The sequence below is a fragment of the Oncorhynchus tshawytscha genome, linkage group LG16, assembly GCF_018296145.1.
Source record: "Oncorhynchus tshawytscha isolate Ot180627B linkage group LG16, Otsh_v2.0, whole genome shotgun sequence".
Lineage (NCBI taxonomy): Eukaryota > Metazoa > Chordata > Actinopteri > Salmoniformes > Salmonidae > Oncorhynchus > Oncorhynchus tshawytscha.
Genome location: NC_056444.1, coordinates 73,006,568 through 73,150,746, shown reverse-complemented (window position 1 = coordinate 73,150,746; position 144,179 = coordinate 73,006,568). Strand labels below are relative to the sequence as shown.

General features: G+C 42.1%; 3 protein-coding genes across 10 annotated transcripts; all 3 read right to left on the bottom strand.

Moving 5' to 3' along the window:
- Positions 1–27,361: 27,361 nt before the first annotated feature.
- On the bottom strand, positions 27,362–82,612 carry LOC112216305 (nuclear factor of activated T-cells, cytoplasmic 2). 5 transcript variants are annotated; one of them, XM_024376198.2, is made up of 10 exons: positions 82,325–82,612; positions 76,495–77,428; positions 76,126–76,294; positions 64,749–64,951; positions 64,252–64,424; positions 60,106–60,246; positions 49,112–49,167; positions 48,774–48,906; positions 46,212–46,934; positions 27,362–30,366 (listed from the first exon to the last, which is right to left on the bottom strand). In XM_024376198.2, exons 1-10 carry the CDS (start codon positions 82,380–82,382, stop codon positions 30,311–30,313), a joined length of 2,646 nt encoding a protein of 881 aa, XP_024231966.1. In that variant the 5' UTR covers positions 82,383–82,612; the 3' UTR covers positions 27,362–30,310. The 5 variants fall into 5 exon arrangements, with proteins under 5 accessions (XP_024231966.1, XP_024231967.1, XP_024231964.1 ...); XM_024376199.2 differs by having other exon boundaries at positions 76,495–77,425; XM_024376196.2 differs by lacking the exon at positions 82,325–82,612 and adding an exon at positions 78,094–79,198 and having other exon boundaries at positions 76,495–77,425.
- Positions 82,613–90,593: 7,981 nt separating this feature from the next.
- On the bottom strand, positions 90,594–134,188 carry LOC112216303 (probable phospholipid-transporting ATPase IIA). Of its 4 annotated transcripts, none has more exons than XM_024376192.2 (28): positions 133,626–134,187; positions 127,164–127,308; positions 122,440–122,553; positions 122,196–122,304; positions 120,276–120,334; positions 118,547–118,598; positions 117,246–117,340; positions 116,994–117,074; positions 116,754–116,829; positions 116,273–116,349; positions 115,800–115,960; positions 115,415–115,557; positions 114,591–114,703; positions 113,525–113,734; positions 110,464–110,625; positions 109,718–109,810; positions 109,441–109,524; positions 108,172–108,342; positions 107,807–107,905; positions 106,426–106,515; positions 102,443–102,587; positions 101,970–102,034; positions 101,259–101,414; positions 97,970–98,034; positions 97,488–97,596; positions 97,173–97,230; positions 95,862–96,065; positions 90,594–92,846 (listed from the first exon to the last, which is right to left on the bottom strand). In XM_024376192.2, exons 1-28 carry the CDS (start codon positions 133,691–133,693, stop codon positions 92,710–92,712), a joined length of 3,141 nt encoding a protein of 1,046 aa, XP_024231960.1. In that variant the 5' UTR covers positions 133,694–134,187; the 3' UTR covers positions 90,594–92,709. The 4 variants fall into 4 exon arrangements, 2 of the variants coding, with proteins under 2 accessions (XP_024231960.1, XP_024231961.1); XR_006079108.1 differs by lacking the exon at positions 90,594–92,846 and adding an exon at positions 99,343–99,385 and having other exon boundaries at positions 95,982–96,065; positions 133,626–134,188; XR_006079109.1 differs by lacking the exons at positions 90,594–92,846; positions 97,970–98,034 and having other exon boundaries at positions 95,982–96,065.
- A 427-nt stretch (positions 134,189–134,615) lies between these two features.
- LOC112216302 (sal-like protein 4) lies at positions 134,616–142,813 on the bottom strand. Its single transcript, XM_024376191.2, has 4 exons — positions 142,616–142,813; positions 137,605–140,145; positions 137,156–137,466; positions 134,616–136,959 (listed from the first exon to the last, which is right to left on the bottom strand). The coding sequence occupies exons 1-4, from the start codon at positions 142,680–142,682 to the stop codon at positions 136,540–136,542; spliced, it is 3,339 nt and encodes a 1,112-aa protein (XP_024231959.1). The 5' UTR covers positions 142,683–142,813; the 3' UTR covers positions 134,616–136,539.
- Positions 142,814–144,179: the final 1,366 nt, after the last annotated feature.

Below are 144,179 nucleotides of genomic sequence, written 5' to 3'. Positions count from 1 at the left end.
GTGGCTAGGAAAAACTCCCTAGAAAGACCTAAACCTAGGAAGAAACCTAGAGAGGAACCAGGCTATGAGGGGTGGCCAGTCCTTTTCTGGCTGTGCCGGGTGGAGATTATAACAGAACATGGCCAAGATGTTCAAATGTTCATAAATGACCAGCATGGTCAAATAATAATAATCACAGGCAGAACAGTTGAAACTGGAGCAGCAGCACGGCCAGGTGGACTGGGGACAGCAAGGAGTCATCATGCCAGGTAGTCCTGAGGCATGGTCCTAGTGCTCAGGTCCTCCGAGAGTGAGAAAGAAAGAGAGAAAGAGAGAATTAGAGAGAGCATACGTAAATTCACACAGGACACCGGATAAGACAGGAGAAGTACTCCAGATATAACATACTGACCCTAGCCCCCCGACACATAAACTACTGCAGCATAAATACTGGAGGCTGAGACAGGAGGGGTCAGGAGATACTGTGGCCCCATCCGATGATACCCCCGGACAGGGCCAAACAGGGAGGATATAACCCCACCCACTTTGCCAAAGCACAGCCCCCACACCACTAGAGGGATATCTTCAACCACCAACTTACCATCCTGAGACACGGCCGAGTATAGCCCACAAAGTTCTTGATGACCCATAAATGGTTGATTTAGGTGCAATCTTACTGGCAGCAATATCCTTGCCTGTGAAGCCCTTTTTGTGCAAAGCAATGATGACGGCACTATTTCCTTGCAGGTAACCATGATTGACAGGAAGAACAATGATTGAGCACCACCCTCCTTTTGAAGCTTCCAGTCTGTTTTTCGAACTCAATCAGCATGACAGAGTGATCTCCAGCCTTGTCCTCGTCATCACTCACCCCTGTGTTAATGAGAGAATCACTGACATGATGTCAGCTGGTCCTTTTGTGGCAGGGCTGAATGTTTTGGGGGGATTCAGTTCATTTGCATGGTGAAGAGGGACTTTGCAATTAATTGCAATTCATCTGATCACTCTTCATAACATTCTGATGTATATGTAAATTGCCATCATACAAACTGAGGCAGCAGACTTAGTGAAAATGAATATTTGTGTAATTCTCAAAACGTTTGGCCGTGACTGTACACCTGTCCTTCCCCACAGCAACAAAAGGACACTGATGCTCAAAACCCAAAGCCTGTGACTAGCCAGCCAGCATTGAGAAGCATTTAAGATCCTTTTAACCTGGTGATTGTTGTTGTGCAGTTCATGACCATTGGCCTTTCCAGACAGTTCCAAGCCTCATCGCCTTATCCCAGTCTTTTCTTTCTCCATCTCGGGTGGAATTGAGGATGTCTCTCTCCAACAAAGCAGAATGATGGTGATATATTGTCCTGGAGGGAAAGTCAGTGACTGGAGGAAAGGAGAAAACAAACTCCAGGCTCCTTTTTATGAACCAATTATTACCATTCAAAGGAGTAGCCCCAGGTTCATGGCTAAAGTGAATGCACTTGACATGCTTTGATGTCTCAGGGTTCGGTTAGTGAGAGCAGCATGTGTATGTTGGATTTGGTCTGTTTGATCATTGAATTCCTATATATCCATTGTCAATGTTTACAATCAAAATGCAATTAAAAGTAGCAGATGTCTACATAGACTACATGATCATTTAATGATCAACGTGAATAATTCATTATTTTTTTTCAATCTAATATTATTGACTGGCAGAAAGCATGTAGCAATTTATTCATGGTAATGTTGTAATAGTATATGCATAACAGCTCAGAACAATGAAGTGATGTGACCTTTGCAGGAACTCGACCAGACTAATACACAACCTGTTATACTAACGAGAAAGACAGATCTATTACAACAGCAGTGGAGTCACTCTTCTAGCTCTCCATTTCAAAAGGCAGACAGATTTGCAATTCAAATGTAATTTCAACTGCCGGTGCCAGCGCCAATGTTAATAATGGACGGCATAGTGTTTCAGTTGGAGTGTGTTTTTTAATTGGGCATCCAGCTTTCAGAATAATTGAAACAAGTGGTGTAACCACAACCATGTTCAGTGGTACTGCTTCTTACCATGATCATATTGCTGATTGGAAAAGCAATTTGCAATGATAAGATTGATTGAATGAATGAATGAATCAATATGTATGAATCTATTTTAGACTATGACAAGGGTAAAAGAGCCATATTACACTGAGTGTTCAAAACATTAAGGACACCTGCTCTTTCCATGACATAGAGTGGGTAGGTGGGAGCTATGATCCCTTATTGATGTCACTTGTTAAATCCACTTCAATCAGTGTAGATGAAGGGGAGGAGAGAGGTTAAATAAGGATTTTTAAGCCTTGAGACAATTGACATGGATTGTGTATGTGTGCCATTCAGAGGGTGAATGGGCAAGACAAAAGATGTAAGTGCATTTGAACAGGGTATGTTAGTAGGTGTCAGGCGTACAGGAACTGCAATGCTGCTGGGTTTTTCACGCTCAACAGTTTCCTGTGTGTATCAAGAATGGTCCACCATCCGAAGGACATCCAGCAAACTTGACACAACTGTGGGAAGCACTGGCGTCAACACGGGCCAGCATCCCTGTGGAACTCTTTCGACACCTTGTAGAGTCCATGTCCTGACGAATTGAGGCTGTTCTTAGGGCAAAAGGGGGTGGAACTCAATATTAGGGAGGTGTTCCTAATGTTTTGTCCACTCAGTGTACTGTATAATGATGTCTAGATATGACTGGTGGGTAATACTGCTACACACTGAGAGGTTTTTATCTGTACCTGAGAGCAAATGTCACATGTAAAGATGTATTGCACCCATTTAGTCTGGATGTGATCATGGGTGCGTTCGTAAATTCACTCTGGAGTGCCAGAGAGCGCTCAGAGTGCGCTCTGGGCATTCATAAATTCAGAGCGCTGTCAGATTGTCCTTTCGTATATTCAGAGTGTTTCACTCTCGGTGTGTTCAGAGCGCACACTAGAAGCTCTGGACAAGGAGTAGGAATGATCCGAGCATCTGCAAGAGTTCAATCCAATTTCAAAATGGCAGTGTCCGTAACGTCAAGATGTGATGGATGTGGCTATATTGATACACTTGAAGTTATAATTCAACATATTGCAAAATGTAATGGCAAAACAAACCAAGGAGATCATTTAGTTATGTAGAGTATGTATGTGTTCATGAAGATTGATGGTGTACATAATTTATTACGTTCACTTACTAGGTAAGCTAATGTTAGCTAGCTAGCTAACTTATATAACGTTAGCTAGCTAACATTAGCTAACATTAGTTAGCCCAGTTTCTCCATCCTTTAATTGATCTAGGGGTTGTTATCTTCAACCTAGTAATACAATAGCAATATAATTGCACTTTACTATGACAGTAGCCTTATATTGTTGTATTAAATGTTTATTTTGTAGAGTCAGGATCACTGCAGGAGCCAACCAGTGAGGGAGCAAGGGAGTCAGGGATTCAGGGAGCCAGTGAGGAAACCTCATCAGTCTGTCAGTGAGCCATTGAGTCAGGGGTAGCAGGGTTCAACTGGGACCAGGCAGCGGTCCATCTCCTCATTGCACTTTATGAAAAATATAGATCGAATTTCCATTCTTTAAAAATGATAAATAAGCTTCGTGGGAGCTCATAGCACTAGAAACGCAGAAAGAATGCCAACAGGTCATAGGCCCCCAATGTGACAACAAGTGGAAGGGCATGTTAAAAGTGTACAAGGAGCAGTGGCAACCCATTATTCAGGGCAGGTGGGGCCGAGCCCGACCTGTTTTGAACCCCACCAGTTTTTTTCTGTTGCCTGTTTTGCATGTTATTTTGGAATTAATACGTGTCACATATCAGTTTGCAAACAATGCAATGACAACAAAAGATCACTGAGTTAATAAAGATGCATACAAACATGGTCTCTTTTTTGCTTTCTTGAGTAAGGCAGCTCCAAAATGCAGGTGTTTCAGCTAGCTCAGTGCTTTCCGTGGTGGTAGGGCAGGCCAAATCAAATCAAATCAAAGTGTATTTGTCACGTGCGCTGAAAACAACAGGTGAAGACCTTACAATGAAATGATTACTTATATGCTCTAACCACTAGTGCAACAAAAGGTGTTAGGTGAAAAATAGGTAAGTAAATAAATAAAACAACAGTAAAACGGCAGGCTATATACAGTAGCGAGGCTATAAAAGTAGCGAGGCTACATACGGACACCGGTTAGTCAGGCTGATTGAGGTAGTATGTACACCTAGATATGGTTAAAGTGACTATGCATATATGATGAACAGAGAGTAGCAGTAGCGTAAATGAGGGGTTGGCGGGTGGTGGGTGGCGGGACACAATGCAGATAGCCTGGGTTAGCCAATGTGCGGGAGCACTGCTTGGTCGGCCTTGAGGTAGTATGTACATGAATGTATAGTTAAAGTGACTATGCATATATGATAAACAGAGAGTAGCAGCAGTGTAAAAAGAGTGGTTGGGGGGTTGGGGGGGGCACACAATGCAAATAGTCCGGGTAGCCATTTGATTACCTGTTCAGGAGTCTTATGGCTTGGGGGTAAAAACTGTTGATAAGCCTTTTTGTCCTAGACTTGGCACTCTGGTACCGCTTGCCATCAAATCAAATCAAATGTATTTATATAGCCCTTCTTACATCAGCTGATATCTCTAGTGCTGTACAGAAACCCAGCCTAAAACCCCAAACAGCAAGCAATGCAGGTGTAGAAGCACGGTGGCTAGGAAAAACTCCCTAGAAAGGCCAAAACCTAGGAAGAAACCTAGAGAGGAACAAAGCTATGAGGGGTGGCCAGTCCTCTTCTGGCTGTGCTGGGTGGAGATTATAACAGAACATGGTAAAGATGTTCAAATGTTCATAAATGACCAACATGGTCAAATAATAATAATCACAGTAGTTGTTGAGGGTGCAGCAAGTCAGCACCTCATGAGTAAATGTCAGTTGGCTTTTCATAGCCGATCATTAAGAGTATCTCTACCGCTCCTGTTGTCTCTAGAGAGTTGAAAACAGCAGGTCTGGGACAGGTAGCACGTCCGGTGAACAGGTCAAGGTTCCATAGCCACAGGCAGAACAGTTGAAACTGGAGCAGCAGCACAGCCAGGTGGACTGGGGACAGCAAGGAGTCATCATGCCAGGTAGTCCTGAGGCATGGTCCTAGGGCTCAGGTCCTCCGAGCATACTTAAATTCACACAGGACACCGGATAAGACAGGAAAAGTACTCCAGATATAACAGACTGAACCTAGCAGCATAAATACTGGAGGCTGAGACAGGAGGGGTCAGGGGACACTGTGGCCCCATCCGATGATACCCCCGGACAGGGCAAACAGGAAGGATATAACCCCACCCACTTTGCCAAAGCACAGCCCCCACACCACTAGAGGGATATCGTCAACCACCAACTTACCATCCTGAGACACGGCCGAGTATAGCCCACAAAGCTCTACGCCACGGCACAATCCAAGGGGGGGGGCAACCCAGACAGGAAGATCACGTCAGTGACTCAACCCACTCAAGTGTCGCACCCCTCCTAGGGACAGGATGAAAGAGCACCAGTAAGCCAGTGACTCAGCCCCTGTAATAGGGTTAGAGGCAGAGAATCCCAGTGGAGAGAGGGGAACCGGCCAGGCAGAGACAGCAAGGGCGGTTCGTTGCTCCAGAGCCTTTCCGTTCACCTTCACACTCCTGCCCAAGGCTACACTCAATCATATGACCCACTGAAGAGATGAGTCTTCAGTAAAGACTTAAAGGTTGAGACCGAGTCTGCGTCTCTCACATGGGTAGGCAGACCATTCCATAAAAATGGAGCTCTATAGGAGAAAGCCCTGCTGCCAGGCGTTTGCTAAGAAATTCTAGGGACAATTAGGAGACCTGCGTCTTGTTACCATAGCGTACGTGTAGGTATGTACGGCAGGACCAAATCGTAAAGATAGGTAGGAGCAAGCCCATGTAATGCTTTGTAGGTTAGCAGTAAAACTTTAAAATCAGCCCTTGCCTTAACAGGAAGCCAGTGTCGGAAGGCTAGCACTGGAGTAATATGATCAAATTTTTGGGTTCTAGTCAGGATTCTAGCAGCCATATTTATCACAAACTGAAGTTTATTTAGTGTTTTATCCGGGTAGCCGGAAAGTAGAGCATTGTAGTAGTCTAACCTAGAAGTAACAAAAGCATGGATTCATTTTTCTGCATCAATTTTGGACAGAAAGTTTCTGATTTTTGCAATGTTAAGTAGATGGAAAAAAGCTGTCCTTGAAACAGTCTTGATATGTTCGTCAAAAGAGAGATCAGGGTCCAGAGTAAATCCGAGGTCCTTCACAGTTTTATTTGAGACGACTGTTCAACCATCAAAATTAATTGTCAGATTAAACAGAAGATCTCTTTGTTTCTTGGGACCTAGAACAAGCATCTCTATTTTGTCCGAATTTAAAAGTAGAAAGTTTGCAGCCCTCCACTTCCTTATGTCTGAAACACAGGCTTCTAGCGTTGGCAATTTTGGGGCTTCACCATGTTTCATTGAAATGTACAGCTGTGTGTCATCCACATAGCAGTGAAAGTTAACATTATGTTTTCGAATGACATCCCCAAGAGGTCAAATATATAGTGAAAACAATAGTGGTCCTAAAATGGAACCTTGAGGAACACTGAAATTTACAGTTGATTTGTCAGGGGACAAAACATTCACAGAGACAAACTGATATCTTTCCGACAGATAAGATCTAAACCAGGCCAGAACTTGTCCGTGTAGACCAATTCTCCAAAAGAATGTGGTGATCGATGATATCAAAAGCAGCACTAAGGTCTAGGAGCACGAGGACAGATGCAGAGCCTCGGTCTGACGCCATTAAAAGGTGGTAGAGAGAACAGTCTATGACTGGGGTGGCTGGGCTCTTGGACAATTTTTAGGGCTTTCCTCTGACACCGCCTGGTGTAGAGGTCCTGGATGGCAGGCAGCTTAGCCACAGTGATGTACTGGGCCGTTGTGGGTGAACAGGGAGTACAGGAGGGGACTGAGCATGCACCCCTGAGGAACTCCAGTCTTGAGGATCAGGGTGGCAGATGTGTTGCTACCTACCCTCACCACCTGGGGGCGGCCCGTCAGGAAGTCCAGGATCCAGTTGCAGAGGGGGGTGTTTAGTCCCAGGATCCTTAGCTTAGTGATGAGCTTTGAGGGTACTATGGTGTCATGGCTACGGACGTGAGTGCTACGGGTCAGTAGTCAATCAATAGCATTCTCACATAAGTGTTCCTTTTGTCCATGTGGGAAAGGGCAGTGTGGAGTGCAATAGAGATTGCATCATCTGTGGATCTGTTTGGGCGGTATGCAAATTGGAGTGGGTCTAGGGTTTCTGGGATAATGGTGTTGATGTGAGTCATTACCAACCTTTCAAAGCACTTCATGGCTACGGACGTGAGTGCTACGGGTCAGTAGTCATTTATGCATGTTGCCTTGGAGTTCTTGGGCACAGGGACTATGGTGGTCTGCTTGAAATAAGTTGGTATTACAGACTCAATCAGGGACATGGTCAGCACATGCCCGAAGCACACGTCCTGATAATCCATCTGGCCCCGCAGCCTTGTGTATGTTGACCTGTTTAAAGGTCTTACTCACGTCGGCTACGGAGAGCGTGATCACACAGTCGTCCGGAACAGCTGATGTTCTCATGCATGCCTCAGTGTTGCTTGCCTCGAAGCGAGTGGAAAATACTGAGCATAGGGGTTGATAATGTTCTCTAGTTGCGCTGTGTTTGGCTCAGTATACTAAAGATCACTGACGTCATGATTCAACCTTGTTTTTTCAGAGTTCCCAGTTGTCTTGAAAGCAGCATAACTACAGAGAATTCCAGACTTTGATGACAAGGTTTGACATTTTTTTTTCTTCTAAAAACTGTATTGTGTACCGCTGAATACATTATTTAATATGCCAGAGAGATATGTATACGGTAGCTAAGAAAGTAATACTAATTGTATTTTGTTTGGTAAGCTGTTAGTAGCCCATGTGCCTCACCCTAATAATGTTTTCCCATTACAGGTCAGTGTACAGAGTGGGATCAGGTCAGTGTACAGAGTGGGAACAGGTCAGTGTACAGAGTGGGATCAGGTCAGTGTACAGAGTGGGAACAGATCAGTGTACAGAGTGGGATCAAGTCAGGTTACAGAGTGGGATCAAGTCAGTTTACAGAGTGGGATCAAGTCAGGTTACAGAGAGGGATCAGGTCAGTACACAGAGGGGGATCAGGTCAGTACACAGAGGGGGATCAGGTCAGCGCGGTTCATATCAAGGTGCTTCAGGCACCTCAACCGCCCATTCAGGTGGGCGAAGGACCTCTCTATTGTGCACCTTGTGGTGTGGAGTGAGGTGTTGAATCTTTTTTGAACTCCTGATAGGTGGCCATTTTCTTTGAAGGGAACCAGGAGCCATGGTTGTGGAGGGCATGCTGGATCCCCCAGGATGTGGATATCTTTGGGCACCATAGACTGCGGATCAGCGGTAAACATCTGATGCAGGTCTGAGTTCCGATACACCCTTGCATCATGCACTGAGCCGGGATAGGCACTAAATACACGGGTGAAAAGCATTTTGTCAGCATAGGCGGCCTGGAGGTGCATAGAATGGAGTGACTTTCGGTTGACATACAGTATGTCTCAGGGTATGTCTCTCGGTCTGACGGGTATATCTCGGGGGGCCTTGTTGGGAATGTATGTTGCCTTTGTGAAGCCACTGATGACCTCTTGTGCTCTGGCCCCTGTTGGCCAGACAATGACTCGTGCAGACAGATGTGATACTGCTTCGATCACCCTCTGGAAGCAGGCGTTGACCGTAGATTTAGAGACATCGAACCTGTCGCCGAATATAATTATAATTTTTCTAATGATATTATATACATTATGATATAAAATTATAACACTACTCTGAATTTAAGTTCACTCTTTGCCAACTAGGCCTATCAGTCATGATTCAAGATCAAACCCAAATGATGCTGCAGTAACATACAGTTCGTCATTACCACCACAAGGTGTCAGCTAACATGTGCCTTTTGATACAGTGCTTTATGACAGTTGAAAGGTCATGTCAATATCATGTAAACAAAACCGATTGATCATTTAGCAGGGTGGATTTCTAGTGAGTTTTATTGTAGATCGCTTGCTGTTTTATTGTATATCATTTGAAATGTTGGCAGTGTCATACTAGCAAGCTAGTTGTCTGGCTAGACTAGCCTGCTATGTTCCTAGCTAAGTCAGTTCCGTTATACTACTCAAGCTATTGCCATTCCAGCTGACAATTAGCAGATTGCACCTACCAACGTTAGCTACACACTGACATGTCAAATGCATGTTGCAAGGCCAATGTGTTCATCTTACTGTCCTCATCACTGTCGCTGTCAACCAGTCTCAAAAATGGATGAAACAGTGTTCACTACCCAAAAGAGAGCAGTCATGCCTTCTCTGTTTTCGGCCATTTTTATTTGTGAAACGTTTTATAGTTCGGAAATGTGTCTTTATCAAGCGCTCTTGGACGCTTGAACAAGAGCGCTTGCATTTCAGAGCAGATCAATGCACCCCATATTAGAATTATTTATTTTTTAAATCGTAAATTATTGTAAGAGTATTGTAAGAGTATTGTAAGAGATATGCCTGTGGAGATTTGTTCCTACATGATTGACTGTAAGAGAGATGCTTTTGGAGATTTCATCCTAAATGATTGACTGTATGAGTGATGCCTAATTAAAGAACACTCATTTTTCTGACAAAAGAGATATACATACAGTACATTTTGTTTTAAGTTTGAAGCAGTTTCTATGGATACAGCATTGTTGCTATGTGACAGATTTGATATGTGGCATGAAGTGCGAAGTGTATGTGTTTTCCATGTATGTACATGTGAATGATTGGATATTTGACCATTTTCTGTGGTTAATGGAATAACAGAAGTCACGGCCATCACTCGTATCCTATCAGCAATAGCCACAGTCCCTCACTGTGCAAGTAACATTTTAGACTCAACATGGCATGGAAGATGAAACCAAACAAGAGGCCTTTGGTGACTGGCTTCTTTCAACTTGTCAGATTGAATGTTTTTCTTTTTAATAAACTCAGGATCAGAGATAATATGGACTCTCAAGGCAGAGCCAATTTGGCATTAGTCAAGATATTTGAAAATGAGTAAAGCCCATGGAGTCAAAACAACAATGAACAAACCTAAGACTGCACGCATTAGCATACCTTTGCATGGTTTACACCTTCATCTGCTTTTTCACCTCAGGTGTTGTTCATCTGCTTTTTCACCTCAGGTGTTGCGCTCTACTTACGATTCAAATCTCTTGAGGGGGGTTAACCTTGATTATTTGATCAGGTGTATAATAAAGGTTCCCTCTCAATTTGGCCTAATCAGTGTTCTTTGCTACATCACTGATAGAGATTTCTACAGGAACAAGGTTCAAGGGCATGTTGAGGTTTGGTCACAATGGGTAATTATAGCAGAGTAGGGCAGTAGATAACTGCTTGGTGGGTTGAGTTAGGTTAGCTAGGTGTCATTCAAATAATGTTTGAGCAGGTACCGAATCTGTCTAACCCTAACCCTAGTTTCATGCCCACATCCTAGCTCAATCCTAGCCTCAACTCCAACCCTAGCCCTACTGTAGCTTCATGTCCACATCCAGGTTCAAGCCTAACCCTAGACTCAAACCTAACCCGGGATCGTATCCTGTTCCCACCCCTAACTCTAACCCTAACCCTACTCGTGACCCTATTCCTAACCCTAACCCCACTCCTAATTTTAACATCACCCCCATCCCTAACCCTAACCCCATCCCCAACCTCATCCCTAACCCTCAACCCCATCCTCACCCCTAACCCTAACCCCATACCCATACCCACCCCTTACCCTAACCTTACCCCCCCCCTAGAGCAACAGACTTGGACATTGAACCCCTTCTGAACCACAACCTTCTCTCCTCCTCTTATTGCCCTTCCAATCAGCAGACAATCCTTATCCCCTTAGTTACTACATTCTCACATAGGATCAGATCGTTACATCAGGCATTCAAACACAATTTTCCCATCACCTAACAGGCATACACACCCTTCCAGCCGTATAGAATAATCTCAGCATTCAGAAGGAATAAGAGTCTTAAAGACATCCTTGTCCAAGCCAAATGCAGTACTAAGCACCCACAACCACCCAAACCCTACACGACCCACTTCAGACCAAGAAAATTCATTTCAAACCCACATAGCAAGACCTCCACTCCAGTTTTAGACTGAATCTCACTCAATACTCCAAATGTCATGTATATAATCACCTGTAAATTTAGCAAAAAACACTACATTGGAGAAACCCAGTATACAATAGAAATACAACATCAAACAGGCCCATCTACACACAGGCCCATCTACACACAGAAGTAGTCACTCATTTCCAGGATCACCCCATCACTTACCTCAATATACAGTATCAGGCTTACAGTCATGTTCTGGGTGGACCAGTGGGTGGTGAAAAGCGGTAGAATGTAGGTGGATAAGAGACCTACAAACAATTACACCCAGCTGTCTGAATGAACGTTTTTAACCAGTCAGATAACCCCAACCTTAGCATCACGTCCACATCCTGGCTCAACCCCAAACCTAAACGTAACCCCAACCTTACCTTCAACCCTAACCATAACCATAGCATCATGTCCACATCCTGGCTCAACCCCAACCCTAACCCCAACACTACCATCACTCCTAACCACAACCCTAGCGTCACGTCCAAATCCTGACTCAACCCCAACTCTAACCGTAACCCCAACCTACCATCAACCCTAACGTCACGTACACATCCTGGTTCAACCCCAACTCTAACCCTAACCCCAACCCTACCATCAACCCTAACCTCAACCCTACCATCAACCCTAACCTCAACCCTACCATCAACCCTAACCCCAACCTTACCTCTAACCCTAACCCCAACCCCAACCCTAGAGTCACGTCCACATCCTGGCTCAACCTTAACCCTAACCCTACCATCAACCCTAACATCAAACTACCTTTAACCCTAACCACAACCCTACCATCAACACTAACCCCAACCCTATCATCAAGCCTAACCACAACCTTAGCATCACGTTCACATCCTGGCTCAACCTCAACCCCAACTCTAACCTCAACTCTACCATCAACCCTAACACCAACCCTAGCATCACATCCACATCCTGACTCAATCCCAACCCTAAACCCAACCCTACCATCAATCCTAACCCTAACCCCAACCCTACCATCAACCCTAACCAAAACCCTAGCGTCAAGTCCGCATCCTGACTCAACCCCAACCCTACCATCAACCCTAACCTTAACCCCAACCCTACCATCAACCCTAACCTTAACCCCAACCCTACCATCAACCCTACCATCAACCATCAACCCTAACCCCAAACCTAGGATCACGTCCACATCCTGACTCAACCCCAACCCTAACCCCAACCCTACCATCAACTCTAATCTCAACCCTAGCGTCACGTCCACATCCTGGCTCAACCCCAACCCTAACCCTTACCCCAACCCTACCATCAATCATATCCCCAACCCTAGCATCACGTCCACATCCTGACTCAACCCCAACCCTAACCCCAACCCTACCATCAACTCTAATCCCAACCCTAGCGTCACGTACACATCCTGGCTCAACCCCAACCCTAACCCTAACCCCAACCCTACCATCAGTCATATCCCAACCCTAGTGTCACATCCACATCCTGACTCAACCCCAACCCTAACCGTAACCACAACCCTAACCATAACCCCAACCCCAACCCTACCATCAACCCTAACCCCAACCCTAGCATCACATCCACATCCTGGCTCACACCCAACCCCAACCCCAACCCCAATCCTAACTGCAACCCTTTCATCAACCCTAACCCTAACATCAACCCTAACCCCAACCCTGGCGTCACGTCCACATCCTGGCTCAACCCCAACCCTTGTATTCCTTTACAGCTGTGGACTATATTATAAACTTAACAATGTGTAAGATAGAGTATATAAACTTCATAAACTTTGCTTCAGGTTGTTTAATTAAATGAAACAGGAAAGGAATAATACTCATGACACCACCAGGAGCATGACACCACCAGGAGCATGACACCACCAACAGTAGTAAAACCAAGGGAAATGGAAATGTTGTTTACGTAGAAGTAAATGGGCTTCTCACTAATTGGACCGTCCTGTCTTCCCCTATCAACAGAACACAGCCAAGAATTTTGTCAACACATATTTTATTTGGTTCAGAATCAGTCAACTGAGAAATGACAAATTGTCAAAACATCCACTATCAACCACTAATGAATCTTCCTTTTTGATGTTTAGCTAACAGCATCTGGATATGCATATTAATTGTATATTTGAGTATACACAGAGTTCAATATACTACATTGCATGATGATTTCACAGAACAAAGGAGAAAACTAAGTATGTGTGCATAGACAATGGCCATCATTACCTGTTAGCTGGGAAGCACGTGGCTGGAATAGAAGATCCAAATCAATTCAAATCGACTTGTATTTGTCACATGCGCCGAATACAACATTTCACAGTAAGGTGTAGACCTTACCATAAAAGGCTTACTTACAAGCGCTTAACCAGCAATGTAGAAAATATTTACTAAATAAACTAAAGTAAAAAATGTAAAGTAACACAATAAAATGACATAACAGTTACAAGGCTATTCACAGGGGGTTCTGGGTACCAAGTCAATGTGCGGGGCTACAGAGTAGTCAAGGTAGTTTGTACATGTAAGGTGCAGAGAAAACAGTCTATGACTTGGGTGACTGGAGTCTTTGACAATTATTTGGGCCATCCTCTGACACCGCCTGGTATATAGGTTCTGAATGGCAGGAAACTTGGCCCCAGTGATGTATTGGGCCATACGCACTACCCTCTGTAGCGCCTTTCGGTCAGATGCCGAGCAGTTGCCATACAAGGCGGCCATACACAGGCCTGAGTGCATCTGAAATCCAAGAGCCTTTTAGGGTGCGGCAAAGTTAATATAATTTAACTTACTGGGCACTTTCGGTTGTTATACTGTTAATGCGGATGCCACTTTTCTTATTATGCCACAATTACTGTATTTTACTTGGAGGAAGACAAAACCTCTTGTCGAACAGACACATTCATTCATCACACATCTGTTTCCCTGTAAACAGAAGAAACAAACCTCATGTAGCCACAGATATCAATCATTCAGCCAACAGTGGAATACCATGCTGTCTATCTGTCTATCTGTGTAGTAAAAGCCAGCAGTGTTATCTCTTCATTTCTTCCTCATTTCCTCTTATCCTCTCTGTTAGAAACCCTAACCAGAGGATCTCTGCTCTGGCTAAAAGTCATTAGTCACAACAACAAATCAGTTGTTTTCAGTTGATCCGATTACAAATTCCAAAAGGAGTGAGGAGCTAGCGAGTTGATATGCAACAGTGTGTTCTACAGCAGTGCAACATGTACACAACAAACAGTTGAATACGAGTAGTATTAGACTGAAACTCAGGCAGTAAAGCATGAGTAGTGATCTTAGATGAGGGACCTACTGTATGGTACTGGAAGAATCATGTTATTACTGTATATAGGGCTATATATGGCAGTACCGAGCAGAAAGGTCATCCTGACCTACACTCACAAAAGGCCTAGAGAGACCCATTATCTCTGGGCAGACCCGGGCTGAGAAACATTGTGCAGGAAGATCCATCTCTAGTGCATAATGGATCTAGCATAATGGTGATATAATTCACCTTTGTCACGAACAAACTGTTCTTGTAACGGCCGTTGGTGGAAGAAGGTGAGGACCAAGGTGCAGCGTGCTACGCGTTCATCTTTATTTATGAATTGAAGACTGAATGGAAAAAAAAAAAACAGAGAATGAACAAAACAGTTCTGTCTGGTACAGAATACAAAACAGAAAACAGCTACCCACAAACACAGGTGGGAACAGGCTACCTAAGTATGGTTCTCAATCAGAGACAAGGATTGACAGCTGCCTCTGATTGGGAACCATACTAGGCCAAACACAAAGAAATACAACACACAGAACAAAACATAGAATGAAAAACATAGAATGCCCACCCCAACTCACGCCCTGACCAAACCAAAATAGAGACATAAAAAAGGAACTAAGGTCAGGACGTGACAGTTCTGTCCATTCTCATTGACAATGGCTCTCCTTTTGGTCATTTCCGCCATTACAAAATGTCACGGGTTTCTCTTTTATTTGATGTTATTCAATTGTTACCATGCAATTGAAACAAGATAGCTCAGATGTGCTAGTGCCTTTTAGAATTTTGAACCATTTCAGAATAGGAAAGACTTCACTGAAATATGGTATTGTACATAAACTACAGGATCATATGGTACAGAGAGCCTCTTGAAAACTGTATAGCTTCTGAGATCTGAGAAGACGGGAGTAACAATATTGACATCCAATTGGTGTTTAAGTTTTTCCCACATGGAAAAAGTCAGAATGTTGTCAAACACTATGCTCCCACCCATATTATCAGTCACATGGCTGTAGAGGTAGACTGAAGGAGCTCGATGGAAGCATTATGCTAAACATGGATGCAAGTCTTACAGCAGGAGCAGGGGACTACAGTATAGAAATTAACTATCTCCAAGTTACATGGGAGTCAGGAATATTTACAGTGGAAGTATCATGGAAGTTCTACTTTATACTGTAGCTCGATTGAAATTTAAGGCCATGTTCCCGCATACACGGAGACGGTCAACGCTGCATATGTCGACTCAATCGGATATTACCTTTACATTTTAACACAGAATCTTCTTGCCTGGCTACCCAAACTGATTGTGCCGGACAAATGCCACACCCACAAGCGTTTCTTCTCCGCAATGAGTCTGTATTTGAGTACCTTCCTGAAATTTTTTGGAACGCAAATACATTCGAACCGTTCTAATGGGTCCTAGGAACTGTTGGCTATGCCGATTTAAGTGATATGACATGCTATTCTATAAAATAACTTCTCTGTAATTAATATTACCTGATTAAGCTAATCAGGTAGATAATTAACAAGAAAGTAATTTAGTTGTCACAGCTGCTCCCACTACGCCCTCTGGTGTTCATTTGGTGTCATCCTAACCTGCAGTTTTCCCCCTGTATACTCTCTCTCTCTCTCTCTCTCTCTCTCTCTTTCTCTCTCTCTCTCTCTCTCTCTCTCTCTCCCTACCAGCTGCAAATTGTCCCATAATCAAGACCTCTACATATACTCATTCCTGCCAGATCGTAAACTGTGCTCAGTCAGTCGCTATCCTAGCCTTTTGTCCGTTCTCAAGATCCTATTGCCCTGCTGTGCTTGTTTCCCTGCCTTACACTGTTTTTTCCTCTCATTGTAGTTACCGCTCTGTCTCTGGCCTCTGTCTCCTGTACCACATCTCACCACCCAACCACCTTGCTCTGGACTGCACTCACCACCACCACCTTGGATTCCCCTCAGGACCTGTTTACCCTGTTCACTCAGTCAACTTCAACCTCACTCTACAACTTCGGGGTTTTCTGCAACTCATCTGAGCTACCCCGGTTCTGCACTCCATATCTCTCTGTGTACAATAAACATTTTGGTTCATTCATCCCTGCTTCCGCATCTGAGTCCGCTCTTGGGTTCCCTGTGTTCTCTATGCGTAACATTAGTCTCATCTGAAAGTTGTAAATTCTTGGTTATCTTCATGAACCCTGGCTAACAAGTTGAATCAGCAACACAACCTTTGGTTTAATTATTTATTTACTAAATACCTAACTAATCACACAGAATTACATATACACAGAATGGATCATACATTGATTACAAATTATGTCATAAAACGTCCCTGGTGGACGGAGCCAACATGACGGCTGGTTACACAAAGGAAAGGGGATTGGGTTTGAGTGAAAGAGCGGGAAGACTGAGTAACAAAGGGAGAAGCTATGCTATCGTAAATACAGTATCTTATGCATTCTAAATTACCACCCATTTGAAAAAGGAGAATGCAATGAATATTTAGTCTGAGCTGCGCTTCGGTAGATTCGTCGTAGATCGTAGGCCGAGTTGTCCAGCATGGATCTCTGGTCCTCTGAAGACTGTCTAGTGGTGGAGTGTGGTAGAATGGATACTCTTTCTGTCCTCTCCTAGCCAATGTATAGCGGGGGGAGTGGGTAACACTTCTTTAGTGAATAAGAGTTCAAAGTTCATACCAAGTTGCCATACTATATGCTCATGCTATATTCTGGCTGGTATAGTCAAAATTCATCCTTCCGGCATGTAGGTCGTCACCTTCACATTGAAATTCGATGCTAATTTCGTTCTCCAAGGTTGCCTTAGTTCTGCAGGTGGTCTTTGTCCTTTCAACGTGGGGACCTCAAGTTCACACGCCCTTGGAACAGGAAGTTACATTTTCATCAAGGGAGGGGAGAGAAGGGCTTGTTTCATAGTTTATAACCGATGTCTGTTCACATGGGCTGGGCCACTGAGTTGAGCATAGTTCACTCATGAAAATCCAATTCTCTCATTTGGAAGCTAAGATTACAATTCATTTTTTCACAAATAGTTTCATATTTAAATTGCACAACAATTCTATGTTCCAAGATACAGTTTATGTCGTCCTATCATCAGTAATAATGTCTCAGACGCCAACTGATCTGGCATCATATTCATTTAGTACCAAAGCATATTTTCAGCTGGTTGGATTACCGAAATATGGGTCCGTTCCCATCTTTTGATGTCACCAGATGCTCTTTGTTAACAAAGGGATTGTCAATAGTCACATCAGTAGAGAAGAGAGAGGAAAAAGGGGAAAGGTATTTACGGGGTTCATAAATCTCCCCCACTCAGGCCAACGTCATGACAGAACCGATGGGTTGGGCTAGAGCCAGGACAGACGTGGGTAAAGCAGCATTTTAAAAATGTTCTTTGTCATTGACTTTGATACTCTGATTGGATAGAGACGATCCAAATGCCGATGACTTTGTTTTTTAGAACACCCCTCATTTTGACATCACCACAAAAGACTTCAACAATGGCAGTCTTAGACTGAAGTATGCAGTGGGTATAGAGCAGCGGAAAAGTTCAGTTTGAGTTGTCAGGCAACAATATTTCCACGGTAATAATGAACCATTCTAACAGCAGACCTACAGTACAGTAATAAAACAGTCCAGTATTAAAGCACATAAATAGGACCAATAAATAGGACAAATGAAATAGCTCAAAGGATAATAAGTGTGTGACATTGTGTTCACTCTTCTGTATGCTTATATACACAACTGTGGCCATGGACCGATAAGGCAAATGCAATAGTTTAATTACAGGGGAGAAATTGTGTGTCATTGTGTATCTGGTTATTCTTCCCATAATGTTTGTTTGTGTATGTGGAGATTGCACATACACTGAGTATAGCAAGCATTAAGAACACCTTCCTAAAATTGAGTTGCACCCTCCCCCACTTTTGCCCTTGGAAGAGTCTCAAAAAACACAGACACTGGACAGAGGAACTCTGCCTAGAAGGCCAGCATCCCGGAGTCGCCTCTTCACTGTTGAGACTGGTGTTTTGCGGTTACTATTTAAGGAAGCTGCCCGTTGAGGACATGTGAGGCGCCTGTTTCTCAAACTAAACACTCTAATGTACTTGTCCTCTTGCACAGTTGTGCACTGGGGCCTCCCACTCCTCTTTCTGTTCTGGTTAGAGACAGTTTGCGCTGTTCTGTGAAGGAAGTAGTACACAGCATTGTACGAGATCTTCAGTTTCTTGGCAATTTCTTGCATGGAATAGCCTTCATTTCTCAGTACAAGAATAGACTGACGAGTTTCAGAAGAAAGGGCTTAGTTTCTGGACATTTTGAGCCTGTAATCGAACCCACAAATGCTGATGCTCCAGATACTCTAATGAATGCCAGTTTTATTGCTTCTTTAATCAGAACAACAGTTTTCATAATTACAAAATGATTTTCTAATGATCAATTAGCCTTTTCAAATGATAGAATTTGACTAGCTAAGACAATGTGCCATTGGAACACAGGAGTGATGGTTGCTGATGATGGGCCTCTGTACGCCTATGTAGATATTACATTACAAATCTGCCATTTCTATCTACAACAGTCATTTACAACCTTAACAATGTCTACACTGTAGTTCTGATCAATTTGATGTTATTTTAATGGACAAAAATGTGCTTTTCTTTCAAAAACAAGGATATTTCTATGTGACTCCAAACTTTTGAACGGTAGTGTATATACACTGCTCAAAAAAATAAAGGGAACACTAAAATAACACATCCTAGATCTGAATGAATGAAATATTCTTATTAAATACTTTTTTATTTACATAGTTGAATGTGCTGACAACAAAATCACACAAAAATGATCAATGGAAATCAAATTTATCAACCCATGGAGGTTTGGATTTGGAGTCACACTCAAAATTAAAGTGGAAAACCACACTACAGGCTGATCCAACTTTGATGTAATGTCCTTAAAAGAAGTCAAAATGAGGCTCAGTAGTGTGTGTGGCCTCCACACGTGCCTGTATGACCTCCCTACAACGCCTGGGCAGACCAGATCAGAGGCAGTAGGGATGACCAGGGATGTTCCCCTTGATAAGTGTGTGAATTGGACCATTTTCCTGTCCTGCTAAGTATTCAAAATGTAGGAATATAAGGGAAGTGAAAGTATTTTGTCAAATATATATAGTAGTAAAGTAAAGTATAAATACCCCCCCAAAACTACTTAAGTAGTACTTCAAAGTATTTTTACTGAATTACTTTACACCGCTGGTATTCATAAGGGATCATTTTCGTGAATTAAATCATTAAATCATTTGTAAAGGCTAACTAACTTTTCCACAGTTTAGTGTTGTATGTGTACACATCTTACATGCACATGTATGGCTGCCCTTCGGGAAACTGACTAACGTCTCTGAGGGAGAACAGGATGCAGGTTTGTGAGGAGTGCATTTGCCACTGGACAACAATCACAACATTACACCAACAGGCCATCACTGTTGGTCAAGGGCCCTGCCATTTTTCTAGACAGAAATTCTGGCCTCTGAGTTGGTCTGAGTAGTAACTTACCTGACCCGTCGTACCTGACCAAGCTCGGATACAAACTGAAAATGTACTATTGATTGCCATTGACTATCAAGTAATGTAAAAACAAAAGTTTATATCTTAATTACTTACATTTCTATTACATTTCCTGTATCATACCAGGCACACTAATCAGATACATATTTTCTTAAACATTTGATTTGCACTGAAAGTGTCATTGATACCCATATGAAAAAGGTGTAGAAGAATTGAACAATATTCTTATATGTTCTACCTAATATCTACGCCATCAAATACACTTAGAAGATTATTTTAGTGTCTGACTTATATAGGTGGGTAACATTGTATTATATAAAAAACATACATAAGACATGTAAATGAAGCTTTGCATGCCACTGTCTGACATCATTGACGCAGGCAATGTGACACTTATTGAAAAATAAGGAAAGTCTGCCAGTGAGGAGGAGGAGGAGAGGAGGGAGGAGGAGGAGGAGGAGGAGGACAAGAGGGAGGGAGGGAGGAGGACAGGAAGAGGATTATGAGGAGAGGAGGGAGGAGGAGGAGGAGGAGGAGGAGGAGGACAAGAGGGAGGGAGGGAGGAGGACAGGAAGAGGATTATGAGGAGAGGAGGGGAGAAGAGGAAGAACAGGAGAGAAGGAGGGAGGTGTGAGGAGGGAGAGGAGGTTGAGGAATGACATAGCAGCAGTGGATCTATTTAGTGGAGATCTCTCAACAATCATTCTCACGATATGGCTGACCCTGTAAAACAACACGCCACTGCGCCTATCCGGTGACATTAGTAAAACATTGTATTATATCATTTTTATTATAAACTTGGTGGTTTGAGCTCTGAATGCTGATTGGCTGACAGACGTGGTGTATCAGACCGTATACCATGGGTATGACAAAACATTTAGTTTTACGGCTCTAATTACGTTTATAATTACGTTTATGATAGTAATAAGGCACCTCATGGGGTTGTGATATATGGTTTGGGAGACCAGGGGGTTTGGTCAAGACGTTTACACAGACCAGACACGGACAGAATAGGAATAGCTCTGTTTCAAAGGTGTTTATTTAAATAATAAATCTAAAAGAAAAGGATAGATGTCCCCCATGAGACCCTCTCCGGGATACCGTCTTCTGGGCTCCGGGTCTTGCTGTATCCGGTCGGGGTCAAAACTGCACTCACTCCTGTTACCTCTGTAACCATCCCCAACTATACGGGAGTCCTTTCTTTCCCCACCACCTACCCTACTCTCCCTTGGTGCTGCCCACTGGCAGCTTTATGGGCCTTGCACAGCTGGTGAGCAATCAGCCCTTGATTACTCACAAACTCCCAATCAGCCCCAATTAGTCCTGGCCGGAGAACCCATTGAGACCTGGCACATCCAGCAGATGGAGCCATCGCCTCGTGATGTATACACCGTCTGTCACAAGGCCTCGACGAGTCTCCCCCTGGTGTACGCCACAATGGCCAATATACCATGGTTAAGGGCTGTGTCCAGGCATAGGCTGGGCTTGGTTAAAAACATGGATGGGAGACAAAGGCATAGCTTTAGATTAATCAACTGTTCAGCAGGAGGAGCTGCCCAGCCTTAACCATGGAAACTCATACCTGAATATGAAAATGCAGACTGAGTATACAAAACATTAAGAACACCAGTTCTTTCCATGACATAGGCAGGCCAGGTGAATCTAGGTGAAAGCTATGATCCCTTACTGATGTTAAATCATAGGTAATCTGGACAAGAGGAATACCTATGTGAGAATGCTGTTCATCGACTACAGCTCGGCATTCAACACCATAGTACCCTCCAAGCTCGTCATCAAGCTCGAGACCCTGGGTCTCGACCCCGCCCTGTGCAACTGGGTACTGGACTTCCTGACGGGCCGCCCCCAGGTGGTGAGGGTAGGCAACAACATCTCCTCCCCGCTGATCCTCAACACTGGGGCCCCACAAGGGTGCGTTCTGAGCCCTCTCCTGTACTCCCTGTTCACCCACGACTGCGTGGCCATGCACGCCTCCAACTCAATCATCAAGTTTGCGGACGACACAACAGTGGTAGGCTTGATTACCAACAACGACGAGACGGCCTACAGGGAGGAGGTGAGGGCCCTCGGAGTGTGGTGTCAGGAAAATAACCTCACACTCAACGTCAACAAAACTAAGGAGATGATTGTGGACTTCAGGAAACAGCAGAGGGAACACCCCCCATCCACATCGATGGAACAGTAGTGGAGAGGGTAGCAAGTTTTAAGTTCCTCGGCATACACATCACAGACAAACTGAATTGGTCCACTCACACAGACAGCATTGTGAGGAAGGCGCAGCAGCGCCTCTTCAACCTCAGGAGGCTGAAGAAATTCGGCTTGTCACCAAAAGCACTCACAAACTTCTACAGATGCACAATCGAGAGCATCCTGGCGGGCTGTATCACCGCCTGGTATGGCAACTGCACCGCCCTCAACCGTAAGGCTCTCCAGAGGGTAGTGAGGTCTGCACAACGCATCACCGGGGGCAAACTACCTGCCCTCCAGGACACCTACACCACCCGATGCTACAGGAAGGCCATAAAGATCATCAAGGACATCAACCACCCGAGCCACTGCCTGTTCACCCCGCTGTCATCCAGAAGGCGAGGTCAGTACAGGTGCATCAAAGCTGGGACCGAGAGACTGAAAAACAGCTTCTATCTCAAGGCCATCAGACTGTTAAACAGCCACCACTAACATTGAGTGGCTACTGCCAACACACTGTCAATGACACTGACTCTACTCCAGCCACTTTAATCATGGGAATTGATGGGAAATGATGTAAATATATCACTAGCCACTTTAAACAATGCTACCTTATATAATGTTACTTACCCTACATTGTTCATCTCATATGCATACGTTGATACTGTACTCTATATCATCGACTGCATCCTTATGTAATACATGTATCACTAGCCACTTTAACTATGCCACTTGGTTTACATACTTATCTCATATGTATATACTGTACTCGATATCATCTACTGTATCTTGCCTATGCTGCTCTGTACCATCACTCATTCATATATCCTTATGTACATATTCCTTATCCCCTTACACTGTGTATAAGACAGTAGTTTTTTTGGAATTGTTAGTTAGATTACTTGCTCGTTATTACTGCATTGTCGGAACTAGAAGCACAAGCATTTCGCTACACTCGCATTAACATCTGCTAACCATGTGTATGTGACAAATAAAATTTGATTTGATTTGATTTGATTTGATTTTTGAATCCACTTCTATCATTGTAGATTAAGGGGAGGAGACAGGATAAAGGATTTGTAAGCCTTGCGACAATTGAGACATGGATTGTGTATTGTGTCATTCAGAGGGTGAATGGGCAAGACAAAAGATTTAAGTGCTTTGAACATGGTGCCAAGCGCACATGTTTGTGTCAAGAACTGCAACGCTGCTGGGGTTTTCATGCTTAACAGTTTCCTGTGTGTAACAAGAATGGTCCACCACCCAAAGGACATCCAGCCAACTTAACACAACTGTGAGAAGCATTGGAGCCAACATGGGCCAGCATCCCTGTGCAGCGCTTTTGTAATGCACATGCCACAACAAATTGAGGGGGGTGGGGGGGATGCATCTCAATATTAGGAAAGTATTCTTAATGTTTGGTACACTCGGTGTATACAGTGTCTTCGGAAAGTATTCAGACCCCTTGACTTTTTCCACATTTTGTTACGTTACAAACTTATTCTAAAATTGATTAAATAGTTTTTTCCCCTCATCAATCTACACACAATACCCTATAATGACAAAACAAAAACTGACATTTAAATAAGTATTCAGACCCGTTACGCAGTACTTTGTTGAAGCATGCAGCAATTACAGGATTAAGTCTTCTTGGGTATGACGCTACAAGCTTGGCAAACCTGTATTTGGGGAGTTTCTCTAATTCTTCTCTGCAGATCCTCTCAAGCTCTGTCAGGTTGGATGGCGAGCGTTGCTGCACAGCTATTTTCAGGTCTCTCCAGAAATGTTTGATCAGGTTCAAGTCCGGGCTCTGGCTGGGCCACTCAGGGACATTCAGAGACTTATCCCGAAGCCACTCCGGCTGTGTACTCAGGGTCGTTGCCCTGTTGGAAGGTGAACCTTCACCCCAGTCTGAGGTCCTGAGCGCTCTGGAGCAGGTTTTCATCAAGTATCTCTCTGTACTTTGCACTGTTCATCTTTGCCTCGATCCTGACTAGTCTCCCAGTCCCTGCTGCTGAAAAACATCCCCACAGCCTGAGGCTGCCAGCACCATGCTTCACCGTAGGGACGATGCCAAGTTTCCTCCAGACGTGTCGCTTGGTTTTCAGGTCAAAGAGTTCAATCTTTGTTTCATCAGACCAGAGAATCTTGTTTCTTATGGTCTGACAGTCTTTAGGTGCCTTTTGGCAAACTCCAAATGGACTGTCATGTGCCTTTTACTGAGGAGTAGCTTCAGTCTGACCACTCTACCATAAAAGCCTGATTGGTGGAGTGCTGCAGAGATGGTTGTCCTTCTGGAAGGTTCTCCCATTTCCACAGAGGAACTCAAGAGCTCTCAGAGTGACCATTGAGTTCTTGGTCACTTCCCTGACCAAGGCCCTTTTCCCCAATTGCTCCGTTTGGCCGGGCGGCTAGCTCTAGGAAGAGTCTTGGTGGTTCCAAACTTCTTCCATTTAAGTATGATGGAGGCCACTGTGTTCTTGGGGACCTTCAATGCTGCAGACCTTCAATGCTGTACCCTTCCACAGATCTGTGCCTCGACACAATCCTGTCTCAGAGCTCTACGGACAATTCCTTTGACCTCATGGCTTGGTTTTTGCTCTGACATGCACTGTCAACTGTGGGACCTTATATAGACAAGTGTGTGCCTTTACAAATCATGTCCAATCAATTGAATTTGCCGCGTTGTAGAAACATCTCAAGAATAATAAATGGAAACAATGTGCACCTGAGCTCAATTTCGAGTCTCATAGCAAAGGGTCTGAATATTTATGGTAATAAGCTATTTCTGTTTTTTATCTTTAATACACTTGCAACAATTTTTAAAACCTATTTTTGCTTCGTCATTATGCGGTATTGTGTGTAGATTGCTGATAATTTTTTATGTTTTTAATGAATTTTACAATAAGGCTGTAACGTAACAGAATGTGGAAAAAGTCAAGGGGTCTGAATACTTTCCGAAGGCACTGCATACAAATATTGTATTTTTCTTATAGTATACAAATACACCCCTGACATTTAACGAAAACATACAAAATCTTACCAGATCCTTATTAGATTTTTGTCCAAATCTTCTTCTGCCATACAAGATTCGTATTTGATTTTCATGATTCTTTTCCATGTGGGTAATGGTGATGTAATGGTGATGTATTTACAATTTTGCGTAAGACTAACTCAATAATATTATTGTCTATGGAGTCAAGTAATGACATCAGGGTGTAATGAATGAAATTCCAATCACTTTAAGGCTCTCATGATTTGTTTCTTCTGGATCAATCTCACGTAGTCAATCAGTACTATAGCGGTCTGATGTCATTATTGACCCATTTGGAAAGAAAGGGCACATGAGTCACAGGCCACGGCATGTCTCTTAAGAGTGTGGGTGAAAAACGCTCATCCAGCTATCGAGCCCATCTAGTCCACATGCTGTTTTCTCACACGTGTTATGATGTCATAGGCAGAGACTTCCTGAATACAGGGTGCATTTACAGAGTCCTCCTCCAGCGAGTCCTGCCACCAAAATGAGGCTCCAAACCTGCTGTCTCCTGGCAACGGGGCTTACAGGGCTATAGTGAACCCCTTTGTTGTTATTTGTTTGAGGGAAGGGTGGAGTTGTAAGTGTGTGTGTGTGTGTGTGTTTGTGTACGTTTTTAACTATAGTTGTGGGAATAGTAAACAAACCAAAATTTAACCAGGTCAAATGCTATTTCTAGGGGGTTTAGGGTTAAGGTTAGAATGAATGTTAGGGTTAGAATTACATGGAACCCAAACCGGCTGCACTCGTGCGCCATCGTACGCAAATGTATTTTGTCGATCACGACACGCAGGTTAAAATATCAAAACAAACTCTGAACCAATTATATTAATTTGGGGACAGGTAGAAAAGCATTACACATTTATGGCAATTTAGTTAGCTAGCTTGCACTTGCTAGCTAATTTGTCCTATTTAGCTAGCTTACTCTTGCTAGCTAATTTGTCCTGGGATATAAACATTCAGTTGTTATTTTACCTGAAATGCACAAGGTCCTCTACTCCGCCAATTAATCCACACAAAAAACAGTCAACCGAATCGTTTCTAGTCATCTCTCCTCCTTCCAGGCTTTTTCTTCTCTTGACTTTATATTGCGATTGGCAAATTTCATAAATTAGGTGCATTACCGCCACTGACCTCATTCGTCTTTCAGGCACCTACATGGGTATAACCAATGAGGAGATGGCACATGGGTACCTGCTTCTATAAACCAATGAGGAGATGGGAGAGGCAGGACTTGCAGCGCGATCTGCATCAGAAATAGAACTGACTTCTGTTTTAGCCCTTGGCAACGCAGACGCTCGTTGGCGCGCGCGAGCAGTGTGGGTGCAATAATTGAAGAACATAGATTTCAAAATTGATTTTGTAACGCTCGTGCACACGACACGAGCGGTGTAGTCAGCCTGTTAGCCCTTGGCAACTCAGACGCTCGTTGGCGTGTGCGAGCAGTGTGGGTGCAATAATTGAATAATAAAGATTTCTACATTTGTTTTTGCAACCCTCGCGCACGCAATGCGAGCAATGTAGTCAGCCTGTTAGGCTTAAGGTTAGGTTTTTGGGTTAAGGTTAAGGGTTAGGGAAAATAGGATTTTAAATGGGACTGAATTGTGTGTCCCCACAAGGTTAGTTAAACAAGAATGTGTGTGCGTGTGTGTGTGAGGTGTCACTGAGTTTGTCTGTAATAGGTGAAGCTGTGGTAAAAAAATGTACACGAAGAAAGGATAACAGAAATGGTAACCTCATTGATGAGTTAGGCAGGAGGAGAGGGGGGAGGAGTGAGAGAGGGTTGGGGTACTGTAGCCTAGGTTAAGATATTTCTTTAACCTACTGTAGTATGAGTCACGGACTCTTAGGGTCTGCTGATTTCGATTTTCCCATCACAGTCTAAAGAGAGGCATCAGTGACTATTACCTACTGTAGCTAGCCAACAACCAATAGAGGAAGCAACATAATAACAATCATGAAACTGATTTAAACTGATGTTCTGGATAAGGATGACTGAGGCACTGAAATGTACCTACGGTATGTCAAAAGAATTGCAGAAAGATTGTACACAAAAATGACAATAAATGTAGAATTCTTTGTTTATGATTCATTGCTAGTTTAAAAATACAAGTTTTGCCTGGAAAAATAGAGATGAAAATGCCACAGTGTTAAGGAAACATACATCTGATATAGAACAGAAAACATACAATACGGATCGTCAAGCAGCATAAAGACTATGGGGAGTATGACTGCGTTCATTCAAGATGCACAGCTTTGCTTATAAACCTTGTAAGACATCTGAAACTAAAATATAATCTATTTCTCTAATTTCAACATCACTTTTAATATAAATGTTTTGACAGCTATATATGGCTTATTACTAAAACACTGGGTTAACAAACATAATGAGAAAGCCAGAAAACAACTGATGCAGTTCATAAAACATACTTTTCTACTATACCCTATAACTACCAATAAAAAAGAGGACTACCAGAACCATTTATACAGTTGTAAGCAATTATCTATTTACAGTTAAGGGAGGGGAAAGCTATAAAGTTTACATTCAGGATATTTCAAACATACTGTTTGCTGTACATTGAGAGAATGGCTCAATTAAAAAAGTCAGATATATTAGCTATTAACTATCTATATCTTTTCATAGCACATAAAAACTAATATAAAATATATCATATGAAATTAGTCAAAATGACATAGGCAGATTCAGTCTGGATCATTAACTTTTAAATCTTTGTACAATCATAGCAATGGCACATGACTTGGCAATGGTCAGGCATAAACTTTTTAAACTATTTGTAAAGTGTTTTTTTTGGGGGGGGGGTGGATCTGCTTAAGACATTGAACATATTTTATTTGATATGTAACAAAACACCTACTTTCTGCACCAATCTCAGCTATCCCTTCTTATAATAATAAAAGCACTTTGAGCACTTGCTAGGCTATATACATGCAGTAAATCGTATAGATTATTATGCAACACCAATCATTTTGCTCCAAAAAGCCTTTTCATGTTTGAATGTACATCAAATACGCGTATAATGACAGTGACACTGAACAAGGAAAGCATAGCTCATCTTAGAAATGTAAGGCACAGTATGTACAGTGCAGGTAAGAATACCTGGGATGTTATTGTATAGGCAGACACTTATTAGCACTGCATATATAGCATGTTGTTCATTGTCATTACGGAAAAACTCAAAATTATACTAATTACACAAAATAATAATAGTTAGGCTGTAATATATGTTATACACATATTATTAACATTTTGCTCTGTTGCAACCAAACATGCAACAGATTTGGATAAATGTTACAATCATATAGGCTACTAATAAATTGGGCACTCATTAGCAAGCATAGAAAGACTATCCCTTTAAGACCTGAATGTAGTCAGATGCATTGTAGACATGCAACACTCAAAACATTGCCTGCTTAGACATCTTCAGAACCTGCTAATTTTGTAATTGCATTTCCCCCTGATCTTTACTTGTGTAAGGATTTAGCATTTCATTCTTTGAATATAAGCCTTTTGAGACTAATTCAATATCCAATAATTCATTGAGAAAGATGAAATACTTTTCTCTAAGCAGTATCATCACTGGCCCAGATGAGGCATCTGGCCAATCCACTGCTTATACTGTAATAAACATTTTAGTTACATTAAGTTCATCACATGACCCAAACACAATGAGGAAAACATATAAACTATGGAATAAAGACAACACACCATGAAAGAATATACATACACAAATATTCCCCTACTAAACAGTGCATATAACGTTCAAATTATTTCCTGGGAGGGAACTTCATGTGTTGTGCCGAATTGGTACATAAACAACATAGAACACAAAAACATGTAGACAAGAAAATAAAAAATATGGAGAGGTGAAATTACAAGACAATATTTATTTGGTTATTAGCATGGCAGTGTTCGTCTCCTTTAGAGTAGCGAGATGAGATGATCAAAGTAAGCTCAAATTGTATAAAATAATACACATATCACAGTGAAATGTTGACATGTTGGCATATTTTATGAATGGTGTCATTGGTAGAATTGTCAACTAGATGGGTAAGAGAGTTCAAATGATTTTAAAGGTTTGCATATAGGCAGCGGTGCAAAGTACTTAAGTAAACATACTTTAAAGTACTACTTCAGTAGTTTTTGGTGGGTATCTGTACTTTACTTTGATATTTTTGACAACTGACTTTTACTTCACTACATTTCTAAAGAAAATAAAAGTACTCGTTACATTTTGGATGCTTAACAGAACAGGAAAATGGTCCAATTCACATACTTATAAAGAGACTCACTAAAAACACATGCTTCTTTTGTAAATTATGTCTGGATATCCGTAAATAAAATAAAAAACAAGAAAATTGTTACATCTCTATTGCTTAACATAAGGATTTTAAAATGATTATTTACACTTTTATTTTTGGTACTGAAGTATATTTTAGCAATTACATTTACTTTTGATACTGTATTTAAAACTAAATCATTTTTACTTTTACTCAAGTAGTATTTTACTGGGTGACTTTCACTTTTACTTAAGTCATTTTCTATTAACGTACAGTATCTTTACTTTTACTCAAGTATGACAATTGGGGACTTTTTCCACCACTGCATATTGGTTAAACCACCAGTAATGTTACAGCGACTGCCGTGATTGTGACTTGTTTAGGAATTTTCACCCTCTCTTATTTATTGTACAGAAAAACATCCATTTGAATCCGATAAACCTAACTAGTAATAAAACAAGGCACAATCTAGTTTCTTTTGGGCCTGAAAACTAAGAAAATTGTCTTTGGCAGAACATTCTTTGGCGTTGAGTAAAAGGCAGAGAATATTTTAGCTGAGAAACAGTTATTTGAAGGAAACGGGCAGAGCAGCCAAACTGCTAGTGGCTGGGGTTGATATACTGTAGGGTTGATATGGAGATGGGCACACAGGGATGAAGAAGAGGTTCTCATGGTGACGAAGAGTGAGCTGCAGCTGTCCACTTCCTGTTTTCTGTCGTCTATGTCTGACCTCTGGCCTGCACGCCGGTCAGATCCTTCCTTATGATCTCGTTTACTGCAGGGAGGAGAAGAGAAACAAATACAGGCTGTTAGTTAGTCAGAGCATCCAAGGTGTTTGATGTAATACTGTGTTTGATGTGTACTGTCATCTCTTCTTCCCAGGCAGCATTTCACAGCTCCAGGAGGGCAATTTTCATTCCTGGTCTTTTCAAATCTTCCTTTCTCTTTCAACAAACACTAACAAAAAGGTACAGTATATTACACAGACAAAAAGGGCATAACATCTTGACAAAAACATACTGATCCTACAGTAAAACATCACCAAGGGAAACATAACACTAAGTACTACTGATTACTCTGTGTGCAAGTTGGCTGCGGTAGCGAAACCAGAAGATGTCACTACAGCTGCATTGACACAGAGTGTCCACTAGGAGGACCATAGTGTTCCATTCTACCTCTCTTTTTTTAATTCCCCATCACTTCCTGTTGTTCTGCTGACAGCCAGGTGACACAGCACAGCAGTATAAATGGAAACTTCAGCGTTCTAAAAATAGACTCAGTCAAGTTGTATGGAGTGCTTACACAGTGTACACACCACGCCATGTTTAAGGTGGGGGAAACACATTTTACACACATTGCGACGAGATTAAACCTGTCCAAAGTTCAAATGTCAAGGAGTTCTTGTCTGGGAGGTCCGTGATAAGGCTAAATATAGACATCTGTATTAAATTCAAATGGCCATCATGATGTCATTCAAATATTTTACTATTTGAAAAGTCTACATACGTTGAATGTAGGATTTCCTTTTTAGCTTGCCATGATCTGTGTTTTTATTTTTTAAATATTTTTAGTTCACCTTTATTTAACCAGGTAGGCTAGTTGAGAACAAGTTCTCATTTACAACTGCGACCTGGCCAAGATAAAGCATAGCAGTGTGAACAGACAACAACACAGAGTTACACATGGAGTAAACAATAAACAAGTCAATAACACAGTAGAAAAAAATAGTCTATATACATTGTGTGCAAAAGGCATGAGGAGGTAGGCGAATAATTACAATTTTGCAGATTAACACTGGAGTGATAAATGATCAGATGGTCATGTGCAGGTAGAGATACTGGTGTGCAAAAGAGCAGAAAAGTAAATAAATAAAAACATGAGGTAGGTAAATTGGGTGGGCTATTTACCGGTGGACTATGTACAGCTGCAGCGATCGGTTAGCTGCTCAGATAGCAGATGTTTAATGTTGGTGAGGGAGATAAAAGTCTCCAACTTCAGCGATTTTTGCAATTCGTTCCAGTCACAGGCAGCAGAGAACTGGAAGGAAAGGCGGCCAAACGAGGTGTTGGCTTTAGGGATGATCAGTGAGATACACCTGCTGGAGCGCGTGCTACGGGTGGGTGTTTCCATCGTGACCAGTGAACTGAGATAAGGCGGAGCTTTACCTAGCATGGACTTGTAGATGACCTGGAGCCAGTGGGTCTGGCGACGAATATGTAGCGAGCGAGGGCCAGCCGACTAGAGCATACAGGTCGCAGTGGTGAGTGGTATAAGGTGCTTTAGTAACAAAACGGATGGCACTGTGATAAACTGTATCCAGTTTGCTGAGTAGAGTATTGGAAACTATTTTGTAGATGACATCGCCGAAGTCGAGGATCGGTAGGATAGTCAGTTTTACTAGAGTAAGTTTTGGCAGCATGAGTGAAGGAGGCTTTGTTGCGGAATAGAAAGCGGACTCTAGATTTGATTTTAGATTGGAGATGTTTGATATGAGTCTGGAAGGAGAGTTGACTGTCTAGCCAGACACCTAGGTACTTATAGATGTCCACATATTCTAGGTCGGAACCATCCAGGGTGGTGATGCTAGTCGGGCGTGCGGGTGCAGGCAGCGAATGGTTGAAAAGCATGCATTTGGTTTTAATGTATAGGGACTATAACAACATATTTATAGGCCTATTGTGAATGACAATAAATATGCCTATACTGTGGCTATAATGGCAAGGTGTCAAATGGAATAATGTGTCTCATTCATAACTAGAGCTAGATATTCACATGAAATTAAGAGTGATTATATGACCTCACAAAAGCAATTAGAGTGCTACTGTAGCCGTAACTTACACCGCAGCAGTTTTTGGTTCACATTGACAATGGGGGAAACCTGCAGTAAAGTTAAAGGACTGTCCAGTAGGTTGAACATGTACTGTAGTGGAGTCTGTCCAGATAGGACACATCTTCCGTACTGCAGTCGGTCTGTCTTTATCAGTAACTAACAGCTCCAACAGGCCTGGAAGCACACTGTGTATACTGGCACTACGGACATTAGAGCCTGACGCCATGGCTTCTTGTTTTGACTTTTAGGGAACACATACATTTTAAGACATGCCCAAAATGGAGGGGGAAAAGTGTGAGTGTGACAGTGACATCATTTGAGTTTAATGCATTTTATTCATTGATGTAGTATATAAAAGCTGACCATATTCATGTTTACCTGCTGTATACTATATTAGCATGTTTTAAACATTCACAGGGAGGTTGTGTCTCACTTAATACAATAGTTTAATAGAGCAAACTCTGCTAATATGAAGCATCCTAAAAAATGATCAATCTTTTTCACTTCAAAGGGATGAATGAGATAATATAGAGTGAGTAAGATAGTAAGCAGCACCATATTATGTATTGTGCTTTGTTTTAGAGTCGGGTTTAGGGGAACTCAATATCCAAAAGGCTTTTAGGAGGCCTATTTAAAAGTTGTGATTGTTTTAAATTAAAATGGTTCAAAATATATTTTAAATAGCTTCTTAGCAAAGAGAAATTTCTCAAGCAAGAATTTGCCAAGGACAGTACGAGAGTGGTGTGACATGGGAGGGCAAAACTGAAAACTTGCTATTTTATTTTACCTTTATTTAACTAGGCAAGTCAGTTAAGAACAAATTCTTATTTTCAATGACAGTCTAGGAACAGTGGGTTAACTACTTTGTTCAGGGGCAGACCGATAGATTTTTACCTTGTTAGCTCGGGGATTCGATCTTGCAACCTTTCGGTTACTAGTTCAACACTAACCACTAGGCTACCTGCCGCCCAGCTATTATTGGCAGAGAGGTTTGTAACTCTTTCGTATCGGTCTATTAACTAATTTATTTCACCAGGCAGCCCAAAACTCCATCCCACCAAAACAAGCCAAAATTTCAGGCGGTCTTTTCAAACAACTCTCATGCTAAAAGGGCATTATCATAATTTTCACAAATTTACAGTATTATTCCAACCTCATAGTGTGGACATATATAGAAAACACAGGAACATCAAGTTTTTGACTGCACGGGGCCTTTAAAGCAGTGATCTATATAGTGGAACAAGGGAAATGGTGTCGCCTTTAAACAGCAAGTTAAGCGGACAGACACACTGATCCCTGGCTGAGCATTAGTGTGTACCAAAGTAACCCCCTCAAAGATAAACATAACAACCCTCACCCCAAACAACTCCAGTTCAACAGATACCCCGATGCTGAGAGATACTCCATGAAACTGATATCCAGTTTCACCCTGTTTTTTTATGTACAGTTGGAATGAGATAAAACATTCCAAGTTATTGCAAGTCACTGAGTTATTTATCAGATGTGGGAGTTAGAAATTATTTTGCCTGACAAACAACCCATAAGCTGAGCTAAACCATTGGCAGCTCAGCAAGCTGCAGACCTTCTTATATCATTAAGAGTAGCAGCAAGTCTATCCTCCTCCTCCTTTTGACTCCCTCTGTCTCTGATCATCTGCAGATGTGAAAGAGAAATAAACCTTGGCCTTTTATAACAGCTCAACACTAAGCACACTTTATAGAGCAGAGCAGAGCAGAGCTGCATCTGAAACAGGGAGGGAGGCAAACCAACTAGTGGCCAAACTGGCCTGGGTGCTCCAGCTCTCTCTGCTGTCATCACAACCACAACCTAAACGTCCATGTTTATTTTAGTTTCTAGTGGAATTCCCTTTGACACCTAATGCCTTAAATAAACTTTCATCTCCCCAATGGGGCCACAGGATTTGCCTGAGTATAAAAAAGGGGTTTAGAGAGGCGAGTGGTGCACCAAAGAAGTTACACAGTAGAGAGCTTTAACAGAGCCTCATGAAGGGTTGGCATGGCCATTTGAGGCTGGCCCAGGGAACACTCAGACTTAACCATACAATAGGTGAGTGTCTGGCTTTAGCGTCCTGTGCCAATGAACGTGTTTGTTTACCAACCAGAGGTGGGAGAGAGAGAGAGACACACTCATACGCACACAGTACAGTACTGTAGCTGACTCAGTCACTTCACATTGCCTACTGTGAGGTGGGGAAGCGCGTGTGTGTGTGTGTGTGTGTGTGTCTGAGAGGGTTGCCTGGGGGACTTTGTTGGCAACATGAGAAGAATCAACCCACAGAACAAGTGGCATGGGTAGACAGACAGACAGACAGACAGACACAGACACCAGACCTGACCACCAGAACTTATACCTTCAACTGCCAGAGAGCAAAAAAGGTGTATGATGTTACACAAGTTTCCATTACACTTGAGTATCAATCATAGCCATTCAAAAGTTAAATTCTCAGAATACAGTATGCTATATAACACAGTTTAGTTTCTTAACTCTGGTTCCCTGTATTAGTGTGGGTATGTTGCTATTGTTGTCTTTCCTCTGCTCACTGGTAAGTGGGACATCAGTGACCTGAAACTAATGTGTGTTCACCAAGCTGTTTTCCTGTGTGCTTTATCTCTGAACAGTAGCTCTCTCGCTCCTTTTGCACGCTGGAATCATTTCACCTGCTCCACTGCCTCTGAGGTTAATTCCAGTCAGATTCACTACAACTACAACATGGAAAGCTGCAGGTACTAGAGTGTGTCCCAACTCCCATCCTTCACAAGGAAATCACTTTCTAGGTTGTGGACAACATCCTTACAGTATAAAGAACGTTGTAGGCCTATGTACACACACACAAAGCCCCTAGCTTCTGATAAAGGCCTTTTGAGTACAGTATGAACTGTGAAGTTCATTCCATGTTTTGATTTTACTCATAGTGAAATACATGACTTTCTTCTGTTGTCCTTGACCTCTGACACCACAGAGAGCAGCGCTACTCTGATGACACAGTTCTAGAATCTAAGCTAACCATGAGTCATGGTGCTCCAGAGTTGAACACTTTCAAAATGAGCAAGGTGTGAAAGACACTCAAGAGTGACTCATTTAAAAATTGTATTTCTCAGAAAATGTCTTTGTGATGTTCAAATAAATGAATGTTTTGGGCATAAAACACAACTTGACATCTTAGTAGAGAAAGACCAATGGGGCTTTCTGCATTGCCCTGTCTTCCTGTGCTGTGTTTGAACTTTGAAGGTAAGGTTTGAAGGTGAGGCGAGGGTGGCACATGTTCTATTCCATTTCCACAGCTACTGTACATAACTACCACTTGTATTGGGTGGGTGGATTCATACCCTATACAACATAACTGACAGATGTTTCTGAGTAAAAAGATTCTTCTGATGCTCTGTCTCAAAGTGCACCTATAGTTGTGCCTTTTTGAAATATTATATAAAAGGTGTCCTCCCACTCTGCCTAGAGCGGGTGAAAATGTGCTACAGTGAGAAAATGTCACTACCTTATGTTGTAAAATACATTGTACCAAGACACATATGATTCTTCATGTTCTGAATCATTCAGTGGGGTCTTTCTCTAACAGATCTCTAACATATATTTATTTATTTTGCTCCTTTGCACCCCATTATTTTTATTTCTACTTTGCACATTCTTCCACTGCAAATCCACAATTCCAGTGTTTTACTTGCTATATTTGATTTACTTTGCCACCATGGCCTTTTTTTTTGCCTTTACCTCCCTTATCTCACCTCATTTGCTCACAACGTATATAGACTTGTTTCTACTGTATTATTGACTGTATGTTTGTTTTACTCCATGTGTAACTCTGTCGTGGTATGTGTCAAACTGCTTTGCTTTATCTTGGCCAGGTTGCAATTGTAAATGAGAACTTGTTCTCAACTTGCCTACCTGGTTAAATAAAGGTGAAATAAAATAAATAAATAAATAAATAAAACATCATTAACATTATATCCAAAAAGTCAGATTTCACAACCTAATACATCTGATAATAACCACCGAGCTCTGTTGACATAACCGTGCAGGTTTCTCCTAACAATGTTTGAGGATTTTACATTTTGTGGTCGTCATCTTCAAAGTTGTTTCCAAAAAGCTACATTAGCATGACACAAGCTGAATTAAATGTAAAAGGTTTTCAAAATATGCGCTCAGTGCTCCGTTGACATTTCACAGGGATACGCTTGTTTTTGAGAGAAATCTTATAAAAAGAACAGGAATTTCAAATTAATCCAAAAACCGTACACTAAAATATGAAAATACAACATGTCTGAAATTAACTGTTCAGCAATCTTATGGCTTGGGCGTAGAAGCTGGTCAGAAGTCTTTTGCCGTCTGGTAGCAGAGAAAACAGTCTATGACTGGGGTGGCTGGAGTCTTTGGCAATTTTTAGGGCCTTTCTCTGACACCGCCTAGTATAGATGTCCTGGATGGCAGGAAGCTTGGCCCAAGTGATGTACTGGGTCATACGCATTACACTCTGTAGCGCCTTGCGGTCGGAGGCGGAGCAATTGCCATACCAGGTGGTGATGCAACCAGGTGGTGATGCAACTTTTTGAGGATCTGAGGACGCATGCCAAATCTTTTCAGTCTCCTGTGAAGGGAATAGGCATTGTCGTGCCCTCTTCACAACTGTTGTTGGTGATGTGGAAGCCAAGAAACTTGAAGCTCTCAACCTGCTCCACCACAGTCCCATCGATGAGAATGGGGGTGTGCTCAGCCTTCCTTTTCCTGTAGTCCAGGATTATCTCCTTTGTCTTGATCACGTTGAGGGACAGGTTGTTGTCCTGGCACCACACTTCCAGGTCTCTAACCTCCTCCCTATAGGCTGTCTCATTGTTGTCAGTGATCAGGCCTACCACTGTTGTGTCATTGGCAAACTTAATGGGTGAACAGAGAGTACAGGAGGGGACTAAGCACACACCCCTGAAGGGACCACGTGGCAGATGTGCTGTTGCCTACCCTACCACCTGGGAGCGGTCCATCAGGAAGTCCAGGATCCAGTTGCAGAGGGAGGTGTTTAGTCCCAGGGTCCTTAGCTTAGTGATGAGCTTTGAGGGCACTATGGTGTTGAACGCTGAGCTGTAGTCAATGAACAGCATTCTCACGTAGGTGTTCCATTTGTCCAGGTGGGAAAAGGCAGTGTTGAGTGCAATAGAGATTGCGTCATCTGTGCATCTGTTGTGGCGGTATGCAGATTGGATTGGGTCTAAGGTTTCTGGAATGATGGTGTTGATGTGGGAGCCATGACCAGCCTTTCAAGGCACTTTGTTTGCTACAAACGTGAGTGCTACGGGTCGGTATTCAGTTAGGCAGGTTACCTTGGTGTTCTTGGGCACAGGGACTTTGATGGTCTGCTTGAAACATATTAGGTATTACAGCCTCGGCCAGGGACAGGTTGAAAATGTCAGTGAAGACACTTGCCAGTTGGTCAGTGCATGCTCGGAGTACACATCCTGGTAATCCGTCTGGCCATGTGGCCTTCTGAATGTTGACCTTTTTGTAAAGGGCTTACTCACATTGGCTACGGCGAACGTGATAACACAGTTGTCCGGAACAGCTGGTGCTCTCATGCATGCTTCAGTTTTGCTTGCCTCGAAGTGTGCATAGAAGTCAATTAGCTCATCTGGTAGGCTTGTGTCACTGGATATGATTCAATCTTAGTCCTGTATTTACGCTTTGCCTGTTTGATGGTTCAACTGAGGGCATAGAGGTCTTTTTTATAAGTGTCAGAGTTTGAGTCCCGCTCCTTGAAAGCGGCAGCTCTACCTTTTAACTCATTGCGGATGTTACCTGTAATCCGTAGCATTTACGTACGGTCACTGTGGGGACAACGTCATCAATGCACTTATTGATGATGCCAGTGACTGATGTGGTATACTCCTCAATGCCATCGGATGAGTCCCGGACATATTCCAGTCTATGCTAGCAAAACAGTCCCGTAGCTTAGCATCTGCGTAATCTGACCATTTCCGTATTGAGCGAGTCACTGGTACTTCATGCTTTAGTTTTTGCTTGTGAGCAGGAATCAGGAGGATAGAATTATGGTCAGATTTGCCAAATGGAGGGTGAGGGAGAGCTTTGTATGCATCTCTGTGTGTGGAGTAAAGGTAGTCTAGATTTTCCCCCTCTCTTGTTGCACATGTAACATGCTGGTAGAACGGATTTAAGTTTCCTTGCATTAAAGTCCCCAGCCACTAGGAGCGCCACCTCTGGATGAGCATTTTCTTGTTTGTTTATGGCTTTATACAGCTCGTTGAGTACGGAATTAGTGCCAGCATCGGTTTGTGGTGTTCAATAGACAGCTACGAAAAATATAGATGAAAACTCTCTTGGTAAATAGTGTGGTCTACAGCTTATCATGAGATACTCAACCTCAGGCGAGCAAAACCTTGATACTTAATATTCGATTTTTCGCAACAGCTGTTATTGACAAATAGACACACACCACCACCCCTTGTCTTACCGGAGGCAGCTGTTCTGTCTTGCCGATGCATGGAAAAAATCAGCCAACTGTATATTGTCCATGTCGTCGTTCAGCCACGACTTGGTGAAACATAAGATACTGCAGTTTTTAATGTCCCATTGGTAGGATAGTCTTGATTGGAGCTCATCCAGTTTATTCTCCAATGATTGGACAATGGCCAATAAGAAGGATGGTAGAGGTGGGTTACCCACTCAACAAAGAATTCTCACAGGGCACCCAGACATGTGTCCCCTGTATCTGTGTCTTCTCTTCACACGGATGACAGGGATTCGGGCCTGGTCGGGTATCTGGAGTAAGTCCAGTTTGAGGTGAGTAATCGATGTTCTGATATCCAGAAGCTTTTTCGGTCATAAGAGACGGCGGCAGAAACATTTTGTACAAAATAAGTTACAAATAACGCAGAAAAAACACAAAAAAGCACAATTGGTTAGGAGCCATTATTAGGTCGTCTTTATTGCTTTAAGCTTTACATAATGTGTTCTGAATTTATTACTTACAATGCTTTGGGATTAAAGAGGGCACTTAAATGTAGTACTTCCCCAATTAATATTTTTTACAAGATTTCCAGGAAGATGGTGAATTGTTCAAGTAGCTAACAGAATAGAGGGAAGGCTTTACATGGAGGGATCTTGCTAGGGAGCTCTGAGATCAACACCTTGATGTTAGGGAGGAGGATCAAACACAGTCCAACCAGTATGACTCTCCCAGTTACTCTGTGTTAATTCAGAAACAGTAAATGCTGTTGCTGTTTACGGAGGGAAACACTATGAGGCCATCCAAAACTCAATTCCACTCGTCCACTCCTGTACCCTTTATTTCAATTTCATTTTTTCCATCCGAACTCGGTCCCTTCCCTCTTCCTGCTGCTGCTTTTCTCCCGACTGCCACACTTATAGCTATCTTACGGAGAGCAGGCTGGATTTTCTGGAAGAGAGCAGCTGCAAATAGGAATTTATTGTGCCAGATTGGCAGAATCCCGGGCAGGAGATGGAAAAAAGCAAATCCTCCAGTGGGTTCCCCCACAGAATTGAGGGGTGTGGGGCCAAGGAGAAACCCTGGCCAAGTACAACAAACAAAGAGGCTTTCCCCGGATCTCCGAGGCAGCCCGTTCCACTGTTTGACAATGGTTGCCATGGAACTTGTTTTTCAGATCATAACAGTGTCAACATCTCCAGGCGATTGGTCAGGAGAACTGGCTGCTGTCTTTTTCCCTTTTAATTTCAGAGAATGAAATAAAAAAAAGAGAAGTGTAATTTGACAGTTGTGGCTGCTTTGTGTGATATGTTGTCTCTACCTTGCCCTTTGTGCTGTTGTCTGAGCACAATAATGTTTGTACCATGTTGTGTTGCTACCATGCTGTGTTGTCATGTGTTGCTGCCTTGCTATGTTGTTGTCTTAGGTCTCTCTTTATGTAGTGTTGTCTCTCTTGTCGTGATGTGTGTTTAGTCCTATATTAATAGTGGATTTATTTCTTTATTTTTAATCTCAGGCCCCCATCCCCACAGGAGGCCTTTTGGTAGGCTGTCATTGTAAATACGAATTTGTTCTTAACTGACTTGCCTAGTTAAATAAATAAAATAAATGTAATGATATGTGGCGATGCCAGAGAAACCCATCTCTCTCTCTGACAGGGTTGTGGTGAACTGAACCACAGGGTTGTCAGGTCCTTCAGACCACAGATCACCAGGGTTACAACCCTTCAACATGGTCTGGGAGCTGCCCTGAGACTGACGAGGACTAGCTACCTCTCCATCCCAACCAGAGAGGACTAGCTACCTACCTCTCCATCCCAACCAGAGGTTTAAAAGGTCAACATCATCATCAGGTCTGGTGATCACACTGTAATAACATGTTGTTTGGATTGGAAGGGGCACAACAAAAATGGATGGGTATAAATAAGACCATGACTTCTGGATGTGGTCTGTTATTCTGATCTCACAGGGTAATAATATTAATAAATGAGGCTGACACAGGTTAAATATAAATATATGACTCATAAACCATGTTATTTCCACCTTGAGGAACATACGTACCTACATTTCCTGGCCATTTCCTATTGGGGGGGACGTGGTTAAAACATTTTTTTTTTAAAACACCTTTATAATAAAACATTTGCAGGTTAATAATAAGATACATTTCCTAATGTGATGAGCAGCCAAGATTCGGGACAAGATTAGGTAACGTTAGTCACTGCAGCCTAAGTTAATTTAACTCTGTTTACAATACAAAATAGACTTGTGGACAAAGCAGCGCACATTTCTTTGTAAGTTACTGCATAACAATGTGTGTTTGAGAAAGAGAGAAAACGAGAGGGGTGTTGTAATTTAATTAGTAAACACAAGATTGTGCCTATTAAAACTGAGCACAAATAGACAGCAAAGCGATCCATCGCAAAGAAAAGATCTCAATCCAGCACCAGTAGGTAGAAAGCGCATTTGCCACTCGCTGGGCCGCACCCAATACTGTGTTGCTTGCTAGATAGTGGGCTAGTATGCATACATGTTTGACATGGGCAGGAGCAGACCTGCGAGTCAAGGGCGAGAGAATGCCATGTTCCTTATTTAATATTGTTTTAATTCCCTTTTCGACACTTTTTGAACTGTAAACTAATAAAAAATAGAAGTGGAAGACTATTTGAGAGCATTTCTCCAGATCATTTGATATTTACCACATTAGTCAAAACAGTAACATTTTACATATGGCTTGAAATTAATAAGTTAATTATCTCAGAGAAAAATGTCCTCATGTCTCCTTCCTATATCCCCCCAACAGAATCCCCATACTTTAACGATGACAGCTTCTCCATCCTAGAGGGGGAGATTTCCAGGCCCAGGGACATGTACTAGTCTGTGGCGACCTACATGCCAGAACAGGACAAGAACCTGACACTCAGCACACAGGGGGACAAACACCTACCTGGAGGTGACAGCATTCCCTCCCTAATATGCCCCCCTAGGCACAAATATGATAAAACAACCAACAAAAATGGGTCACAAGTCCTGCAGCTCAGTCACACGCTGGGTCTGTACATAGTCTACAGCTCATCCCTAGGCAGTAGTACTGTAGATTACTTTATCACTAACCTCAACCCAGAGTCTCTCAGAGCGTTCACAGTCAGCCACTGACACCCCTATCAGTCTACTTGAACAGAACAATATTCAACTATGAGGCATCAAAGCCAAAGTAACTGAACAATACTAAGACATGCTACAGATGGAAGGAAAATAGTGTAAAAACTTTCCAAAAAAAACTATTAGGCAACAAATTCAATCCCTTTTAGACAACTTCATGGACAAAACATTTCACTGTAATAGTGAAGGTGTAAACTTGGCAGTAGGAAACCTAAACAGTATATTTAACCTTTCAGCTTCCCTATCAAATCAAAAAAAAAAATCAAGCAGACAACCTAAGAACATTTTAAACAATGACAAATGGTTTGATGAAAAATTCAAAAACCTAAGAAGAAATTGAGAAACCAAAAATATAAAGAGACCTTCACTATTGTGAATCACTAAAATACACTACGGCAAAAGAAAGAACAGCATTTCAGAAATCAGCTCAATGTAATTTAATAATCCATAGAATCTAACCACTTCTGGGAAAATTGGAACACACTAAACAAACATGAAGAGTTATTAAAAACAGAGATGTATGGATAAACCACTTCTCCATTCTTTTTGGCTCCATAAAAAAAACAGCAAAAAAATATAAATGATCAATTACAGGTCTTAAAATCAGCTATCAAGGACTTCCAGAACCTACTGGATTTTCCAATTATATTGAATGAACTACAGGACAAAAAGGCCTGTGGTGTTGATGTTATCCTACATTAAATGATAAAATATACAGATCACAAATTCCAATTGACTACACTAACCATCATCCTTAGCTCTGGCATCTCCCCCAATATTTGGAACCAAGGACTGATCCCTCCAATCCACAAAAGTAGAGACAAATTTAACCCCAATAACTTCGGTGGGATATGTGTCAACAGCAACCTTAGGAAAATCCTCTGCATTATCATTGACAACAAACTTGTATATTTCCTCAGTGAAATCAATGTACTGAGCAAATGTCAAATAGGCTTTTTGCCAAATTACTATAAGACAGACCACATATTCACCCTGTACACCCTAATTGGCAAACAAACCAAACAAAGGCAAAATCTTCTCATGCTTTGTTGATTTCAAAAAAGCTTTTGACTCAATTTGGCATGAGGGTCTGCAATACAAATTGATAGAAAGTGGTTTTGGGGGAAAAACATACGACATTCTAAAATCCAACAAGTGTGCAGTTAAAATGGGCAATAAACACACCTTTCTTACCACTGGGCCGTGGGTGAGACAGGGATGTAGCTTGAGCCCAACCCTCTTCAGCATATGTATCAACGAATTGGCGACGGCACTAGAACAGCCTGCAGCACCCGGCCTCACCCTACTAGAATCTGAAGTCAAATGTCTACTCTTTGCTGATGATCTAGTGTTTCTCTCCAGTATCTTCTGCACAGATTCTGTCACACCAGGGCCCTGACAGTAAATCTCAGTAAGACAAAAATAATGGTGTTTCCGAAAAAGGTCCAGTTGCCAGGACCACAAATACAAATTCCATCTAGACGCCGTTGCCCTGGAGCATACAAACAACTGTACCTACCTTGGCCTAAACATCAGCACCACAAGTAACTTCCACAAAGCTATGAACGATCTGAGAGACAAGGCAAGGGCCTTCTACGCCATCAAAAGGAACATAAAATTCTAAATCCCAATTAGGATCAGTTAATTGAATCAGTTATAGAACCCATTGCCCTTCATGGTCTGGGGGTCTGGGGTTTACTCATATATTCTATAACGACCTAAAAGGAAGCAATTCCCAAATGTTCCATAATAAAGCCATCACCTTCAGAGAGATTAACCTAGAGAAGAGTCCCCTAAGCAAGCTGGTCCTGTGGCTCTGTTCACAAACACAAACAGACCCCACAAAGCCCCAGGACAGAAACACAATTAGACACAACAAAATCATAAGAAAACAAAAAGATAATTGCTTGACACATTGAAAATAATTTACCAAAAAACAGAGCAAACTGGAATGCTATTTGGCACTAAGTAGAGAGTACACAGTGGCAGACTACCTGACCACTGTGACTGACCTAAAATTAAGGAAAGCTTTGAAATGTAAAGACTCAGTGAGCATAGCCTTGCTATTGATAGCAGCCGCCGTAGGCAGACTTGCTCTCAAGAGAAGACAGGCTATGTGCACACTGCCCACAAAATGAGGTGGAAACTGAGCTGCAGTTCCTAACCTCCTGCCAGATGTATGACCATACTATAGAAACACATTTCCCTCAGATTACAGACCCACAAAGAATTTGAAAACAAATCCAATTTTGATAAACTCCCATATCTATTGGATGAAATACCCCAGTGTGCCATCACAGTAGCAAGATGTGTGACCTGTTGCCACAAGAAAAGGGCAACCAGTGAAGAACAAACACCATTGTCAATACAACCCATATTTATACTTATTTATTTTTCCTTTTGTACTTTATCTATTTGCGCATCGTCACACTGTACATAGTCACAATATAACATTTGAAATGTCTCTGTTTCTCTGAAACTTTGTGATCGTAATGTTTACTGTTCATTTTTGATTGTTTATTATCTATTTCACTTGCTTTGGCAATATAAACATATGTTTTCTATGCCAATAAAGCCCTTAATTGAATTCAACTTAATTGAGAGAGAGAAGGTAGTGTGGCGTGTCTAATTGTAAAAAATTGAATTGAATTAAAATGCCTCAATTACGTAATTACTCCTGTCAATACAATCATTCAAAATAGACTAGTACACCAGCAAGCATGATTTTGCCCCAGATGATCATTCGCTTCAAAAATGTTTTAAATCCCAAGCATATAGCCTACAATTGGAAGGCCCACAATTTGGTCAGAACTCATGGCAAATACCAAACAAATGATTGTTGAGTTGCGACTGTCAGTGAAAAGCTGCTAATATAGGCCCATGCTTATCGCAATATTTAAAATAGAATCATGGGAAAACATTGTCTGGAAAGCAATACTAATCTGTCTTCTAGTTATCAGAATTCTCAATTTGAGTATTTTAGGATCTTATTAACACCAGTGGAGAACATAGTCTTCATCCCCAATGAGTGCGCATATTCACTCTTTATCATTGGGCTAATGAGTGCCATTTGAAACTTTGTATTTGGACAATAATTTCCTCCTCCAGGTTAAACGTCATACTGTACAATTAGTCTCCCTTTTTAGTAGACCTAGATTAGATGGTTGCATACAAGGCATAGCTGCAAGAATTTGTTTTGAGCAGGGGGTGCTGACCAATCACCTTTATAATAAAGTAATGCATGCATCTATGCAGAATAACAAAATCCAATTCCTAATGTGATGACTAGCCTAAGCATAGGATAAGATTTGGTAACAGTATTGCTGCAGCCTCATGGCTGTTTGCAAAGAAGCATGTTGTGAACAGCACACACATTTCTTTGTAGGCTACTGCAAGCGAGGTATTTGATATTATTCCTATTCCCGTTCGCCAAGTTTAGATATGTATAGAAAACGAATAGAAAATAGTCAGTCATATATATTTTAATATCCCGTGTTCTCTCTTCTAAACCTAATTTAATCAGAATAAAACATAGTTTGGAAAGCAAATTGCTATTGCTGTAAAGAGAAGGCAATAAAAAGACTCTAATCTTTCTCTTACAGTAGTTATCATAATCTGCAACTTGAGGGAATAGTCTTATTGGCACCAGCGTAGCACATTGGCCATATCCCCTGTGAGTGCCTTGTGCACGTATTAACATTTAATAATTAGGTCAGTTCCACTTGAAACTTTGTTTTGGATGATCAATTCCTCCCCCAGGTTAAATGGACTTCATATTGTACAGTTAGTGTTAGCAATATAGGCCTATTAGTACTCTGTCATTTTTGTCATATTAAAAAAATATTCTGCTAATGTCTCTAGACAGAAGGTGTAGTAGAATTGCATGGAATATGTTTCTAAACACAAAAAGAAAGATCCATATCTGATATAACCTTTAGCCTAGGCCTACTCTATGCCACTGCACGCTCAGCCATGCATTGAACACTGCAGTCTTTTTTGCGAACAGTGATTATTATTTTCCTAAATTCTGACTTTCCAATGCTGTTGTGATTCAGACAATAACATTTAAAAAACATGGATGTTACACCACCATGCATCATTCAAGAGCATTAATTCTATTGATGTATAAAACCCTGGCACTAACTTACACTCACCGTCATCAAGGTACATCTGATCCAGGTTCTCCTCCTTGACCGTGACTTGTCCTCCAGGGAGGCTGGCTCTCTGCTCCTCTCCAGGGGCGCATCTCTGGGCTTCCATCGCTCCAGGGGAAGACCTGCCCTTGGGCACCACCTTGGGCACATAGGGCTGTTGCTGGATCACCGTGGTGGGGTAATGCTGGGGGGATTGGGCCGGGACAGGGGAGTGAGCTTGGGCTCCAGCCTGCTGAGGGAAGCCATCACAGTAGATGATATGCTGCTGGTTGTCAGGCTGGAGAGGTGGAGGGTCACCTCCCCTGAGCAGGTGTTGGTTGGTGGGGGAGAACTGAATTATGGAGGGGTGTTGGCCCTGGCCCCCTCCGTGTTGCTGCTGGACTGGGGAGCCTGTGTGGACCAGGACAGAGCGGTGTGGGTCGGGCATCATCCCCATCCCTCCAGTCTGCTGGTAGTGCCCTTCGGGGCTGCCGCTCAGACTCTTGCCCCCGCGGGTGTACACAATGGCTGGGCTCTGTTGCTGGAAGCGGGGATCTGGGCCGGGTGTGGGGAGGCCGGATCGGACCTGCTGGCATGAGGCCATGCTGGAGACCAGGCTGTTGTCTGGGTGAATGATCCCCACAGGACTTTGGTGGTAGTAGGACTGCGGGGAAACACCCAGGATCTGGGGCATGGTGAAAGGATAGTCATCCACAGGCTCTGTTTTAATGGAGGGAACTGTGGGAGAGATGGAAGACAACAGAGATATGACTGGGGGTTAAGTCATATTGCTTAAAGTAACTACAGCCTATTACACCAAGCATATCAATGTGACACACTAATGACAAGGAAAAACATATAACTTGATATCATTCCTACATCATTGTATTGTTCTTTCAGAGCACTTAAAGGGGCTCAGAGCCTCCTTAGTGCTGATGCTTATGGTACCTACAGTGCCTTGCGAAAGTATTCGCCCCCTTGAACTTTGCGACCTTTTGCCACATTTCAGGCTTCAAACATAGATATAAAACTGTATTTTTTTTGTGAAGAATCAACAACAAGTGGGACACAATCATGAAGTGGAACGACATTTATTGGATATTTCAAACTTTTTTTAACAAATCAAAAACTGAAAAATTGGGCGTGCAAAATTATTCAGCCCCCTTAAGTTAATACTTTGTAGCGCCACCTTTTGCTGCGATTACAGCTGTAAGTCGCTTGGGGTATGTCTCTATAAGTTTTGCACATCGAGAGACTGACATTTTTTCCCATTCCTCCTTGCAAAACAGCTCGAGCTCAGTGAGGTTGGATGGAGAGCATTTGTGAACAGCAGTTTTCAGTTCTTTCCACAGATTCTCGATTGGATTCAGGTCTGGACTTTGACTTGGCCATTCTAACACCTGTTTATTTTTGAACCATTCCATTGTAGATTTTGCTTTATGTTTTGGATCATTGTCTTGTTGGAAGACAAATCTCCGTCCCAGTCTCAGGTCTTTTGCAGACTCCATCAGGTTTTCTTCCAGAATGGTCCTGTATTTGGCTCCATCCATCTTCCCATCAATTTTAACCATCTTCCCTGTCCCTGCTGAAGAAAAGCAGGCCCAAACCATGATGCTGCCACCACCATGTTTGACAATGGGGATGGTGTGTTCAGGGTGATGAGCTGTGTTGCTTTTACGCCAAACATAACATTTTGCATTGTTGCCAAAAAGTTCAATTTTGGTTTCATCTGACCAGAGCACCTTCTTCCACATGTTTGGTGTGTCTCCCAGGTGGCTTGTGGCAAACTTTAAACAACGCTTTTTATGGATATCTTTAAGAAATGGCTTCCTTCTTGCCACTCTTCCATAAAGGCCAGATTTGTGCAATATACGACTGATTGTTGTCCTATGGACAGAGTCTCCCACCTCAGCTGTAGATCTCTGCAGTTCATCCAGAGTGATCATGGGCCTCTTGGCTACATCTCTGATCAGTCTTCTCCTTGTATGAGCTGAAAGTTTAGAGGGGCGGCCAGGTCTTGGTAGATTTGCAGTGGTCTGATACTCCTTCCATTTCAATATTATCGCTTGCACAGTGCTCCTTGGGATGTTTAAAGCTTGGGAAATCTTTTTGTATCCAAATCCGGCTTTAAACTTCTTCACAACAGTATCTCGGACCTGCCTGGTGTGTTCCTTGTTCTTCATGATGCTCTCTGCGCTTTTAACGGACCTCTGAGACTATCACAGTGCAGGTGCATTTATACGGAGACTTGATTACACACAGGTGGATTGTATTTATCATCATTAGTCATTTAGGTCAACATTGGATCATTCAGAGATCCTCACTGAACTTCTGGAGAGAGTTTGCTGCACTGAAAGTAAAGGGGCTGAATAATTTTGCACGCCCAATTTTTCAGTTTTTGATTTGTTAAAAAAGTTTGAAATATCCAATAAATGTCGTTCCACTTCATGATTGTGTCCCACTTGTTGTTGATTCTTCACAAAAAAATACAGTTTTATATCTTTATGTTTGAAGCCTGAAATGTGGCAAAAGGTCGCAAAGTTCAAGGGGGCCGAATACTTTCGCAAGGCACTGTACCTGCCAGTGGGGTGAATGTGAAGTGCTGTGGCTGGCTGCGCTTCCTCTTCCCGTTGATGACATAGAAGTTCACTTTGGCAGGATGGCAGATAGATGGGTCACGATAGGAAGGGATCTCAACGAACAGCAGACTCTACAAAATGACATCATTTTCAGTTCATAATAATCTGTCACATTATTATTTAAGATTATAATCAGAGGTGATAAAGTAGGACATTATTTTAAATCAAATTAGTTTTTTTCTAAGACAAACAATCCAGACAGTATAATCAGTCACTGGTTTGACCACTGTTTCAGACATGGAGAAGTGGGCCATCTATGAAAGGACTGGTACTCACAGGCTGACATTTATCTTTGTCTACTGTTGTCTCCATCTCCCAAATCTGCTGTCCATCTGCAGAGACAGATAAGGGAAGGGTTGTTTCAGGTCAAATCAATAATTCAGGGTATATTTCAAACACCCTATTGGACACAGAAAATACAGGAACACAGAACAAGGAGAGGTAAAAAAAATAAATAAACAATGGTAAAATAATGTGTGCTTACTAAGTTGCTGACCAATGAAAAATGTACTCTAAACAATAACAAATGAACTATCCCAGCTGTATCTCTATCGTCTCTTCAACAGATTGAGAGCATGGGAGGGGATTCTCCACCTGTCTCAGAAAACAACGCCTAGTTTAACCCATCACATCACTGTCTTCCTGCCACTAACCCATAGGCCAAATGATTAACATGGTATTAGAGAAGGCTCTTTGTGTCACATAGATTATATCTCTTTCCTAACCACTTACCCTTCCACCATTCTGCTCACCTACAGCCAAAGACAGCTATATACACAATGCCTTCGGAAAGTATCCAGACCCCTTGACTTTTTCCACATTTTGTTAGGTTACAGCCTTATTCTGAAATGGATTAAATTGTTTTTTCATCAATCTACATACAACACCCCCCTATGGAAAAGCTAAAATATGTTTGCGAATGTATTTCAAATAAGAAAACAAATATCACATTTACATAAGTATTCAGACCCTTTACCCAGTACTTTGTTGAAGTACTTTGCCAATGATTACAGAGTCGAGTCTTCTTGGGTATGACACTATAAGCTTGACACACATGTATTCGGGGAGTTTCTTCACTTATTCTCTGTACATTTTCTTAAGCTCTGTCAGGGTGGATGGGGAGCGTTGCTGCACAGCAATTTTCAGGTCTCTCCAGAGATGTTCGATCGGGCTACTCAAGGATATTCAGAGACTTATCCCGAAGCCACTCCTACTTTGTATTGAATGTGTGCTTAGGGTTGTTGTCCTGTTGGAAGGTGAACTTTTGCCCCAGTCTGAGGTCCTGAGCATTCTGGAGCAGGTTTTTTAAAGGATCTCTCTGTACTTAAAGACTCTGTTTATCTTTGCCTCAATCCTGACTAGTCTCCTGGTCCCTACTATTGAAAAACATCCCCACAGCAAGATGCCGTCACCACCATGCTTCACTGTAGGGATGGTGCCAGGTTTCCTCCAGGCGTGACACTTGGCATTTAAGCCAAAGAGTTCAATCTTGGTTTCATCAGACCAGAGAATCTTGTTTCTCATGGTCTGAGAGTCTTTAGGTGCCTTTTGGCAAACTCAGAGCGGGCTGTCATGTGCCTTTTCCCGAGGAGTGGTTTCTGTCTGGCCACTCTATCATAAAGGCCTGATTGTTGGAGTGCTGCAGAGATGGTTATCCTTCTGGAAAGTTCTCTCATCTCCACAGAGACACAGGAGACCTGTCAGAGTGACCATTGTGTTCTTGGTCACCTCCCTGACCAAGGTCCTTCTCCCCAGATTGCTCCGTTTGCCCGGGGTGGCCAGGTCTAGGAAGAGTCTTGGTGGTTCCAAACTTATTCCATTTAAGAATGACGGAGGCCACTGTTTTCTTGGGGACCTTCAAATCTGCAAACCTTTTTGGGTACCCTTCCCCAGATCTGTACCTTGACACAATCCTGTTTCGAAGCTCTACGGACAATTCCTTTGACCTCATTGCTTGGTTTTTGCACTGACATACACTGTCAACTGTGGGACCTTATATAGAAGGGTGTGTGCCTTTCCAAATCATGTCCAGTCAATTGAATTTACCACAGGTGGACTCCAATCAAGTTGAAAAACATCTCAAGGATGATCAATAAAAGCAGGATGCACCTGACCTCAATTTCGTGTCTCATAGCAAAGGGTCTGAATACTTATGTAGGTATGGTATCTGTTTTTAATTTTTAATAGATTTGCCAAAATGTCTAAAACCTGTTTTCAGCTGGTCATTATGGGGTATTGTGTGTAGATTGCAACGGATTTTTTATTTTTTAAATCAATTTTAGAACAAGGCTGTAATGTAACTTTCTGAAGGCACTGTATTTACCATGAAGTGAAGCCATTCCCTGACCTTACATTTACCATAATATATTGTATGAAATCATACATACAATCACATATTTACTGTGTGTCAAGCAATATTGGTAATTTTTTTAAAGTAAAGAAAAGTATATTCTATAAACAAAGTGTGATGGAGAACATTGGCCCAAGGTTTGATACACACTAGTGATCAAAAACAGTCCAAACCTGTCTTTAATATCTGACCCTTGGCAAGGCAGTGACTAGGGTCTGGTTTCAATGATGGACTATTTTTGCATAGATTAACTATGTCACTGCCTACGTTGATAGAAGGGGGGGGGGATCCGAACAAATCACAAGGCAAGGCAGACATGCCAGAACGTCACGATTCAAAACCAAAGTTTGCAGGCAAAACATGTGGCTTTAGCTGATGGCTTCAGCTGATGCAAACTAGCCACTTGTGAAATGCACTCATTAAAAATAACTTCCGTGATCTCCATCTTGCTAGCTACTATTTTGTATTTTATTCAAGGGGATAACGTAGTGACATAAGTAGTGACATACGCAGTGACGCAGTTCCTCTATGCCAAAGGAGTTCATCACTGTGTTTCCTAGGGTCAGGTTTTCAAGACTAAAACCTGTCTGGGTATGAAGAGATTTTAGAGGAGATACTAACACACTTGTTTTACACCATGTTTTATGTATACCAATACTATGAAATTGTTGTTTTTGACAACTGTCACACTGTAAGGCATTGCTTGAAACTCAAGGTTATGACTCATTCGTCGTATTGATGAGACCAAGGAGCAGCGTGATAAGAATACATTCTTCTTTTAATTAAACGAAGAACACTTAACAAACTAACAAAACGACCGTAACACTACAACAACAAGTACTGACGGGCAACTACACATAGACAATAACCCACAAAACCAAAATGGAAAATTGCAACCTAAATAGGATCCCCAATCAGAGACGATAAACAGAGGTCTCTGATTGGGAACCAATTCAGGCCACCATAGACCTACATTTACCTAGACAATACCAAAACCCATAGATATACAAAAAACCCTAGACAAGTTAAAACACATACCACCCTCATCACACCCTTACATAACCAAAATAATAAAGAAAACAGCCCCTACCTGGGCTCGAACCAGGAACACGTCGACAACAGCCATCCTCGAAGCATCGTTACCCATGCAGAGCAAGGGGAACAACTACTCTAAGTCTCAGAGCGAGTGACGATTGAAACGCTATTAGTGTGCACCCCGCTAACTAGCTAGCCATTTCACATCGGTTACACTAGCCTAATCTCGGGAGTTGATGGGCTTGAAGTCATAAACAGCGCAATGCTTGAAGCAGAACAAAGAGCTGCTGGCAAAACGCACTAAAGTGCTGTTTGAATGAATGCTTACGAGCCTGCTGGTACCTAACAATCGCTCAGTCAGACTGCTCTATCAAATCATAGACTTAATTATAACATAATAACACACAGAAATACAAGCCTTAGGTCATTAATATGGTCGAATCCGGAAACTATCATTTAGAAAACAAGACGTTTATTGTTTCAGTGAAATACGGAACCGTTCCGTATTTTATCTGACGGGTGGCATCCATAAGTCTAAATATTCCTGTTACATTGCACAACCTTCAATGTTATGTCATAATTACGTAAAATTCTGGCAAATTAGGCGGCCCAAACTGTTGCATATACACTGACTCTGCGTGCAATGAACGCAAGAGAAGTGACACAATTTCACCTGGTTAATATTGCCTGCTACCCTGGATTTATTTTAGCTAAATATGCAGATTTAAAAATATATATTTCTCTGTATTGATTTTAAGAAAGACATTGATGTTTATGGTTAGGTACGCATTGGAGCAAGGTCAGTCCTTTTTCACAAATACGCACCACACCGATTATATGCAACGCAGGACACGCTAGATAAACTAGTAATATCATCAACCATGTGTAGTTAACTAGTGATTATGATTGATTGATTGATTGTTTTTTCTAAGATAAGTTTAATGCTAGCTAGCAATTTACCATGGCTTGCTGCATTCGCGTAACAGGCAGGCTCCTCGTGGAGTGCAATGAGAGGCAGGTGGTTAGAGCGTTGGACTAGTTAACTGTAAGGTTGCAAGATTGAATCCCCGATCTGACAAGGTAAAAATCTGTCATTCTGCCCCTGAACAAGGCAGTAACCCACCGTTCCTAGGCCGTCATTGAAAATAAGAATGTGTTCTTAACTGACTTGTCTAGATAAATGTTGTATGTGTCGAACTGCTATGCTTTATCTTGGCCAGGTCGCAGTTGCAAATGAGAACTTGTTCTCAACTAGCTTACCTGGTTAAATAAAGGTTAAATAAAAAAAAATAAAGATTAAATAAAAGGTGTAATTGTGTTATATTTAAAAAAATATATTTAAAAAAACAAAATCGGCCAAATCGGTGTCCAAAAATGCTTTGTAGAGCCACCTTTCCAGCAATTACAGCTGCAAGTCTCTTGGAGTATGTCTCTATACGCTTGGCACATCTAGCCACTGGGATTGTTGCCCATTCTTCAAGGCAAAACTTCGCCAGCTCCTTCAAGTTGGATGGGTTCCATACCAAAGATTCTCAATTGGATTAAGGTCTGGGCTTTGACTAGGCCATTCCAAGATATTTAAATGTTTCCCCTTAAAACACTCGAGTGTTGCTTTAGCAGTATGGTTAGGGTCATTGTCCTGCTGGAAGGTGAACCTCCGTCCCAGTCTCAAATCTCTGGAATCAGGTTTCCCTCAATAATTTTTTAGCGGCATCCATAATTCCTTCAATTCTGACCAGTTTCCCAGACCCTGCCGATGAAAAACATCCCCACAGCATGATGCTGCCACCCCTATCCTTCACTGTGGGGATGGTGTTCTCAGGTGATGAGAGGAGTTGGGTTTGCGCCAGACATAGCGTTTTCCTTGATGGCCAAAAAACTCAATTTTGGTCTCATGTGACCAGAGTACCTTCTTCCAAATGTTTGGGGAGTCTCCTACATGCCTTTTGGCAAACACCAAACGTGTTTCCTTATTTTTCTCTTTAAGCAATGGCTCTTTCTGGCCACTCTTCCGTAATGCCCAGTTTTGTGGAGTGTATGGCTTAAAGTGGAACGATGGACAGATACTCCAATCTCCGCTGTGGAGATTTGCAGCTCCTTCAGGGTTATCTTTGGTCTCTTTGTTGCCTCTCTGATTAATGTCCTCTTTGCCTGGTCAGTGAGTTTTGGTGGGCGGCCCATTCTTGGCAGGTTTGTTGTGGTGCCATATTCTTTCCATTTTTTAAATAATGGATTTAATGGTGCTCCGTGGGATGTTCAAGATTTCTGATATTTTTTTATAACCCAACCCTGATCTGTACTTCTCCACAACTTTGTCCCTGACCTGTTTGGAGAGCTCCTTGGTCTTCATGGTGCGGCTTGCTTGGTGGTGCCCCTTGCTAAGTGGTGTTGCAGACTCTGGGGCCTTTCAGAACAGGTGTACAGTTGAAGTCAGAAGTTTACATACACTTAGGTTGGAGTCATTAAAACTCATTTTTCAACCACTTCACACATTTCTTGTTAACAAACTATAGTTTTGGCAAGTTGGTTAGGACATCTACTTTGTGCATGACAAGTATTTTTTTCAACAATTGTTTACAGACAGATTATTTCACTTATCATTCAATGTATCACAATTCCAGTGGGTCGGAAGTTTACATAAACTAAGTTTACTGTGCCTTTAAACAGCTTGGAAAATTCCAGAAAATTATGCCATGACTTTAGAAGCTTCTGATAGGCTAAATGACATCATTTGAGTCAATTGGAGGTGTATATGTGGATGTATTTCCAAAACTGCCATAAAAAGCCAGACTATGGTTTGCAACTGCACATGGAGACAAAGATCTTACTTTTTGGAGAAATGCCTAGAACTGTTTGGCCATTGACATCATGACAAAATTGAAGCACGGGGAGGCAAATGTTGTGGGGGTGCTTTGCTGCAGAAGGGACTGGTGCACTTCACAAAATAGATGGCATCATGAGTGAGGAAAATTATGTGGATGTATTGAAGCAACATCTCAAGACTTCAGTCAGGAAGTTAAAGCTTAGTCGCAAATGGGTTTTCCAAATGGACAATGACCCCAAGCATACTTCCAAAGTTGTGGCAAAATAGCTTATGGACAACAAAGTCAAGGTATTGGAGTGGACATCAAAGTCCTTCAATCCTATAGAAAATATGTGGACAAAATTGAAAAAGCGTGTGCGAGCAAGGAGGCCTACATCCTGATTCAGTTACACCAGCTCTGTCAGGAGGAATGAGCCAAAATTCACCCAACTTATTGTGGGAAACTTTTGGAAGGCTACCCGAAACATTTGACCCAAGTTAAACAATGTAAAGGCAATGCTACCAAAAACAAATCGAGTGTATGTAAACTTCTGACACACTGGGAATGTGATGAAATAAATAAATAAAAGCTGAAATAAATCATTCTCTCTACTGTTATACTGACATTTCACATTCTTAAAATAAAGTGGTGATCCTAACTGACCTAAGACAGGGAATTTTTACTAGGATTAAATGTAAGGAATTGTGAAAAACTAAGGTGTATGTAAATGTACAACTTCAACTGTATATACACATGTATCCTGAGATCATGTGACAGATCATGTGTCACTTAAATTGCACACAGGTGGACTTTATTTAACTAATTATGTGAATTCTGAAGGTAATTGGTTGTGTCATATCTTATTTAGGGGCTTCATAGCAAAGGGGCTGAATACATATGCACGCACCACTTTTCCATTTTTTTGAATTTTTTGACACAATTTATTTTTTTCATTTCACTTCACCAATTTGGACTATTTTGTGTATGTCCATTGCATGAAATTCAAATAAAAATCAATTTAAATTACATGCAACAAAATAGGAAAAACGCCAAGGGGAATGAATACTTTTGCAAGGCACTCTATGGGAGATTTTGTTTTAAAGATCTAATGCATTTTTATCCGTTCGACAGGGGTGGAATTTTCTTTTGTTTTCCTTTCTTTATCGTGACAAATGTGTGTTTTTTAAATAAATTATGATTGCTGAATACTGTAATTTTGAAGGTACACGGGTGATGTTACCAACTATAAAGCTCCACTCCACATTTAATTCTAAATACCTACTGCTTGAAAAAAACATTTATTCAACAATAAAAGACAATGTTTCTTTGCAGCACAAAGATTGTCTAGACTTGAAGAATGCCTGAATTGCTTCACATTGGAATTTGAAGTTACACCATCAAATTGTTTCAGATCCTCGGCCTACGTGAGTGCAAGTTACACTATGGCACAGACCGTGGTAATAAGTAGGCACAAGATAATTATTAGAATATGGCAAATATGAGTAAATTCTTGCATTCTATTCATGCTGGCTTTTGTGGGCTATCTGAGACATGAAACATAGGTGCCCTAGTAGAACACAACTTATGTTTCAAGATGAATTCCTCTCCAAAACACACAAATAACCAACAAAAAGAACCATTGTTATCAACATTTTTACATTTAAAATAGATTGACCACCTTTTCAAAATTAACAGCCTACCTATTTTCTCAAATGGAAAGAAATCCAGTATTCAGCGGCCTGATATCATTTTAAAACTGTGTTGGAAACCCCATGTCAGACCACAAATGAAAGGCACATACACTGAAATTAGTCAGCAGTACAGAGGTGGATTCCATGAATATTGCCAAGATTTCTTTATTTTATTTTTTCTCTTGTTTTATGGTTAACTCGCCCCGTTTCAGTACACAGTAACGACAGGTGATGACTGCTGCTGTCTTGGTGTTTATATATTTTTTGTGTTTTGTTCCAAAACTACTCTACTGGATACCTCTAGTATTTTTGTGTATCTCTGGGAATTGTGTGTGTGTGTGTGTGTGTGTGTGTGTGTGTGTGTGTGTGTGTGTGTGTATCCTAGAGCCAGAGAAGGCCCAGCCAGAGCCAATTGTGTCCCATTCAAAGGGATTTCATTGGCTCACTGTTCCAGAACTCTGTGTCATGTGGAGAACCTCTACAGCACAATGGCAATCCCTCTTCTAAGTAGATATTCTTTTTTTCTTTATTTTTCTTTCCGTCTCCAATACTATACATTACTGCAGTGTGTTGTAAACCAGCAGCAAGAAAGCCCAGTGAAAAAAGTGTAGAGAAGAAATCCAAGTTTTAGCTAAAGCAGTCCACAGAGAGCCCACATCTCATAGCTCCCCACACTCAGCACACAGAGAGCCCACATCTCATAGCTCCCCACACTCGGCCCACAGAGAGCCCACATTTCATAGCTACCCACTCTCGGCCCATCGAGAGTTGCTGGTTCAAATACCCGAGCCAACAAGGTGAAAAGTCTGTCAATGTTCCCTTGAGCAAGCCACTTAACCCTAATTTGCTCCAGGGGCGGCATATTTACAGTTGAAGTCGGAAGTTTACCTACACCTTAGCCAAATACATTTAAACTCAGTTTTTCACAATTCCTGACATTCAATTCTAGTAAAAATTCCCATCTTTATGTCAGTTAGGATCACCACTTTATTTTAAGAATGTAAAATGTAAGAATAATAGTAGAGAGAATGTTTATTTCAGCTTTTATTTCTTTCATCACATTCCCAGTGTGTCAAAAGTTTACATATTACACTCAATTACTTTTTGGTAGCGTTGCCTGTTTAACTTGGGTCAAATGTCTCGGGTAGCCTTCCACAAACTTCCCACAATAAGTTGGATGAATTCTGGCCCATTCCTCCTGACAGAGCTGGTGTAACTGAGTCAAGTTTGTAAGCCTCCTTCCTCGCACACGCTTTTTCAGTTCTACCCACACATTTTCTATAGGATTGAGGTCAGTGCTTTGTGATGGCCACTCCAACACCTTAACTTTGTTGTCCATAAGCCATTTTGCCACAACTTTGGAAGTATGCTTGGGGTGATTGTCCATTTGGAAGACCCATTTGTGACCAAGCTTTAACTTCCTGACGGATGTCTTGAGATGTTGTTTCAATATATCCACATAATTTTCCTCACTCATGATGCCATCTATTTTGTGAAGTGCACCAGTCCCTCCTGCAGCAAAGCACCCCCACAACAAGATGCTGCCACCCCCGTGCTTCACGGTTGGGAAGGTGTTCTTCGGCTTGAAAGCCCCACCCTTTTTCCTCCAAACATAACGATGGTCATTATGGCCAAACAGTTCTATTTTTGTTTCATCAGACCAGAAGACATTTCTCCAAAAAGTACGATCTTTGTTGCAACCTGTAGTCTGGCTTTTTTATGGTGGTTTCAGAGAAGTGGCTTCTTCCTTGCTGAGTGGCCTTTCAGATTATGTCGATATAGGACTCGTTTTAATGTGGATATAGATAGTTTTGTACCGGTTTCCTCCGGCATCTTCACAAGGTCCTTTGCTGTTGTTCTGGGATTGATTTGCACTTTTCGCACCAAACTACCTTCATCTCTAGGAGACAGAACGCGTCTCCTTCCTGAGTGGAATGACGGCTGCGTGGTCCCATAGTGTTTATACTTGCGTACTATTGTTTGTACAGATGAACGTGGTACCTTCAGGTGTTTGGAAATTGCTCCCAAGGATGAACCAGACTTGTGGAGGTTTACAATGTTTTTCTGAGGTCTTGGCTGATTTCTTTTGATTTTCCCATGATGTCAAGCAAAAGAGGCACTGAGTGTGAAGGTAGGCTTTGAAATACATCCACAGACACACCTCCAATTCACTCAAATTACATTATTTAGCCGATCAGAAGCTCCTAAAGCATTGACATCATTTTCTGGAATTTTCCAAGCTGTTTAAAGGCACAGTCAACTTAGTGTATGTAAACTTCTGACTCACTGGAATTGTGATACAATGAATTACAAGTGAAATAATCTGTCTGTAAACAATTGTTGGGAAAATGACTTGTGTCATGCACAAAGTAGATGTCCCTAACCGACTTGCCAAAAATATAGTTTGTTAACAATAAATTTGTGGAGTGGTTGAAAAACTAGTTTTAATGACTCCAACCTAAGTGTACGTAAAACCTTCGACTTCAACTGTATATGGCTGACCCTGTAAACGAACACAGGTCACTGCACCTATCTGGTGTATGTGACAATAAAACATTTTTTTTTTTTACTATGACAAAAAAAGTACATCTCTTATGTACAGTGTACAATCCTGTAAACTGTCAATGAAGCACATGAACAATCTGCACTCGATACTAATACTGTCAGCTTGTTGAATAATTGGGTGAAGTCTAAAATAAACCTACAACAAAACCTTGCTGTGATAAGCTTCTTATCTGAAAAAGGACACCACTGTTTAGTATCAGGAGGAATCTGAATGCAAATATCTGAGCGGTGAGTGAGGAGGAAAGGTCAGGATTCAAATGACAGAGAAAGCACGCTGGCCTTTGTCACTATTACTCAGTCACATTGATTCATACAGCAATATCTGACCATCTGTGTTGTAATGGTGATTCTGCCATTCCAAAATGAGAGCAGGGATGGGGTCAATTCCATTTCAATTCCAGTCAATTCAGGAAGTACACTGAAATTCCAATTCCAATTCTATTCAATCCTTTTCAATTAGGAAAATGTTAAATTGGAATTGGGTTTACATTCTGAATTGAATGGAATTAAAATGGAATTGACCCCAACCCTGCAAGAGAGTAATGTAATAATAAAGGACTGTGGTGTTAAAAGCATGGGTAATAACTGTAAGTCTGATTATCATGGCTGGTTTATGAGGGTAAATACTTTTGCAACCCTTCTGGCACATAATGCAAAAGGTTTTTTGCAACAGAATCTGGCAGCTGTTAGACGAATACTGCCAAACATTTTCCTGGATCAAAATAACCATAACATTTTAAATAGATGAGGCGGCACATCATACAGCACATGGACCATGCCATTATCATTTCCTCCCTCCCTCAGAGGTGTTGGCTGAATACTCACCATGGGTTTTTTCCATAAAGATGACTTTGGAGTCAGAGCTGAAGTTCTGTCCCGTCAAGATCATCTGCTGACCTCCCAGGACAGAGCAGCTATCCATGTCTTGTTTCTCCACCATTGGTAGCTCATGGGCCGACCGCTGGGCTGTGTGACGGAAGAGAGAACATGACGTTACACAATCTGTGGTACTGACAGGTCATGTTGGGGTAGTGGGTAGAGAACTGGCCGCTGGGCTGCAGAACAGCAGACTGAGCATGGTATTATGACTTGACATTACACACTCTGTGGTAGGTCAGTTTGATCTCAGGTTGATATTTGCTTTGAACTCACAAGGTAATTGTTGACAGATTTCAATGAATGAGGCTTGTCACGACTCATTTCAAAACCATATTTCCTCATTGTGTATTTCAAATATTTGTCTAAATATAAGATTTGTGTAAACATTAATATAGGCCAATGACTTGGTACAGTGCAGTACATTTAGTGCAGTGGGAGGATATGAATGAAGGTTGTAATGTAAATTGCGGCTACACGCTAGAGGCCTGGACACACAGAGCACATCATGGAAGTGGGACACAGTCCAGTGGAAACAAATGACAGAGTGCAGAGTGTAACCTACAGTACAGAAAGGGGCAGAGGGGAGGAGGAAGAAGAAATATGGAGGATGGACCTCTCCAACACTATCATCATTACGCAATGGAGCGTATGTTGGCATATGTTCAACAAACCCTGTGACCTGTATGTGAAGTAGACACTGAACGGCTACTGTAGTGTGTTCTCTCCTGGAACGGTAGATTTCCTGGACTGATAGCTTAATCAGGAAGCTACGGCCAGAGACAGCCATAGAAATAGAATAGAGGCAGCCATAGAAATATAATTACTAGAATGGGAAAAGCTCCTCAGACCATGGCAATTCAACTGGAACACTCATGGGTACATTCAATATGGTCACCTGTGCATAAAGCCATCAACTTGAATGGGAATAATAATAGTCATTATTTTTGTAATATTTATTTAACTACGAAAGTCAGCTAAGAACAAATTCTTATTTACAATGACGGCCTATCCTGGCCAAATCCGGACGACACTGGGCCAATTGTGCACCGCCCTATGGGACTCCCAATCACAGCCAGATGTGATACAGCCTTGATTCGAACCAGGGATTCTAATGACGCCTCTTGCACTGAGATGCAGTGCCTTAGACTGCTGTGTCACTCTCGGGTCCCATAGGGAGGCATCCAGGGTTGGGGAACCATTACATTACAGCATTAAATGACTCAGCGCTTCTCTTGCTATCTATAGTGACTGACCTTATTCCTTTGGATCAACTGTCGGCAGTCTGAAGTTGATTCATGCCAGATAGCATGCTTGAGTTACAAAGGGACCAAATTAATCACTTGTAATGAATGAGAAGGGCAGTTGCTCTCGTTTTAACTGTTTCATGTTTACTTCTAGAGTAGTTTGTGTGGCAATTAAATTTTAAAACATTTAGTACACATGAACGGTGTAGTTACTTCCTCAAGCTTATCGTCATCGTCCTGCCTTAATTACTGAAATTCAATCTCCACTGAAGCTTGTGAAGTGACCTTTGGACAGTCTAATATACTGTGAGTACACTGAGGTTGATACCTGGAGGCTAGTCTCTTCATCCACATCACTGACGGACAGTTTCGCTTACTTATCGGCCATTTTGACAGATGTGCTGGGGGTGTTATAGTATGATTGTGCAAATACAACTTTGCACCGGATTTTTGGGGGGGTTCGGTGATGCTAGCACTACATAATCGTAAACATACACATACACACACAGTGTTAAGGGTTGAGAGAACCAAATCAAATTTGTTACATGCGCCAAATACAACAGGGAAGGGAAAGGTGATACCTAAGTCAGTTGAACAAATGAATGCATTCAACCAAAATGTGTTTTCTGCATTTAACCCAACCCCTCTGAATCAGACCGCTGCTGGGGGCTGCCTTAATCAACATCATAAGGCACCCAGGGAGCAGTTTTGGGGGGTTAACTGCCTTGACTGCTCAGGGATTCGAACCAGCAACCTTTCGGTTAATGGCCCAAAGCTCTTAACCACCCAACACTCTTAACCGCTATACTACCTGCCACCCAACAGGTTTAGACATTCATGTGAAATGCCTACTTACAAGCCCTTTCCCAACAATGCAGAGTTCAAAAGTAAGAAAATGGGTAAAAAAATGTTTTTGTAGTAACACAACAAAATAACAGTAATGAGGCTATATATCAGTACCAGTCAATGTGCAGGGGTATGAGGTAATTGAGATAATGTTTTCTCATTTTTAAAAATGTAACCAGGTAGGCCAGTTGAGAACAAGTTCTCATATATGTACATGTAGGTAGTGTTAAAGTGACAAGGCATTCAGGATAGATAATAAAGAGAGTAGCAGCAGCGTATGTGACGAGTGTGAACGTGTTGTGTATGTGGGATTGTGTGAGTGTGTGGCATCAATATACCTGTGTGTGTGTGTTTTGTGTGCATGAGCATATGTAGTGTGTGTGTGTGCATCTGTGTGTGTGTTGGAGTGTTAGTGTAGTATGTGCAAGTGTGTGGGTAGAGTCCCTTGAGTGTGCATAGAGCTGGTGAAGGAGAGTCAGTGCAACTAAAAAGGCTGTCAAGCCTAATCATAAAAGAGGCTTTGTATGTCCGTGTGCCTGGACCATCAGTACTACTCCCAGCCCATTTAAATATAGTCCCGCTTACTATGTGTGTTACCTCTGGTTAACATCAGTCCAAATAAAACAGGCAAGAAGAAACATAGCTGGAAATATACTGCACTGTGTAAAATCAACATACAAGCACATGTTAAACCTAAACCACCCTTTAGGACACACCTATAGTAGGCTATAGAACGCATAGACAGAATTATACATAAAATAAAATCATAGGTTTATGACATATAGAATGACATGGCCCTTCTCTGGACACTGTGTTAACTAACCTCCAAACGAGCTTCAATGCCATACAACACTCCTTCCGTGTCCTCCAACTGCTCTTAAATGCTAGTAAAACCAAATGCATGCTTTTCAACCGTTCGCTGCCCGCACCCGCCCGCCCGACTAGCATCACTACTCTGGATGGTTCTGACCTAGAATATGTGGACAACTACAAATACCTAGGTGTCTGGCTAGACTGTAAACTCTCCTTATTAAACATCTCCAATCCAAAATCAAATCTAGAATCGGCTTTCTATTTCGCAACAAAGCCTCCTTCACTCAAGCCGCCAAACTTACCCTACTAAAACTGACTATCCTACCGATCCTCAACTTCGGGGATGTCATCTACAAAATAGCTTCCAATATTCTACTCAGCAAACTGGATGCAGTCTATCACAGTGCCATCCGTTTTTGTTACCAAAATCCCTTATACCACCCACCACTGCGACCTGTATGCTCTAGTCAGCTGGCCCTCTACATATTCGTCGCCAGACCTACTGGCTCCAGGTCATCTATAAGTCTATTCTAGGTAAAGCTCCGCCTTATCTCAGCTCACTGGTCACGAAAACAACACCCACCCGTAGCACGCGCTCCAACAGGTATATCTCACTGGTCATCCCCAAAGCCAACACCTCCTTTGGCCGCCTTTCCTTCCAGTTCTCTGCTGCCAGTGACTGGAACGAATTGCAAAAATTGCTGAAGCTGGAGACTTATATTTCCCTCACTAACTTTAAACATCAGCTATCTGAGCAGCTAACCGATCACTGCAGCTGTACATAGTCCATCTGTAAATAGCCCACCCAATCTACCTACCTCATCCAATATTGTTTTTATTTACTTTCTGCTGTTTTGCACATCAGTATTTCTACTTGCACATCATCATCTGCTCATCTATCACTCCAGTGTTAATTTGCTCAAATGTAATTACTTCGCTACTATGGCCTATTTATTGCCTTATCTCCTCACGCCATTTGCACACACTGTATATAGACTTTCTTTTTTTTGTATTGTGTTAATGACTGTACCCTTGTTTATTCCATGTGTAACTCTGTGTTGTTGTTTGTGTAGCACTGCTTTATCTTGACCATGTCGCAGTTGTAAATAAGAACTTGTTCTCAACTAGCTTACCTGGTTAAATAAAGGTGAAATAAAAAGATAAAACGTGTTGGATTTATAGTACTTACAGCACTCGATTGGATGGGAGGAAACTTGCAGTGAGATGTGTTGCCCATTGGGTTGGGGTATATGGACACGGAAGACCAGGCGCACACGAGTGTTCTTCCGTCCGATGTCCGTCTCGCCCTTCCTTAGCTCAATGTCAGCATTCCTGAGCTTCAGGATCCCAGCACAGTCGATTCTGTGAGAAACACACCAATATGAGATCTACTGTAAATCCTGTACCGGTACACAAATGTTGCATTATGATTACAACCGATATGTGTTCAATTAGTATGTTATTTTTCATTCATATCCTTGATTGAGCAAGCCTGGCACAATGGAACCAATAGAATCATGTTATCAGTGCAAATCTATCATGCCCATCTTGTGGCACTGGAGACAGGCTGAGTAAAAATGCCCAAAAGGTTAGAAGAAAACAAATACTATTTGAACCCAGTTCTGCAAAAGACACTGCTCTGTATGGGTGGTGTTCGGCATGTGTCACTACTCTAGCTACTCTCACATCGCTTTCATGTTGTTCTTGGGCTCCAGAGGGATCTCCAGAACTTTGGTGGAGTTGATAATCTTCTCGTAGCTGGTGGTGGTGACCGTCTTGCCTGTGATGCGGTGGACCTGGTAGAAGGCGTGAGGCTTCAGGATCCTGTCGTCTGCAGTCCCGATGAAGATCTGAAGGCCTAGGGGCTCCTTACCCCTGTAGCCATGCAACTGGAAGAAACACCAGAGGAAACTCCAATAAAACATTAATAAAACAAAGTCAAGATGTTCACACTTTTTATAATGTGTCATTTTAAAATGTAAAGAACATTTCTACTCTACCTGTTCTTTTTCACTCCTTATATACACTGCACAAAAACTGGTAGGTACCCAGTGTTTTATTATATAGTTGAATTTATATAATGGTGGTTTTTTCTCATTATTTTGCCAATAACTAGATGTATTTTTTTGCCAGTTTGCTGATAACAGTTTAGGCTGAACATAAAGCTTACACCCTGGTAGACACACACACTGCTGGAAACATTAGTATTTTCCAATCCTCAACATTACTATTCAGTCGAGTCTCAATTTACTGTTGAGAGTTAGAATAGTAGAATACACAAGGTGCAATTTCAAAACTTTGTTGAAGCAGTTTTCGTCTTGTTACATGCCACTCACTGACAGTCCCTCAATTAGCCCATGTCAGTTGAAATAATGTTGATTGGTAAATTAGTCTAATTAGTCTAGCCAGCTTTCTACACTTGTTGTAATCATGGCCGAATTACCGATGGCCCCCACTGATTTTGTTAGTCACTCTCGCTCAGATATCATATTATGTGAGCAAGACAAAGGAGATGATCGTGGACTACAGGAAAAGGCGGGCCGAACAGGCCCCCATTAACATCGACGGGGTTGTAGTGGAGTGGGTCGAGAGTTTCAAGTTCCTTGGTGTCCACATCACCAACGAACTATCATGGTCCAAACACACCAAGACAGTCATGAAGAGGGCACAATAAAACCTTTTCCCCCTCAGGAGACTGAAAATATTTGGCATGGGTCCTCAGATCCTCAAAAGGTTCTACAGCTGCACCATCGAGAGCATCCTGACTGGTTGCATCACCGCCCGGTATGGCAACTGCTCGGCATCTGAACGTAAGGTGCTACAGAGGGTAGTGTGTACGGCCCAGTACATCACTGGGGCCAAGCTTCCTGCCATCCAGAACCTATATAATAGGCAGTGTCAGAGGAAAGCCCATAAAATTGTCAGAGATTCCAGAGATTCCAGTCACCCATAGACTGTTTTCTCTGCTACCGCACCGCAAGTAAGTCTAGGACCAAGTCTAGGACCAAAAGGCTCCTCAACAGCTTCTTCCCCCAAGCCATAAGACTGCTGAACAATTAATCAAATGGCCACTGGACTATTTACATTGACCCCCCCCATTTGTTTTGTACACTGCTTCTACTCGCTGTTTATTATCTATGCATAGTCACTTCACCCCCACCTAAAAAATGTATCATAAGGAATATGGTTTTGAAGTGTTTGTCCTATATCTAGAAGACATAAGAAAGCTCAGTAAATATTTGTGCATTTTTTTGGAAACATATTTAACCCCTTATTTTTGTTGCCACAAAAATGAGAAATGAGAAGACTGATTTTCTTTTTGTCATGGTCTGACAAACACCGCTGTAGCTCTGCCACCTTCCACCTCAAATGCGGAAGGCCGACATAGGCGGATGTTATCTCTAGCTTAAACTGTCGGATTGTAATGGGGATTTTTTTAATGATCTTACTTAGATTTACGCATGGGTGCGTTTAATAAACTCTTAAGGATTAATGTGTAGCGGCTAATTGTATAGCTAATAGTAAATGAGCTTGAACTTTAAAAAAAATATTTTTTTAAATTGGACGGCCCTGTCGGAGGATGGTTTCTGTTTGTCCTAAAGTAAATGGAATTCAAAAGAGCTACGTAGGAATAACTATGATTCACTGGAATACTTGTTCGATTATGAGAAAATTAGGCTGCCAAAGCCTTAGCTTTACCCCGTGAGCCAATGTTCCACGGACACATTCAAGACAAAAGAAAGAAGGCAAGGTCTACGTTAATTCCAGTACTTCTCAAGTTTCTATACAGTGGAGAGGTCTGGTGAATTGGAGGTGGCCACATAGAAAATACATGTTTATAAAATGATGTAAAACTCCTAATCATAAATGTTTATCAAAGTTATTACATAAAATTGCAAATAAGCTGTAGGCCGAGTTGTCGACAATATTGAGCTAAATAATGTCTGCTTGCAACCTCAGACGTCTACACTTTACGTACTTCTCTTTTAACTCACACTACTAAACCCCCTATGTCTCTGTCACACACACACGCACAAACACAGTGTCAAGCTCATTACTTTTTAGACAGATACTTTTAGTTGCAAGTTCACGCTTTGTGGTTTTTGCATGCTTCCTTCCAAGGTAGTTGCTGGTCTCTCCACTAATCTGCATCTGTGTGTATGTATGTGTGTCTGTGTATACACTGAGTGTACAAAACATTCCTAATATTATGTTGCACCCTCTTTTGCCCTCAGAACAACCTCAATTCATCGGGGCATGGACTCTACAAGGTGTCGGAAACTACTGAGTATGAAAAAACTAGCAGTGTTGCAGCTCTTGACGCACTAAAACTGGTGCACCTACTACCATACCTCGTTCAAAGGCACTTAAATCTTTTGTCTTGCCCATTCACCCTCTGAATGGCACACAAAGAATTATATATTATTGGATGTAATGTATTTGTATTTTGTATTGTTTTAGTGAGTATGTGTATTGTGGCCTTGTAATTGTCCTTAGCTGCCTACAGTGAAAATTAGCTTTTGGCTAACCCCGGCACATTTACATGAATTTTGCCTTATTGTAATATTGATCTTAATTCATGTGCACTGTCCCCTATAAATAAGTAAATACACAATCCATGTCTCAAGGCTTAAACATACTTATTTAACCTGTCTCCTCCCTTTCATCTACACCAGGTATTCCCAAACTGGGGTACGCCAAATAAAAATGTGATTCACATGAAAAATATATATATTTTTTAATTTTAATTTAATCACATTTTCAAACAGTACATTTGTATTTTCCAACGGGGCTATACTGTCACGCCCTGACCTTAGAGAGACATGTTATTTCTCTATTTAGTTAGGTCAGGGTGTGATTTGGGTGGGCATTCTATGTTGTCTATTTCTTTGTTTTGGCCGCATATGGTTCCCAATCAGAGGCAGCTGTCTATCGTTGTCTCTGATTGGGAATCATACTTAGGCAGCCCTTTTCCCACCTGTGTTTGTGGGTAGTTATTTTCTGTTTAGTCTCTGTTACCTGACAGAACTGTTGGATTAGTTTTGTTACTTTGTTCGAGTGTTTTTTGATAATAAAAGAAATCATGAACACTTTTCACGATGCGCTTTGGTCCACTCCTTCCGACGACAGGCGTTACATATACATTTGGGCGAGTTTCTTTTCTCGCCTGAGGAGCCACGTTTCACTGCCAAAAATAAAAGTTAACCATCTAGTGTTCAGCGAAATAACAACACAATGTCAACTACAGGTAGCCTAGTCAAATAATTAACATCCAATCACATTAGCCATTACTCTCCACGGGAAACCTTCACTCTTGCGCAGACATTTAGAAACTAAACATGACAATTTGAAAGATAAGCCATGGGAGTTTTTTGAACGAGAATAAAGACAACTTTCGAGAAGTAAGACGTGTATAAAAGCCACAGATACCATTAAGAACAAGGGGCTAGAAGCATCTTATATGGTGAGCTACTGAGTGGCAAGGAAAGGCAAGCCCCATACTATTGTGGAGGACTTCATTCAGATGCTGGGACAATGCTGGGGGAAAAGGCCCAAAAAAACTATACAGACAATGTCTCCAAACTCTGCTTCACGACGCATCAGTGACATGGCAGGAGATGTTTTGAAACAATTACTACTTCACATACAAGCCAGTGAATTATATGCGTTACAGCTGGATGACTCAACAGATGTGGCGGGCCTGACAAGGCTCCTGGTATGTTTATGGGGGGTCAATTAAGGAAGACATCCTCTTCTGCAAACCACTGGAAACCAGGACAACATGAGAGGATATTTTTAAAGTACGGGACAGCTTTGTGACATCAAATGGACTTTGGTGGTGAAGATGTGTTGGTATGGTTAACTTTGTTAAAGCAAGGACCCTGAATTCTCGTGTATTTTCTGCATTATGCAATGATATGGGCAGCGACCATGTAACACTTAACACATACAGAAGTGCGCTGGTTATAAAGGGGCAAAGTATTGACATGTTTTTTGTGTGTTTTTTTCTCCCCTTTTTCTCCCCAATTTCGTGGTATCCAATTGTTAGTTACTATCTTGTCTCATCGCTACAACTCCCGTACGGGCTCGGGAGAGACGAAGGTCGAGAGCCATGCGTCCTCCGAAACACAACCAGCGCGCATCCAACCCGGAAGCCAGCCGCACCAAAGTGTCGGAGGAAACACCGTGTACCTAGCAACCTGGGCAGCGTGCACTGCGCCCGGCCCGCCACAGGAGTCGCTAGTGCACGATGAGACAAGGATATCCCTACCGGCCAAACCCTCCCTAAACCGGACGACGCTAGGCCAATTGTACGTCGCCCCATGGACCTCCCGGTCGCGGCCGGCTGTGACAGAGCCAGAGCTCGAACCCAGAGTCTCTGGTGGCACAGCTAGTACTGTAATGCAGTGCCTTAGACCACTGCGCCACCCGGGAGGACCTGACATGTTTTTTTCTTTCAATTGAGAGACAAGCCTAAAGTTCTTTACTGACCATAATTTTCCCTTGTCTGACCGCTTGCATGATGATGAGTTTTTCTCGCCTGAATGATCTGAATCTAGGATTACAGGTACTCTCCGCAATTATATTCAATGTGCAGAACAAAATTGAGGCTATGATTAAGAAGTTGGAGCTCTTTTCTGTCTGTATTAACAAGGACAACACACAGGTCTTTCCATCATTCTATGATTTGTGTGCAAATGAACTCAAGCTTACGGACAATGTCTGAGTGAGCAATTATGCAGGTAGTTTCCCGAAACGGATGACACAAACAACTGGATTCGTTATCCCTTTCATGCCCTGCCTCCAGTCCACTTACCGATATCTGAACAAGAGAGCCTCATCCAAATTGCAACAAGCGGTTCTGTAAAAATGTTATTTAAACAGAGGCCACTGCCATATTTCCGGATAGGGCTGCGCTCAGAGTTTCTTGCCTTGGCAAATCACGCTGTTAAGACACTGATGCCCTTTGCAGCAACGTACAGTGCCTTGCGAAAGTATTCGGCCCCCTTGAACTTTGCGACCTTTTGCCACATTTCAGGCATCAAACATAAAGATATAAAACTGTATTTTTTTGTGAAGAATCAACAACAAGTGGGACACAATCATGAAGTGGAACGATATTTATTGGATATTTCAAACTTTTTTAACAAATCAAAAACTGAAAAATTGGGCGTGCAAAATTATTCAGCCCCCTTAAGTTAATACTTTGTAGCGCCACCTTTTGCTGCGATTACAGCTGTAAGTCGCTTGGGGTATGTCTCTATCAGTTTTGCACATCGAGAGACTGAAAACTTTTCCCATTCCTCCTTGCAAAACAGCTCGAGCTCAGTGAGGTTGGATGGAGAGCATTTGTGAACAGCAGTTTTCAGTTCTTTCCACAGATTCTCGATTGGATTCAGGTCTGGACTTTGACTTGGCCATTCTAACACCTGGATATGTTTATTTTTTAACCATTCCATTGTAGATTTTGCTTTATGCTTTGGATCATTGTCTTGTTGGAAGACAAATTTCCGTCCTAGTCTCAGGTCTTTTGCAGACTCCATCAGGTTTTCTTCCAGAATGGTCCTGTATTTGGCTCCATCCATCTTCCCATCAATTTTAACCATCTTCCCTGTCCCTGCTGAGGAAAAGCAGGCCCAAACCATGATGCTGCCACCATGTTTGACAGTGGGGATGGTGTGTTCAGGGTGATGAGCTGTGTTGCTTTTACGCCAAACATAACATTTTGCATTGTTGCCAAAAAGTTCAATTTTGGTTTCATCTGACCAGAGCACCTTCTTCCACATGTTTGGTGTGTCTCCCAGGTGGCTTGTGGCAAACTTTAAACGACACTTTTTATGGATATCTTTAAGAAATGGCTTTCTTCTTGCCACTCTTCCATAAAGGCCAGATTTGTGCAATATACGACTGATTGTTGTCCTATGGACAGAGTCTCCCACCTCAGCTGTAGATCTCTGCAGTTCATCCAGAGTGATCATGGGCCTCTTGGCTGCATCTCTGATCAGTCTTCTCCTTGTATGAGCTGAAAGTTTAGAGGGACGGCCAGGTCTTGGTAGATTTGCAGTGGTCTGATACTCCTTCAATTTCAATATTATCGCTTGCACAGTGCTCCTTGGGATGTTTAAAGCTTGGGAAATCTTTTTGTATCCAAATCCGGCTTTAAACTTCTTCACAACAGTATCTCGGACCTGCCTGGTGTGTTCCTTGTTCTTCATGATGCTCTCAGCGCTTTTAACGGACCTCTGAGACTATCACAGTGCAGGTGCATTTAGACGGAGACTTGATTACACACAGGTGGATTGTATTTATCCTCATTAGTCATTTAGGTCAACATTGGATCATTCAGAGATCCTCACTGAACTTCTGGAGAGAGTTTGCTGCACTGAAAGTAAAGGGGCTGAATAATTTTGCACGCCGAATTTTTCAGTTTTTGATTTGTTAAAAAAGTTTGAAATATCCAATAAATGTCGTTCCACTTCATGATTGTGTCCCACTTGTTGATTCTTCACAAAAAAATACAGTTTTATATCTTTATGTTTGAAGCCTGAAATGTGGCAAAAGGTCGCAAAGTTCAAGGGGGCCGAATACTTTCGCAAGGCACTGTACCTATGCGAGAGTGGATTCTCGGTCCTCAATAGCCTGAAAACTAAATACAGGCACAGACTGTGTATGGAAAATTATTTAAGACAGACTCTCTCCAATACAACCAACATTGCAGAGTAATGTGCATCAATTCAAGCCCACCCTCATTAACCTGTGGAGAGTTATTCACAATTTTTGATGAACAAATCAGGTTCTACATGTAAGATGGCTAAATAAAGAGAACAATTATTGATTATTATATTATTAGTGTCCTGGTCCTATAAGAGCTCTGTGTCACTTCCCACGAGCCGGGTTGTGACAAAAACTCACACTCATTATTATGTTTAATAAATGTATCGTATAGTATGTGTGGCAGGCTTACAATGATGGCAAAAAGCAACATTGGAGAGTGAGCTGACCCTGGTTCTAGAGGTGGTACGCAGCTGGAGGTTGAATGTTTGAATGGGTACGGGACTATAAAAAGTTTGCGAACCACTGATCTACACTGATTGAAGTGGATTTAACAAGTGACATCATTAAGGGATCATAGCTTTCACATGGATTGGTGGCCCCTTCACACACTGGTCTCATGACAGTGTTTCAGGAGACAGGAGTGATGAGCTTTTAGTCAGGCATACTCATGTGAAAAAATGAAAAGCAAAAATGTAACGTTTTGTTACCTTTTGACACAATTTATACATACTGTATAGAGTTAGCAGCACTTCTTTACATGTTCAATGTAAGCTGAACTTAAAGTACAACTGGCAAGAAACAACTTCCCTGAGAGAAAACAGCCTATGTGGTATTGATATTGTTCAGAAATGGTTATTCTAGTATTAAAATTGACTACAAAGTGTAAATAGGATAATTTTGGTCATAAAGTCAGTCTCGTTCAAAACGGAGGTTTGTAAATTAGTTTGTCATGACTTGAGAGTTTGGTATTGATTTTAACAATGCTCACTTGCCCACTAACATGGGATACACATCTGCAGCGATTTCACTCTATCCAATCCAACTGCAGAATACACAGACAGTGTGACAGACTGCCCAGCAGTGCAGCAGATCAGACTTTGTTAACAGATTTATTCTTAAATGGATTCAATCTTTTTTTTCCCTCATCAATCTACAAACAATACCCCATAATGACAAATCGAAGACAGGTTTTTAGAAATGTTTGTACATTTTTGAAAATACATTTACATAAGTGTTCAGACCCTTTGCTATGAGACTCAAAATTGAGCTCAGTTGCATCCTGTTTCCATTGATCATCCTTGATGTTTCTATAACTTGATTGGAGTCCACCTGTGGTAAATTCAATTGATTGGACATGATTGGGAAAGGCACACACCTGTCTATATAAAGGTGCTACAGATGACAATGCATGTCAGAGCAAAAAGCAAGCCATGAGGTTGATGGAATTGTCCGTAGAGCTCCAAGACAGGATTGTGTTGAGGCACAGATCTGGGGCAGGGTACAAACAAAATCCAAGAACATAGTGACCTCCATAATTCTTAAATGAAAGAAGTTTGGAACCACCAAGACTCTTCCTATAACTGGCTGCCCGGCCAAACAGAGCAATTGGGGGAGAAGGGTCTTGGTCAGGGAGGTGACCAAGAACCCGATGGTCACTCTGACAGAGCTCCAGAGTTCCTCTGTGGAGATGGGAGAACCTTCCAGAAGGAAAACCATCTCTGCAGCACTCCACCAATCAGGCCTTTATGGTAGTGGTCAGATGGAAGCCACTCCTCAGTAAAAGGAACAGCCTGCTTGGAGTTTGACAAAAGGAACCTAAAGGACTGACATACCTTGAGAAACAAGATTCTCTGGTCTAATGAAACCAGGGTTGAACTCTTTGGCCTGAATGCCAAGTGTCACTTCTGGAGGAAACCTGGCACCATCCCTACGGTGAAGCATGGTGGTGGCAGCATCATGCTGTGGGGATGTTTTTCAGTGCCAGGGACTGGGAGACTAGTCAGGATCGATGGAAAGATTATCGGAGAAAAGTACAGAGATCCTAGATGAAAACCTGCTCCAGAGCGCTCGCGACTTCAGACTGGGGTGACGGTTCACCTTCCAACAGGACAACGACCCTAAGCACACAGCCAAGACAGCGCAGTATTGGCTTCAGGACAAGTCTCTGAATGTCCTTGAGTGACCCAGCCAGAGCCCGGACTTGAACCCGATCGATCGAACATGCCTGGAGAGACCTAAAAATAGCTGTGCAGCAACGCTCTCCATCCAACCCGGCATAGCTTGAGAGGATCTGCAGAGAAGAATAGGAGCTCCCCAAATACAGGTGTGCCAAGCATGTAGCACCATACCCAAGAAGACTCAAGGCTGTAATGCTGCCAAAGGTGCTTCAACAAAGTAGTGAGTAAAAGGTCTGAATACTTATGTAAATATATTTATTTTAATACATTTGCAAACATTTCAAAAAACAGTTTTTGCTTTGTCATTATGGGGTATTGTGTGCAGAGTGATTTTGGAATAAGGGGGTAATGTAACAGAATGTGGAAAAAGTCAAGAGGTCTGAATAATTTTCCAAATGCACTGTACCTAAGTCAACATATCTCACATTTAACTTGATAAATACTGCATCAGACACCTGTGCTAGATGTAAAATTGTGCGACTAAACCTTCTCTACAAAAAAGTCTCAATTAATGACAGATTTATTGAGTTCTCTTAGATTCATTCGGACTATTTTGAGGAAGTGATACTGGCTTCGTTCCTATGGTGTCACATGGGGGACAAACATCAGTAACTGCCACCGAACTAAACCTCAAGACAAAAATCTTGTTTTCTTAGTGAGCAACAGAGAAATAGATGTGGAATCAGTGCGTTCAGATGCTCTTTAATAGAAGACATTTCCACATGTTGACGGTCGTCTGTATATTTTAAGCAGGGCCTATAATTTTCAGTTCATATTTTAACGTTTCCACGGCAACGTAATGAAAGCTTCCTTGTGGTTGTTGACTGTCAGAACCTGGCCGAGTGGAAATGAAGCATTTATCACTTTCTATTTTCTGTCTCTCACGGTCAGTGAGTTGTGCCTGGTGTCATCCAATCATGTGGCTGGCTAGGCACGTCCAAACTCCCTCCCAGTCCCAGACTGAACTCTTCACTTTACTTTTCCCAGTCCCCCTCATTCTGACTCACTCACTGCAACCATGGCAACCGGCTTCTCAAATGGCCTGTTTAGTATTTGCAGCAGTAGACTATTTTACTCACTGTGTCAGACTCAGCTACCTTTGTTCAACACCATGTATTCATGTCACTTTATGACCAAAATGTTCATATTTACACTTTGTAGTAAATTTGATACTAGAATAAATGTTTCTGAATAATATCGATACCACAAAGGCCATTTTCTCTCAGATAAGTTATTGCCTTCAGTTGCGCTTTAAGTTCAGCTTACATTTCTGTTTTTCATATGAGTATGCCTGACTAAAAGTTCACCACTCCTGTCACCTGAGACAACTGTCATGAGACCAGTGTGTAAAGGGGTTAGGGTTAGGGGTGTAGATGAAAGTGAGGGGCCAGGGTAATGAAGGATTTGTAAGCCTTGAGACAATTGAGACATGGATTGTGTATGGGTGCCATTCAGAGGGTGAATGGGCAAGACAAAAGATTTAAGTGCCTTTGAATGGGGTTTGGTAGTAGGTGCCAGGCACACCAGTTTGAGTGTTTAAAGAACTGTAATGCTGCTGGGTTTTTCACGCTCAACAGTTTCCTGTGTTTATCAAGAATGGTCCACCACCCAAAGGACATCCAGCCAACTTGACACAACGGTGGGAAGCAGTGGAGTCAACATGGGTCAGCATCTCTGTGGACCTCTTGACACCTTATAGAGCCCATGCTAAGACACATTGAGGCTGTTCTGAGGGCAAAAGGGTCATTCCTAATGTTTGGTATACTCAATGTATATTGTTCATAGAAAATTCAATAAATAATAGTCTAGGAAGGTTTTACTGTAGTAAGTATGGGAGTTAGTGTGAGGATACATTAGCTGCCATGTATAAGACAGCAGTGCAAGATATAACTCATTTCAGTGAGTGTGGCAGGCTGGTAGGAAGAAAAGAGAGGAGTGAGAGATAGAGGGAGAGAGAAAAGATGAGGTAAAGGATGACAGAGCGTACACGGTAACACACAGTAGTCATTTTCATAAGCCAGGCCCTGGGGCAGTAGTACCACATGCTGTAATGGTGACTAGGAAATACCATTACACGCAACAGGCCTTCCTATTCAGAGTGTCCTACATTAAAATGGGCTACCTAGAACCATAAAGGGTTCTTCGCCTGTCCCTCTTTGGTTTTAGGATATGTTTTAACTTTTTGCTGCAAGGTACTGTAGATTCCTTTCAAGGGTTCTTGATGGTTCTTCATTTGTTGAAAACGTTCTACATGGAACCAAAAAAGGTTCCCAAACGCACCTCCTTTAAGACGCACCTCCTCTAAGAGTGATACAGAGCCAGCGGCGTACCTGGACGACAGGATGACCTCCAGTGGGGGCTTTGACCGCTCCCCTGCTCCCCTCTGTCTCATAGTGGGCTCGGTGATGAGGCTTGGGCTGCACGTCAACATGGAGCTCGTACTGGTCTGTATGGCTGGGGACAGGCCATTCCAGAGGGGGCAGAGAAGAAAATGGGATGCTACAGGAAATAAGATATGGAAAAAAGGGTTAATTGTCTGTGATTAGGCTTCCTAAAGCGTGGCTCCTAATGTAGTCATATAACTGATACAATGTAATAGACACTAAATCTTATTCATAATATGGGTGTGTCCCTGGTTAGGCAGAAAGTATTCCACTGCACCCTTTATCTATACAGTACAGGCTTCCTACACCATTCACCTGCAAAGGTTGGGGACCAGCTGCTTGGTCCAGATGGGAGGGATCACAAAGAAGGACTCCGCCCCAGTTTTACTCTTAACGTCTTGCTCACAGGACACCAGGTAGTTGACCTCCCTGTGGTTCTCTGGGTAGAGGGCGTACGCCTGGTTGGCCGTCTTCACTACCTTGGTGGGGACCAGACCAGGCTGGACAGTGCCGTAGCCGTTCATGGCCTCAGCCATACTGTTTGGGGTCCCATAATGGGCACTTGCGTTCTGTTGGGAGTGCTCCCCGTGGCCCCCGTGTGGGGAGGGACTGCGGGAACGGATCCCAGTGACCAGGCTGGGATTGCTGTACATGTCGTAGGTGCGCTTGCCCTGTGGCGAGGTGGAGCGGGATCCTGGCCTAATGGATGGGGAGGGCGAACGGGGGCCGAGGCAACCCTCCTCAGTACGGGGGGAAGTGCCTGGGGATGTGCGGGGGGAGCCGGTGTGGATGTTCTGGAAGCGGGGGCAGAGGTCTCCGGCCCCGGTCTGGCCACTACTTGGGGACACGCAAGGGGAGGCCCAGGGGGAATAGCTCTCCGAGTGCCAGCTGGTGGAGGAGTTGCTGCTGGCTGGGCTCAGGCACTGGGGCTCTCGGTATACCAGGCTGTCGTGGCCAGGGACGGTCAGAGTGGGCCGGGGACTGATGTTCAGAGGGTGGTTCTGTAGGGAGTCTCGTCCATGGCTGTAGAGCTCACGTGACGGAGTGATCTCGATCCTGGGGCTCAGGGCGATACCCCCAGGCCTGGTGTGGTCCAGGTAGTTTTTAGCCTCCAGGTGTTCATAACCAGAAAGGCTCTCTGGGTTGTGCTCGCTGCACTTGATGTCGTAGGGGGAAGTCTCCTCCAGGGGGTATGCCAGATGAGATGCAGCACTGAGGACTCTCAGTGAGGAGAGATTTGGCTCATCTGCTGAAAGGTAGATAGGGAACAAGGAAGAGAAATGATCAGAAGAAAATATATTATTTATAAAACGGACTGTCCATTGTCTGTAAAATTACTGAAGATATTACGTTTTCTCCGTAATCACACATCTTACAAAACTTTGGATCCATGTTTGCAATACACATGAGAGCCACATTAAACAGAAATTATATGTTCTTTGAATTCAACAAACAACCATTTCAAATAATAATGTTGTCAATCATTTTTATTCAAGCCTTTTGATCAGTTTGATTAACAATCATTGAAAACAAAAGGTTTAGGTGTGGAAACTATTCACATCATCAAATGGGGCCCCTTGTGACTGTTAGAATATTTGTAAACATTAAAGCATGCACATAAAACAAATGACAGATTATGTTTTCCAGTTAGAAAGTGTGTTGAAACAAGCTAGCCATGATTATACAATGTATAATCAAATGCAGGATCAAATGTATAATTTTTGTGAGAAAAAAAATCAATTTCCTTTTAGTAATGCTTACTAGAACTATAAGTGGAAGGAAAATAGCATTGTCAAAATCACATCGCTGTTTATTTGTTTGACGCCACTGCATTTAACGTGTTACGTTGAAAAGTAATATAAGCATCTAAAATGTGAAAAGCGCGCGGGAGACTTGACAAGCCATTGGACAAACCTTGATCTTCCCCGGGAAAGTTGTTGCAAGGTGGTTCATATTCAAACAGGTAATCAAACTCCAACTCATCTTGGCAGTTTACTTGACTCAGTTCCTCTTCCAGCCCTAACTCACTAGGGTCTTTTCTGTCGTAAAACGAGCTCATCTGTCTTATTGAATCAATCTACTTAGAATAAAAATTAAAGGAAGCAGATATTTTGTATAATCAATGATGTTACTCTGGCAGTTTTCTTCATCCACGAAGGCCTTGCGATGTCAGAGGCCTTGACGGAGGTGGATAGGCTATGATAGAATCTTCACTTTGCTCAATTGAAGCGATAATACGCCACTGATGCCTCAGTAAAAAAAAACTGCGAAAAGAACGAGCAGCGAGTGCAACGTAATAGCAGCTAAACTTCCTCTTTCAAACTAAACCTCATATAGAGAGATAAGGCGTGTCTATTTTCATATAGAAGCCCTAAATAAATACGGTGCAAGGTGTCAAAGGCGGAGTGATCACGCCTCCCTATGATCATTGACAGAACAGCTGCAGGTGCACAACTTCATAGCGATGAGTTGCATTCAGTGGTACAGTTGATGTGCTGCTGCCCCCGGGTGTCTGGCACCAAGCAATTACGCATGGCATATAGGGATTTCTTTCTGTAACTTTTAATACAAACTAAAGATATGCCAAACTAGAGTCGTCTTATATAGCCTACAGTATGAAAGGATGCTAGACTGGCTTACTGGATGAGCATTAGAGCATTTTCATCCATTTTCACCCATCATCCCAGATGCTGTATCAATGAGTCAATAAATATTTTAAATTATTAATAATTACAACAACAACAAAATAATTTCACTGGTATGGTCTATGTTCTAATGAATGTATTACTTACTAATAATAAACGTTTATACCAGACCCTTTATAAACTACATTTGACAAAGGCATTTCTAAAGCTGCCATTGGTTCATTACATGTAAATCCAATGGAAAAGGCTTCAGGATTCTACTGTTTAGGTGGAAATGTTTGTGACACTCTAAAAAGAAAATATTCCTGGAGTATATTTTTGGGGTTCTTCAAATTGAAACTGTGGGGGAAGCACTATAACTTCTTTAAAGAACCCCTTTTAATGGTTCCTCAGAGAACCTTTTGAATACGCTTTTGGGGTTAATTTTTTAACTACCCCCCCTCCCCTATTATTATTATTATTAATAATACGCATAACAATAACACAATCTTTTAGTTGTCAGGGTTTATTAGGATTTTAGTGGCATAGCAGAATAAATAAAAAAAACTCCCAGCAGAGCCCTAAGTCCAATGGGTATATCCTCTGGAGTGTTGATGTTAATGTGTTGATGTTCTCCGTATCCATAGCCAGAATGATTTTGCAGTGCATGGTGATCGAACAGGTTTCCTGTTATATTCATCAAAGGTGTAGGCAGTGGGTGAAATCTGTGAATCCAAAAAATAGTAATTATAAATATGTTTAACAAAACCTGCACATGACAGTATTCATACTTTGGTTTTTGTGGTAAATGTGAATGATTGATTTATTTTTATAATGGTTTCATACACATACCTTGTACATAATGTAGGTGAGGATGGTACATGGGATCTGCATAACATACCAATACTAATTGACATACCTTTGTGTGCCTCCTTGTCTGTATGCCTTCAGACACAAAAGTGAGCAGTTCAGTCATCTGCACCCAATACAGCCAGCCTTCAACATGTTCTTATAGCCTACATATTCTTACCTCTTTGATAATTGATATCCATTGAATTGTGTCCATTTTCTGTTTTAGAAAGATTTGCACAAATATAAAAAGATAGATGGTATCATCATAAAACACTATCAATTTAGATCATATAGGGGACAAACCTTACCTTAAATTGAGGAGATCTTTAAATTGTTCAGATAAGTGCCTGCCTCTGCTGTCCTTTCAAATTTAAAATCAAATGTTTTAGTTGGGCAGTTAGGTTCCTGCAAGAACCCCCACCAACGAAGGAGGTTCCTTGATAAACCCCACCTCTTATGGGGTTCTTGGAAGAACCTTTTGGGGGTCATTTTCCGTGCCAAGAACACTAAGGTTCTTCTAAGAACTTTGAGCATCTTAGAAGAACCCTCGTTGAACCTCAATTTTTTTGAGTGAAGGCAGTACTGTAGACTAGGTTGAAGATATCCAGGTCAGGACAACCTAATAATTCCATGAGGAATCTTTTAAAAATAAACAGATTCATGGGACCAATGTCGTTGCTAACCAGCATCGCTGGTCCCATTGTTTAGAATTCTTCCTAATGTATGCAGAGTTATGGAATATTAGAATCCTCTTGTAGACAGGCCCCCACCCGCTATACGTAACCAAGACGACACTTAGTGGGTTGTACTCATGAAACAGCACATAATGTACCTCTGTTCAAACTGCACATCCCAGGGTGCAATGTGCTCAGTCGGATCATACTAAAAAACAACATTATGTGGCCCAAAACCAGGGCCTGCATTCATAAAGCATCTCAGATTAGGAGTGCTGATCTAGGAGTGCTGATCTCCGTTTAGCATGTTCAATTATAATAAATATGATTACAAGGACAATGGGAACTGATCCTAGATCAGCACTCCTTCTCTGAGACGCTATATGAATACGAGCCCTGATTTACATTTAATTGAGAGAGCCTGACTTCTGGTCCCAGATCTGTTTGTGCTGTGGCATGACAATGACCATAGGAGTTGATTAAACAGCACATACATATCTAGGATCAGGCTAGAGAAAGTTGACAGATTATTGTAATTTAAACCCCAGCCTGCGCTCCTTGGTGTCTAAACATGTTTTTTAATAGGATACTTAATATTTGTGATAAACTTGACAGTGAAACAACACCATTTGTAGTTATTACACCTACAAACCCTAAAGTATCAGCTATTACAGTACAACCATTGTTATAGCATTGTAATAACATCTTGTAATAACACCATACCACAATAGCTATATTGTAAAAGTTTACAGCAGAAGTCTGAAATATGTGTGGGTCCTACTCCTAATTGCTCTTAGCAACAATAACTGAAAAAGAGTCCCATGCTAAAATTAGGTGCAGCCTAATAATGCCTTGATAGCAAAACACGTGTGAAAGGGCTTATTAATGAAATACACATTTTTATAATTTGTTAAATTTATTAATTCCAAACCAAACTGTTAAATAGCCATGCATACCTTACCTGAAAGTCTCTTGCCTTGGCATTGTCATCATACTGAACTCCCAAAGACGGTCATCATACTGAACTCCCAAAGACGGTCAACATACTGAACTCCCAAAGACGGTCAACATACTGAACTCCCAAGGACGGTCAACATACTGAACTCCCAAGGACGGTCAACATACTGAACTCCCAAGGACGGTCAACATACTGAACTCCCAAGGACGGTCAACATACTGAACTCCCAAGGACGGTCAACATACTGAACTCCCAAGGACGGTCAACATACTGAACTCCCAAGGACGGTCAACATACTGAACTCCCAAGGACGGTCAACATACTGAACTCCCAAGGACGGTCAACATACTGAACTCCCAAGGACGGTCAACATACTGAACTCCCAAGGACGGTCAACATACTGAACTCCCAAGGACGGTCAACATACTGAACTCCCAAGGACAGTCATCATACTGAACTCCCAGCCTACCCAGTCAACATACTGAACTCACAATTAATAATGCAAATGAAAACATGTCCCAACCCATAGGCTTTAGGTAACAGCTAACAATGTCTATTGTACATCTTTACCATTATAGTATTATTATGAATTTTGATACATTACTGCCCATTATAGAGTCATTAATGTTATTTTAAGAATGAGGTTAGCCTATTGGTAATACATGTAAACTATTAGAATTATAACCTGAAGCGTCATATTCATGTGACTAAAATGACGTATAACCCCTACATTAGCCTACCTTACACGGCGCTATAGTGTTCCCCAATGGCTGTCCTGGGGGCATGTAATAGCGAATCGCCTGGTAGGCTATAGGTTGATCAACTCACGGGCGTCAGTTATTTCCCAAACCACTAACTGTACAGATATACCACATACGTTAGACAACTAACGAGTCCATAAACGAGTCCCAATTTTGTCGAATATACAATGTAAAATGACATGTACATACGTCCAGGACTAGGCTATTAGGCTACTCGAAAATCAATAGGGTTGATAAATTACCAGATTATCACAATTCAGCACGCGGCATCCATACCTTGATCCATCGACCTCATGTTGTGGTACTGTGCCAATCTCCAAGATTCTCTAAACATTTGGAATACTGTAAAAATTATTATAAAAAAATATTATCCTATCATAGCAATAGAAATCCACTCGCGTAAAAGGCAAAATAAAAATGAAGTATTAGACGTCCAATAGTTGTTTATAAATTCAGAAACTTGGAGCTAAAATAGACTCCAGCAAGCTATAGTTGAACTTCTTTTCCTTACTCTGAGGATTACTTGAGTATCAAGAGCGGGTTCCTTCCCTGCTCTGGGTGTTTATAATGGTCCAATGCTGTAAAATAACGGGATTCCCTTAGTGTTTCCTCCTGTTTATGCACTTCGCCATGGAAACCTGGAGCGGCTCCATCTCTCGGAGACTCAGGGCTTTCCTGCAAAGCCCACGCTCAGGAATCCATGACGTCTCCGGCTCATGCGCCAAGGCATTTCTGCGGCTTCTCGCAGACAGTGGCACACAATAACTTCATTGTAGGGATGTGAAAAAATTACTGTAGGACAGAGGCAAAAACCATAAAAACAGTATGTATACTATATACAGTACATAAATGTTTTAGGCTACACAATTTTAATGTTTGATGGTCACTTTACTGTAACTTGTACCTTTTTAATTGAGTTGTAAAAATCAGAAGTATTCATATAGGCTTTTCACTTAATTACAGTCTGGTTTTGAACCTGTGGGATATGTTGCTGGAAATAAAATTAGGCTATTGGTTGGCTTGCTTGTCATGTCAAACATGGAATCTTTTTGAGGAATTCTCCGTTTCACCCATTCAACTTTCTATTGGAAACTTCTAATATAACACGAAAAAAAGTTTGAAATCATGTACTGCTAAATTGACCCCAGCAAACATTTGCATTGCAAATACATGTGGCATATATTACCATTAGACATACATATTTCTCAGGGAAGTATTTAACAAAAAACAGAAGATTATTTAGGCCTCGTTTTTTTTTTGCACCTTACATGTGGAATTATCTCCAATGGACTTTAAATTTGGAGAAATTGGTGCTTCTGGGACATTTCAGACGGCTGTTATGGGACCTTTTTACTGAAGAATGTGTCTGTTTTTTATGATTGTGTTTTGCTTTACTGTCACGCCCTGATCTGTTTCACCCGTCTTTGCGATTGTCTCCACCACCCTCCAGGTATTCCCCATCATGCCCTGTGTATTTATGCCAGTGTTCTCTGTTTGTCTCCTGGTTGTGACCCTTGCCTGTCCTGACCCTGAGCCCGCCCGCCTGACCACTCTGCCTGCCCCTGACCCTGCCTGCCATCCTGTACCTTTGCCCCATCTCTGTATTACCGACCTCTGCCTGATCTGACCCTGAGCCTGCCTGCCTGCTCTGCCTGTGTTTTCCAAGCTGGATCTACGGAATGCCTATCACCTGGTGCGGATACGGGAAGGGGATGAGTGGAAGACTGCCTTCAACACGGCCAGTGGCCACTACGAGTATTTGGTCATGCCATTTGGCCTCACCAACGCCCCTGCTGTGTTCCAGGCTCTAGTAAATTATGTTCTCCGCGACATGTTGAACCGGTTTGTCTTCGTCTACATTGATGACATCCTCGTCTTCTCCCGCTCCCCCCAAGACCATGTGCTCCACGTCTGACAGGTTCTTCAACGCCTCCTGGAGAACCAGCTGTTTGTCAAGGCAGAGAAGTGCAAGTTCCATCGCTCCACCATCCCCTTTCTGGGGTACATCATCTCTGCTGGGAGTGTCCAGATGGATCCCGGGAAGGTGAGAGTGTTGGTGGATTGGCCCCAGCCTTTGTCCAGGGTGCAGCTGCAACGTTTCCTGGGCTTCGCCAACTTCTGTTGCCACTAAATCTGGCATTACACCTCCCAAGGTTCCATTCCTGTGGTCCCCTGCTGCTGACCGGGCGTTCCGGGACCTCAAACACTGCTTCACCACTGCTCCCATCCTGGTTCATCCTGACCCTTCCCGTAAGTTCATGGTGGAGGCCGATGCATTGGATGTAGGAGTGAGGGCGGTCCTGTCCCAGCGTCCTGCCCTGGACCTGAAGCTACATCCCTGCGCCTTCTTCTCCCATCGCCTCAATGCCATGGTTCTCCCAGCCTAACCCCGGGGGGGAGGGGGGTCCCGATAACCGGATGTTCATGCCTGACACGGTCCGCTCCACGGTCCTGGAGTGGGCCCACTCCTCCAGACTGGCCTGCCACCCGGGGTCCTGCCAGATCCTGGCATTTGTGCAACAATGCTTTTGGTGGCCCACCATGGTCCCTGACGTCTCCGCATTCATCGCCGCTTGCACAGTGTTAGCTCAGAATAAGACTCCATCGGCAAGCTCTGGTTGGCCTTCTGCAACCTCTGCCTGTCCCTCACCATCCCTGGTCCCACATATCCCTGGATTTTGTCACGGGTCTCCCCCTGTCTGAGGGCAACACAGTCATCCTGACTGTGGTCAATGGGTTTTCCAAGGCCGCCCACTTCATTCCTTGCCCCAAAATACCCTTGGCCAAGGAGACGGCCCAGCTCATGGTGCAGCATGTGTTCCGGATCCATGGACTGCCCATGGACATGGTCTCCGACCAGGGTCCTCAGTTCTCGTCCCAGTTCTGGAAGGCGTTCTGCACCCTCATTGGGTCTTCGGCCAGCCTGTCCTCTGGGTTTCACCCCCAGTCCAATGGCCAGTCAGAGCGAGCCAACCAGGACCTTGAGACAACTCTGCGCTGCCTGGTCTCCGCCAACCCCACCACCTGGAGCCAGCATCTTGTGTGGGTGGAATACGCATGCAACACCCTTTGCCCATTGAATGTTCCCTGGGGTATCAGCCCCCGCTCTGCTGAGCAGGAGGAAGAGGTTGGCGTACCTTCTGCCCAGATGTTTGTCTGCCGCTGTCATCGTACCTAGGAGAAAGCCCAGTCGCCCCTCCTCAAGACCACCTCCAGATATCAACGACAAGCGGATCGCCATCGGACCCCGGCTCCCTGGTATCATCTTGGGCAGAAGGTATGGCTATCCACCCGGGATCTGCCCCTCCGGGTGGAATCCCACAAACTCTCCCCCAATTTATTGGCCTGTTTCCCATCTCTAAAATGATTAGTCCCTCTGCTATTCATCTTCTGTTGCCCTGTACCCCTCATATACACCCCACCTTTCATGTGTCCTATGTTAAACCCATGTCTCACAGTTTTCTGTTTCCAGGCCCACCCCTCCTCCTTCGGCGTACACAGGGATACGCCTCCTGAGTGTTCGACCACGGGGCAGGGGTTTCCAGTACCTGGTTGACTGGAAGGGTTTTGGCCCGGAGGAGATGTGTTGGGTCCCCTCTAGTGACATCCTGGACCTAGCCCTCATCGCCCCGTTTGGGATACTGTCACACCCTGATCTGTTTCACCTGTCTTTGTAATTGTCTCCACCCCCCTCCAGGTGTCGCCCATCTTCCCCATTATCCCCTGTGTATTTATACCGGTGTATATAGCAGTCTCTCTTTTCTCGTCTACCTGGTTTTGACCCTTGCCTGTCCTGACCCTGATCCCGCCCGCCTGACAACTCTGCCTGCCCCTGAGCCTGCCTGCCGTCCTGTACCTTTGCCCCGTCTCTGGATTTTGTATCAAGGCACAAGGCGAGACCCAAATGCAGACACAGGAGGCAGATGGTTGGAGTCTTACAATGTTTATTAATCCAAATGGGTAGACAAGAGAATGGTCGTGGACAGGCAAAAAGGTCAAAACCAGATCAGAGGCCAGGACGTACAGAGTTGCAGACAGGCTCATGGTCAAGGCAGGCAGAATGGTCAGGCAGGCGGGTACAAAGTCCAGAACAGGCAAGGGTCAAAACCGGGAGGACTAGAAAAAGGAGAATCCAAAAAGCAGGATAATGGGAAAAACGCTGGTTGACTTGGAAACATACAAGACGAACTGGCACAGAGAGACAGGAAACACAGGGTTTTATGTGTGTATTGTATTTTGACATGTATTGTGGTGCTAAACAGGGCTCCTCTGGAAAAAAGACCTTGGTCTCTAGATTGACTCCCTGTCAAAATAAAGGTTAAATAAAAACCTGACAGATCGGTACATATGACATTAATTTAACTTTTCATAATATGAACAAGGCCCCACTATCCTGGCTTCTATGCTAACGGTCAACAATGACATGTCATTGTTTGCATTACATTTTGGCAACACAGTCAGCTCTTGGGGCTTATGCCTCATCCTTTTGGACTTTTAATATGTACATTTGCTACTGTAAATCTATTCACACGTAATACACACACTAGCAATTAAACACTCAAGGTCTACCTGAAGCATTTATCTTGGAAAGGTCTTTTTAAATCATGGGACCGGGTAACCCAAACCAATAAATGTTTCAAGAAAGCCTAATTCAGCACATTAACACGTTCAGTGTGGTGCCCAGAGGAGGAAGCAGTGGAGTTAGACATACAGAGAAGCCAAGGTAAACTTAACAGACATTAGTTCCAAAACCATGCAGGCCTATATCAGGCCCTTACTCTCTTAAACCCATTTTGTGGATTGGTTTATGGTACATAATACAAAGATAGGTGATTAGACATTTTAATACCTTGTAACAGGATGCATCCCAGAGTATGTGGAACTTGTGAATGGATCAAGTACTGGATATGCAACCATTTTGTTTAATTAAGTAAGAGGACGTTTCCCACCATTAATATATAATGACTTATGAGGACTTATGGAGGCATTCATAAAGCTTTTAAAGTTGTTGTTCATTTAAAGTGGAAGAACCTTTATTCCCATTGTGGTACATTGTACATTGTAGAAAATCACACAATTCAGAGTATACATTTTAGGGTTAGCCTAACTCTCTGGCCGTCTGAGTTAAATCCATTGCCTACCAGATGTAAATTCCTCCACTGTGACGTTACTCTTGTGCAACGCAAATGATGAATGAGAAAATGAATATAGTTTGAGAAGGGAAACCTGACTGTGCCTGTCCAGAAGGCCCGAGTTTGTATTTATGTTTTTTGCTAGAGGAACCCACTTTTTCAAAATTTATGCAGGATTCTTCCTTCACTGTATAACAGCTCATTTAGGGAGCATTGTCTGGGTTATAGAATTACACCATTTTAGTTTTTCAATTGTAACATGCGTGTTTGAGTTTTGAAACCAGTGAAGCAGTGGAACTTTGATGTGGAAATGCATGGCACATTATATCATGTCTCTTGGAAAGCTTTCGAAGGAAATTCAGACAGATAAAGGTATGCGTAGACATTTGGCTCCATTTGGGTTTCACCTTAAGAAATCCATGCAATTGTATTATTTAAGGTAGACTACGCAATATGACATCATCATCAGCAGTGAGACTTCTTCCTTACAGTAATCAACAACAACCAAATTCAAATCTGCCAAGACTGTAAGCACAGGTTGTTCACAATTTATATCTGCCCCTTACAGGGACACCTGCATTTGTAAAAGCAAAAATTGGAATTGTGTTGTTATTGATTTCTGTAAGCAGGAAGTCACCACTCATTTGATGTCATATTGTGGAGTCTACCTTTAATGTGGCACTGTTGTCTTGACTTGAGAGTCATTATTGACATAGTTGTGTGTAGAACTTTACAATGTACACTAGATGTTTTAAGTACTAACTGATAGAGAAGCAACTTGTCAAAAATCCACATTCCTTCTGTATTTAGATTTCAGTTTGGACTTCCTGTTCATTGTTTCAGCCAGTGTTTAAAACTTCATTCCTAAAATAAAGTTCAATAAAACAATTTTAAGTTCTTAAAGTTGCTGCTTTAAAACTGGACAGAACAGTAGTTCATGGAACTGAACTAAAATGCTTGGATAGTAGAACCAGGTGGTATATTATGTTGTGTAATTAGGGATCCTGTTCTTCTTTTGCCACTTGTCATCTTTGGAAAACATTTCCTTCCTTCTGAATGAACTAATACGTTCCATATCAGTATGGAAACTATATGAACTAATACGTTCAGTATCAGTATGGAAACTATGTATGACCACTATGTATGGATGAAACAACCCACGTAGCTATGTAATAGGAGTTTGATCGATACTTTAATGTTGGTATAACATTAATTTCTCTGCTTTAGTCCAATGGAAAATAAAGTTACATAGCTCATGGATTCTCCCCTTTTGAGCACAGGTGGTGTTCTGAAATCCCATGAAACAATATCCCCAGAAGACACTCTTCGGTGTTGTAGTACCAAGTTTCCGATCCTAACTCAAAACTCTGACATCCTTCTATCCCTTCTATTCCTGTTTGTTTCCACGGTAGCCAAGAGGTGGGGACTACAATGGTGAAACGTCTTTATTCAGCAGTACATGGTAGAGAATAAGCAGCCAGAAACCAACCTTTCAGTCACCCCTGTGCTGTGCCACTCCTGCCCTCACCCATGGGAGACATCTAACACTATGACTGTCTATTCACCCAGCACCTCAATAACAATAACAACAATAACCTCTGACCCCTATAGGAAGAGCTGTGTCTCCTACTTGTACTACAGTACCACAGCTAATACCACTACAACTACTACTCAGTGGTGCAAAGTACTTTGAGTGTTGGAGTGTGCGACTTGATATCCGTACAAAAAGGGGGGAAAAATGGTGTCGTCTGGATTGCTTTATATAAGGAATTATTTATAGATTTACTTTTCAAGCTTAAGTATATTTTAGCAATTACATTTACTTTAGATACTTATGTATATTTAAAACCAAATACTTTTAGACTTTTTAGACTTTTTCTCAAGTATTACTTTACTGGGTGACTTTGACTTTTACTTGAGTCATTTTCTTACTAAGGTATCTACTTTTACTCAAGTATGACAACTGGGTACTTTTTCCCACCACTGCTACCTCTACAACAACTATTACAAATACAAGTACTACCACTCCCTTAACAGATAGCTCCTCCTCTTCTAATGATGCAATGGAAAAAAAAACATTAACTGACAGTTACTGTATATCATCTGAATCGCCTCCCTACCATACTGTTTTAACAGCACTGTACTTCACTCTCCCTCACTAGATGTTATAGAGGATTACAGTAGGAGGGGAAATATTTCAGCGACCCTTCCTTCGCAATAGTAGTAGGTGCTAAGACCAATCGAAGCATTCCAGTCCTGCCAGGCTATAAATAGCTGTTGAGGAGGGTGTGTGCATGCTCAGCACCTTTTCCTATGAGGAGCCTACTGGTCATCACCAAAATCCTTTGTTTACACTGGACATAATAGAATGTGTAACAGATTGAATTATATTGACAGTTTTTTTGTATTGATCTGTCACTTTTGATTTATCCGAACAGTATGGCAAATAGGGTTTGACATCATTTTCTATTTGGCATAATAATGTTACTAAAATCATGATTGTTTTTCCGTAAGGGTTCATTTTTTCCCCGTGTAGGAGTACAATTGACCCTAACAAGCTGTCTTTCTCTATAGAGGACTCCCTGACATCAGAATGTGTCTTCAGCCATACTGGGTACTCTACATCTCTCCTTTTTTGATTGAATTGTAGGTTTGGCAATGCTGCAACAAGTTGCTCGCATGAAGCTCTGAGGAAAGAGTTTAAACATTAAAGATAGGGGTCATTGCTGTTGATTCTGGGGTGGAATTTCAGTTTTCATTGGGCTGATTAACTTAAATGGGTTCTTTTATTGGTATAACCAATGCATTTGGGCAAAAAAAAAAATATTGGATGGAGAAGCAGGATTTTATTATGAACACAGTAGTGTGGGGTTTTACTCCATGTTTTACAGATTGGGCTGAGGCTTGGTTCCAACTAAAATAATTTCTGGGACGAATGCAAAATCTTGGGAGATCCAATACATTTTAACTTGTGCATGTTCTAACTTGGTGTGAAATTCAATTATTATTTGCGAAGATTATGATGTAAAATGTATTTTATACCAACTGAATTTTATCAGATGAACTAAATCCCATATAGTTACCTATCATGATAAAATCCCTATCTGACATGGTCAAAGTGACAGGGCATAGACTGACCCTTCCACAGTGAAGGCTACAGGATCTGCTCATCGGAAAGTGTGGCTGACTGTAGAGGAGAGCAGCCTGTGTTGAGTGTCAGGGACTCCCTCCTCTGGTGAAAATGAGACCCACTGATTTACATAAGGAAGATTTCCACTACAGTACAGCTTCAGTCTTACAGTTTACCTTGAGGGGAATTTTTTTTTTTTTTTTAAACTCACACAAAGCTAAACATATTTTTTAAATACTTTTAATTTCAGAGTAATGACAATGAAGGTTCAGTGACTAGAAAGGAAAAAAACATTAAGATTTATTTGATCACCACTGATATCCACAATTCAATACTATCCTCCTTGTTGTTCTGCTGATAAGAGTGCAATTATACCAACACAAAATGATCAAGGTTAATAAATAAAATAGGTTATTTACAATTATGCAGTGTCATTCTACCACAATTGATGGTTTGAAACCTCCAAAGTTCACATTATAAAAGAAAGTAGTTGTCAGTGCTAACAAAATTCTGTGCAAAAAAGGCATGTCAAAATGTTTCAATGTTTGAAACGTCAACTAAAATAAGGAGATGTACAGTAGATTACACAATACAAAATGCCTGTAATTCCAACACACTGGGCACACACTGGTTCCATCAACGTTGTTTTCATGTCATTTCAATGAAATGTACATCTGTGTCCAGTGGGAACTGTACAATAAATCAGTGAATTAGTAGTTATGCCACACTGCATGCATTGTTGGACTCAAATAATTCACACATTTTAACAGTAACCCCATCATGGTATTAGGCTACATCTTTATAATGCATCAAATTAGCTAAAATAATATAAATGGAGATAATACAACACAACGTCATTAGTACCAGTCTCTGAATTTACTGAATGGTAGGAATTGGGAGGAACAGTATGGGAGGAATTTAGTATTTTTTTATTCAAATGTGTACTAATACATATTGAACGTCAACACATTCTCCTGGGCCATCCACTCTGAGCAGGTGAAGTGTTATTCTATATTCCAGACATGTCTGTGTCTGTGGGGAGAAGCAGTGGGAATTGTGGGGGTAGGCGAGGGGTCAACCAGTCGGTGGTCAGAGTATTTTCAGCTATGGCTTGAATTGGCTTCATGTCACAACTAAAGTGAATCATGCAATGATACAGTGTGGCCAGAACTGGCGTCAGGAGTGGGCAGTGGCCACATGACAGGGTAGCCTACGGACCCTGGCCTAGAGGACACAGCTAATCCGGGGGCCAACGTGGAATATACGTCTTGGCTACAAATAACATCTTGTTAGTGGCTGAATATTGACCATGCTCTTCAGTTTAGACAAACTGTTTTACCATTCGCCGCCCTGAAGTACGAAATGACAGACATACACACTTTGACATCTGAGCCTGTGGGTTACCATGCTATATTGAACCACCAAGCCACCTCCACTTGGTAGGGTTATAATCTTTAAGTGACGCACAAACACATACACAAACAGAACTGATCAGTTCACGCATCCATCTTTAAACCTCAGAACTGTTTTTAACATCAAATTCCATAAAGTCCTTGAGAAATGCTACTTCAATAACAATGTTATCCATTAACAGATTGTGCCGTAAAGTTTTTTGTATCTGTAATGTAACTATTACAGTATACTGTATGTCAAAATTTTAGGGGGGGAATATAAAATAATTACATTTCCCACTATATTTCCAATGTAACTACAACAATTAGTTTTAAGAAATATGTGCAATTAAAACATAATTACCAATTCAATGCATTTCAGACTGACAAGCATGTATTATTTTTTTATGCAAGTATGTTAGTCAAATCCAAGCAGGCGTTCCTTGTTACAGTTCTATAGGCCTGATGTTTAGATATCAACAATATAGGAAATATAGAAATCCTGTTTGGTGAGTCAGTCCATGATTAAGAGGCACACATAGCCCTCTGTTAATACATTATGGAACCTATTTCCTGATGGTATTCACACATTTCTAGACATGTTACCATGGCAAAACACAGAATTCCGGTTCCAGCTTCAGTCTACGTGGTATGGAATTCCCAACCAGCGATAGTCAATCCAACCACCAATCCAATCAGTCTGGAAACATACCAAATATGTACATCTAAACAAGGGGAGTATTGTAGACTTGCACAACATTCTCTCTTCTCAAAACAAACTTTTTTTCTTCCTACACCTTCCTACACACGTCTTCCAATTACACAATAACCTTTAAGAATAAATTAAAGGGGAAGGGAACCCTTTAGGTCCAAATAAAGATATGCTCCATTAGATGAGAGAGGTAGGGAGGAGTGAAAGCAGAGACCTCTCTCCCAGTGCACAGAAGCAGGGATGGAGGTACTGTATGGTGGCGGCGGCAGAGGGGACAGCTGCCTCCCCATCCCTCTCTAAGTGGTGAGCTTGGAGTAGTTGGGAGGTGAGAAGCGTCTGCGCAGGTACTTGAGGATGTAGAGGGGCAGACAGCTCACCAGGGTAATAACCGTCACCTTCCACAGGAACGACATCGTGGCAATGAAATATACATCTAGAAACAGTACAGGAAACAGAGGGCAGAATGGTGGGTCATTCAAACAGAGATGTTTATACAGTGCCCTCCGTAATTATTGGGACAGTGATATTTTGTTTTTTGTTTTGGCTCTGTACTCCAGCACTTTGGGATTTAAATGATACAATGGACTATGGAGGATAAAGTGCAGACTGTCAGCGCTAATTTGAGGGTATTTTCATTCATATCAGGTGAACTGTCCCCCCATTTTAGGGGACCAAAAGTATTTTGATAAATTAACTTCTATGTGTATTAAAGTAGTCAAAAGTTGAGTATTTGGTCCCAAATTCCAAGCATGCAATGATAACACCAAGCTTGTGACTTCAAACTTGTTGGATGCATTTGCTTTTTTTAAATTATTATTTTTTTATTTTTTTTAAACTTTAAGTGAATACTTTTGGTCCCCTAAAAAATGGGGGGACTATGTACAAAAAGTGCTGTTATGAATGAAAATACCCTCAAATTAAAGAGGTCTGCACTTTAACCTCATCATCATTGTATAATTTCATATCTAAAGTGCTGGAGTACAGAGCCAAAATAAGAAGAAAATGCTTCACTGTCCCAATAATTACAGAGGGCACTGTATATGAGAAATTGAGTAAGTATAAATGAATGTAATCAGACTAGTATGACTACTGTTCATGTTTCAGTTGCCACTACTCAGTTCATTTAGTGACTTAAAAGGTTATGTTAGATGCAGGCAATTTTATCTCAATATCAAATAATTTCTGGGTAACAATATGAAACGTCCTATCCCTGTCAACTTCGTTAATTTTCAGCAAACTTAACATGTGTAAATATTTGTATGAACATAACAAGGTTCAATAACTGAGACATAAACTGAACAAGTTCCACAGACATGTGACTAACAGAAATAGAATAATGTGTCCCTGAACAAAGGGGGGTCAAAATCAAAAGTAACAGTCAGTATCTGGTGTCTGGGGGGGAATGGCCCTAGCCCTCACCCTCCGATCCAACAGGTCCCAGACGTGCTCAATGGGATTGAGATCCGGGCTCTTTGCTGGCCATGGCAGAACTCCGACATTCCTGTCTTGCAGGAAATCATGCATAGAACGAGCAGTATGCATAGAACGAGCAGTATGCACAGAACGAGCAGTATGGCTGGTGGAATTGTTATGCTGGAGGGTCATGTCAGGATGAGCCTGCAGGAAGGGTCACACATGAGGGAGGAGGAGGTCTTCCCTGTAACACACAGCGTTGAGATTGTCTGCAATGACAACAAGCTCAGTCCGATGTTGCTGTGACACACCGCCCCAGACCATGACGGACCCTCCACCTCCAAATCGATCTCGCTCCAGAGTACAGGCCTCTGTGTAACGCTCATTCCTTTGACGATAAACGCGAATCCGACCATCACCCCTGGTGAGACAAAACCACGACTCGTCAGTGAAGATCACTTTTTGCCAGTCCTGTCTGGTCCAGCGACGGTGGGTTTGTGCCCATTGTTGCCGGTGCTGGTGAGGACCTGTTTTACAACAGGCCTACAAGCCCTCAGTCCAGCCTCTCTCAGCCTATTGTGGACAGTCTGAGCACTGATGGAGGGATTGTGCGTTCCTGGTGTAACTCGGGCAGTTGTTGTTGCCATCCTGGTTCATTGAACAAGCATGGGAAACAGTGTTTAAAACCTTTACAATGAAGATCTGTGAAGTTATTTGGATTTTTACTAATTATCTTTGAAAGACAGGGTCCTGAAAAGGGGATGTTTCTTTTTTTTGCTGAGTTTAGTACATTACTGTGATTGTTTTCTATTAAAACAGTAAAAAATAAACAAACATAGCTTCTTAGCAAAGAGCAATTTCTCAGTGGCGAGTGGAAAACTGAAAACTAGCTGTTACTTGCAGAGAGGTTTGGACCTCTTTGTCTTATAGATCTATTAACTAATTTACTGCCTGGTGATATCACCAGGCAGGCCAAAACTCCATTCCACTAAAACAGGCTGAAATTTCTGTCAGTCAACTAAAAAGGGCATTACCATCATTTAACAGTATTATTCCAACCTCATAGTATGGAAATACACAACACACAGGAAAAGTCACGTTTTTGACTGCAGTGGGCCTTTGAAAAGCAGGAGATTAGGGAGACCTAGCATGTTGCCAATACAGTAGATGAGTGAAATGGATTACCATGTAATTGACTCGGATTCAAGCTGTTCCATTCAGGGACATTATGTACCCTTTGTGTTACTTGTGTCGTTAAACGTTGAAATTACCTCTCTTTTAAGAAAGAGAAGAATGAGAAAGGGCACTTTTGACCACGTTCAGGTCATAACGCTGTGGTCTGAAAATGTACCTCCACACCCCACAAAGGCCTAAAATAACAGTTGGAAAAAACAACTAGTGACTGAAGTAACTGATCAGAATCTATGCAACTAGTCCATTTGTCACATTTCTCGCTTTACTTGGGCTTTGTAAGTGACAAATGTCTGCCGCGTACCACTGTTTAGATTTCATAAACTACATAACACAGCCGACACAAAATTTCATAACTAACATCAGCAGCAGTGTGTGGGGTTCTAGATGTGGTACAATCGTTTCTAAACTACAGCAGGCTGTTTAGTTATAAACACAAAGACCTTGGCCAGCATGTGTGTGGTAGAGGGAGCAGGAAACTAACACGAGGCTTTGGAATTTCCACTTCAACACTCTAGCATGCCGGTGGCTGGCTGCACTCCTCTGGTACTATTTGTCACTTTATTCACCTTTAGCAGGACTTCCTACAGTCAGTAACCTCCAGGTCTCAGACAGCCCAAGGGCACAGTATGAATGGAGACGAGCCTGTCATCACTGAATGCTGACGTACAACTCCAAGGGCAGTGAAAGACCATTACTATCAATCTATCACTGTGTACAGGTTAATACAATTGTGGATACACTATTATTTGTCTCATCTGTATGAAAATTCCTGGCATCGGAATTCCTTGGCCAGAAACATGTCATCAAATGTGTGTGGGTGTTAAGTATGTGTTTTACCCACCTATGAACTCGTGGAGGAAGACAAGCGAGGCGATGTAGCAGGCCAGACTGAGTAGCTCGGCTACGATCATGAGCCAGTGCCATGTCTGGATGGTGAGCGCCACCATCAGCAGCTCCGTGAGGATCAAAGAGGTGAAGGAGATGGCCACGATGTGGACAAACTCTGACTCAAACAGCAGCAATGCCCCATACATGATGATACTGCCTGAGGAGCACAGAGAACAGGTTAGCACAATGTCAAAAGCACTGCTACTGCTTGTATGGATGTGCATGTGCTTTTATTTTCAATCAACAGACATATCTATGGTGCCGTTTAAATGCATGACTGGCAAACTTTAATGCTCAACCTGAACCTTGGCTCTAACTGTTCTGTTCTACACCAGTTATTCCAACGCTACAATCAGAGGAATGGACTACAGAAATACAATGAAGAGAGTGTGAAGTCAGTACAGTACAGCCACATCTATATCTTTTGCATAAAAATAAATAAATAAGGGAATCGATGTCAGGATTTGTAGCTGTGACGGGAAAAGGAAGTGTAACACTTCTCCATGTTATTGTGACCTTAAAACGGAATGTAAAAATACACTTCCTGTGATTGAAAATGTAATTAATACCAACAGATCTGACATGGGACATACAGTATCACAGTTATGTATAAAATACAGCAACATTGTACACATCACATTGTTGGGATAAACCAGATGTACATTTTCTGTTGGACATTGGACAATAAAATGATATTATTCATATAAAAGCATACAAAACATTTCTTCCATGGACAACTGTTATGGAATCGATACCAAACAACTCACCAATGTCCTTACACACAGAAACCAAAGCCCACTCAATAGCAAATAAGGGTAAAAAGGATCATGGCAAAGGAAATGTCAGAATATTCTGCCACACTCTGTTTTGAGAGGGAGAGGTACAGCCACATCTATATCTGTGTGGTGGGAGGCAGGGATTGAGTGCTGAGCTGTAGACTAAAGGTTTAGGGTGTAGCATTGGATGATTCTGGCAACGCCTTTGCAATACAAATAGTCCTTGTTGGAAAACCACCTTAGGTTATTTAACATTTACAAACCACAGACATCAATAAACTCCACTACTAGCAATTAAGAAGAAAGTGTGTGGGCTGGTGGGGAGCATCATGGATCGTACACCACAGGGCAGGGCAGTTGCTAAAGTATTATCTGTGTAAAAGAGGCCTAAAGGAATTTTTTTTTAAACAAATTCCTAAGAATCTATAGGAATGCCTATTCTACTCAAGCGTTTATTTCCATTACACACTGCATCAATGTCTTCTTACCTTGGTAGATACTTATTAGGACCCATATCAGAAAGGTCTTAAAGGACAGAGGTCGACCCTGAGAGAGGAATAGAAAAATAACACATTTCATTTAATACAATAGAATTATTTATAAATACACTGAGGATAACAGTGACATTAAATGAAAGCTGAATAGAGTTCAAAATAAATGTCTGTGTATACTGTAGATATACTACTCTGAAGGTTATGGAGTTTTATGCAGTACATCATTTTGAAATAATGCATATTATACTGCCATATTATACTGCCATATTCGATAGCCAATAAAGTAATATAATGAAGACAGTGTATTACCTTTAGGAGATCCTTATATAACTCAGGATAGAGCATAGCTACTTCTGACTTCACATCTTTATCCAACACGAGGGAGAACACAGGGAACATGGTGTAGATGGTGGAGTAGCTAGAATAAAGAACATAAATCATTGATCAATTTCCATTCAATAGTTTATGTAAGAAATGAAACACAAAAATTATGTTTTATTTGAGAAGTTATCCAGGTAAATGTAATAAAATACAGTTATTACATTTTTCAATTCAGGCATCTAATTTCCTGACATTTCGCTAAATAGATTTGAGCTCCATTCTAAGGCTGAAAAGAGGGTCTTTTGATGAGGTTGATGACTAAGCAGGGTTAAAGTAAATTCATTTTTTTTCTACATTCAACCCAATGCAACAATAAGTCAACACAATCTCAATGTCATAGCAATCCGACTAACAGTTGAAATGCCATCCTGATAAGCCACAGCTATTGAGAAAAGATCAGCTCAGCTAACCCAATAATGAGAAATCCTTGGTAGAGGGGGACAGACGCAAAGTAGAAGACAGAGGAGAAGACAGCCTGGGGGAAGAAGAGATCATGAATGAGTCATCATCATAGCAAAATGGTATGTGAAAGAGTTCATCTGTGTATATCAGAGGGTTAGAGTTAATATCAGAATAAATGGTGGATTGGCCGCTATGGGTAAAAATCCAGCACTTGAGAGGAAATTAGAAATACAGTGCATTCGGGAAAGTGTTCAGCCCCTTTGACTTTTTCAATTTTTTTTTTGTTACAGCCTTATTCTAAAATGTCTTAAATAGTTTCCCCCCCTCATAAATCTACACACAATACCCCATAATGACAAAGCAAAAACAGGTTCAGAAAATTTAGCAAATTTGTATTAAAAAAAACCTGAAATATGACATTATTCAGACCCTTTACTCAGTACTTTGTTGAAGCACCTTTGGCAGCGATTACAGCCTTGAGTCTTCTGGGGTATGACGCTACAAGCTTGGCACACCTCTATTTGGGGAGTTTCTCCCATTCTCCCATTCTTTGGGTCGTTTTCCTGTTGGAAGGTGCACCTTCGCCCGAGTCTGAGGTCCTGAGTGCTCTGGAGCAGGTTTTCATCAAGGATGTCTCTGTACTTTTCTCCGTTCATCTTTCCCTCAATCCTGACTAGTCTTCCAGCCCCTGCCGCTGAAAAACATTCCCACATCATGATGCTGCCACCACCACCATGCTTCACCATCACAGGATGGTGCCTGGTTTCCTCCAAATGTGACGCTTGGCATTCAGGCCAAAGAGTTCAATCTTGGTTTTATCAGACCAAAGAATCTTGTTTCTCATGGTCTGAGCTGCCTTTTGGCAAACTCCAAGCGGGGTGTCATGTGCCACTGTGTTCTTGGGGACCTTCAATACTGCAGAAATGTTTTGGTACCCTTCCCCAGATCTGTCCCTCGACACAATCCTGTCTTGAAGCTCTACGGACAATTCCTTTGAACTCATGGCTTGGTTCTTGCTCTGACATGCACCGTCAACAGTGGGACCTTATAGAGACAGGTGTGTGCCTTTCCAAATCATGTCCAATCAATTGAATTTACCACAGGTGGACTCCAAATCAAGTTGTAGAAACATCTCAAGGATGACCAATGGAAACAGGATGCACCTGAGCTCAATTTCGAGTCTCACAGCAAAGGGTCTGAATACTTATGTAAATAAGGTATTTGTTGTTTATTTTTAATACATTTGCAAAAATGTCTACAAACCAGCTTTCCCTTTGTCTTTATGGGGTACTGTGTGTAGATTGATGAGGGGAAAAAATTATTTAAGACATTTTAGAATATGGCTGTAACGTAACAAAATGTGGAAAAAGACAAGACGTACTGTTGTCCGGTAGTTTCACCAAATCAGGGGAGGGGTAGTAGGGCTGGGGGGTGAGGGGAGGACAACAAAAAAAAGGTTTTAAAAAATTGTAAGGGGGATTACAAATGCAATCAATTAAATTAATAGAACCACAAATCTATCTGCAACATTGAAGCTGATCACCCCCCCCAAAAAATGAGATATATTTGCATTATTGAGTGTTTCATTTCATATTGAGAACTGTAATACACTACTACAAATCATAATTGATGTAATTTTCAAAACTGAATATTTACTACTTTCATTTAAAAATTGGTTAGTAATCTGAGTAGCTCCATGAATTGATTATAAAAGTGAAATAATAAAGCTATTATCATCATTCTGGCAAGGCACTACTTCTGCTAAGTAGTTTAGAGCACTTGCTCTATACCAAAGAGTTAACACATTACAGTCTGAGCCATGGGGCTTTAATTTGGCCTTACTGCTATTAACCCACACATACGCATTGAATAACAGATTCACTACACAGAGCAACATAGTTCCCCCCCCAAAAAAAAAAATCTAAAGGAAGTTTGTTCTGAAGTTTCTGTCCTACAGTACCAGTCACAAGTTTGGACACACCTACTCATTCAAGTTTTTTTTTTAAATTCCAACTATTTTCTACATTGTAGAATAATAGTGAAGACATCAACTTTTAACAAGGCACACCTGTTAATTGAAATTCATTCCAGGTGATTACCTCATGAAGCTGGTTGAGAGAATGCCAAGAGTGTGCAAAGCTGTCATGAAGGCAAAGAGTGGTTACTATGAAGAATTTAAAATATAAAATATTTTGATTAACACTTCTTTGGTAACTACATGATTCCATGTGTGTTATTTCATAGTTTTGATGTCTTCACTATTATTCTACAATGTGGAAAATAGTTTAAAAAATCATGAAAAACCCTGGAATGAGTAGATGTGTCCAAACATTTGACTGGCACTGTATATCTGAGAGATATAAGAAAGATCAGGACTTTAAAAAATATATATATTTTTTTTTTTACATGTATTGTACCCCTTATTTTTGGCATTAAACAGTCCCCATTTATACTTCCATTCATTTTTTAAACTAGTACCAAGGGTGAGTCTTTCAGATGAGTCTTATGAGGCCTGTGGGCGTCCTAGAGCAAAACAACTGACATACGTGTTTGTGAGTATCTCACCTTTCCACAGAGGGGTCATATTAGTGTGTAGCTACAGACAGAAGTTGGCAGATCGGCTGTACCAGCTTCAGACAATTCCTAAGATGCTTGTGGGGGGCATAGAGCAAAATGGAGAACAGCATTGTGTCTTTCCATAGAGGGGTTATAATAGTTTCTAGCCAAGGACACTACAGATGATTTTGTGAGAAGACAGATTTGGGGGGTTTCTCATGGTCTGACAAACATCGCTCTAGCTCTGTCACCTTTCACAGCAGATGCGGAAGTGCGACAAAGAAAACTTAAACTGACAGATTTTTATAGGGATTTTTTGATTATGCTAATTAGATCCCCGCAGGGGAGAGGACATCGACTCTATGGGGTTAACAGCTGTGGTTGTGGGCTGTGTTAATCCGAGACGCATTGGAGGCCTCCCAAACTAGTCAATGGCCTGGTCTGGGAGACTAGAGGGCTGAAGACCTGGCCTTGTGCTTGGGCTGTGTACCCACTAGGGCTGAGGGGGGGGGCTGAAGGCTGGGGCCCCCCCTCTGACTCATCCCCCACCCTGCTCCACCTGGCCCAAGGTACTCTCACTACCCACTGGCTCTGGGGCTGGTGCTGCATGGTGACTAGGCTTCCAGGGAAGCTGCTGGCTCTCCCTGTCCTGACACTCCCCACCCTGTTCCACCATTTGGTACCCTGGTCCTGACTCACTCCCCACCCCGTTCCACCATTTGGTACCCTGGTCCTGCCTACCTGCATGGTGCTGATGCACAGGCTCCGGTGGATGACAAACTGGGAGAGGCCGGCGGATCTCTTGTAGCTGTTCCGCCCATGGACCATGAGGAGTCTGCCCAAGTGCTTGAACTGAGTCACAGAGAAGTCCGCAGCCAGCGATGCCTGTTTCCCTTCCTGTCAACCAACAACATTGTGGTGGAATTTTTAAGACATTCTGAGATACATTTAGAAAAGGTTAGCAAAGGTCTTTGGTAACCAGAATAACACTTTTTACGAGTTTATATAAAGAAAGTTTAGAGGAAAAGTTGAAACTACTGCCACTTTGAGTAAACAAGTTCCCTATTTCTGCCACAGTTAAATCAATATTTACCAACTATTGAGTTGATGTGGAGCTCTGGTCCATAGTTATTGAAGGAGCAAGGTGTCCATAAAGTAAGAACTCTACATGGTTGACCTGTCAGCACTACAGTTCAAGCAGTCCCAATCAGAACAGAATACAATACCACATTGTCAGAAGACAACATCACATTCATTTCCTTTACACCCATGACAGGTTTTCACAGTCAAAAATGATTAATCTGTGCATGATATGACATAGTGACAAATGTATGTTAAAAGGTGCTCTGGCCAGAGGGGGGCCAGCTCTCAGGAAACACACGACACAGACAGCAGTGACAGTGTGTGTGTGAAAGCAAAGCAACAGGGTGACAGGGATAGAGATGTTCTTACTTTGCCCTCCACTCCCACGCCACAGTCGGCTTCCTGGATCATGCTGACATCGTTTCCTCCGTCTCCTAAGAGAAAACAAACAGACATCAGTGGAAGTGTCAGGAGGAACACGTCTGTTAATGTGACTCACAGCAGAGAGGGTTTAGTGTGTGTGTATGTGCGTGTATGTTCGTGTGTCTGTCTGTGTCTGCCTGCCTGCCTGTCTGTGTGTGTGACTCCCTCGATCAGACCTCAAACCTTACCATAAGAAAATACTATGAGGCAAACTGTTTATCAAGTTTATATCATGAAAACAATACCATCCAATATCTTAAAATGTACAGGTCAGTAACCCTGCAGTTAACTATAATTGGAGAGTTTTAGTGAGCCGAATTGAGAGTAGGCTATTTGTTAACTCTGTAACTCCGTATACTGTAATGTCCCAATAGAGAAAGGCTAGAGAAAGGCTTGGGGCTGACACTGGGCAGACTCACCTACAGCACAGGTGAGTTTGCCAGTGCGTTCCTGCAGCAGGCGGACTATCTGGGCCTTCTGGGTCGGAGCACAGCGACAACACACCACGGCAGGACACTGACATGCCAGCTCCATAAACTCATACTCATAGAACTTCAGACACACCTGCAGGAGAAGCAGACGAGGGTTGAACAACCACCGGGGCCAACGACCAACTGTGGAGATGTCTGGATCTTTATCATTGATATAGACTCCTTCCTCAACGTCTGTTACATTTATCTAGGCAGTTGTCAATTGAGACTCAAAACAAAGCAGCAGTGTGAATGGATAAGACTCAAAACTGGCTGACGTTTCTCAACACTGGCTGACGTTGTGAACTTCCGGCGCCGACAGAGATGGCCGCCTCGCTTCGCGTTCCTAGGAAACTATGCAGTTTTTTGTTTTTTTACGTGTTATTTCTTACATTAGTACCCCAGGTCATCTTAGGTTTCATTACATACAGTCGAGAAGAACTACTGAATATAAGATCAGCGTCAACTCACCATCAGTACGACCAAGAATATGTTTTTCACGACGCGGATCCTGTGTTCTGCCTTACAAACAGGACAACAGAGTGGATTTCATGCAGTGACCCAAAAAACCGACTCCGAAAAAGAGGGAAACGAGGCGGTCTTCTGGTCAGACTCCGGAGACGGGCACACCGTGCACCACTCCCTAGCATTCTTCTTGCCAATGTCCAGTCTCTTGACAACAAGGTTGATGAAATCCGAGCAAGGGTAGCATTCCAGAGGGACATCAGAGACTGTAACGTTCTATGCTTCACGGAAACATGGCTCACTGGAGAGACGCTATCCGAGGTGGTGCAGCCAACGGGTTTCTCCACGCATCGCGGCGTCAGAAACAAACATCTTTCTGGTAAGAAGAGGGGCGGGGGCGTATGCCTTATGACTAACGTGACATGGTGTGATGAAAGAAACATACAGGAACTCAAATCCTTCTGTTCACCTGATTTAGCATTCCTCACAATCAAATGTAGACCGCATTATCTACCAAGAGAATTCTCTTCGATTATAATCACAGCCGTATATATCCCCCCCCAAGCAGACACATTGATGGCTCTGAACGAACTTTATTTAACTCTCTGCAAACTGGAAACGATTTATCCGGAGGCTGCATTCATTGTAGCTGGGGATTTTAACAAGGCTAATCTGAAAACAAGACTCCCTAAATTTTATCAGCATATCGATTGCGCAACCAGGGGTGGAAAGACCTTGGATCATTGTTACTCTAACTTCCGCGACGCATATAAGGCCCTGCCCCGCCCCCCTTTCGGAAAAGCTGACCACGTCTCCATTTTGTTGATCCCTGCCTACAGACAGAAACTAAAACAAGAAGCTCCCACGCTGAGGTCTGTTCAACGCTGGTCTGACCAAGCTGACTCCACACTCCAAGACTGCTTCCATCACGTGGACTGGGAGATGTTTCGTATTGCGTCAGACAACAACATTGACGAATACGCTGATTCGGTGTGCGAGTTCATTAGAACGTGCGTTGAAGATGTCGTTCCCATAGCAACGATTAAAACATTCCCTAACCAGAAACCGTGGATTGATGGCAGCATTCGTGTGAAACTGAAAGCGCGAACCACTGCTTTTAATCAGGGCAAGGTGTCTGGTGACATGACTGAATACAAACAGTGCAGCTATTCCCTCCGCAAGGCTATTAAACAAGCTAAGCGTCAGTACAGAGACAAAGTAGAATCTCAATTCAACGGCTCAGACACAAGAGGCATGTGGCAGGGTCTACAGTCAATCACGGACTACAGGAAGAAATCCAGCCCAGTCACGGACCAGGATGTCTTGCTCCCAGGCAGACTAAATAACTTTTTGCCCGCTTTGAGGACAATACAGTGCCACTGACACGGCCTGCAATGAAAACATGCGGACTCTCCTTCACTGCAGCCGAGGTGAGTAAGACATTTAAACGTGTTAACCCTCGCAAGGCTGCAGGCCCAGACGGCATCCCCAGCCGCGCCCTCAGAGCATGCGCAGACCAGCTAGCCGGTGTGTTTACGGACATATTCAATCAATCCCTATACCAGTCTGCTGTTCCCACATGCTTCAAGAGGGCCACCATTGTTCCTGTTCCCAAGAAAGCTAAGGTAACTGAGCTAAACGACTACCGCCCCGTAGCACTCACATCCGTCATCTTGAAGTGCTTTGAGAGACTAGTCAAGGACCATATCACCTCCACCCTACCTGACACCCTAGACCCACTCCAATTTGCTTACCGCCCAAATAGGTCCACAGACGATGCAATCTCAACCACACTGCACACTGCCCTAACCCATCTGGACAAGAGGAATACCTATGTGAGAATGCTGTTCATCGACTACAGCTCGGCATTCAACACCATAGTACCCTCCAAGCTCGTCATCAAGCTCGAGATCCTGGGTCTCGACCCCGCCCTGTGCAACTGGGTACTGGACTTCCTGACGGGCCGCCCCCAGGTGGTGAGGGTAGGCAACAACATCTCCTCCCCGCTGATCCTCAACACTGGGGCCCCACAAGGGTGCGTTCTGAGCCCTCTCCTGTACTCCCTGTTCACCCACGACTGCGTGGCCACGCACGCCTCCAACTCAATCATCAAGTTTGCGGACGACACAACAGTGGTAGCGTTGATTACCAACAACGACGAGACGGCCTACAGGGAGGAGGTGAGGGCCCTCGGAGTGTGGTGTCAGGAAAATAACCTCACACTCAACGTCAACAAAACTAAGGAGATGATTGTGGACTTCAGGAAACAGCAGAGGGAACACCCCCCTATCCACATCGATGGAACAGTAGTGGAGAGGGTAGCAAGTTTTAAGTTCCTCGGCATACACATCACAGACAAACTGAATTGGTCCACTCACACAGACAGCATCGTGAAGAAGGCGCAGCAGCGCCTCTTCAACCTCAGGAGGCTGAAGAAATTTGGCTTGTCACCAAAGGCACTCACAAACTTCTACAGATGCACAATCGAGAGCATCCTGGCGGGCTGTATCACCGCCTGGTACGGCAACTGCTCCGCCCTCAACCGTAAGGCTCTCCAGAGGGTAGTGAGGTCTGCACAACGCATCACCTGGGGCAAACTACCTGCCCTCCAGGACACCTACACCACCCAATGTTACAGGAAGGCCATAAAGATCATCAAGGACATCAACCACCCGAGCCACTGCCTGTTCACCCCGCTATCATCCAGAAGGCGAGGTCAGTACAGGTGCATCAAAGCTGGGACCGAGAGACTGAAAAACAGCTTCTATCTCAAGGCCATCAGACTGTTAAACAGCCACCACTAACATTGAGTGGCTGCTGCCAACACACTGACACTGACACTGACTCAACTCCAGCCACTTTAATAATGGGAATTGATGGGAAATGATGTAAATATATCACTAGCCACTTTAAACAATGCTACCTTATATAATGTTTACATACCCTACATTATTCATCTCATATGCATACGTATATACTGTAATCTATATCATCGACTGCATCCTTATGTAATACATGTATCACTAGCCACTTTAACTATGCCACTTTGTTTACATACTCATCTCATATGTATATACTGTACTCGATATCAGCTACTGTATCTTTCCTATGCTGCTCTGTACCATCACTCATTCATATATCCTTATGTACATATTCTTTATCCCCTTACACTGTGTATAAGACAGTAGTTTTGGAATTGTTAGTTAGATTACTTGTTGGTTATTACTGCATTGTCGGAACTAGAAGCACAAGCATTTCGCTACACTCGCATTAACATCTGCTAACCATGTGTATGTGACAAATAAAATTTGATTTGATTTGATTTGATTCAGTGAGACTTTAACCAATGTTAGACTGACTATTACCAATACCACAGATACCACCAAAGGCCTTTTCAGTAACAGTGCTTTGGTTTGGTTTACACAGATAAGGTAAAGTATTCAGAGTGAGGACGATGCTTAGCTTACCTCCAGTGAGTCCCCTGATATGACCAGAGCACAGTCGTGTTTCCTCCTGAAAGCGTTGAGCTCCAGATGGGCCTCTCCTCGTGTCGTCACCTAGGACCACAGACAGTACATGGCTTACCATCATGTCAGAGACACACAGATAGCTATCTAACCCACAGCAGCAGGAGTAGCTGCTCTCCTGACTGCAACTGTCAACCACACTCTAGATTAGCATCAGGGTGAACTGATCAACTGACAAATGTTGAACATATGTAAGGTGTGAAACCATAAGGACGACCAGGACATGAACCCACTAATACATGGCTGATTTTGTGGATTTATATAGACTACTATTTCTAATGAAATATGGAGGTTGATTGTGTGGACATTTACAATAGGGCAAATTGTCTAACCTAAGGTCCATATTAAGAAGAAAACATCCCATAGTTTCTGCAACTGTGTCAAACTTATATGTGGACTCGGAATTCCAAAAATGTGGAACTGGAAATGACAACAAGACATAAATATGTCAACCAATGTTATGCACTGGTATGGCTATAATCCTCTCAAATTGCGTGTTCATACGTCAAGTCATCAACCCAGTGCCATTTGTGTCGAACCAGGAAGCCAATAGCAGATGCCTTGGCTATTGGACCACTCAACAGTCACAGCCCCTGCCTGCCCTCCTCTGCTGGGAGAAGCTAAGGGATTGTTTTCATGCTGTGCCAGCCATTGTTATACTCTTCCAGTAACAATTGTTGTACGCAAGTCCTAAACTTCCTATGGCAGGCAAGCTTTTTTGCAACTGGAAGGCCAAAAGGGAAGTCAACAGACTATCAAAGCAACTGTGCTGTTTGAGAGCTAAGCCTGCAAAACAAATTAGAAAGTTAGATTCTCTGTCTGTGTTCCCTCAGGAAGTGGTTCAGCTGGTACTCACAGGCCTGTTTCCAGACCTGGGGTCAAATAGCATTTAAAATTATTCAAATATATGTACTATAAGTGTTTGTTTTAGACTGCCTGTAGTGCTAGTCAAGCACAGCTTAAGTATTTGAATCAATATCAAATAGTATTTGAACCCAGGTCTGGAAGGCTCTGGTCTGGTTGACACTGGCTTGAATGCTTATTCTTGTGAGAGGTGATTTATTGTTGGGCCAGCCAAATAGCCAGCGGATCCAGTCTGGGCTACATGGCTGGGGGACTACATAAGCACAGCTATGGGCCTTCACCACACAGAGGATGGATGTCCGCAAGAGGTCAGTGCAGACGACAGGAAACTGTGGATGATCCGATGAACTAGGAATGACCCCTTATGCTAAAGCTATTTATTCCAATTCACAATAAACATTATATTCAAAGTGCAGTGGTTGAACAGAAAAATGCCCTCTACTGCTTCTCCACTCACCGAATTAAAGATGTGGATTTCCTGGTTGCGGGTCACCAGATGAGCATTCTTAGCCGTGCACGTGGCTGTTTCCAGCTTATCTCCAGTTAACATCCACACCTACACAGGTAAAACAGTTTTATAATGACATTTCTGTGTGATTAATACGTTTTACATTTCTTATCCACATTCAAACAATGACACAACACATAACAACAGTTTCAGAGGGCATAAAGCCCAGGGATAAATAAAGTGTATTGAAAAAAGTATGAAAATGTATGCACTCTGGATAAAGTGTCTGCTAAATGACTAAAACGTCAATGTAAAATGTATTGAAGTGAATTGTTGCTAAGGCCGTCTACCCCACTGCCCCGGTGACCCCTGACCTTGATGCCTGCATTACGTAGGATCTCCAGGGTGGGCCGTACGTCAGCCTGCAGTTGGTCCTCCACCCCTGTCAAACACAGCAGCTCCATCTCCATCTCCAGGCTCTCGATCACCGTGGCAACCTTCAGAGACCGGTCGTGCACACTCAGCTTGGCCTGGACATATCGGGCCTGTGGAGAAAGTAACGAGAGAAATGTGGTGAATATATTTGGATTGTGAGACATTATCCGAATATAGCATATTGGAGTTTAGCTAGTTTGATGTATTAACTGTCAAACATACAAAATCGTCAAATGTAACATGTTTTGGATGAGAAGGATTTGGAAGGAGCAAGTAAATGTCCAGCAGTCTCCAGCTCAGAGGAGATAAAGCAAAAAGCTATCTGAGTGACTCACTCAGGAACACAAGATCTGTGCGTGAGTCACCACCGCCCACCAGCCAGCTCTCACAATTATACACTCAGGCAATGGGCCTGGTGGGGCTGCAGGGGAGACACTGCCCATCTGCCCGCCCTCCCACCCTGTATTGAGAATGGGAGTGTGTGTGTGTGTGTGTGTGTGTGTGTGTGTGTGTGAGAGAGAGAGAGAGAGAGAGAGGGATATCCGAGTATCAAACAACACACTTGACTTAAGAATCTTAAGAACAATGGCGAGTATCTGTGGAAACTATTTTGTTTTTGTTGTTGTTGGTTTGTTGTTGTTGGCAGGTAGGTAGGCTACCTAGCATATATAAAAGACATGAAAGGACATGACAACTCCAAGACAACACCTGGAAAGAGTATATTTTGTGTAGGACGATAAACAAATGAGTGCTATATTGTCATCCAACACAAATGTACATTTCTTTAATCTCATAAGGAGTAGCACTAATAATAATAATACACTGGTAAAGTAAAAACAACACATACAGAGGGAGGTGCAGCAACTAGTAAATTCATGTCATTGTAAGAATATTACCACACCTAGTTTCACATGTCAAACCCAGACGTTGATCAAAAGGAATTTCCCTTCTATTTATGACACTATGTGGATGTGCTCAAACTAAGATGCATACCCTAAACCTCACTAATGACTTTGCCAAATGACTATGACACACTGAAATGTCAAGGTCGCTAACGGTGGGCTTGGTTACTCAGGACAGTCAATTCATTCTCCAACATCCTCCTCCTTCTGTTGGCTTGGGTTACCGCACAGTCCCATACTCTATGGAACAACGTGACGACAGTTACATTGAAGCTCGACCAAAGATAGAGAGGGCATGCTACCAACCTCAAAGTCTTGGTACTGTTCCTCTGTTAGAGACTTTTTGGAAACGACTAAGACCCTCAGGCCTTCCCTGGCCATATTTCCACACTGGAAGAAAGAGCAAAAGTAACACCAAAACATTCATATCAGAACGTTCAAACATACACAAGGACTGAACCTTCCAAGAAAGGGAAAATTGACAGCAACACCCTAAAGATGACCACAACACGCTATAATCAATTCATTGTGGTCGTTTATTAAAACTATAATTACGTGTTTTAATAGAGGAAACCAAAAATACCTCTTCTTCCAGCCAATCATTATACTGGACGATGCCTGCCATCACTACATCTGCACCCTTCATGTAGAAGGTTATTTCTCCTGTAGACTCATCCTGTAAAACAGACCATTCACTGCCATTACCTTAATTCAATGCTTGACAAACAAAATTGAAGAAAAACATTCACATCAATGAATAAGTTGGAATGCATGTGTAGAGATGCACATAAAGGATTAGTTTATTATTGTTGGTTGGTTGGTTGCTTAGAAAGGGAAACTTATTTTGGTGTTAATGTTCACAAGGGGTCCACATGTTTGAAAATATTTTCTTGAGGAAGCCAAGTTTAATCCCAGCCTTCCTAAAGTAGAGTTATAGCAGGTCTATCCAAGCCAACAACAAGTTAGTCATGCAGACAGCACAGAGACTTTTTCATCGGAGTTCATAGCAGGGTAAAGTCTGTCTTAGATCAGCCTATGTCTTGATAGATAAATGGATCAATGCTCAGGATCAAAAGCCATAAAATGTATCTTAAAAAAGAGCAGTTGGTCCCAAACAGTTGGCCCTACTGATATCAGCTATACAATGGATCTTTCAAAGGAGTAGTTACATCAAAACACAGACAGTTGGCCGGCAATCAAGCAAAATATAAATGATCTTCCACAATACATTAGATCAGCTGAGGAAAGCATACACCTCTGGCAACTGTAAAGGGATGACTCAAATTAGAATTTTCAAATCAAATTCATATCCTAGTAAGCAGCACTCACTCGAACTATGATTCCCATTCGCTTGCTAACATAGGTGAAAGGGAATATCTGTAGGATGGTGAAGTTCAGGATCTGTCCACTAGGAGTCCTCAGCTGCATGGAGTTCTGGTCCCGTCCGACCAGGGTCAGACCCACACTCTCTGTCCATTGCACCAGCGAAACCTAGCAACAGTTTGGTGAATGGGTGGTTATAAAAATACATACATTTGATAAAGGTAAAAGGAGAAAGGACTGTTTTAGCATGAAAGGGGTTAATCTTGGTTAACCCAGAACTGAAGTATTGCGTAATTGGTCAGATAGTCAATGAAGTTCTGGGTCCATAGTGTTAAGAGAAGAGATAGACTGAGCGGATCCGGAATGAAGAGCTTCAACCTCTCTCTTTGCAATTTACACTCAAGTCTTTGGGCCAAATGTCCCCTCTCCTTCCAAAATTCAAAAGATGCTAACACCTGCAAAATCATGAATAATCAGTGACGAAAAACCCAAGCACTGGAACTAATGCTGCTGATCTCACACATCCCGTTTTATCATGACAGATCTACAGTACCATTTATGTTTACGTAGTCTTTTCACGAGAGATTAACATGATGTACCTTTTCACAGGACAAATGAAAGAACAGGAAATATAAATCTGAGTAGCACATGAAAGAGCACAGCTCTACTTCAGCTCAAATCAATAATAAAAGCATTTTCTGCACTCAAGAGTATTGATTGACAAACTAGGAAGACAATTTTAAAAGACAATGCCACATGTTGTTTCTGGTCTCTTTCGAAGGTCACATGAGGATAATGCCAAACAGACGACATTTGAATTGATTGAAAGAATCACTTCTGGGGTGAGGGGGGGGGGTCAGAAGTTATTTTTCCCAATAACTTCCAGACCACCAGCACAAGATCAAAAACACAATTCATCCCCCATGCCTACACTGACCAGTCTCTAATTTCAATCTCAGATGGACAGGAATAGGCATCAATTGGACCCTAAATACACCCAAAGTCCGGTCCCAAACCAAGCCTCTTCCAGCTAACAAACAATACTTATTTTATGCTAATATTTGGCCTGAGGCTATGCTTGGCTAATGGTAGTCTTGAGCTGAACTCCATAATGATCAACAAAGCTCTGACTACCTTGTGTGTTGGTCATACAAGTTGGGGAGAATGAGGTGTTTGACTTAGTCATGGTAACATTAGTAAGGCTACATTCACTATGGAGATGAGCAGTGAATCGGCCTCCAACCCAACAGCACCACCTAGTCATGGGAATGTCTAGGATTTAATTGAGCTGGATCTGCTACTGGCAAATATCTGGAGTCAAAACCACAGCTTGGCAGAAGCTAAAATTCTTATTGGCCCTGCTTGGAAGTATAACCCTCAGGAAATACTTTATACTCTGCCTTTGTTTTATAAGAACACACTTCTCTTGAGTCGATATCGCAATCAATATATTAGACATAATACATATGATATACTAAATAAGCAGATGTAAAACCACAAGTTTTGGAATAATATCTCCACACAACAACCAGGACTATTCATTTTGATTTCATTAAAAAACGGGTTATATCTGCCAAACATGTACAGGTAACTGCCAAATAAATAAAACACTTGAGTAAATGAGGGATACAAAGTATATTCAAAACAGGTGCTGCCACACAGGTGTGGAATTAACATCCCATCATGCTTAGAGTGATGTATAAAAATACTGGGCAGGCCCAGTTGCCCATTACTTTGTCTACCATGGCTAGAAGAAGAAATCTCAGTGACTTTGAAAGAGGGGTGATTGTTGGGGCACGTTTGGCAGGAGCGTCAGTGACGGAGACTGCTCAACTTGCTGATGATTCACGATATGCCATAGCCGTCTCAGTCTCCAGATCTCAACCCAATTGAACACTTATGGGTGATTCTGGAGCGGCACCTGAGACAGTGTTTTCCACCACTATTAACAAAACACCAAACTATGGAATTTCTTGTTGAAGAATGGTGTTTCATACCTCCAATAGTGTTCCAGACACTTGTAGAATCTATGCCAAAGTGCATTGAAGCTGTTCTGGTAGCTCTAACAAGACACTCAGTTGGTATTTCCTTTATTTTGGCAATTACCTGTATCACATCCAACAAAGCAAGTTAGATAAATGGCTTACGATTATAAACCATGCATGCAACTGCCACTGACATTGTGACCACTACCACCGGCAGCCAACAGTCAACACCATATCTATATATAGACTTCCTGAGAAGCCATAGGAAAGCAAACTGAATTTGAGCCAAGATCATATCAAGCGGATACAATATACCTATTTTAACAATTGCAAAAACATTCAATCAAGAAAGGGAATAGCAACACATTGACTTATATTGTAACCTGTGAAAAATCTTGGAACAGGACAGGAGCTTCAAGACTCATACGTATTTGCGAGAGAAAAAAAAATATGCTTGTATTGCATGAAGTTGAGCATACAATAAGCCACAGCTCACCATAAAAACAAAAGCTGTGGGCCATATCAAAGTATCTAATACTAAGGTAGGAGATTCAAAGAGGGAATAGGTTAGCTGAAATCCAATAGACTGGGGAGCACATTAAGGAAATGTGTATTTACACTACAGCAAATGGATCAAGGTGAATTCCTCCTCAGCCTTCTTCCTGGACTTCAAATGATTCATAGCGATCAGTGACATAGCTAGGTACACGTGTCATTTGTCTCCTCAAGGTTTCCTTCAAAGGCAGCAGGCAGCAGGTTGTCCACAGCAACAACCACCAAGGGTTCAAACTTCCAAATCACTTGAAGTGACCCTCTCCATCATTTAACTCTATTATTCTACTGTCGCAATACCTAGTAACAATTCCCTTTAACCTTCCTGAGGGTGTTGAGTAGACAACTCACATTTTTCCCAGGCAATTTTTGTATATGTTGGTCTACTGTATCTTTAACAAAAAACAATATTATAACCTCGCAGAGCAAATGTCAACTGTTAATTAATTATTTGTATAAAACACTAACAACCCCTGGTTGCTATATTTTTGGACAGTTATGTCTAGTAGTTAGGGTGAGCCGTTGTGTACCTCGTCTGGGCTGGCAGCCTGGTAAACCCTACAGGTGTCCTCATAATGCTGCTCTGCCTCGGCCTGGTCCGCCACGCCGTTGGCCTCATACGCGGGCGTCACACAGTGCACCAGGGCGATGGCCTTCACCGCCTCATGCACACGGCTGCTGATGGTCTTACGAACCTTAGTGGCCGCCGGAACTCTGGATGCTGGGAGGTCATGAGAGGGCTGTGGGGTGGAAGATGCAGAAAAGAAAAGTTAGCCGACTGAGTTGGAGCATCTGTCTACCTGCAAGGTTTTCAATAATTAGCAGAGCGTTTTTTTAATAATAAACTTTTTTTCTCAGCCATGGATTGACAAACAGTCATCACATAAATACATTATTTGTGGGGAATATATACTGTAATGTATATATACACAGTACATGTACCTGTGAGCTGCCTTATTCAGTAACTATGGCAATAAAGTATATGAAATATATGCGTTTTGTAGTGCTAAAACATAACACTTCTCTGAACTTACTCAGTTCTAAAATGACTACTAACCAAGTAGTTACCCTATTCATTCATACCAACCACAGAAAGTAAACACAACCAGGTGTGTAACAAAATAAGAAATATGAACAATTAGCTTTAGCATCTTGCTGCTGCTATTTTTAGGCTGGGGGTTGTGTTTCCACAGGGGTTAATGGTGGAGTCATTAAACTAGGGCAGGTCAGTGCTAGTGGGCTCTGGGGCTAGTGGCTAATCCGGTTTCCTTCTCCACTAACCTCTGGTGTCAAAGGGACAAAGAATGTCATTAGGGGTCAGGAAGCATTCAGCCAAACAATAATCACTTAGCTGATATGCTGTCCAAAAGATATGCCCTAAAGACAAGGGTTGTTATTGGTTTTCACACAGAATTCTTTTGAGTTTTCAAGCATTGACTGTCTCACCAATTAGTAATTCATTGCCCACAGCCCATATGGACAGATGCAGAGCCACAGGTCTACATAGAGAGTTTGGCAATTGTTGTTTCTGTCAATGACGCTCTATGTGCGCCACAACTATCTCAATATGGCTCAGTGGTGATGGTTATTGTTTACCTGTGTGTAGGCACTGAACACGTGGCTCTGCACCTCGTCCATGGAGTCCATTCCATAGGCCACCGTTCCAAGATGGAGGCGACGGAACACCATCTCATTCTGGGTAAGAGTCCCTGCATCAAACACACAACCACAATTTATACTATTTGTAGCATTTCTACTGATCAAGGGGTTATTTGCACTGGTGTCAGAAGTGTTGGAAGCGAGATGGTAGTGTTGGTGTTAAAATTATTATAATAATTTAAACATAGTGATTTTTAAACAGTCTATATTACAGTCACACTATGATCTACAAGTCAAGTATCTTTCCATGCTGTCAGTGTCCTGACTGTCTTCACACTTTAAAAGCCCCCCCTCTGTAGCTAGTATTTCAGGATGACCTGAGAAGCCCCTACAGCACCTACATTAGACTGACCTTTGACCCCATTGCCCTGATAATGGACAGGCTTGCCCTAGCACTCATAATGAACATAACCTTAGCAAATCTTCAACACTATCAACTCTCATATGCCAGACTGACATGTTGGGGCAATGTCCTCTTCTGACTACTAAAACAAGATACAGGCATTTGGCATTGTCTTATATTGTAGCACTAGCCACTACACGTCCTGTGCACTACAACATTTAGCAGTTTTCTGCAAACCTTATACTTTACTGTCATGTTTTATTACCATAGTTACATATTATGTGAATTGACTAAGCTGACAGTTTATGGAGGCACTCTTACCTCTTAAGCTCAATACAGAGTCCACAGCCACACAGCCGTGATAGTCCGGCAGTCAATAATTACATATTTATGTCTATAAACCACAAAAGTAGCAGACCTGTTTTGTCAGTGAGCAGGTAGGAGATGCGTCCCAGTTGTTCAGGTATAGTGCTGGCCCTGACCACCGTACCAGGGATCTTGGAGTCTCTTCTGATCATCCAGCTGAACACCATCTTACCCATGTCCAGGTTCACACGCAAGCTGGATACACAAAGTTCACATTTTATTAATTTAATAAAATGTGGATATTAATGGGTTTAGGTTGTCCATCAAACATGCGCATAAGGATATGTAGAAACAATTAAGCAAGGGAAGATTTTATGTAAATGTAGGCCTCAACTGAAAATACCAACTTTTGGTCTTAAACCTGCTGTTAAATGTTGTTAAATATGCATTTATTAATTGGTCATTTAAATTAAATAGAAAGTGTGTTAAACTCCTACCTGATGGGGACAATGTTGGAGAAAAGCAGCAGGAAGCGGAAGATCTGCAGATACCAATGGCCGGCAAAGTGTTGGAGGGCCACCATGACCAGAGACACCACCACCAAAGCCCCAAACAGGATCTTGGTTAAACAGTTCACTTCCAGGTCAAATAGGCCAACCTATAAGAGATGATAAATGAGAATGACATCAGGCAGTACACGTAAAAACACTCTAAACACAATATTATGGAACAACTGTTGAAATGATATGATTATTTCAGTATTGGTAGCGGTTTACTTTACAGTACATAAATTGACCAGGGTATTTTCTTTTTTTAAGACCTTAAAAAAAGGTAACAACACAGTAGTAAACTATGAATTACCATGGACACAGTACCGTAAAATATAGTTCTACCAGAATTCTACCTCTATTTGCATGAGTTCATGTACTAAAGGAAAGCATCATGTGCAGGATGTTTGTCATTAATATACCTTGTGCCTTGGATCTGAGGTGTTCATCACACTCCGGAGTTCCTTGCCTGTGTAAATAACTACTCCTACCACAGTGCCTACAGAGACAGAACATTCAAGTAATGGACTGAAACTTTTAAACTGACAAGTTTCGAATCATAAACCATACCATATAATAAAGCATGTAGAAGACTTCCCTTGATGTGAATGCATGTTTTGAAATGTATAATGACAGTAGTACATGAGAGTTTGCCAATTTGTCTTTTATGGTTAACTACCCCGAACTAGTTTTAAATGACCAAATGTCTGATTGCGCCGGTGTGTGTGTGTGTAGGAGGACAAATCATCAGCACATCAAGCGTGGAGGAAGTAATGCCTCATCACTGCTCTAGCAATAGATGGAGGGAGAGAGAGATGGAGGAAGGGCTGGTACTGCTTCCTTCCATGTTTTAGCTGCTTCAGTGGAGAGAAAGAGCACACCACTGGGGGAGTTGGTATTTACCAGAGGCGATGACAGTGCTGGCCCAAAGGGTATTCTCAATACTGAGACTCTCATTGACTGGAGGGTCTCCATCCTCCTAAAGCACAGCACAGAGGACACAAAACACAGACAGAGGATAGAACATTACTCCATGAAAACAGAAAGTCCTTCATCAAAGTTCACTATATATGGTGGCAATTATCTTTATGCATGTCTTAAACAAGAAAAGTAAAATATCATTGTTCAGGCCCTAACACTCACCCTGGTGAAAGTGCCAATAAAGTTGTGGATGTCAATGTTTGGTTCCTCTGCATACACATAGGATCTGATCTGGAGAAGATCCTGGAGGAGCAATCACAACATGGTCACTTATCAATAAGCGATAAAAATTCCAAGAACATCCCCCAAAAACATGAGATGTGGCATTACTTTACTACATTTTTATGCAGTCAGTGCAGTGCCAGCATCGTATTCTACTAAAAGATAGATCAGCCATCTGGTCTGGTGACTCACAGCAGCAGTGGGCAGCCTCTGAGTACAGGCCACTGGGTGGCGTAGTTTCCAGTCCGTCTCTCCGTCCAGTTGGTCAGTACGCAGGAAGCAGGAGCCTAGAACAAGGCAGAAGTGAGGAAAATAACTGATACAGAATGGAGTCAGACACCTCTAGGGGGCACCGTTGTGTAGGCTTTAGAGATTGCAGAAGCATTCAGAGTTATAGGGCCTCTATGGTACAAATAACTACATTCTGTCCATCTAAAAAACTAAATGTGTTACCCTATGTAAATAATGATAATTTACAAACTTGTACATTTTGTCACATGCGTCAACTTCTAGTATTATTTTATTTGGTGCATCCTTCATCCACTCTATCTTTCAACATAAACATATCTTACCAAACGACTTACTGCAAAATAGTGCTCAAATATGAATGGTGCCCAACTGCACATTACTCTGGGGATCAACAAGAATGTGAAGAGGTATCCATGCCAACCCAACCCTCATCCCCCCACAGCCTCCAGTAACCCCAGTTCCTCCTGGTCTGCGTCATCCTGCCTGCCTGTCTATAGCTCAGAACACTGGGCCTAGCTAGCCTCTTCATAATTGACCTAATGGCCTCCATGTGTCAGAGAGATAACCAACTAACCACTCTTTCCAGTAAAATAAACATGTTGTTTTTCCTCCCCCCACAGGAAAGCACAACCACAACTAAGCATGCTTCATCTAGTTTGTTTTACTCCAAATCAAGATAATAAAAGTGTAAGGTTGTCGTACTCCAAATGTTTTATTGCATGTTTCCGATGGATCCTAACAGCTGCTAGTTATCGAGGGGATGGTGGTGTACTTGTTTAGAAAACAACAAGCCTGGTGGAGATGGCATTGTTTTGCATGGGAGCAATTCATTCTGTTTCTGTCACCACTCTTTCAAATCTCATCCAATAACACATTTGTTTATTCAGATTAGGCTCAGTCTTTGTACCTTGGTTCCCCAGTTTTCTCTTTGCATTTTATATGTTCTTTCTATTCTACACTCTGCCTGTCTTGGGGATTTTCCTTAGGAACTAACTTGCATTTTAAAAGACAAAAATGGTCAGGGGAAATGAATGGACCATGCTTCTTCTGTCTTCTACCACAACCCGTCCCCCCCAACCACCACTTTGAACGATAGCCTACTGGACCCAATTACAATTTAGACATTGTTGCACTTCCTGTCCTGGCTCTAGGCTAATCCCTTCACCTCACCACCCTTTTTAAACATGCCATTACCCTAACTATCCTGTTTTGGAGATTTGAATGAATGACCAGCAGATGTTTACCATTTCTTTCAGAGGTCCTTAAGAAGATCATGTCAGCAGGAACTCGCTGGTTCTACAAAGGCAGATATAAAGAAAAACACGACTTCAACTTGCATCCTGTTCTTCTAACCCCCCTATAACTGTGGACGTTCAGACTTTTGCTTTAATGTGCTACATTACCTGCATTCAGCTAGTCACAATAATAATCCCTGCAGCAAATCATCCAGCCTTACCCTGAATAGGAGCCTGACCAGGCTTTACACTCTGTTTGACCCAGACTCCACTGTGACTGAATCCTGGTCAGCGTAATTGGAAGATGAATTCTCAACACTATTTAAGTTGACAGATTTCAAAACATTGAGCTGGACATTGATTATTTTAAGTGGTCGATGGGTTTAATAAAGATTCACTGTGGCACTTCAGATCCATGCGGTGGTACACATTTTGAATGTTATTTAAAAAAAATAATGTTTTAACAGATTTCAAAATCAGAAGATCATAACAATTCAGAGTTCGATTTACTTTCAATGTGTCTCCTCGGTCATGGATAAAAAATATAAAATGTATAAAGAGAACAACGTGTGACCTATCCTTCAAAGACTCCCAGAATCCACTCTTTCTACAGTAGCCAGTAAAAAAATACTGTTAGGAGTTGGAATGTCTATTAGAATTACTTAAGATACTTTTAACAACATAGTGGCGGCAGGTAGCCTAGCGGTTAGAGCATTGGGCCAATAACCGAAAGGTCGCTAACTCGAATCCCCAAGCTACAAGGTGAAAAATCTTTTGAAGTGCCCTTGAGCAAGGCACTTAACCCTAATTGCTCCAAGGTCCCTGTTGATAATGTCTGACCCTGGCCATGACCCCACTCTCAGGGGGAGTTGGAATATGCAAAAAAAAATCAATTTCACACATGCGTATAATACATACTTGTACATGTGAAATAGGACAAATATAACCTACCAAATTATATTTTATTATAATGTTACCAGTGAATTTGAATGGCACAATTGATTGCCTTGTTTTAAGTTTCCCACATGGATATGCCAACTTAATGGCGTTTTAGGTGAAGTATCTGGTAAGAATGCATTGGTATTTTCTGGGTGGTCTATATCCTACTAATCTCGACTAACCCAGAACTTTAATCTTGCGTAATTGGTCAGATGCTCGATTAAGTTCTGGGTCCATACGTGTTAAGAGAAGAGATAGAAAACAACGAGCAGAACCGAAATGAAGAGCTCCACCCTCTCTCTTTGCAAGTTACGGGCAAGTCTTTGGGCCAAATGTCCCCTCTCCTTCCAAAATTCAAAAGATGCTAACACCTGCAAAATCGTGATTTGTCCAAATAACCAGTGATGAAAAACCCAAGCACTGGAACTAATGCTGCCGATCTCACACATCCCATTTTATCATGACAGATCTACAGTACCATTTATGTAGCCTGTCCACGAGAGATTAATATCCTACAAGTGTTGCTTCAGTTTTTTTGTCAATGTCATCAATAATCCAAGTTTGGTTTTCTGATCTAATTAAGTTCATTTAAAGTTTGTGTCAGTTACGTCTGCATTGAGCTTGACAGACTCAAGCTCAGAAACTTTGATCAGAAGATTACAATATCTTTAACTCAAGTCACCAGTCTAGCAGATTAACAGACCAATTATTTGTCATATTTGGCAACTTTGCTATCCTGTCATGTAGTTTGCCTAATACATTGATGCAGTTGAGGCGAAATCTATAAAGTGATTCAAACCTTTTCCACGATTATAAGGTCTCCAACTTGAATGCCACTACTTTTCACCTTCACAGTGCCTGAAATAAAAACAAACGTAAAATGAATATTCAATAAGCGTTTTCAGATTGCAGAATGTTGAGTTGACTAAATTCAATTTGAAAATCATAATGGTATTGTGGTTAGATCAGAAATTAATGATGAATGTTGTTTTATGGACATTCCATTCCTCTTAGGAGAGGAAGAATAGAGTAAAACAACCCAAACAAGTACAAATCTAAAACATCCATGTAAACATTCACATGGCTCACACAGGTTTTTTATGGAAGTGCGACATCCTGGTACCATTAACGTCACTCAAAGACACTGTTAAAACACTAGTCTTCTCTTCTCATGGCCCATACATACAGAAACACTATTCAGCTCACTGTTTACGCCAAACTGTCTCCTCCAGGTTACCTTGCAAATGTAGACAACTGTTGTTGTAGATTTCCTTCCACTAAAAGTGGGGGGAAAGTCATTTTCCATGTAGGCCTTCAGATCTGAAAGAATGTTGGGAGGGTGGGGGGAGTTGAGCCTTTTCTCTCATTCCATTTGGAATGAACAGGCAAAATTGTTTGGAGCGGGTCACTCACCCTTGACCTTTGCTGTGACCTCATGCTTTTGCATATGTAATACATTAATATTGCTATGCATTTAGATTTATTGGGCTTGAAAACCCATTCTGTTTCACTTGGTTTTATCATCTGAGTTTAGTCTACTTTATACACAAATCTGCTAACACAAACTAAACTTTCCCAATAAGCTTCAGAAATAATTGGTCAGAAGTCAAAATACTAAGGAGAAAGAAACTACTTTAAAATTATGAATCATACATTCCTACAGGATGACACAAATCCTTGGTGGACGACTGACATCAAAACATAAATTAACAGCATGTTTTGCTCGAGTAGCTACTTTCTCAAAGCAAAACAATCTACAGGCATTTAATGCCATTATCTCTCACACCCTGTGCAACAAGACAAGCCACTGAGGCCACAATCATGGAAGCAACCATTTATTGTGTTTATTGATAAAACAAGCTGCCAGATCAAAGGGGAAAAGTGATGAAAACCGCAAGAGGTCTCCAGGCTTTTATTGCTAGTAGCACTTTATTCCAAGCCCTCTTGTGTACACTTTTACATCCCTGCTTTGAATTAGCCATCACTCCCCTCCCACTCCCCTCCCACCCAGGACCCACTCCCCTGTCAGCTTAGACAGGACCGGACCAAGCTCATACAGTTAACTGGACTGGAGACCAGGGTTGGGGTTAATTCCAAAAATTCAATTCCCTCTCCCAGGAAATTCCATTTCATTCAAATTCCAGGTCAGTCTTTGCATTCAGAGATAATTAAATTCCTCTCAATTTCAATGTTAGGTAAATTCCAATAATTCAATATTATCGCCAACAATTCCACAAATTCCAATTAGAACTAAATTCCCTCCGGGTTTCAGGCTGATCATGTCACTGTTCAGACTGCCTCACTATATGGGAAATATAGAAATACAAGTTAAAATAAATCTTGCAATCAACTTTTGATTCTAAATGCTTTAATTCCATTCACTGGGAAATCCAATTCAAGTCAATTCCAAGGATTAAATGTGTTTACAATTCCAATTCAAACAGTTCAAACAGTCTAAATCCAATACTATTTCAATTCCATAACATGAAGATTGTTGAAATTCGAATTCAAGAATGTAACTGGAATTTAAATTTGAATAGACCCCAACTCTATTGGAGACACCCACTATTCAGGTACTTGTATTATACTGAATAGAAGCATCAGAAAACTACTGTAGGTCATTAATTGGTTGGAGTGGTTACATTGGACCTGTTTATGAAACATATTTATGTTGTTGTTTATTCTTCTTATTGGGTACCAACTGCAAACAAAATCTTACCTCTTATTGAGAGCTTGCTATATATCTGTGAATTCACTTCTTTGTCTCGACAATAACATCTGATCTCTTCAACTGCTTCTCTCAAAATGGTAATAATCAAAACAATTCCCTGAAATACAAAAATATAAGACAAACCTTCTAAATGTGTAAATTTACAACAAGTATCTTGTTCTAAAGCAAGTGATTGGTGGATCATGTGAATACTTGATGCTATATTACTTTGACAAAATGCTACACTGCTTACCAAAGGAACCCAGTAGGTGTACAGAGCACCTAGCCGGAGCTCATTGACAAACTGAGAACAGGCCAGGAGCAGAAAGTACAAGTTGAAGAAGTACTTGAACTGATTAAACAGCACCTGAGAAAACAAAACAGAACAATATGATTTCACAAATCAGCCAACCACAAATATGTACGTACATTAGGGGCATTATAATACACTGCTCAAAAAAATAAAGGGAACACTTAAACAACACAATGTAACTCCAAGTCAATCACACTTCTGTGAAATCAAATTGTCCACTTAGGAAGCAACACTGATATACAATAAATTTCACATGCTGTTGTGCAAATGGAATAGACAACAGGTGGAAATTATAGGCAATTAGCAAGACACCCCCAATAAAGGAGTGGTTCTGCAGGTGGGCACCACAGACCACTTCTCAGTTCCTATGCTTCCTGGCTGATGTTTTGGTCACTTTTGAATGCTGGCGGTGCTTTCACTCTAGTGGTAGCATGAGACGGAGTCTACAACCCACACAAGTGGCTCAGGTAGTGCAGCTCATCCAGGATGGCACATCAATGCGAGCTGTGGCAAGAAGGTTTGCTGTGTCTGTCAGCGTAGTGTCCAGAGCATGGGCTACCAGGAGACAGGCCAGTACATCAGGAGACGTGGAGGAGGCCGTAGGAGGGCAACAACCCAGCAGCAGGACCGCTACCTCCGCCTTTGTGCAAGGAGGAGCAGCACTGCCAGAGCCCTGCAAAATGACCTCCAGCAGGCCACAAATGTGCATGTGTCTGCTCAAACAGTCAGAAACAGACTCCATGAGGGTGGTATGAGGACCCGACGTCCACAGGTGGGGTTTGTGCTTACAGCCCAACACCGTGCAGGACGTTTGGCATTTGCCAGAGAACACCAAGATTGGCAAATTCGCCACTGGCACCCTGTTTTCTTCACAGATGAAAGCAGGTTCACACTGAGCACATGTGACAGACGTGACAGAGTCTGGAGACGCCGTGGAGAACGTTCTGCTGCCTGCAACATCCTCCAGCATGACCGGTTTCGCGGTGGGTCAGTCATGGTGTGGGGTGGCATTTTTTGGGGGGGCCGCACAGCCCTCCATGTGCTCGCCAGAGGTAGCCTGACTGCCATTAGGTACCGAGATGAGATCCTCAGACCCCTTGTGAGACCATATGCTGGTGCGGTTGGCCCTGGGTTCCTCCTAATGCAAGACAATGCTAGACCTCATGTGGCTGGAGTGTGTCAGCAGTTCCTGCAAGAGGAAGGCATTGATGCTATGGACTGGCCCGCCCGTTCCCCAGACCTGAATCCAATTGAGCACATCTGGGACATCATGTCTCACTCCATCCACCACCACGTTGCACCACAGACTGTCCAGGAGTTGGTGGATGCTTTAGTCCAGGTCTGGGAGGAGATCCCTCAACAGACCATCCGCCACCTCATCAGGAGCATGCCCAGGCGTTGTAGGGAGGTCATACAGGCACGTGGAGGGCCACACACACACTACTGAGCCTCATTTTTACTTGTTTTAAGGACATTACATCAAAGTTGGATCAGCGTGTAGTGTGGTTTTCCACTTTCATTTTGAGTGTGACTCCAAATCCAGACCTCCATGGGTTGATAAATTTGATTTCCATTGATAATTTTTGTGTGATTTTGTTGTCAGCACAATCAACTATGTAAAGAAAAAAGTATTTAATAAGAATATTTCATTCATTCAGATCTAGGATGTGTGTGATAAAGCGCGTCTCGGTGAGAGGTGTAGGAGTCAGGCGCAGGGATTTTTCTTTGAGAAGCGTGTTTAATGTAGAGATCTGTACTCATAGTCCACCAATACAAAATTGGCCCAGATGAATGTCCAAACAACGCGCTCGAAGGAAAACAAACTCGTGTCAGTACACGGAGGAACAACCACAGTGCCGACACTACATACACATACGTCAATGCGAAAACAATAAACCGCATAGAATACTGAACACTAATACTCACAAGCTTAATCCTGCACGAATTACGGCAGGTAACAGGTGCCCTATATACCCACAGAAATCAAAGCAATTGAAACCAGGTGTGAAAAGGAACACAGACAAAACAACCAGAAAAAGAAAAAGGGATCGGTAGCGGCTAGTAAACCGGAGGAGTTACCTTCGGTAGAAGTCGTGACAATGTGTGATTTTAGTGTTCCCTTTAATTTTTTGAGCAGTGTATATGCACGTGACAAGATATTGATCACTAAGGGTTCAGTTGAGACAAAAATAAGCTTATAGTTTCAGACATATCCACACACAAACACACATTCTAATATACAGAACCAGTCAAAAGTTTAGACACACCTACTCATTCAAGGGTTTTTTATTTATTTGGACTATTTTCTACATTGTAGAATAATAGTGAAGACATCAAAACTATGAAGTAACACATATGGAATCATGTAGTAACCCAAAAAGTGTTAAACAAATCAAAATATACTCTATATTTGAGATTCTTCAAAGTAGCCAATCTTTGCCTTGACGACAGCTTTGCACTCTTGGCAATCTCTCAAACAGCTTCATGAGGAATGCTTTTCCAACAGTCTTGAAGGAGTTCCCACATATGCTGAGCAGCTGTTGGCTGCACTCTGCAGTCCAACGCATCCAAAACCAATCTGAATTGGGTTAAGGTCGGGTGATTGTGGAGGCCAGGTCATCTGATGCCAGCTCTGTTACTCGAACTCTGTGAAGCATTTATGTGGGCTGCAATCTGAGTTGCAGTTAACTCTATTGAACTTATCCTCTGCAGCAGAGGTAACTCTGGGTCTTCCTTTCCTGTGGATGTCCTCAAGAGAGCCAGTTTCATCATAGCGCAAGGTGGTTTTTGCGACTGCACTTGAAGAAACTCTCAAAGTTCCTGACATTTTCTGCATTGACTGACCATCATGTCTTAAAGTAATGATGGACTGTTGTTTCTCTTTGCTTATTTCAGATGTTCTTGCCATAATATGGACTTGGTCTTTTACCAAATAGGGCTCTCTTCTGTATACCACCCCTACCTTGTCACAACACAACTGATTGGCTCAAACGCATTAAGAAGGAAATTAATTCCACAACTTTTAACAAGGCACACCTGTTAATTTAAATGCATTCCAGGTGACTATCTCATGAAGCTGGTTGAGAGAATGCCACGAATGTGCAATATTGTCATCAAGACAAAGGATGGCTACTTTGAAGAATTTGTTTAACACTTTTTTTGGTTACTTCATGATTCCATGTGTTATTTCATAGTTTTGATGTCTTCACTATTATTCTACGATGTAGAAAATAGTAAAAATAAAGAAAAAACGGGAATGAGTAGGTGTTCTAAAACCTTTGACTGTTACTGTATATATGATATATCTCAACTTATACATCAACTTTTCTAGTGCCACCCACAGTCAAGTATAGATTTAACAGTCTCACATAGCTGAATTTCATTACTACCAATGTGCAAGATTACTACAAAGGGAAAGTTTGTGTTCTCCCATTGCTACTGTGAGTAATTTCCTCAACTACTGACAGGTGACAGTGAACACTCACATAACAAGAATAATGTGTTGATTTGAGAATGTGTGAATTTGCAATGCAAAAAAGGACTGGTCTTCTTGTTTTTCCTACTTTTAATGCATGACTTAATATCCAAAAAGGGCACAATGTTTAAGACTAGATAATGTTTGAAAACCAAATTCATATGAAAATTAAGCTCAGAAAATCAGAAAGTTAAAATAAAATGTTCCTTACTATTCTTGCCGTGGTTTAGCTTTAATTAGAGACTCAACAACTACAGTAGAGGCACACTAGTCTATACGGCACAGGCTAACATGAGTGGTCATTTGATTAGAATCCGTGTCCACCAACCCCCTATTCGAATCTATGGGGTCAGCTCTACTGCTCACTCTCCCCTTTGCCACTAAACCGCTAACTCCCCTTTGCCACTAAACCGCTAACTCCCCTTTGCCACTAAACCGCTAACTCCCCTTTGCCACTAAACCGCTAACTCCCTTTGCCACTAAACCGCTAACTCCCCTTTGCCACTAAACCGATAACTCCCTTTGCCACTAAACCGATAACTCCCCTTTGCCACTAAACCGATAACTCCCCTTTGCCACTAAACCGATAAACTCCCTTTGCCACTAAACCGATAACTCCCTTTGCCACCCGATAACTCCCCTTTGCCACTAAACCGATAACTCCCCTTTGCCACTAAACCGATAACTCCCTTTGCCACTAAACCGATAACTCCCCTTTGCCTAAACCGAAACTCCCCTTTGATAACTCCCCTTTGCCACTAAACCGATAACTCCCCTTTGCCACTAAACCGATAACTCCCCTTTGCCACTAAACCGATAACTCCCCTTTGCCACTAAACCAATAACTCCCCTTTGCCACTAAACCAATAACTCCCCTTTGCCACTAAACCAATAACTCCCCTTTGCCACTAAACCAATAACTCCCCTTTGCCACTAAACCAATAACTCCCCTTTGCCACTAAACCAATAACTCCCCTTTGCCACTAAACCAATAACTCCCCTTTGCCACTAAACCAATAACTCCCCTTTGCCACTAAACCAATAACTCCCCTTTGCCACTAAACCAATAACTCCCCTTTGCCACTAAACCAATAACTCCCCTTTGCCACTAAACTAATTGCAGCTTGTTGTGTTGTGAATGAGGAGCAGATGGCGGTTGCTTTGTTGACCCGGAGTACCTGACACTCACCCCTGGGAGGAAGGTGAAGAAGTTGTACTTCTGGTTGTTAATGACGTTCCGGGGGTACCTCTGCTCCCTCTTCTCTGGGTGGCCCAGCCACACCGTCCGCGGCCGGAAGTCCCCCATGCCGCAGCACCGAGACCACGGGCAGCACCTGAGGAACACCAGTGTAGTTCATCATTAGGGCTAGTTTCCTGGACACAGGTTAAGCTTACTCCTAGACCTGTACATCACAAAGAGTCTCAGGGTAGTGCAGATGTAGGATCAGTCTTGCCTTTTTATTCATAATGAGTATATGGACAGGGGGGGACAGATCAACACTCCTACTCTGAGATGCTTTTGAACACTGGCCCTAGACTAAAAACAATGCTCAATGAAGAAATTCCAATACAATGCTTTTTAGTCTGTGTCCGTAATAATCTGTGTCCGGGAAACTGGCCCTTTTAGAGTTTTCCTCTCACTGAAATGCCACCACAACAATATGTAAATACTACAGTTGAAATCAGAAGTTTACATACACCTTAGCCAAATACATTTAAACTCCGTTTTTCACAATTCCTGACATCTAATCTTTGTAAAAAGTCCCTGTCTTAGGTCAGTCAGGATCAACACTTTATTTTAAGAATGTGAAATGTCAGATTAAGAGAGAACAATTTATTTCATCACATTCCCATTGGGTCAGAAGTTCACATACATTCAATCAGTATTTGATAGCATTGCCTTTAAATTGTTTAACTTGGGTCAAACGTTTCAGGTAACCTTGCATAGCTTCCCACAATAAGTTGGGTGAATTTTGGCCCATTCCTCCTGACAGAGCTGGTGTAATTGAGTCAGGTTTGTATGCCTCCTTGCTCGCACACGCCTTTTCAGATCTGCCGACAAATTTTCGATAGATGAGATCAGGGCTTTGTGATGGACACTCCAATACCTTGACTTTGTTATTCTTAAGCCATTGGTCACAACTTTGGAAGTATGCTTGGGGTCATTGTCCATTTGGAAGACCCATTTGCGACCAAGCTTTAACTTCTTGACTGATGTCTTGAGATGTTGCTTTAATATATCCACATAATTTTCCTCCCTCATGATGCCATCTATTTGGTGAAGTGCACCAGTCCCTCCTGCAGCAAAGCACCCCCACAACATGATACTCCAACCCTGTGCTTCACAGTTGGGATGGTGTTCTTCGGCTTGCAAGCCTCTCCCCTTTTCCTCCAAACATAACGATGGTCATTATGGCCAAAGAGTTCTGTTTGTTTCACCAGACCAGAGGACATGTCTCTAAAAAGTACAATCTTTGTCCCCATGTGCAGTTGCAAACCGTAGTCTGGCTTTTTTATGGATTTTTTGGAGCAGTGGCTTCTTCCTTGCTGAGCGGCCTTTCAGGTTATGTCGATACAGGACTCGTTTTACAGTGGATATAGATACTTTTGTACCTGTTTCCTCCAGCATCTTCACAAGATCCTTTGCTGTTATTCTGGGATTGATTTGCGCTTTTCACACCAAACTACCGTCATCTTTAGGAGACAGAACGCATCTCCTTCCTGAGTGGTATGACAGCTGTGTGGGGTCCCATGGTGTTTATACTTGCATACTATTGTTTGTACAGATGAACGTGATACCTTCAGGCGTTTGGAAATTGCTCCCAAAGATGAACCATACTTGGAGGTCTACAATTTCTTTTATCTATCTGAGGTCTTGGCTGATTTCTTTTGATTTTCCCATGATGTCAAGCAAAGAGGCACTGAGTTTGAAGGTAGGCCTTGAAATACATCCACAGCTACACCTCCAATTGACTCAAATTATGTCAATTAGCCTATCAGAGGCTTCTAAAGCCATTACATCATTTTCTGGAATTTTCCAAGCTGTTTAAAAGGCACAGTCAACTTAATGTACATAAACTTCTGACCCACTGGAATTGTGATACAGTAAATGAATGATAAGTGAAATAATCGGTCTGTAAACAATTGTTGGAAAAATGACTTGTGTCATGCACAATGCAGATGTCCTAACCGACTTGCCAAAACTATAGTTTGTTAACAAGAAATGTGTGGAGTGGTTGAAAACGGGTTTTAATGACTCCAACATAACTGTATGTAAACTTGCAACTTCAACTGTATGTTTCCTACGATGGTGTGGAATGCTTCCGTCAAGCAATAGGGCCATAGAGGTGGGTCCTGAGTCAGTAAATATTGGCATCATGTGTTAGGCAGCAAGGCCCTAGTTTCATACACACTTCAACAAAATATTCCACTTCATCTAAGCAAGCAGCCAGCAGGTAACCTAACCTTATGGCTTGCCATGTGTCACAATGTTCAGATCAAATATTGTATACATATTCTAGATACTAATTACTTGGATAATTAATCACTGACTGTGGATGAAGTGAGAAATGTAACCCCTTCTAATTCCAAAAATAGGAAGCTGTGTTCAAACTAGGGCTGACTGCTTGCTACAAATTGGATAAATGCAGAACCTAATTTTTCAAGATATTTAGTATAATGAAGTTACCCTTCCAGATGTGCGAGACAACAACTTCAGAAAAGTCCACTCTGTATTGGAGTTAGGCGAAAGCATGCATGTCAAATTTATTCATATTGAAATAAAATAAGACATACTGCCCACTTCCACAAAAGATGGAATATGTGAACCAATGAGGTTTACATTAAGAAGTCAAGCTACAGTAGGCCTACTTTATTTTAAAAAGGAAATATTACATTTCAAGAACACATATGGAGCTCCTCCAAGGAAACGGAGGACAATCCCCTTTAGTGAATTTCAAAAAATAAAAATAGTGAAACATTAAAAAGTTATCCTTTTTAGATAAAACTACACTAAATATATTCACGTCACCAAATGATTGATTAAAACACACTGTTTTGCAATGAAAGTCTACAGCAGCCTCAACAGCACTCTGTAGAGTAGCACCATGATTTAGCCAGAGGACAACTAGTTTCCGTCCTAGCTCTGGGTACATTGACTTTAATACAAAATCTAGGAGGTTTTGTGGTTCTCTCCCCCTACCAGACACAGTACTTATGACAACTTCCGGAGGACGCTCTCCAACCTATCAGAGCTCTTGCAGCATGAACTGACATGTTGTCCACCCAATCAAATGGTCAGAGAATTAATCTAGTAATTTAATCAAAGAGAGAGACAATAGTTTACTTTTATTTTTTAACAAATGAATTTCTTCAAAAATGAAGGAGAAGCAAGAGAGGAGAGCTAGCTATATTTAGTTGTATTTTTGATTAACTTTCCCGAATGCAGCCAGCTAGTTTAGCCTACTCAAACACCTGGCTCAAACAGAGAGGCATGCAATGTTAGCTAACTAACACAGGAACTCTTCCAAGTCAAGGTAAGCTTTAGGTTTTATTCATTTATTGCCACGGGGGGCCGCCAGTGTAAATCAAATCAAATTTGATTTGTCACATGCGCCCAATACAACAGCCACTTGATTGGATGTTCAGGAGTAGAAGATGTTTAGTAACCTTTTGGACCTAGATGTGCCGTACGGTAGCAGAGAGAACAGTCCATGACTAGGGTGGCTGGAGTCTGACAATTTTTTGGGCTTTCCTCTGACACCACCTAGTATAGAGGTCCTGGATGGTAGGAAGCTTGGCCCCAGTGATGTACTGGGCCGTACGCACTACCCTCTGTGGTGCCATGCGGTCGGAGGCTGAGCAGTTGCCATACCAGGCAGTGATGCAACCCGTCAGGATGCTCGCGATGGTGCAGCTGTAGAACCTTTTGAGGATCTGAGGACCCATGCCAAATATTTTCAGTCTCCTGAGGGGGAATAGGTTTTGTCGGGTCCTCTTCCCGACTGTCTTGGTGTGCTTGGACCATGTTCATTTGTTGGTCTCCAAGGAACTTGAAGCTCTCAACCTGCTCCACTACAGCCCAGACGACGAGAATGGGGGCATTCTCGGTCCTCATTTTCCTGTAGTCCACAATCATCTCCTTGTCTTGATCACATTGAGGGAGAGGTTGATGTCCGGTCAGGTCATTAACCTCCTTCCTATTGGCTGTCTAGTCATTGTCTGTGATCAGGCATACCTCTGTTGTGTCATCGGCAAACTTAATGATGGTGTTGGAGTCGTGCCTGGCCGTGCAGTCATAAGTGAATAGGGAGTACAGGAGGGGACTGAGCATGCACCCCTGAGGGACCCCAGTGCTGAGGATCAGTGTGGCTGGTGTGTTGTTACCTACCCTTACCAACTGCTTGCTGCTGACTGTACTTGCATGATTGTAGTGGGTTTACTAATGTGTTTGTTCTAATAAGGCTGTAATGTAACAAAACCTGAAAAAGTCAAGGGGAATGAAGGCTATTCCATGAGAGAAATTGCAAAGAAACTGAAGATCGCTGCTCCTTTCTACTCCCTTCAAAGGAGTAGTACACAGCGTTGTATGAGATCTTCAGTTTCTTGGCAATTTCTCACATGGAATAGCCTTCTGTTCCCAGACTGTTCCCATAGACTGACGAATTTCAGAAGAAAGATCTTTGTTTCTGGACATTCTGAGCCTGTAATTGAACCCACAAAATGGGCCTCTGTATGCCTATGTAGATATATGATTAAAAATCAGCCGTTTCCAGGTACAATAGTCATTTACAACATTAACCATGTCTACACTGTATTTCTGATCAGTTTGATGTTATTTTAAATGGACAAAAAATATATATATTTAAAAAACAAGGACATTTCTAAGTGATCCCCAAACCTTTGAACAGTAGTATATATATCACACACACACACACACACACACACACACACACACACACACACACAAGAACACCTGCTCTTTCCATGACAGACTGACCAGGTGAAAGCTATGATCCCTTAGTGATGTCACTTGTTAAATCCACTTCAAATCAGTGTTGATGAAGGGGAGGAGACAGGGTAGAATGATTTTTAAGCCTTGAGACATGGATTGTGTATGTGTACCATTCAGAGATGGAATGGGCAATACAAAATATTTAAGTCCCTTTCAATGCGGTATAGGTGCCAGGCTCACCGGTTTGTCAAGAACTGCAACGTTGCTGGGTTTTCTACGCTCAACAGTTTCCCATATGTATCAAGAATGGTCCACCACCCAAAGGACATCCAGACAACTTGACACAACTGTGGGAAGCATTGGAGGCAACATGGGCCAGCATTCCTGTGGAACGCTTTTGACACCTGGAAGAGTCCATGCCCCAACAAATTGAGGCTGTTCTGAGGGCAAAAGGGGGGTGGGTGCACTCAATATTAGCAAGGTGTTCTTAATGTTTTGTATACTCTGTGTACACTGAACAAAAATTTAACACAACAATTTCAATGATTTTACTGAGTTACAGTTCATAAGGAAATCAGTCAATTGAAATAAATGCATTAAGGGGGGGGGGGGGTTACTCAGTATTAGGTGTTCCTAATGTTTGGTATACTTAGTATATATGGTTGCTTATCTTAACTAATTTGCAGTTCATTTAAATCTTAACATTGAAATGCTCTGACAAGCACCATCTCTGAGATTGACTCTTCAAATCGAATTGTTTTGGTCACATACATGTTTAGCAGATGTTATTGCGGATGTAGCGAAATGCTTCCTGCCTGAGGGGAGGATGGGTACATGAGAGGTGAATAGGGGTTGCCCAGACAGGTGTGTAGCCTAGACTTGGGTGGCCTGCATTAGGTTTTACTTTAACATTTGTGCAATTTTATGAGGGCAATATTATCATTGCATATAATATCAGGAAATATTATTATTATATATAAAATGCACTGTGTAATAATAAGTCACATCATCCATATTATGTGTCTATCAATAGATAGTCATGGTGGTTTGCTGTCCCCTAAACCAGGGTTTCCCAAACTCGGTCCTGGGGCCCCCCATGGGTGCATGTTTTGTTTTTTTGCCTTAGCACAACACAGCTGATTCAAATAACCAACTCATCATCAAGTTTAGATTATTTGAGTCAGCTGTGTAGTGCTTGGGCAAAAAACGAAACGTGCAAGGGGCGTGCCCCAGGCCCGAGTTGGGAAACCCTTCCCTAAACAAGTGCTGATTCTTATAGTAAGGCCTGCCCTGTTTGGGCTGGTTCAACGCAATGACACAAAGAATGTCAGTCAACCATGCCACATTACCCCAATTTAATTTGAAACATAATGCGGAGGGTGTTGTTTTTTTATCGGTCTATATGCCAATCTAGTCCCATGGATACTTAACAATAGGCGATTAATATTGTACTAGCATCGACAGGACGGACAGCACTCCGAACAAGGATGGATGATACATATTTCCCTAAACAAGCCGTCAATTGTTCTGTTAGAAAATAGGTTCGTTTCATCTTGAACGTTTAGAATATACGGTTACAATGGAGATATTCGTCTGTGGGTTTTGAAAACAATTCGTGTTATCAGCCATCGAGCTAAATAACAGCCTAACGTCGTCGTTCTTAACATTTACAGTGTATACAACGTATTTTGTTCTTACCCATTCCTGTTTTTATTGTCGTGTCTTTTTTTGTCTCTCACTGGTTGCAAAGCAATATTGTCCGTCATTCCTGCAGCCCCAGCTGACGGTGAAGCCAGACGAAGTCCACCTCGCTGTCTGCGTTCTGGGCGGAAGCTTTTCTGTGTGTCAGTGGCTGCTTTGTGCTTGCTTCAGCTAGTGCCTTGGCTCTTCTCCATCTTAGCCGATTCCATTTAGCTTTATCAAATAGGTTAGAATTGGTGTGATGACATAGTATTTAAAAATATGAACCTATAGGCTTTTTCCCATACCATACACATCTCCAAGGGTTTAACATTTGTCTTTTTTTCTCTTCATTCCAACAGGCCTAGTGGCTTGTCCAGAGTAATGCACTGATCAGATAACTTTAAGCCAGTAGCCTATGTATGCTCCATCTTGCTCTCCATTTCAAGAGACACATTCGAATAGGATACTTTAAGATTAGGTCTATACCTGCAACACCTGATGGGCCCCGTTTTGGTGGATAATTGTTTTAGTGGTTGGATAACCCTATTACGCGAATTTCATTTGACTAACCATCCGACGACCGCTCTAGGCTCTTTGATCAGTCACAAAAACAGATTGTTGGGGGCATTTTTGAATAGACTGCTAGTTGGATGGAGATGTAAATTTATTTGGATGCAAATTGACTTGGGCGCAAATATTCATTCCTGGTACAAAGTGAGATCAGCAACCAAACCAACTCCAAGTGTGTGATCAGAAGGAGACGAGATGGAAATCAGGGGTGTGCACTATGCAAATGAAAGAAAAGTAGCAAGAACAGACCCACGTTATCCACAAAGTGCATGCATGCCCTGACAGAACAGAGCATTTTGTTGGCAGGACTGTAACAAACTCTTCATAGACAAAACTAAAGAGATCAACTTCATACAATGAAATTAAAACACTGCAAAATCACGTGGTTTTCAGAATAAGTCATGGCATGATGGGGACAGAAAACAGAATGCAAACCAAAGTTGGAAAAGTCACCCTGATTTTTATTTTCACAAGACCAGAAAGTAACATTTAGGTGACAAGGAAACTGAAAGGACATAAGACATTTACATTGTAAACAAGCCTAAACAGGCTCAACGATTCTTCAATTGTAGAGACAACCTCAAAGCAGATCTGACATGATTAGATTTTTTTAAACAAAGGCACAACTTGGTAAATGCATTTTAATGGGGAATGTACAAAAGTATTCTAGAGTTCATCTGCGCATTCAGAGTTGTGCAAAGAGTCCAGTGATACATTCATTACAACTCAGTAGATGAGGAACGAAAGCATATCTTTGCTTACCCAGAATGTATCAGAGCGAATATACCTTTGAAGGTAGGTGGAGGAAAAACAAATATCTAAATGAGGTAGAGTCACCCCCAAACGCTCTGACATGACACGTGATATAAATTAACAAAAAGTTTAAGATTCAACGGTTGATAAAAGAATGTATAGTAGATTTGCACATTCATCAATCAATGGAGAGAAGTATTGAAATGTCACTTAACAAGGTTGGCAATTGAGTGGAATATCGAGTCAAATTCTGAAGTCAACATTTCCAAGTCCTCAAAGTAAGAAAAGATGACAAATCAGTGATGTGCCCTCTCTAATATGACCACCAAGGTAAACAAAGTCAAGCTGGATGGTTTTGAAATGTAGCCATCAAAATTATAAGCTTAACAAAATGTGAAGAAATTTAAAGTGCAGGTATGATTGAGAGAATTCTGCTTTATATGGTTGCCCCCCAAATTGCATCATATACACATATGGTGCACTACCTTCAACCAGGGCAAAAGTAGTGCACTAGGGAATACCGTGTCATTTAAAACACACCCATATCCTTCAGAAAACAACCCACCGAAAGACGCAGAAGCTCTGCTGGTCGACAAAGGTTAATGGAAGCAAAAATTAAACAATAACGAACAGATCTGTGTAAATATGAGTGGGGGGAAAAAAAGCACAATATGCTACATGGACAAACAGTATCAGTCAAAAGTAACCATTACAATCTTGTGGTGCTTAAAAAAAATAAGACAATAGAGCAACAATTTCAATTCTAGCTAGGCACTTGGCATGAGGTTTTTCAGTTTGAGAGAGAAAGGCAAAGAAATGACTGTCTCAATATATGTAACGTATCTGGAAAAAGTATCAACCTCCAAAATGGACAACTGAGCAAATCAGTAAGCCTATCTGGATCAAACAAAAGTACATGACACCTGACAGAACTCTCTCAGTAGACCACCTCAGAGCATCTCCAAAAGATTCCCTCAAACATTGGGATAAATTGTTGGCCAGTACATAAACTTCCTAAAATGTATTGCACACAATAGGAGTGCCAAATAGTTATGTACTGTGCAGAGGAATCAGAATAACTCCTTGTTTATCGGCACTAAAACAATGGTGTACACAGTCATAAACTGAAGATTTTCTAACACTAGACAAAATCATTTAAAGTACAGGTTCTTCCATCGGGGAGGGAGACATTCTGAAGCAAAGCAGTTTCAGGTAAGCCAGACATTCAACTTCTGGATACAAAACTAAAAGGTCACGCACAGAAATACCCGCATATATTGAGAAAAAACATAAAACAGTAAATACAACTATAGTAGTTATATCTAGTTCAACTAAATACAACAGTTAAGGGATGAATTGTTCAAATGAAAGGTTAGTGAAGAGCTGCATCATTTAATTTACTGAGCCTTTGCAAAAACCAGATATCTTCAGCAAGGGTTAAGGACTATCTCCTAAAAGTGTTGGAATAGCTCATGTTTATTGTACCTGGACCTAGTGGCAAATTTTAGCCAACATTGCTACTATGAACATTCAAAAATCTGCACACAATCAATGGAAGAAAAAAAACTAAGCTACACCAATAAAACTGCCTTCTCCCATTTCAAAACTAGTTCACTGCAATTTTCCCTTCCTCCATGAAATGTGGGAACTGAGATTTGGCCACACTCTCTGAGCCATTCTTCTCCATCTCTGCCATGGTGGCAGGCAGGCCAGAGTGGGACCCATCCATTTCCATCAGGCCTCCAGTCGAGTGGAACAGAGGACCACCGGCCAGGCTACCAGGCATACCACCATTTTGGATCACAGAGATCTCGTTAGTCTTCATGGACAAGCCGTTGGTGAAAGCAGCAGCATACTGGTTCCACAGAGACTGGTCGAAGTTCATTGGCTGAGGATCCAGTTCCTTGGGAGGTGGCATTATGTTGCCAGACTCGGAGCGCATGGCCATCAGGGCCATGGGGTTGTCCAGAGAGAGGCGCTGGCCACGCCTCACAGAGCTGTTCCACATGTGAGTTGTAACATGCACCTAAAACAATTATACATATTAGAATACAAAAAATGTGCCAATGTTCATAAAATCATGATCCAGAATGGATTACTACAGAAAATTACTTAATACCTCCTTTTTGTTGCATATACATTACAAAAGTATCATACCAGATCACAGAGTTCATGAAAGATTAAGGCTTTTACAACATTTCTCTTCTATGAAAGAACCTTACCTTGAGGTTGCCTCTAGTGGTGAAGGCCCTGCCACAGACGGTGCAGCCGAAGGGCTTCTCTCCAGTGTGGGTCCTCTCATGGATCTGCAGGGCACTGGCAGAGGAGAAGTTTTTGCCACAGGAATTACACAGGTGCTGCTTGCTGGATCTACGGGGAGCACTTGAGCTGTCCCTTGGCTGCCCTCCTGCTCCCTGGGGCATCTGGGAGCCAAATAGAGAGCTCATGCCCATGGAGCTCTCTGGGGGAATCTGCATCTCCAATTGGACCAGACTGGAGGGCACCCTCAGGAAAGGAGGCAAATGGCTGGGAGCTGTTCAGAAGGAGAAGATTCCAGTTAATAAACAATACTCCCAGATTACTCCCTAGTCAACCTACACTTAAAACCCTAAAGAGAATGCCATTTATTTATAATACTGCACATTCTAAACAAAGTTGTTTAAATACTTACCATACTCTCCATTAGTGAAGTACAGGCCAGGCTCTTCTTTTATGGTTTTTGGGGTGAAGCTGGGTGCCGTCAGGTCCAGAGCGCCATTGGACTCACTGGCATCCTGAGAGCCGCTGTCAGAGTCTGGTCTAGGCCTGTTCCGAGTGTAATCCTCAGGGAAGGCTAACTCGGGGGACTTTGACTTGCTGCTTCCCACATGGCTGTTGACTGGGGATGAGGAGTGGAAGGAGACAGGGTCTGAGACGGTGGGGCTGCGGCCGCTCTGGTACTCTTGCTCCCGGAGGCTCTCGGAGGCTGAGGTGGACTCTTTGGGGGGCACGCCATCGCTCTCTGAAGCGGTGCTGCTTTGGCGCTGCAGGTTGAGAGATGAGGTGAGGTTCTTCATGTGGTTCCCCAGTGCCGCTATGCTGGAGAACACAGAGGATGGAGTGGCCTGATGGGGTTGGTGCGGTTCCTCAGACACAGATGGTGGGAGAGAATCTGAGGTTTTGCTTGGCTTCTCCTGAGAGTCAAGCTCTGTGTATTGGTCTTCCATGCTCTCAAAGCCCACGGACTTCTCGTCGGGCAGAGGGGAGTTCATTTCTTCAGAGGCCTCTAACTGAGTCTCTGGCATGGGGGTGTTGGGGATCTGGCCTCCCATGTGCATGCGGATGTGCTGCTGGAGAACCACAGCATTGGTGAACTTCTTCTGGCAGATGGGGCAGGAGTGTTGCATCTTGAGGGGCGTGTTGGCCCGATGGACACTGTAATGAGCTTTGAGGTTGCCCTTGGTGGAGAAGGCACGGCCGCAGATCTTACACTTGTAGGGCCGCTCACCTGTGTGTGTACGGTAATGCATCTTCAGGGAGCTTTGGCAGCTGAGCACTCGATGGCAGATGTAGCACTCGTTTGGGTCATTGGTCCTCTTCTCCAGCCCATCCACCATCTGCTGTAATTTGGCCGTTTCAGAGCCTTCATGGTCACCGGGAGGGTCTTTGCCGTTCATGTGATGCAACGCTCCCATTAGCTCATTAGATACCTGGTGGTGCTGATCAGAGCCCATTTCGTGATTGAACGCGGTTGAGGAAATTGATGCTCCGTCACTTCCTGATGATGCCGGTCTTTGGGAGAACGGGTCGCTCCTGAAACCCTCAAACGAAGGCTTGAACCCCTGCAGTGCTGATGGGTGGAAACCTGGAGATGGGATGCCAAGCATTGGCTTCATGTCCACCATGTTGGATTCTTCAATTGGCATTGACATGCCATACGGAATGCCGCTGCTGGTGGGAATGTTGTCAAGGTGTTCTGGCACAGGGTGTGGGTTCATCCTGATGTGAGGGTACTTCTCCTTGTGTCTCTGGAAATGCACTTTAAGGTTTCCTTTGGTAGTAAAGCGGTTTCCGCAGATGTTACATTTAAATGGTCTTTCTCCAGTGTGCGAGCGCAAATGGATCTGGAGCCCACTGTCATTCCCAAAGGTTTTCCCACAGTACTTACACTTGTGCTTGTACATGCTGTCACCCCCAGACCCATTTTTAGACTCCGGCATGTTTGGGATCTTGCTCTTTACTTTCTTAGAGTGATCCATCCCTAACGAGAGGCCAGTGAAGGGACTTTGAAAGGCCTTGGAGCCTGGTGATTGAGGCAGTAACACTGGTAGGCGGTTGGCCAGGTCTGGAAGCCCCTTCAACATATCAGCTTTGGAGGGCATTGGCCCCAGTCCTCCAGCCAGTGAGGTGGGGTTGCTGTTGGACTGGGGTAGTTTGCCCTGTTTGAGGGACTCTATCGAGAGACTCTGGCGGCTAGTCCTCTTACTGATCAGGGCTGCTGCAGCAGAGAGCTGCTGGGAGAGGTGAGCTCCTAGGGCTTTAAGAGGGTCAACTGCTGCCCCTTTGGCCGAGTGGAGGCTCTGTGGAGCCATCATGGCCACCTGGATACGGATCTGCTCAGTCAGGTGGATCTGTTGGATCTGCTGCTGCTGAAGAGCCACCAGCTGTTCCAGGATCATGGGGATGGCTAGCAAGGCCTCCTGGGACGTCTGTGCAGACCTGCGGTTGTTCAAACCAACGTTCGATGAATGCTGAGTGACGGCCACTTTGGTGCCAGGCATGGACTCCAAGGTGACATTCGAATCTTGGAGTTTGGATGAGGTCTGGCTCTGATGGTGACTAATTTCAGGCCTGGGACTGTCAGACATCTCTACCTGGTCTTGTTTGGGTGGTTGTTCTGCACCATTTATTTTAGGTTCTTCCTCGTCATCCATCCTTTCCATAGACTCTGCATTGGACTTTGATAGACAATTACTTCTGGGCTGGCAGTCCCTGTGGTCATTCTGGAAGTCACCAGGGGAGTCTCCTTGTGAGACCTCCTCTGGTACTTCTCTCCCCTCGCCATCTTTCACAATGACTGCCTCATGACTTTTAGTGCAATTATTCTGATGTTCGAGAAATTCAGCCTCATTGAAAAATTCAGCACAGCATTTGGTGCAGACCTTCGCTGTGTCCATTCGAAACCTCTTCACCTCATTTCCAACCTCTTCAGTTTGACCATCTTGTAGAACCCCTGTAATGAAAATAAGGAAATCTCAGGTTAAAACCATTAAATAACAACCAACTAAAGTCAGAGTATAAATTCATTACAGTCTGAATATAAATTAAGTCTTAGTCTGTATATAATTTCAAGTCTGGATATCGGCATATAAATTCAATTGAATCAATTTTTTATATACTGTACTTTAATTTCAGTCACACACACAAATGCATTTTAAATATACTAAAGGTTGCATTCAAATACTGCAATAACTAATGGGCCTCATCTACAAAAGAAAGTCTGCTTTTGGTGGGCAAAGCTTGAATCAAAGCTCTACATTCACGAAAGGCATTTCATCAGATTTTCAGTCAATGCATTGCGAACATGAGGGTTTAGTGCAATTTGGGCTCAGTGCACAACTGGCCCAGCAGAGGGCAACATCTGACTTGAGACAAAAACAGGGGCAACCTGGCTATACTGAAACTAATTTCGACGTAGAAACTGAAATGCATTCCTATATAGCCAATCCTTATAATAACGTATAATTGCTAACATGTTAACCCATACCATATTGTATGGGCCTGTAATAACCAGCCCGAATTTGCCACAATAATGAAAGAATCGTTAGTAACGTATGAACTGCTCCAGAATCTGTTTTCAGCGTCAGAGAAGAGACACGTCATAGTTCCACTCATCGTCGACATCGCTAACGCACTGATACAGGGGCAGGTCAGGTGTTAACTATTAAACAATCTTGTCTACATAACCGGCACTTAAATGTAATTCACAACCAATTCTATAGAAATGACATATGCGTATGCCCAGCAATGTCTTCACACCAGTTGAATTGTCTTTAACTTTCGCACCCAGAAAAGATCAGGGGAAATCGCCCGCATATCAACATCTCATTTACATGCAGTGTAAATTCGAGCAACTTCTAGCAAAATGGAACACGTGAACCGGTATCAATCCTAAAGTGATCATTTTAAGTGTCTGCCCACCCGAGGCAATTTAACAACCAGTCGCATACTCAAATGCTAATGTATCGACTGAGAGGGAGGGGAAGGGAAGGGAGGAGGCGAGGGGGTGTAGACCGCCTGTCTGCATTCTTCCAACGCAATTGTTGCTGGATTTGCTAATCGCTCAGTGGGGAGGGTGAAAGTTGCAAATGGCATTGTAGGTAGACTATTCAGAATCCGTTCATTGTCAAAGAAGTTGCCAATGTTGCAGTGCATAATAACACAGTAGGCGGGAGGAGAACGTTACCTTATCAATCACTATGCAAAAGTGGTCGATTATGACAAGCAGCAATGAACCCCCAACAACCCGCAAAATTAGGGAAAAACAAGTTAAGAAAAAAAAACTATTTCGATTTAAGTCGGGATATGAAATTATATCAAACAAAACAAAGATCAGAAAAGATTGACTTCACAACGTGTGTCCCTCGAATCATATGACCACTTGGTGGCGCATAAAGTCTATCAGATCACCTGGTCTTATAGTTCAATATGGCACAAGGTGAAACCACACAGGGGTTGCCAGTTAAAATGAATGTACGTTGATACATTGTATCAAACAGAACATATAGCTATTCTCTGATCAAATCGGTCTAAGTGTACGTGGCATTAGTAGGCGATAATCTTTCATAAAAGGTGATGTTCATTACTATAGCAACACAAACCGCACCCCCACCCCTTGCTTGCCTACAAACCTACCACTACAGGTCCGTCCATCCCCCCACCTCTCCACATATGTAGGAAAGAAAACAGTCATGCGTTAAACTGGGGGATTTATTGCTTTCAGGTCAGCTTACTCCCGAGTCACAATTCATACTGTCCGACACTTTTGTTGTTGTTAAATGCCACATAACACACTACATCATATTCCATATACACCTACCTAATGATGTAAAGCTACCTACAGAGCAAGTATATTAGTAGGCTATTCAGACACCACATGCAATAAAATCTAATGCCCTAAATGGAGTTAAATTAGGCCTGCGTTAAAAAAAATATTTAAAAAAATCATAAGACGTGCAACTGGTTCTAAAAGATAGCCAACCAAACAATCAGATACTCATATCCTACAACAGTCACGTTAGTGATATTCAGCCAGATGTTCCTGTTTAGTATTTCATAGGTAACATTTTGGAAAATCAACTGAAGTTTAAAGAAAAGTTAAAAGGCAATGTCGTTTAGAGTGGGCTTCTGGTTCACTGACAAAAACGAAATCGATTCATTAAATTGGTCAAATGTTTGCAGTTAAGAAACTCATATGTATCCTATTTTTGCAACAAACAAAACAAAAACAGTTGAAAACTTAAACTCGTAAGTTTATTCATGAAAAAGCGTGGTCGGTTCCAAGGGTCATGATCCAGCCAGGTCAACGTACGAGGAGAAACAATGTATCACTTTCCAATTAGAATGTTGATATCTTGCAACATTGTATAAATATTACCCTGCGCGACTCTTTCTAAAAGTACTTTATCAGTACAAAAACTCACCCTTTTCTGACGAACCGGGATCATCGGAATTAATTTGCTGTGGTTTAGCTTGCTTACGCCTCGACATGGTGCAAACATCGGGAACAAACAGTAACACAATTTTCTTCCCTTCTTTACAAATTCTTCGGGTTGTAAAATTAGCTCCTCAAGTAGAAATGCGCATGTCAACGTAATTATTAGTATCAATAATGCATTGCGATGTATCATGGTCCTCTGACAGCTGATTGGCTCCAGTCCAAGTGCTTACACATTATTCAAATAGGGCCCATTGATGAGAAAAGCAGTGCCATAAGGGGGCGTGAGATGCGATACTAGTAGATAGACGGTGATGGAGGGAGGGAGTTACAGGAGGGACAGATCTAAACCTACCTTATCTGCCATACTTTATCTATGGAAATATTGTCACTTGGATAATCATAATAATATCATTCAACTCCAAAAGTTTGTTTAGAGTACTCATTAGAACAGTATATTTCATAATGTAGAACCATTTTAAATACCTTTGATAAAAAATGATTCCCATGCAGACATGTTGGTTCATATTAATCTGTCCTTTTCTTCCAACATGCAGTCAAATATATTATTTCTGATCCATTAACCCTGCACGCTATCCTTTGCATGTGATCTAGTTGAGCTAAATATAAAATTATTGTGAAAATGTCCCCCCAAAAATGTATTAAGATCATTCATTAAAGTATTTACATTATCATTTTTAAAATTGTTTTACCAATTACTCCCATGGGCTCCCGAGTGGCGCAGCGATCTAAGTGAAAATCAAATCAAACTTTATTTGTCACATGCCCTGAATACAACAAGTGCAGACCTTACCGTGAAATGCTTACTTACAAGCCCTCAACCAACAGTGCAGTTCAAGAAGGCACTGCATCTCAGTGCTAGAGGCGTCACTACAGACCCTGGTTCGATTCCAGGCTGTATCACAAACGCCCGTGATTGGGAGTCCCATAGGGCGGCGCACAATTGTCACAGCGTTGTCGGGGTTAGGGTTTGGCTGGGGTAGGTTGTCAATGTTAAGAATTTGTTCTTAACTGACTTGCCTAGTTAAATAAAGGTTAAATAAAATAAAAAAATACCAATAACTTTAGGGAAAGTATTTCTGGTTACTGAAATATAGTTTGTATCATTATTCAAATCATTAAAATGGGTTTAAATCACATGCAAGAGGAGTACAGACAGACAACAGACTCTTTGGCCCATTAGTCCATTAACTCTTACTTTCCATCATAATAGTCAGGGTCAAGACCCCTACTATCCAGAAACTGTAATATCATTGTAGGTGTGGTGAACCATACTGCTATGATGACTAAAATGCTATAATGTACAGTATTTTGGGGAGAAGTCTTTGAGCAGTATATACTTTGTTTGTGTGCCATATGTCAGTTCAGTGCCACAATTCAGATAGCGTATGTACAATCCAATGAGAGGATATCTAGATCAGGCAGCTGAGGGGAGGACGGCTCATAATAATATCTGGAACAGCGCTAATGGAATGGTATCAAACACATAGAAACCATGTTTGAAACCATTCCACTAATTCCGCTCCAGC

Coding starts and splice junctions, on each gene's coding strand:
- LOC112216305 (XM_024376195.2), bottom strand. CDS start 78,238: ATGAGCTCGTTTTACGACAGAAAAGACCCTAGTGAGTTAGGGCTGGAA. Junction 77,429..78,093: donor CTTTCCCGGGGAAGATCAAG/GTTTGTCCAATG, acceptor TCTACCTTTCAG/CAGATGAGCCAAATCTCTCC. Junction 64,425..64,748: donor AAGAACAACATGAAAGCGAT/GTGAGAGTAGCT, acceptor TGTTTCTCACAG/AATCGACTGTGCTGGGATCC.
- LOC112216303 (XM_024376192.2), bottom strand. CDS start 133,693: ATGACGGACAATATTGCTTTGCAACCAGTGAGAGACAAAAAAAGACAC. Junction 115,961..116,272: donor CCTCAGATCCAAGGCACAAG/GTATATTAATGA, acceptor CATCTCTTATAG/GTTGGCCTATTTGACCTGGA. Junction 98,035..101,258: donor TGTGCATCAGCACCATGCAG/GTAGGCAGGACC, acceptor TTCTTCCCCCAG/GCTGTCTTCTCCTCTGTCTT.
- LOC112216302 (XM_024376191.2), bottom strand. CDS start 142,682: ATGTCGAGGCGTAAGCAAGCTAAACCACAGCAAATTAATTCCGATGAT. Junction 140,146..142,615: donor TCCCGGTTCGTCAGAAAAGG/GTGAGTTTTTGT, acceptor TTTTCATTACAG/GGGTTCTACAAGATGGTCAA. Junction 137,467..137,604: donor CTTCACTAATGGAGAGTATG/GTAAGTATTTAA, acceptor CCTTCTGAACAG/CTCCCAGCCATTTGCCTCCT.